Genomic DNA, 144,179 nt, shown 5'->3' with positions numbered 1-144,179 from the left:
AGTGACACTGAAACCACAACTAAAAATATGGATAAAAAACTCATCCCTTTTAAAAACCTGAAAAGTTCTACCAAACAATTATTTCGTTTATATCATTCAGTTTGAAAACTGAGCTTAAACAATTTTTCAAACAGCTTTGGAAGCAAGTTTTAAAAACTCTAATCTGAAACCAAATCAAACGAGACCTAAGTCATTTTAAAGACTTGCAGAGTGCTTGACATTTGAGCTTACTGGTGGATGCTTTCATAATGTCACTGATCTCAAGACTTCTCCATGCAGGATGTGGGCATGAGCTTTGTGTAAGATGTGCACTCTATCTTTGCTCAACAAGCAATGTTTCTTCGGAGACGTGTGGGCCTCCTGGCTCTATCCCTTGTCCCCTTTGTAGACATGGAATTATCTCTTTTGTCAAATTACCAGGTTCCCAAGCAAAAGAAAATAAATTACACGTGTCCCTCAGCCTGTGTACCCCATGCATGCTACATCCATGTGACCTAGATCGACCGACTGTTTCTCATACCCCTGAGATTCGAAGAAACCGTGTAGCTTCTGTTCCATCGGAGATGCTTTGCCCTGTCACTTGCACTCCATTTCCATCTGTAGCAATTCCTCTGTGTACATGCAACAATGGTCCTTGTCCATCATTTGAACCCCGGGAAGCAGAAGCACAAGGTGGATCGCCTCTCCACTCGCATGCTTCGATGATGGATCAGGATAAAATGGATGGTCCGAGGCTGGAGAAAACAACATGCTCAGGCATGTTTTGGGGTAGAAGAAGTTGCAGTCGGGAGCATCAATGCAATTCAGAAATAAATGCTTGACCTAAGAGGTTGGTACATGGCCATTCTTATTTTGTGGATACTTCATACAATCTTAGATCAAAAAAGGAGTCTATAGTTTATCTTATTAACCAGCCTCATATGGTGAAAGTCCAATGGATGTATATGTGAGGTGATAGATAATCTTGCATATCAGCATCCCACCACCTTTTTAGTTCTCAGTTATGATATTTAGAGAGCATTAGTAAAATTAGTATGAGCTGCTTGTTATTGCAATTGATTGCAATTGGATTTCTTTTTTATCATAGAAAAACCAGGTGTTATTTCAAAAGGAGAGGAAAAAGAAAAATAGCTATCTGTTTTGGCTTGTTTCAGATAGGAAGTTCTGTGTAATATATGTTGTTTATCATTTATTTTATAGGTTTACAAGAACTTTGAATGCTGTAACGGCTTGTTGCTACATTTGTAATTGTCCTTTTTGTGATCTCGAGGGTGTTTCTCCCATCAACACTAAATGTTATGCTAAAGTACTTGTTCAACTAATTTTGTGCCTGCATGATTTTTTTTTTGTATACCAAGAATATTTTTTAACTTATAGTTGATGACTAATTACCAGTCACATTTTCTCCATTCATATGGTCACGAATCAATCTTGTGACAACATGCTTAAGTTTATTTACATTGTGTGTTTACAAGTGAAATGATTTGTTTCTGTTGAGAACACTTCTATAAGAATTATCATGTGTTTAGAAGACTTTATTTACAATGTGTTTGAATAACATAAAAGAATTAATTCTCTCACAAAATCATGGTGTTATCATGAAATTGTATAATAATTATTTATTTTACCTTCATGAAAAATTAGTTGATTATTTCTTATCATGAAGCTAATCTTAATACACTAACAGTTTATTTGTAATTGAAAAGAAAATAAGGTTAAATTATTTTATATATAAATTAGAAGTTATTTTTATAAGATATTGCGAAGAATTTGTTCAATAAAATAAAAAAACTTATAAATATATCATAAATTATTTATATATTTTTATAAAAAAAATATGTATTCAAGTATTTAGTTTTGTTTGAATATTTTTATATTACTTGTAGAAAAAAGAAAATAAGATAAAATAAATTGAGTATTTTTTATAGATTAAAATTAATTTATGCATTTCGTCTTTTAAAGTATGTTTGGTTTAGGAAAAAGTGGGAAAAAAGGAAACGAACAAAAAAATAATAGAAAGTGAGATAGTTGTTATGGAAAAAAGTTAATTTTTATTTTATTTATCAGGATATATATATATATATATATATAATAAATTTTTTAAATGAAAAATGATATGATATAAATAAAGTTATGTGTGTCTTTTACATTTATAAAAGTTTGTTTTTTCTTTTCAATTTGGAAAGAAACATTTTTTTAAGTGTGATGTATATAACTTTTTCTTTTCATGATCACTTCATACTTTGTGATTACCAATTGAAAAGATTTCAAAGTATGGTTTTTTTTCTTTACCCCCAAAACCATTTCTCTTATTTTCAGCTCAACAAATTAACAATCGGTTAGAGAACTTAGATGATAATTTTTTTTTTATAAAAAATAAATGTATAAATTGATTAAAATTTATAGAAAAAGTTTGCTTTTTTATATTTTCTTTTTCGATAAATACTTGTGAAAAAAACCTCAACCTTTTCAATAGATGTGTAACCAAGCTACTAACTAATTCAATCGAACCAGTGTTTATTTTGACCAAGGTTTGATCGAGTAACTTGGCTTCCAGCATAAGTTCGAAACGTGTTATCACTTAGCATGGGAAAGCAGAGTTTGTTGCATGGCTACTACCCTACATGTTATTATTATCATCCTTATTAATGGCCCCACTAAAATATCTTAGGGAAGTCAATGATGTGAAACTAAATTATGCATGGAAGAGAAATTCTCTGGGATTGGAAGAGTGATTTGCTCCTTCACGTAGTTGCCAGTCACATCTAACTAATGATGTGTTGCCACGTTTGAGGTCTGCATCCATAGAAAAAGAGACACGCGCCATTTCTTAATAAGGCCAATTATTACTTTTTGCTAATGCTGTGCTGTTGTAGTATGTCTTGTCTCACCAAGCTTTTGTTTCTTCCATGGTTTTGCATATAATATACTTGCCCAAGGCACACTTTTCAGAGAATGCGTGGGAGAGTGGGATGGCACCAAATAATTAAGCAATGATATTCATGCTTCATTTCTAGTCATGTTAGTCATAATATTAATAATAAATATGATATATGATGCAATGAACAAATAGAATAGAAAAATGTTAAACATCTATGATCTATCTCCCAAAATGGGTGAACTGGGGTGATTGGGAAGAGTGAAAAAAATAATAAATATGATATATGATGCAATGAAAAAATAAATAAGTAAAAAAAATAAAATGAAAATGAATTATAAAAAAAATTATTTGTATGGATATCATTGCTAGTTAAAAAAAGATTTGTAATGTTATATTATCATATCATAATAACTACGATGTTTTATTTGTAACAAAAACTATTAGTTGTTAAACAAATAAAATTATAAATAATGATGCATGAATACCATTTTATTTAAAATATTTTATTATTACTTTTATTATCACATTATGAACGTGTTGGACTCATGTTTGTAAGACATAATTTAATTTGTCTAAACAAAAGTTAGCCAGAGTAGCTTCTATATTTTTTTTTCTCTTTGAAATAGACTTGGTTTTTCAAACATGTTTGTGAACACACTTCCAAACACATGCAATATAATCTATTATATTTACATTTCTCTTTTTCTCGATGTTATCTAACATTTGAATGTCCACCCTTTATTTTCCTAAAATTACAACTTATAAAGTGTAGACAACACATTATTGAATACAAATTTAATCGTAAAAAATTTAACTTTTGAGTGGTGTTAGAATCCCATAAATATCTTTTGTTTTTCAAAAGAAAAATTAATGCTTGAAAACACAGGAAATAAAAGCCCAATCATGCATATTTTAAAGTTTAAACTTCAACTTTATATATACCATCTTTTGTCCTTTTGTATTTAAGACTACATTTTTGCTCCTTTTTTATACTTTGGTGTTAAGATATTTTAATAAAGTCATCCCTCAAATTTTAATCCTAGATTATTTAACTTTATCATTGTCTTCAACAGACATAGACTATTGTTGTTTAATGAACAATTGTTAAGGGCTAGGCAATTTTTTGTACACATACACCCCATGGGGTATGTGAAGGACTTGCTCTGTGCCATTTATGCTTAGACACATTCAGTAAACTTAAAAGTATCATAGATATGCATGTGATCATGACAGCAATTCTCATTTGAAGGGTGGAGAAATTGAAATGACAGAGCTCGACCACTGAAAGTGTTAGAAAGTAACAGCTTTGCATATAACACATGTCCTCTTTCTCATTAATTATATCATCACACATATCATTACACTCTACTAGAAAGCCACACAGCTCTGGTAAAGCTATGTTCTTAATTCCTATCACAAATCATATATAGATCCTTAGAGGATCATAACACTAGTTTGGTCCCCAACTTCCCATAACCTATAATAGCTAGAAGTACAAAGTACATCAAGAATATCTACTACCTTTTGAACACCATCTACCTCACAATTTCCCTTGTGAACTCCAAAGGAAAAACTCAAGAGAGGAAGAGATTTAATCAAACACACTTATCCTTATTGTTCAACCATGCCAAACCCTAAGAAAACCAAAGGAAACAAATCTCATTATGAGACAATTAAGGTTAAAATGAAGTTAATTTTATTTACTGCTGCAACCTTTTCTTCTTCATCTTCTTCAGGAATCACCTCCTTCTTGCAGCAGTCTCTCTTTGAGCATTGAAGTAAACTGCAGCAACTGGTAGGCCAAGGCCATTCTCTTCTGAGAACCTCCTTGTGTTGAAGTGGTCTCTTGAAGATGGAGGCCTCACTGTTTGTCTTCCTCTCTGCTTGAACAAGATGAACACATACCTGTGGATTCCTATTACTGGCTTTGGACTCTCATAGCCCACAATCTCTTTTCCTGTAAGAATATTATTACAAGGATCTTTCAAAATCATATCCTTTTTCTTTGTATATTATATATATATATATATATATATATATATATATATATATATATATATTATATTTTATATTGTTATCCAATTGTATATAGTTGATAATTTGTTTGACTTTTACATTAATTATTCTAAAAGTCATATTAATAATGACTTCTTGTTGATTAATTATTTAATTTTTTTTACACTAATAATGCATAGAAATGAAAGAACCGTATTTCTAAGAATAACCATTATCCTTAGATTAAGAAACATAGATAAGTAGGAGAGAGACTAACCAAAAGAGACATCTGTGGTGCCAGGGATATCTGTAACCATCCTGGCAAATTGGCACCAAAAGTTGATGTGAGGGAATTGATACATAGTACAAAGAATATACACAATAGAGAGTTTTTGATTATACAAACCAGTGGAGATGTTCCCTTAGACATGGGTCACTAGGACTTGGAGCATCTGGGTCAGTCATGATCTAGAGGGTTCCATTTGGCAATTGGGGAGAAGAGTGGACACATATATATACCCAGTGTTAGTACTAGTAGAGACATATAATCTCAAATATATATCTAGGGTGAATGAGTAATTTAATTTACCAAGGTATAAGCAGTCCTCATGTCATCACCACCAATCTCAACGCGTGGCTTGGCCATAATAGTAGAAGGCATTAACTCATGACCATTGGCAACTTGCTTGGTGGAATATGTCACATTCATTTTTACACTTGGGCTGAAAATGTCGACCACTTCTCCTATCACTCTTCCCACAACAAGTGGTTCCATGAGCCTAGACATGAAATTGCAAAGTGAAGGGATCGAAGAAAATGAAAAAAAATATGCTGTAATTAAAACTTTGTGTATGAGGGTATATGTGAAGTGAGAGATTTTGAAGGCATTTTATAGGCGCCAAAAGGATTTGGAAAGAGTGATAACGAGCTTGGTTTGGATTAGAAGCATAAAGAGAGATTCCACACAGGCTTGTCTATTTCGGGAAAAGATTTCCGTTTTAGGTAAGCAATTTGGGTTCTTCAAAATTTTTAATGGGACACGCTAGCTAGAGATAATGATCATATGCTACATTTATTTATCCTAAGTCACTTGAGGTTCATGAATTGTATATATCAGTGTTTATGTGTGATTAACGGTAGAATCTACTATGTGTGCTTCACGTATTGGCGAAACCAGAATGAAGAATGTGTGCTATTTGTCCCACTACATTATAATATATCTTTGGCGAATTAGAATTCAACTTTTTGATAAGGTGCTGAATTTCATGCACATTATTTCTTATATCAATGAAAAAGAAATATTATCAAGTTCAGGATTTGTATTTTAAATTCAGCGGACAAACTAAATCTTACTGATATCTCTCTTATGTAAAATTTGGTTAAATTATGAAATTAAATTTTGATATACTTAGTTTGTGGAAGAATCCTTTAAAAAGTAAGTAGAATATGATAAAAATTTGATAAATTTGGTTATACAATCGAAAGAATTTATTTCAATTAACATTACTAATTACTAATTTCGATAATTCATGCATGTGTAATTAAAAAGCATCAGAGAAGAAGTATTTTTTGATAAATTGAAGTACCAATTAGTCCAATTACAAAGAAGTTATACCAAAACAATTAATAATATCATATCAATGTAATTAGAAATTTCTTTATATATATATTGAAATTATATAATTTGATCGATATTATTTTAAGTCTATAAATAAAATTATTGACTATCAATTTTGAGGAATTAAAACATAATCAATTAATTCCTCAAAACATTAACATATTTATCATCAAAATTGGTTAAATATTCACCAGATCATCATCGTACATATATTTAATTTTCATCTTTTATGAATTCATATTTATTTATTTTATTATACATTTCTAAATTCTTAACTTTTTCCAATTTTCATCTCTTATCAAAATTTCTTTTTTCAATCTCTATTTTTTATTATTATAAAAAATTATTTAGAAACTAATAATTAAACCAAAAACACTTCTATCAAACTTATTTTATTATCTTATGAATTACAATATTATTATAACTCAAATGAATAATTTTATCAAAATTATAATCATCATTTACATTAAATATTAGATAATTCTCTATTAAATTGGAAACTATAAACTTACTTATTTTATCAAAAAGAACTTATAATAAAAAATATATTATATGTCTCATCTTTAAATATTTCTTTGTTAATAGAATTATTTAGTATTTTTTATTATTTTGAAAATATTTTCCTTTTAAAAAAATAGATATAATTTTCCCAATTAATCCTTATTAATCAAAATTTTTGTAGAAATAACGATCGATCTAATTCATAAAAAAAAGTCAGTTTCAGTTAAGGCTCGTTTCCCGTCGAGCAATGATGTTTTTTGACAACTTTTTTGAGACCACGTCTGTTGTCCGTTTTTATTTATGCCAAGTATTTATGTAATACTTAATATAAAATTTATCATGTTAACGCTGTAAACTAATTTTATATTATTATTTAATAGCAAATTATTATATATATATATATATATATAATATATATATAATTTGTGGACATTTATAATAATTATTTAAAAATTATATTTATTATAATTTTTAATTGATCTACTGGAAATATATATTAAATACGATATTCGAAACTTGATATTTAAATAATAGAAGTCTTTTCTTTTCCCACTGACCATTGACCAACCTTTCTTTTCCAATACTGGAAATGAAACAATAAATAAATAAGTAAAAAAGCAAAAGCAGCATATAAAACACGCTTACAAATCACATTGCAAATACAGTGAAGTGAACACATTCCAATACCTTGTTAGGCAGCCACGCATGCCTGACATGACCTTACACTTCTTGATATTTTTTTGGGATATGACCATTTCTTACGGCTATAAGGAGTTCTGAAATTGCATGCAAAGTTATATTGTAGGTAATAAAAATCCACGTATATTTGTTAGTTTCTCAATTAACTATTAGCTGGTTGTTGTTTTGGCACCAAAATCACGTTTAGGGAACATGATTGATTGGGGTTTGATAACTTAGTTTCCATTTTCAAAATTTACTGCGTGGTGTTTGGACTCGTGTTAAAAAGGAAAAATGTTCGTTTTCCATACACTATAATGCGTACCTTCCACGTCAATGGGGCCAGTGAAGACGCGATTTCAAATAAAGGAGAAATAATGTGAAGTGGAATTAATTTTTGAAAAGAAATATTAAATATTAATATTTTTGTTAAAATGAAATTGTTTATAAATTGCCAAAATTCTCTCAAATTCGAGTCCTTATCAAATATACAGTTACTTTAAATATTTTAAAAAATATATATCATTCATAGTGATTGTAAAAGACTCAAACAAATTAGTTTTTGTAAAAAATACTTATGATCCATCTATACCAAAAAGTCCACAAAAGTATCTATATATTTCAAATTTAAGGGATTTTATTCAGTGTGTATATTTACACCGCAAACAAGATCTAGAAAAGAACTTGATGACCATGCATCTTAATTATCTCGTGTTTGTATATTTAATTAAGTGAAGTTTAAATTTAAGATATTCACAATAAAATACTAAATGCTGGCGCTTGTATATTTATTCAGTGAAATTTAAACTTAAGATATTCACAATAAAATACACTAAATGCTAATTATCATCAATCGACTTCAAGTCAATAAACGAAATTCCATCATAGTAATTGGTGAATTGACATGTTAATTGCTAGCTTGAGTAGAATCGATTTCACCTAGATTAATGTCTGACAGCTTAAAAGAGCCGATAAGATTCAATAATAATAATAATAAAAAGCCTGTTGAATCTTTTACAACAAAATTATTTATTTTATCTTTAGTTATTATTATATATTCTTCAACTTCTGAGGAGGTGGAGGGAACTAATTAAATCATCAGTATTTCTGTTTTCAATCCATTCGTACAACTAATAATGATTTGTGTACGAAATAATTTAAGTTTTGATTTTTAATTAATTTTTGAGTACGAAATAAATTGTGTTAGAAGAGAAATATTAATCTGATATATACTCACAGTTTTTAATTAAGATTAGTCACGGTTTTTGACATTAACTACAAAACTAATGATGTTCTCACAATTAGAAATATTGATGATTTAGATTTCATTATAGGGATTAATTATTAAATTTTTTTATCTTAATCTAATGTATCTTAACTAATTCAGAATTTAATCGATAGACAAATAATCTGATAAAAAAATATTTTCATCAAAGATTAAATTCAATATTATTAAAATAATTTAATCTTAATTTCAATACATTATTTGTATTCAATATATTACACATGCATCATTTATTTTATATAGATATAATTTAAACCTTTTAATTGTTTTTGAATTCAAATCCATTTACTAATAAAAATTAACAATCTAACCATTAATATTTATAAAAAAAAAGTTGGATTGAAATTGTCTATATTTAACCTTCTTTTTCTCGTATCGCTATGCGACTATTGTAGTAGTCAGAAAAAAAAAACTTATCACAAATTATTGAGTTATGTCACGTATATAACAAAAGTCTTATTCTCTTCCCCACTTCTTCCGAAACACACCGAAGAACACGCAAAGAAAAAAAGAAAAAGAATACGCACAAAACGAACAGAGAAAGAAAAAGTCATTGATCACTACTAATAGTTTATTATATTTTCAGCTTTCCAATTTCCTAGTAATAAATTTCCATTACATTGTTCTGTCTGTTTCCCAAAGACACATGAAATGGTTTTATCAATTATCACAATTTCATATGTTTATATAAAGGATATATTAATTATATTCTGCCATGTAAACTAATTAACATGAAGAACAAGACATATCTATCTATTGCAGCCAGTGACAGTGTACAATTACAAGTGTCCAATGCCCGTCTTTTCTTGGTCTTAAATTTTTTAATTATTCTAAGAAAGTGCTCCACGATACCATCATGTTTATTCCAGTACTTTAATCCATCACATCAATTTTTATGGTAATCTTTTGTCTCAATATATATATATATATATATATATATATATATATATATATATATATATATATATATATTGTATTTTTCCTATTGCTAGTGTCCACCCCTAAACGAATTTGTTTATTTATTAGACTTATACCTGTCTTTAATTTTGTTTATTTTAAGAAAATTATATGCCGATAAAAGATTATTTTAATTTTTCAATATTTTTAAAAAAATAAATAGTTATTTTTATCTTTATTTTATATATACACTTAAATTGATATCTAAGAACTTTAAATAATATAAAATATATTTTCTTTAAATTAACGTATGGATTTTAAATAACTATTTGTTTTTATTATTTTCTTGAAAGAACTTTTAAAAATAAATTTATTTTAATAAAAATAATACTTTCTATTAAACCCTCATTTAGTTGGTATATAGGGGCTTGAAATAATATAAATGTTCTTTTCTTTTAAATTGATATTTCAATTATTTTAATAATTAAGTTTCAAAAATAATCTTATAAACCATTTGACTCATGCGACGATTAGTTTTATCTTCAGCTCTTAAGACGAATCCTTTTCCAATTCTTGTTCAAATATTCTACCTTTTTAAAACTAAACAAGTAAAAATGCACCTATTAGTTTTATTTGTGTTTTTATCATCTCAACCAATAGAATTAAAGAATATTAATAAATTGAAGAAAAATACATTATTAAATAAATTCATAATTTTAAAATTCAGTAGTTTTCTTATTTGAGGTATAAATTTTTAAATGAAAATTAATTTACAGAAAAAAAATTAAATTTTCATTTTGTTTTTCACTCTTGAAGCATAATTTTTTTAAGTGGAACATGCTACGGAACTTTTAGGGTGTGTTTAATTTTTTTAAAATTATTTTATCAAACAAATTTTAAAAAACATTATTTAGAGAGTAAGAGTAACATTATCTTTGGAAAGAATGAGAGAGAGGAATAAAAAAGAAGACGCCAAACAACTCATCTTTTATTCCTTCAATAGTTTGGTACTTAATTAAGAAGTGAAAGGGAATTTTATGTGAGAAATACCCATATTTTGAACGGATAGCTCATAGGAAAACTCATTTTTATGATTAAAAGATTAAATTGCTCTTAGTTTTTCCATAATTTATTTATTAGAAGTATTTATATCAATTTCTATACATATTTTTTCTTCTTTTTTTTTATTACCATTTTTTACTTTTCTTGCCTTTAACCCCCCAAAATCAGACATTCAAAGAGAAAAGAATAAGACAATCTAAAACATATATAAAAAATAAATAGATTTTTTTACAGAAAAAATAGATAGTTAAAACAACTTAAAGATATTTGTATTGTTTACTTTTGAAAACTGAAAAATAAATATATTTTAAAATAATTTTCAAAATTTATTTTTATCAAACATTTATTTTTATAAACAAACAAATATATATTAAAATAGAATCAAATGAGCCTCCCACCCCTACAGTACCCTTTTTTGGGCTCCATTCTTTTGTTTCTGAGTCATAAGTTATAACTTATTGGATTATACTGATCGGCAAAATAATGAAGGAATGGCAGCCTTTTGTCTTTTGCTTGCGGTCTTCTCACTTTATCGGAGGATTATGACAATGGGAATTTGAAGACTGCAAATGCAAGGAACTAACTTTTCCACACTTGACACGTAGTGTCACACTTCAGAACACCCGTGTCTGCTGAAAAGCAGGGTGCAATGTTCATTGTTAACTTCCACTTACCTTTTCTTATCTAATATTCTTTTTGTCTTCCTGGGTGGCGCTTGATTTAAGGTGTGTTTCATATAAGAGTCTGAGTTTGAAATTGAGGTCATTTAGTGATGAAAGTTGTGGGATGGATGTTTGTTAAAGTGAATTTGGGTTATAAGTTAAAAAAAAAAAATGCTTCCAAAAATTATTGTGCAAAACTCATGATTCTTGTGGTCTTTTATTTTTCTTTCTTATATAATTAGTTATTCTATTTTATGTAGACTATTGAAATTTACTGATTTTAACATAATTGATTATGCTTATATCATGATCAATTATATATCTATTGATAGAGTTTATCTCATATTTACAATACAATTAATTATGTTTGTAACATAGTTAATTATGTGATCAAATGATTATGTAATTTTAATAATCGAGTATGAGGATAATTTTAAAAAACATTTATTACTTAACGGGTTGAAAAACATAGATGGACATTAAAGGTTAAAAGAAACTATTGCTTTGTCTTTAATATTTTAACTTTTTTTATATAATTTACCTACTACTTTAATTTCAATCTTTCATCTCTTTTATAATTTTTTTCATCCTTTTTTTATTCATTTTCATCCTTCACACTTTTATTCTTTTTCATCCTTGTTTACCAGATACTACCTTACATCAAAATCAAGTCTTAATTCTAGAATCATAAATATGTTAAGGAAAAGCTTAATTCTACTTTTCGAATGTAAAATATTATGATTATGAATGTTTTTTTAACAATGTTAATTGGGTTTTAGAATATTTTTTTTTATGTATCAATTGAGTTATATGATTAGTGTGATGTCAAGTGATATGGTTGTTTCATACATATGTTTGATGTAACATTGACGTGGCAAGTGATATTGGTAAATCTAAAATTAAACAATTGTGATTTTTAAGGAATCAAATTTGAACATATAATGTTGGCTCATTTTATTTTATTTTTTTCTCTTTTATTATCATCAAAATAGGGTTTAATTGTCTTAAACTTAATCCTAATTAAAAGAGGGATTTAATTGTAGAGTTCGTAAGTTATCAAAAAGGTTTTTGCTCAAGTGTTTTCTAAATTGTGTTCCTACACGACAAAATTCTTTATATAGATGAACCATTTTAAAAGTTCGTTTGTAGGTTCCATCTTAAACAAACTTTTGACTGGTAAAAAAAATTCACATGCAAACAACCAAATATAAAATTCAATCTTTTTCTTATGTTTTAATTTATGATCGATGTTTTTGTCTTTAAAGTTGGTATAAGAGCTTAACTTCTAGTTTGGACACTTAACAGTGTATAATCCAGTATAAGAAAGGACAAGTATTCCAAACAATTAGCTCATACTTGAAAGAGCTTCTATCAGTCCAATATCTATCCTTATTTTTTGTGAATTATATTATCCTTACGGAGGGATAGATCGAATGACACATTTCATCACGAAATACACTTTATGGGGCATCATTATGGTGAATATGAGTCCAAGAACCCTAACGGAACTACATAAAGAAAATTGGACACTTAAGTAGCTAGATGAACAAATTTCAGGTCTATATGATTTTGCTAAAATACAAATGAATCGGTCTTTAATCAAAGAAGAATATATTCTTTGTTTGCCATTGTTAAAGCAAAATTTATAAGACTTCCCTTTAACTTGCCGATGTGTCCTCCTTTAATTTGCATTATGTTTTGGAGTTGTTTTTGCATGAATTTTGAGTTAGGTTTATGCTTCATTCAATCATTATTTGTTAGTTTTTCTTGTTGACGACTTTTTGTTGCACTAGGTTGTATTTTTATTATTTTAGAAAATATTACATGGGGAATGAACCGGAGCAAAAGGAACTATAGTAGTAATTAATAATTTGTGGTCACGTAATAATTAAGATTGAGACAATATTGGTTTCTATGGAATGCTTAAACAAAGAGAAATAAATTCTTATCTGATTCATCATGGATCTTAGAGGAAATCATGCCTGGAGTTAAATTTGATGTTTTATTTAGACAACTTGACATAGGTGTCATATTTTGAGCAAGAATCAAAGTAAGGATATATCGATTTGACATAGGTACATTAATTGATGATTTCAATTTGATTATCTCCTTTTATTTTATTGATGCTTGAATTTCTTTTTATTTGATTTGATTCTTTCTTATTGTGAGTATTTGTGTGAATTTGTGGCTATATGTTTGTACCTCTTGGATAATTAGGAAAGAATTGAAAGTTGAGCCTAATTGTTGGAAATATATGAATATGAATGTGAGATCTAAATGACAACAAATGACTTACTATGAGAAACTTAATCGATCGGTTTATTTTGAATCTAGTTTCCATGCATGATTTTTATATCTCGAAAGAAAACCTCAATAACTAGAAAAAGTAATCAACCATCAAAGAAATTCAATCTTACCTACTAGTAATAAATTTGGATTAGTTAATTACCATTGTGGTCCAATATCCTAGAAACCATTCTTGATATGAGTATACCCTTGTTTCGATATTCTTTCTTTATTGTAATTTGCTTTTACTCTTTGTTTTTTATACTCGTTGTTCTATCTCCATCAGATCAATCAAATAATATTTATCGTTTACCTTCTCAAATCACAATAATTAAATTTAAATTGATAATCATAAAACAATTAATTCCAATAAATCCGATAATTTATTACTTCACGACAATTATATACTTGTTATTTTTCACACCATTCACACAAGAGACAACAACCAGTTAACTGTACTTCCATTACGTAATATTTTTTTTTCTAATACTTAATAAAAATATTGTTAACATTTAAAAAATATTTTCAAATATTTTTGTGACATTTTATTAAATATGATGTGTATCTCATGTTACTAAAATCTTGACTACATGAACTATATATGATATTTGATAAAATGTTACAAAAATTATATTAATTAGTAATTTTTTTTTCATATTTAATGATATTTTTTAAGATGTTATCAAAAAAATTTAACCACATTTTTATTAAGTATAAGGAAAAAAAATATTGTTAAAGATGAAATTTGCATTACTGTCCTCTAATGAATAATCATGCAAATTAAAGATGAATATTGTTCATCAACCAAAGGTGATTTGGGTACGCTACGAGATGTTGGTGATAGACGAGTTGAAATATTTTAGAAACTAATACAAACTTTTACGGTTTTACCTAAATCCATGGAACCACAATTAGTTGAAAGCCTATGATTAAATGTATATATATGATGGGTGATGGATGTTGCTAGATCTTAACTTCATTGACATTGAAGTGGAATTAGACTGCTTGTAGTTAGCTCTTAATACTTTAACGTCCACATTCCACATAGTATAATACTACATGTGGGCATGAAATTTGGCCTTGAAGTTTTACCCTGATCTTGCAGTAAGAAACCAACACACGTTCAGTGCCTAATTGAACACCCAACAAACTAATACTTCAAGCTTACTAATTATATAGATAGATATAGAAAAGAGATATTGAGTTTATCTTCAAGGATTCTTGTAATGTTTCCATTGGTTTATATGCAATGGCGGAATCAGGAAAAAGTGTCAGGGGAGCAAAAATGAACACATAAATTGACAATGATTTATAGAAAAAATTAATTTTTCTCATAATTAAATTATTTTATCTATCAAATTAACAGTAATTTAAAATGTAACAAAAAAAAATAAAACCCAATATATAAATGATAAAAAAAACATATTCGGAAATAATTAACACAGTTGAACCTGCATCAAAAAATTAATGTAATTAAGAAAAATTAACGTATGTTTGCTAAAATTATTTATAGCATATGAAATAATGACTTCATATTTGAAGTTCAATATTAAAAATTTGAAATCAAATTTTATTGTTTTATACGCATGTTGACAAGATATATATCACTGGAATCTTGGGAAAATAAAAACACAGAATTAATACTAGCAAGAACTTCTGATAGAACTATGAAACTATAAGCTAATCATCAACATAAAAAAAGACAAATAGTAGAATTCATCGAGAGGGAAGGGGACCAATATTAGAATTCATTGGGAGGGAGGGGGTGTCAATATTAAAATTCATGGGAATGTTAGTAAATTTTGTTTACTCAGGAGGGACCTAGTTTCGCCCCTATTTATATGTACTGTTAGAGGTAATTAGTTAGTGTCTTGTATCACTTAGGCCTTCTTTCTCAATCCATTTTAGAGCATTGTTTGTTTCATAGTGTAGTACAGTAGCATTTAATCCAGAAACCACTGAAGCTTTCAGAATAGATTCCAAGAAAGGAAACATTATAAGAGCTATAACCAACAACAAAGACCGGGACACACAAATTAAACACGTGTATCGTGAATCTTACTAAATCATAAAAAAAAATAAAAAATGTTACAATTCAAACCTAACCATGCAAAAGTGTTGCTTACCCATGCATCTTTTGCTAGACCACCTTTGTAGCCAAACGGAGGAGATGTAGAAAACTGAAGATAATTTTGAGAAGACATTGAGTTTGTAAAAGGATTATTTTTGTTTAATTACTTAATGTATTAAACTAATATTTTAAAAATATTATTTAATTATTACTAATTCAACATTTTACAACTTTGAATTAGTTTTCTTGTTAATTTCATGATCGGTAGAGTTTTAAATCATGTATTGTCTATAACTATGAGAAAAATAGAAAAAGATGACAAGAAAATGTGAGAAATAATTTGAGTGACGTGGTAAAATTAGTATAAAGAAAAAATAAATTGCAAACATGTATTGCAGTACATGTAAAAAGGGAAATGATAGTTATATAGTAGGAATTTAACTGCACAAAAATTGTCTACAAAAGACGAGACGTAGATGGATTTAAATCCCTCTGCAGTTGCATGCTTTCCAAATTGTGTAAATCTAGATCCTTAAATATTAAATTTATTATAAAAAATATTATAACGAAGATCATCATTATATGTAAACTGCACCAGCTTCAATTCATTTTTGAACTACAGGAGATCCATATATCCGACGTGATTTCCATCGAACTCTTTAATTTTATTTATTTTTCAATTTACATCCATTAAAATAGCAGCACTGAGGGAAAAATAATATAACTCTATCTATTAATCTAGAGCTTGAATAGTAGACTCGCCTGAATTCTAATAAATTTTACTCAACCATACAAAATGTGTAGCTAGAAGAATATTTCAGAGAATATTCTAGTAACATTTCGGATCCAAAGAAACTGGTACAACTACCGTACCATATATATTCTTTCTCACAACAATCTGACGTCTCTTTCAGGAACCATTCCTGCAAAGAATCTTCATATTTTAGAAAAGTTGTCATATTTGATTTGATCTTTTGCTCAACACCTTCTAGTGCATTTTCAGCAAGGATTGGCTTTCCTTCATCATGGTTTCATACCCCACATGATGATTTTTTTGAATGAAGATTTTGAGCCATAAGTTGCACCCTTGAGACTGGCAAATTCATGATAATTGATATTGTGTTTTTGGTGGACACAGAAGGATGTATATACACAGCAATTGAGAATATGTTCATTACCCATTAGCATGTTCAATTAATTTGGTGAAGCATTTATGCTCCCGAAATTCATGTTTGTAAATCGCAAACAAGATTTTACTAAAAATCGTCGCGTTTTAGTCTTTTATTATTATTTATGATTCATGTAATTTGTAAATCACAAACAAGATTTTACTAGAGATAAATAGAAATATTCGGCATATAAGAATGAAATTATTGAAATCCGAATGGATCGAATCAGAATGAATCCAATTTGACCATACAAGTAATTTACCTTTTAACTTTAATTTTTTGGCATAATAACAACTCAAAAGAAACATATTGATACTAAACTAAAACAAATAAGTCTTACAAAGTAAACCAAAAGTAGAGGTGCACGAATAGGTAGTTACTTAGACCCTCAATTATAAATACCTTTGATTTCAACTCCTAAATGAGACTTGGGATATCTAAGGATAAGAGTGACATATATTCCCCTTCTCTAGATAACATCAATGTTCCGATAACACTATAATCAACACCTCTGTGATAGTTTTGATGTTCGATTATCCCTCATAATTTTATCCTTAAAAATTACTTTAGCTGATGAAAAAGGTGTTTATAAATTAATCTTGGCCTCAGACTCCTAAAAATGTAGAACTTTTGGCATATACCGGATCCGGAACTTGGGAATAGAAGGGTTTTTCTTCTCTGTCTCTGAATATTTTATTATATGTATGTTGTGTGATCTGAATCCTTGCAAATATATGGCACTCTATATATATCAGAATGCCAAATGAGTTTTAACGGTCTAGAACACAAGAGATAGCAAAGAACAGACACTGTCAGCAAGAAAAAGCAATATATTGCCACATCAATAGAACACATGAATCTAAAGATTAAATAGAACACGCATGAAATAGTAATTATAATTAAGCAGTGAACCTATACAAGTGCTTCTAAAATTAATATATTTATTAATTAAGGATTAAACAGTGGATACGCCGCAAATTTTTCCTTAGAATTCCTGCATGCTGATCTCATGCATGATGAATTCCAACTTCAAGCCATTCACGCAAAGTGCATGGCTAACTTGACGTTGATTTTTCTATTTAGGTTTTCTTTAGCATGGGCGTATTTGTAAACTATGTTCCCCACCCACTCCCAGTTTTGAACTTTTTGGATTTAATTGATAACCATGCAATCTAGTGGGGCCACCAATATCATGAATAATATACATCACATAAAAAAAAATCAGAATAATTAGATTAAATAAGTTTTTTTTTCCTTTAATTATTTTTCTAATTTGATTTGGTCATTTATTTCATTTTTTTAGAGTTAATTTGATCTCTAATTTTTAAAATTAATTTGATTTAATTCTTTAATCTTTAAAATCAATTTAATTTGTTTTTACCATCTAAATTAATTTGAGTGATTGTGTCATTTAAATTTAATTATACTCTCTAAATGTGTATTGTTTAATGGTTTAAAATCATCATTAAATAATTTTAAGCGGTCACAAAATATAATTTTTTAATATTATTAATCCAATTTATACGACAAGATAAAATAGTATCGGTTTTAAAAATTAGAGGATAAAATTGAATCTCATAAAATTAGATAACCAAATTGAATATAAAAAATAAATTAAAAGACTAATAAACTAATTTAATCAAATAATTATGATAACAAATTAAAACATTGTTTTTGTATAATTAAGGAAATGAAACACTAATATATAGTACCAATAATTTCGTCTTATGTTCTTTCAGTTTTCGTACATTAATTTGTAGCTAGCTAGGAGGATGAAATAATAGCACTCTTGGCGGTGACTATAGGCCGGTGCAGCATGATAGATACATACGCGATTGTTCTATGAATCTCAACAAGGAATTCACAAACTATTCATACTTTTCCATTGCTGCGCAACAGAACTAACGCAACGGCGTACATGCAATTTGTCTTTTACTTTGGTCGCTTTAGAAATATATCTTTATTTATTACTCTCTGTTTTTTATGTATTATCATACAATTTTTATTTTGTGTGAAGAAAAACTTAATATTTCACGCAAACTTTTTCACAAAAAATGTAAAAATAATTTTTTTTAAAAGTTAAAAGTTTGAATATAAGAGACAATAGTTTTATATATGTGTGTGTGTCCCCTTAAGAATGAATGCATGGAGTATGAGCTTAATTATACTGCTTGAAAACCTAATTCATGCAATTGAGACCAAAATCACACATTTATACTAACTTATATACTAAAAGTGGAATAAAACTCCTGTTATATAGAACTGGGGTGTAGGTAACTATCCTGTGACCTAAGTGTTGGAAAATAATATAAAAATGAAGAAAAATAATACGAAGAAGATGCACAGTCTTGAATTAAATAATAAAATAACAGTAGCAAAATAAATTTAATTGACAACACATAAATAATGCATTATATCATACAATAAGCACAAGGAAAAATTAAATTAAGGGAAAGAATTAAATAGTCTGGGTTGAAGCGCGTAAACGCTATCCTTAGAGAGAAAACGCCCTCACTGCGCGGATAAGAAATTCTGATTGCGCTCATCTCCCAAAATACGACAACCCGTTGGTTCCGATCGTGTGCAGCGAAAGGATCCCCGAACCTTATGAACACCAATGCTTTTGCTCTCACAAAAATTAAGTTTTGTATAGGAAAAGAAATAGATAAATTTTTGGCAGAAAGAAACCAGAGCTGCTCTCAGTCTATCATTTCTAGAAAAGAGATATATATAGGCATTTTGCAACAACAAAATATGACCGTTAGAAATATGACCGTTGAAAAATCAACCTACAGTTGTCACAACAAACATAACAAATTAGTTTGACTCATTAAAAGTGGAATATAACTCCTGTTATATAGAACTGGGGTGTAGGTAACTATCATGTGACCTAATTAGCTAGCTCCAGCAGTTAATTAGATACAATAACCCGACAATCGCATGAGTATTTATGTAATGAAAAACATTCTATAGACTTATATTGGGTTTGATTTAGAAGATGAAAATAGAAGTGGAATTCCTGAATTGAAATAAAGTGTAAAAGGTATAAACCTCATATGAAATTTACAACATTTCTCTCATATTTCTTTTCTCTCCCCCTAAATCAAAAACAGTCTTAGAGTGCTCACTATATTGTGAAGTAGTTGTATTGGGTTGGGTTGGGTTGTGTCCTGATCCTCCGGGTCCAGCTTAAGTATGCAGATTTGGGTCATCTTCCATGTTCCCTGGGCCTAGAGTTGATACATGCCGGATCCAAAACCATGAGTATTAATTAACATTAAAATTCTGATAGAAGATAAATAAGGTTGGTCAATGCGCTGGGACATGCAAGAATTATTGGTTCAACAATTGCAGCTGAGTTTGATGGATATTTTACACGTTAAATTATATATACTCCAAATTCCTAAAGCTTGATATTGATGGAGCGGGTAAGTGCTACGAAAAGAAAGAGTACCTTCCTTCTAGAGAAGCCTGCTGCGACTATATGGATGAAAACGATGGCCATATTTTATTCAAAAGATCTACAACTATAGGGTGTCTTTTAGAAAAGAAAAGAGAAAAGGTGTTTTGGTGCCCTTTGAAATTTTTATCCAATTTTATAATAATCTTCCGAAGCTTTGAGAAAGCCCATAAAGTTCCACGTTTATCATGTTTCTGTGACCATAAGATCTACTGTTTCTTCCCTTCAATCATTGAACATCGTTGCCCATATTTGAAAAGTTCTTTTTAAAAAAAAATAAAATTGGAGCAGAGGGTAACTCTCACTTTTTATCTTAATAGTAGTAGTAGTTATTACTAAACTTACCGGGTCACCCAATATTATTTGCTTACCCTTGAATTAATTACTTATAAATGTTTAGTCTTGGAAACTTTTTGTTGTTAGTGATATGATGAAAATAATATTATGCATAAATAGAGAGAAACTCTTATTTCATGAATTATTTTTTAAAATTGAGTTAAATCTAAACCCGAACTCTAATATTTGATGTCACAAATTAAACTGACTTAGGATTGGAAAAGAAGTGCTGTATCACGAGCATGATGGAACTCCTTCGTTATTATATGGGTGGAACGAGATGTCTCCTCCTAAAACATCTCTGCTCTTGGAGATGTATCAAGAAACAAAACAATAGTCTAATATTTTTTCAAACCAAAAGTTATATAAGTTTTATTAAAAAAATAATAATAAATTAAAAAATAATAAAATTTAAAAAGATAAAATTGGTAAAATTAGTATCAATTTTTTTTATTTTACAAATATTTATATTTATCTTATTAAAAAAATTATTTTGTGAAAGTAATATCTATTTTTATGAGGGGAAAAAATGTTTATTCAATATATTCAAATAAAAAAAGTTTACTTTATGGGATAATTGCCCTCACACTTCAACGAACGGATTCGTCACTTTTGGATCACTCCAAATCTCTAATGGGAGTATGCACACTATATAATTAATACAATAAGTGATATTTAAGGTTCACTTTTTTGTTTTACAGAAAAAAAAATCCGAAAATGCATAAGAAATTTTCCGGTGATATAATGTTATGTATGCACCAACATCATCATAGAGTACTTTTTGTCAATTTTCTGCCACAAATTAATTGAATTGATTATTCTTTGAAAGGACAATATAGAAGGGAATTGAATTGTTTTTTCTTAGTTCATCTTCCTTGGCCATCCTTTAATTAGAAACCAAACTTTCGCAACCTCTTTTTCTTCCGTCCACCACTTTAAGGTTCATTTGTTTCAAAATTACATAAATTATTTTTATGACATACATTTTGAAATTTGAACTATTAAGCATAATTAAAACGTTTAAATCAATGCCAACCTCATTTACTTTTTTTTTTTTTATTGTGAAAGCATACGAATTTTCAACGTGTTTTGATGGCTAGAATCTCCTTAATTGTTTTTCTTTCTTCTTCCACTTTTATACGCATTAATTCTTCGTGATTTTCGAACTCATTTAACTCTCCAAGAAGCTCGTAGTTCTTGATAAGAATTCATAGCACAGTTTAATTTATCAAACACGTCATGAAAATATCAACTTATTTCACGATTTTAATTACTTTAATCTGTTTGCAAGGTGGTTTATTAATAAAATTAACTTGAAAACTTACAGTAAAAAAGAGAGGAAAAAACAAAGGCAAACGAGTGACTATGCACTATAAAAGTAATAAAACTATAAATATATTCACATAAGTATGAATGTTGAGTTTCTACAGGCAAGTAAAATAATTTATAGGACTAATGAAATATTCAACACTACCCTCAATGGCAAAGCTACAGTCCAAGTCCAATTTAACGAATATATAATATAAATAAAAAAGAGATAGCGAAGAAAAAAGGATTAGAAAGTATCGTTTTCCTCTGACTTCTGAGAAACTTCTGGGAATCGGTCCCAAACGGTTAAACGACGCACGTGACGTCTCCGCGTGCCGGTTTCGGATTCCCTACAGCACTACGTATCTAATCTAAAATGTTTCATTCGATTAGCCGTCGCCGCGTGTCAGTTGCACACCCTTTGATTTGTCCTGTGACACGGACTCAACCACGGCGTTTCCTGATTCTCGCGATGGTTCTGGCAATCCAACGGCTCAGATTTCACGTCTGCAGAACCCACGTGATGCAGGCGCAGCAGGGTATCTTCCTCTCCTCCTCCTCCTCCTCCTCCGCAATCTCGACCACTTCCACTTCCTCCTCCTCCCTCTCTCGCTCGCTTCGCTCCAATCGCCACGCCAAACAGCTTCGGATTCGGAATTAGATTTATCTCCTTCGGCACCGTATCCGCCGCGTCCTCGCCGGAGCTCCGTTTCACCGGCATCAAATCCAGTGGCTTCACCGCCGTCATGCCGGACTCCCTGCTTCCCTGTGCTCCACCGGCGCCGCCGTCAGTTTGGTAACTGCCGTTGCTGTTTCCGTTTTTGTTTCCGTAGCTTGACATGAGAGAATATATGTTGTTGCAGAGCGATCTCATCTCGGCGAGTTCTTTCGTTAACTGAACGTTCTCTTTCCTAAGCCGCTCGTTCTCGTCGAGAAGCTCCGCCGGCGCTCGCAACGGCGACGAGTTCGACGATATCACCTGCTCCTCGCCAGAGTTCGACGGCGATATGATCGGTATCGCGGTCAACGGCATCGGCACCGTAACCGTCGTCGGCGCAGTCGGAGACGGCGCCGGCGATGAGATCTTCCGCCGCTGAATTTCGCAAAGAAGCCGCTTCTCGCCTCGGCGGAAATAATCGTTCGAGAACTCCCACCGATCAGGCACAACTTTCCTGAATCCCTGCAAATCAAGCAAAATTATAAACAAATTTTAGAAATAAAATTCAAAATCATCGAAACCTAAGCAAAAAAAAAAAAAAAAAAACAAAACAAAGAGTTGAATTGAAATAATTACGTAAGTGTTGAGTTGGCGAACGAAGCTAGAGAAATTATTGTGTTTGAAAAATTTAGGAAGCAAGTCTCTGGCGAAAACGGTAGGGTTCCAGACGATAAACGTTGACCCGTCGTCGTTCCAGGAAATAACGTCGTCGATGGATTGGTCGTCGACGAGTTGATAGGTTTTGGTGAGAAAGGGCGTGGGAATTGATCTCTGAGACTCCGCGGAGGCGGAGGCGGAGGCGGTAGCGGCGGAGTCGCCGTTGTGTTCCACCGGCGGCGGTGGAGCCATGGAAGAGGAGGCGCAGATCAATGGGTATTTTTGCGGGTTATCGGTGTTGAAACGCGAGGGAACGGAGAATGATGTTATGGTGGTTCTAGAAGGTTCCGTTGGAAATATAAGGATGAGAGAGAGAGAGAGAGAGTTAGGAGAAAAAATAGAAAGGAAGGGGAAAGAAGGTACTGCGTTACATCTTATGTCGAGAAAGTTCCGTGTGAATGACGGATTTGTTTTTTTTTTTTGTTTAATAAAATAATAACCGTATTTGTTTGCATGTTGATGGGTGAAACTCTTGGATATGATGGTAACTGGTAAGTAACCAAAGATAGCTTCTACGGTTCTTCTTTATTTAAGAAACTTATTTTTTTTTCTAAAAAGAAAAAAAAAATCATACTTCTGTTTATCTTTATTTTTTATTTTTTAGATAAAGTGATAAAGCTGAGTTGTTGTCTTTTTTTATTTTGACAATAATAGCAAGGCTGACCTGATATTTTATAAAAAGAAACCTTTTCCTTTTTATTAGAAATCTGAGTGGGAAATCAGATATTTAAATTCAATAAAATTCTGTAATGATTAAAGATATGTTTGGAACAAAATCGAATTGAACTGAACTTGTGTTTTTTACGATTTACGCGGTTCATAACTTCAAACATTTTATATATAAATTTTAAAATTATAAATTGTAGTTTTATTATATCATATTTAAATAATAGTTAATTTATATAACCTTTTTAAAATCATTATCTATTTTCTCAAAAACACACGCTCGAACACACATATATATTGTGACTCATGACCCTATAACTTATATATTTCCTTCGGCCTTGATTATAAGAATATATATATATATATATATATATATATATATATATATATATACACTTATTAATAATATTAGTTATATTCATTAAAGTGTGTGAGTTTTAATTAAAAATGAATTTATTTTTTATATTACGTTTTATTGGAACATGATATCAAATATGAAAAAATCTTTAATTTTATTAAATGAAAGATATTTTAAAGATAATTTCATAAAATATAATAAAATTAGTTAAATCTTAGTTATATTTAAAAAAAAAACAAAAAAAATTCTTATATTGGAGACCCAAAAAAGTACGTCATAAGTTAGAGCATCTCAGATGCTTGTAGGATTGTTTGGTGGATTGTTTATGGTCTGTTGCGGGTTGGCTGGTGGTGTTGGTCCTTGTGGTGGTTGCTAGCTGCTGTATTTAGAGGCTAGGGGAGTTGGGTGCTTGCTTGGTTTATGTCTCTGGTTGGTTATGTCTGACTAGAAATATATATTTTGGTATAGGATGTTCCTTTTCACAGCTTGAATCTTTTGAGTATGCAATTGTTCCTTGTATAATTCAAGCTTCAGGACTGTTTGAAGCATATTGTAGCTGTTTTTTCGTTCATCTTTGTGGTTGGTTTTTCCTTTGTATTAGCCACAAAGGACTTGTTTTGTAGTTATTTTTTTTATCATGGCACTACTTTTGCTGCTATCTCTTAATATATGATGTTCCTTTTGCTTATTAAAAAAAAGTTGGAGTATATATCTCAAAAGTTACATAAATGTCACAAAAAAAATTAATTAAAATAATTATTGTTCATAAATTTTAATTTGACCAAATAAATTACATAACTTACAATTAAAACACAAAATTAGGAAATAGTCAGATCAAATATATCATAACAGAGGGAACAAATTACAAAAATTCAAGATATTTATTTATAATTTTTATCAAAATTATATGAAACATTCACACATCATCAATATATATATATATATATATATATAAGTTCTAAGCAAATATTTGGATTATAATTGAATTTGACCAGTTCTCAATATCTTGATTATAACCAAGTCTGATATTTAGTATATTGAAGCAAGAACTAGGGATTCATATTCAATTCACTTCACTATGAGTTTTCTTCATAAACCTTTTAATGTCCGTCTTAATTTAAAGAAAAGCATGCAGGTGAATACATATTTCTCCTTTCAAATACTTTATAAATTATTTTCTTTATAGAATGGCCGATGAAAGTTTGTACCTATAAGGTTGATCACCTAGTGGTTTCATCTCATTTTGGTGTGATGTCTGAAGCTGTGCCAGCCATTCAGCTCATGCGATGACAAATGTCTTAATCATTTATAAGATATTTTGATTCAATTAGCAAATAAAATCTGCAAGGACTAAGTTAGGACTCTAGACTATTGAGACTTGAGAGGTATTAATTAAAATGACACCAGGATTTTTCAAAAGCATATTAAAAAAAAAAAACCTGAATGCCACACCCTCTTACCAAGCAACAGTGATACTTCTCCTCACAGACTATGATGGGAGAGATAGAGATGGGTAGGTTACTTTCCGTTCCTCTCATGAAACTTGAACTGCATCTGTATATATTTGGCATATAAAGTGATTAACTTTAGTTTTCCTTTTCCCTACAAGTATTTTCCCGGTTATAGATGAACATGATTGATTGGTTGTGAGTGAGTGTCATAATATTCTATTTGGCTAATAAAAAATTAAGAGTAGGGGGTGTTGCATATATTTAATAATTAATTCTATTTATATGTTAATTATTGCAACATTGAAAAATTATATTGTTTTAAAAATCTATTAAAATAATATTGTTTTATTGAAAAATTTATTCTGATAAAATGCATTTCAGAATAAAACAAATATAATGATTTCTCATTCAAGAAATGTAAAACTGATTTCTTCTCAAGTTTTGAAATACTTACAAATATTTAACACAAGAAGGATAGATCTAGACAACTGTCTAAAGGAAAGGCTGTGCAAATGAACCAAGTAAGTCAGGTGGACATGCAATCAAACTAAGCATCTGTTACTTAGTCATGTACTCGCGTGAGACTGAAACCAATGGTGTCTAACACTACCTAACGGGAGGGACAAAACTCTAACACCGACAACAATTATAAAGTGAACGAACTACAAGTGTTGGAAACAAAATATTGCAATATAAGGACAAATTTTTTTAAGTGGGTACGTCAAAATTAGGAAATTAATTTTTTATATAAATTAAATTTGAGTGTAAAGAATTAATAATCTATTAGGAATTGTTTATATTTGAAAATTATTACTCTTTATGATAATTAATTTAAGTTACTAGGGAGATCTTTCCTTTAAGTGCTGGAAGTTTCCAACCCATTTTCAAGCACGAATGCTGCTTAATTGGTAGCTGTTCCAGACATGGCCACGTGCGATTTCATGTTCCTGCGCATGGAAGAAAGGGGATGCAAAAAGTATTGGGAGAAAAAAAATGTAGTAATAAAATTCAGGCTTCCTGAAAATGAACGATGAGCGAAGACTTGTTGGCATGTTTAGGCTCAACATTTTTTTTAGAAAAGCTGTGAGTTTAGTGGCAAAATGACTTTAATATTTAGAACATGCTAATAGGTCCTCTTTGGGTGATTTTTAATTTTGAGTTTTCAAATTTTTTAAAGTAACGACCAGTTTTTATTTTAGTTTCTAAAAATAATAAAATATGGTTAGTTTTAAAATAAATTTATTTTGCAAGTTTCATAGTATTAAAATTAATTTAAGAGTATCATTGTATAGTAGTAATGACAATAGTGATGGTAGCAATAATGGTGGCAATAGAGATACCCATGATGGTGGTAGTAATATCAGTGGTGACGATGATGACAATAACAGTGATGAGATATTTGAGGTGACAATGACAAAGATAATAATGTTGGTAGTAGTCGTAATAATAATAGTGGTAGCATCAATTGATGACAATGGTGGTGGTAATGATGATGATGACAGTGATAGGAGTGATGGTAGTGATAGTAATAATGACGATTGACAGTAACAATAACAATAATATTGATTGTCGATAGTGATGATGATGCCGATGACAATGATAATGATTATAGTGGTGTTAGTGATTGTGATGGTGACAACCAGTAGTGACAATGATGGTATTGACAATAATAAAGATGCATGATATTGGTTTTCAATTTATTTTTATAAGATTTAATTAATAATTTGATTAATATACCTATACATACCTTTCGTTTTAATCTCTCTATATATAGAAATTCTACAGTTTAATCTTTATTCAAGAAAATTTTATTATTTAAAACAAAATTGGATGATTAAGGTACATTACAATTTTTATCATTTGTGAGAATCGAATACAGAAAAAAAGATTTATAATAGGTGACACGCAAAATACAATACAATTTAGAACATTGGATGCCCTTCCTTATTAATCTTAATTTATGCTAGATACCCCTTAAATGTTACAACTAAAATATGCTGCAAAGATTGAAGACAAATACACACAAAAAAGATATAAAGACATATATATCCACAGACAGTTTCTCTCTATCAGACCAAATTGCCAGCCTCAAATATTCTGTCATCGATCGTTTTCTTAATGTTGTTCGAGAAACTGCGAATTCTTCCGAATCCCTACCAGCCAAACGCGTGGGATATCCTTACTAATCCAAGTTTTGTTCCTTGGTCCCCTACTTTAATTCCAAAGGTGCTGCATCCACCAATTTAGCCACAGCTTTTATCTGCTTATCCTATTTCTGGAACAATAATATGAGCTAACGATGAATATAATTATCCAGCAAAGGATGTGACTTCTGTTGCTAGCTAGCTGTTGCTGTCGCCCATTTTCTCTCATATATGGTAAGATGTCACCTCAAGATAGAACAAATTAACATGGCAAGACGAAAAAGTAAAACATGAAATGCTGATTTTTGTGGGGACATGTGGTGTGAATGTTTGAATTTGAGAAGCTTCATAAACTGATGTTAGTTTTAAAGTCAAAATAATACTTATGAGTAACAGAAATAATTTTTTTAATGTATATGATTAAATTATAAATTTTATAAGATAAATATTAATAATAGTTGACAACATATAATTGATACTTATGTGAAATATTTAAATATATTTTATTTTTCTTAAAAATATTTTAGATTAAATTAAAAAAGTTATAATAGATTAAGTTTGAAAGTTTGGCAATAATTTTTCAACTTTTGATAATAATTTTGTGTTGCTGCTGTAAATTAAGAATATCGGAGTAACTTAATTTCTTCAAATTGTGGATTTATTAATGCCTTATAATCAACTTTAAGATTTACATAATTCATATACACAGTAGGGTTTACTTAGGACATTTCTTTTATTGAAGTATTTTATCTTCTGTTAAATTTAGCAATGACTATCACAACAATTGCAAAGCGTTTTTTTTTTCCTACAGGGAAGATCATAAAAAATCATTTGTGTAATTGAATAACAGATGTATAAAGTGATCCATTCTCTAATATATTGTGTTCCATAGCGTTAACAATAAGTTAACCATTACTCACGAAGACATTTATTCTTTGTTGGTAGCCCTACCTTGGACATTCGTGGTATCGTTTTCTCTCTATATTATAACTTATAAGTAGACCACTCTATCCATCATTTAGAAAGAGATAGGCCTAATACAGTAATAGTAGGATTTCAGGAAAGGAAGATATTTTTGTGAGTGTGTGCGTGTTAATTTTTCTCTGAAGGGTAGTTTAAAATAGGGGCATTCTCAAATCATGAAATCACATATAATTGATCTTTCTATAAATGTGTAAAATGCCCTCAAAAGGGGAGTATACACGTTTTAATGAGTTCAGGAAAAAGGTCTTAGTAAATTTAAAGCAGAAATACTTCTCTTTTTTTTCTTCGCCAGACTCTTAATTGAGAGGGTTTCTTCAATTTCTACCCACAAAATATGATAGTAGTACAAAATTTGAAGTCAGATGGTTTGACCTTTGAACTTTGACGCATGATTTATATGTTTCGGGAATGAAAACCCGTTTATTTATCACAAAAAAAGTCAAACAAAATATTTAAGGCTGGGCTAACACAATTGTTTTGGGCTTGGACAGCAATACGGCCTCTCATTTAAGATGATGTTGCGTGGGCTGTTGCTTCCTGCACCCCATATAAAGGTTAAAACACCCAAATGGACAAAAATGCCTAGTACCTCCTTCCAGTTTTCTTATGCGCCATTTTTCCTTTCATGTCTGTCTCTCAAACGGTCAACTCTACTGTTAACCGATTGATAAGTATACCAATTTTGTGAACAAGTAGTAAAGTATTCAAAAGTTCGAATGTCGAATCTAAAAGAATTTTGTTTGTACCTAGATTGATGCAAACTCAATTAAAAAGCAAGAGATAAAGAAATAAAATAATAGATAAAGAAATATAGGAGATAAGATAACGATTTAAAGAAAAAAATAGAAAATAGAAAAGATAAAATATTTGAATTAGAAAATGATAAAGATAAAAAATAGAAGATAAAGAAAGATAAGATAAGAAAAGTAAAAGATAAGATGAAGATAAAAAAAGATAAATTCAGAATGTGATAATGTTGGGAGCTAGTCAGTCTTATTTGCCTAAGATGTATTATTTTATATTTTTCTCTATCAATTTGGTGAATTTTTCCTACCCACATAATCTCAATCCAGATCCCTCACGATGAAGAGCCTAATTTATGTATTATCTCTCCCAAATCCCTTTAACAACATTAAGTATAAAAATTATGCATGCAGAGACACAACAAAGTCACCTTATTCCTAGCAATGCAATGTTGAGATGTCATTTCTCAGTTCTTTAGACATTACCATTTCCCAATGAATAACCCTGAAAACTAATGCATGTAAGACCTTCCTTGTATTTCTATTAAGAATTATCGTCTGCCGAACGACTAACCCTTAAAGATGATGCAAGAATGAATGATACATGAAATTAAAATAAGAAAGGATAATAGGAAAGAAAACATCTGATTGCATTGATAGATATGAAGCATTACAATACATATATTGGTTTTTTCAGGCCTGCTAGGCCCTAACTAAGGGGGGTTTAGCCTCTTATTGTCATGAGAAACTTTTACACTTTAGGGGGTTGATGTGGATGGAAGAAGATGATGAATGACTAAAGAGAGAGGATTTCCCTTAAGGGATAGACCCAATGTGTGAGTTCTCTCTAAAACTTTATGTCTTTTTTCTTTTGCTTCCTCCTCCTTATATAGGCATTAGGTAGTTTGATTTTCACGTTGACTTCGAGCTTTCGTGCTAAGCGTGCCTTTGGGCTTCTTTGTCGACCTTTTTAGCACTAAGCGTGTGTTGCGCAGTGAGCGAGAGTGCATGCTAAGCAGGTTTTTCAATTCTTTCAAAAATTTTCAAGGTTTTTTCTTCCAGTTTTTGTATCAATTTTTTCTCTAAAGTATTTGAAATCTTTTTCTTTTGAATTTTACCAATAAAAAATAACAAAGATATTAATTTCTTTATTATTTCATTAAAAATAATAATAAAATAAAGAAATTAAACCCACTTATTAATCCAAATTAACTATCAAATTAGTTTATATTTCGCGGTTATCTTCTACCTCGAGCTTACACCTCAACTCTACCTCACTCTGGTCGCCCCCTTGCCCTCCACCTCGCCAACAACAATTAATGGCCATTGGAGGAAGCGATTTTCATGTGTAATTAAAGGTAGCTTGTACCATTGATGCCATTGAAGGTAAGTTTTGCTTCCTGTGTTTCCATTACTGACCTGTTTTCTCATTTTTTTTTATTGGTGCCTGAGATTGGTTTATTAACTGTATTCTTATTCTTATTAAAGATATTACTTTGTGTTTATTTTTTTTAACATCCCAGCCATTTTGCAATTTCAGAATTCCAAATTCTGAAATTGAATTTTTAATTTCTAGCTAGAAATTGAACTTTCTGAAGGGTAATTATAGTTCTAGAAGTCCGAAGTTTTAAAAGATAAAATCATACAAATAAATTTTTTTTTTTAGCAAACACTCTTTCTAGTTTCTAACACACATTTCTTTATCAATTGAAAATTATAAAATTAGATAAGAATGTGATTTTAGATCTCTAAGCCCGGGAATTAATGTTTTTTCAAAATTATAAAATCATGTATACCCAAACTTATACTTCTGGAACTCTAAATTTTTGGTATTTTTTTGTTCTTTTGAAACTTGAAATTCCAAGAGTGTATAGATAGTATTTTGGAAATTAAAAAATAAAAAAGATGTTAGGGTGTATATTAGGGTGGATATAGGTCCACATCATTCCAATGACCCAATAAATTTTAATCAAATCGAAGGAAAACATACAAATTGATCTGAATCATTTTCTAGATTCAAATTAAAAAACAACAAACCTGATATTTTTATTTAGTTTAAGTATTAGGTTTGGGTGTACAAAACTTGAAGAACCTAACCGAACCAATTATTATCATTTAACACTTATATTATTTTTTATTACCATTTAGCCCCCGATTAGATATTCATTATTCTTCATATTTCACGCACATTCTGGCTTTATCTCTCTCATTCTCTCATATGTTAGGACAATTCCTCTCCCTCCAGGGCTGGAGCAACCTTATGACAGGGGAGCCTTCTAAACAATTTCTTCTTATTCTTTCAATTATGACTCAAAATTGTAATTTTATAAAACGTGTCGTGAATCAAGTTTATGTAAAAACTTTTAGAATAAGTTATATCTTCAAACAAGATAGATTCTGCCTTAAATATTAACCTATAACATAAAAAATATCAAGTTGAACGTTTGTAATTTTGAAAATATGATATTACGTATTTGAGTATTTATTTTATATTAATTTTTAATTTTTTTGTCTTATAAATATGTGACTATTTCATTTTTAGTTCCTACAATTCTTTTTTAGTTTTCACTAATATTTTTTAATCACAATGATCAATGAGAAAAAAAAAATACGAATCCTAAGGACTTTTGTTTTACAGAAACTAAAATAAAAAATAATAAGCACAAAAAAATACATTTAACCCAGTATTTGAATACTTATAATGTGACATGACATCGGACTACTTTCAACATTATTGATGATGGCAGTCCTCACATTTGCATACAAACCATCATCCTTTATCAAAATTTTAGTAACTTCATATTTTTAAATCCAACACTTTTTTAAACACTTCTTTAATATTAATTCACCAGATATCTTTAAGAACTTCTATTCAAACTCAAGTACGTAAGATAATTAAGAACAATAGAACTCTCAAATTTTAACACAACTGCAGTCTTTAAATTCGAAATTGAACCACAAATTAAGATAAAACGATCCTCCACTAATCAATATCCGATATTTTATTCTTTTTAAATAACTGATATTTGGCCTAAACGGGACAGTGATGAAAGTAGCATGAAGACATTGTAAAACCATTTATTTCTTATCAAATAAATAATAAGAAAAAGAAAGAGTACACAAAAGGTGTTCGTGTTTCGTAATGCTTTTAATTACTACGAATTATTCTTTATCATTTCGATTTGAAATAATATAGAGAAAAATTAAGACATGCAGCATCTCAATCACATTTAACAGATTAATTAATCAATTCTATTATACTATACAAACCAAGTAAACACTTAATTTTCAACTTCTACTACCACTAGCTTGAAGATAACTAGCTACTATATATATATATATATATATATATATATATATAAACCAATCGAATTACACAGATTTTCAGAAGCACATAGATATTAAAATTTCATCAATGAATGGACGAATATGACTTCACATGAGGAGCAATGATGCAAAGTTGGCGATGAGATGGAACAATTCTAAAAGAAGAGAAGAGTATACAGTATGGATCACGGAATTTTGATTTGAAAACACTTACCAACCATCCACTACTACCAACATATTCATACGGATAAGGTTGGAAACTCCTCTCATGTCCCTGTCTAATCCACCTTCGTACTAATCACAACCCATACATTCACGTGTCCTGTATATATTAACAGTTTATAATTTTATATATTCATAAATTTATTAATTTTTATCATAACTATTTTAAAAATCATATTAATCATGATTTTTTTATTAATTAATGATATAATTTATTATTGTTGCATTAAAATTACTCTAACATTAATTAGAGAAAAAGTATATGTACATATAGAATATTTTTTTATAATATATATCATCCAATCATGACATGTTATCAATCGTAAATTTATTGATTTTTATATATATAATTATTCTAAAACCATACTAAACATATTTAATTTTCAATTAGCTATTAAAGACTTTTCCACTAATTATTAATAGTTGCATGAAATGATATACACAGCTATGAAAATATCATAGATCGAAGTTCACTTAATTTAATATTCTTCTACTGTTCTCCCCCCACACCTCTATCAAATAATGTTGATATGATATTCCTAGAACTTTCATAAAATATCTCCTATCCAAAGCATCTACCTAAAGCTTGCTTTCTTTAATTTGCCAAAATAAGAAAAAAGAAATTATATTGACACTGATGCAATGAAATAAAAGATATATCGAGCACAGCTTAGATAATGGCATCTGGTAGGTAGGAATGACATCATGCCAGTGCTGCCTAGAGTAGAAGCTTTTAATGTACACATTTTCTTAATATCTTCTCATTTGTGTAGAAGATTTTAGCGGCTAGCTAAATTCAACTTAATAATCAAATAATACCCCCACACAAAGCTCTAAATAAATGAAAGGTAGTTAAATGCCAACACTTCGATATTTAAAAAAAAAAAAAACCCTTACATGACACGAATTTGAGAAAAAGATCGAAAAAGACCAAATACTACATACTATATACTAGAGGAGACAAATTTTGGGAAGAAGATAAAGTACAAATAAATGGTAAAAATAAAAGAACTGGGCAGAATAAAAATGAAAGAGGGGTAGGGAGGTTGGTGGAAAAAGGTACACTAAACATTAATTTTCTGCTCTTTTATCATCGTCCCAATTGCATGCTGCACCTTCTCTTTCGTTTTCTACTTGTGGGACCGCCTGTATGGAGGACACGTGGAAATAACACATTAGTCCTTTTCCTGATCCATAATACATATATCTATGTCTAAATATCTTTCTCTTGTTTAATATAGTAATTCGAACAATGCATTATTGTACAGCACAAGATCGAGTAAAACATGTGTTGTGAGGAGTATTCCTTGTATTTAAGATCTTTCCACATGTAGGAACGTGTTTGGTTAATTAATACGGTGTCGTATGTTTTGGAACCAACATAGCTTATGATAAAAAGTGATGCTTTTGTCCGTTGGATCATTATCATGATCCAACGGTTGGAAACACTCTAGAATATTTCATCTCCACACCTGGTCCTGTGACGAATTGTAGGGCTGAGATGATCTCCTCCTTGTTCTTCTGGTTGTTGGACCCATTGAATCTATTTCAAGAAACAGCCCCCAAATTAATTATAAGAATTACTAGAAAAAGAAAAAAAAAACGTTGGTCAAAAAGTGAACTTTCTTTAAAATTATAACAGGGACCCAAAACTGAAGTGGATCGTGTGAGATCTTTTTCATAAAAAAGAATACATTGAAAAACATGGCTATAAAATTTCAAATATTTTTTCATAAAATAAAATACATGATAAAATTCCAAAGATTTTTTTTCTGTCAACTACCTGAATAAACACTTTAAATTTTGAGAAATAATATCTTAACGATCATGTCTCTACAATTAAACTGATTAAACTAAACTAAACATGTGACTAATATATCTTATCTTTTGATTTTTTTTCTGTAAATATAATTTTTATTTAATTATATATTCTCTTACATGCAATCCCGTATTTAGTTATACTAACGACATAAGATATTATAATGATTGTTAGACACCACCCATTAGCTGTTATGTGAAGTCCAGTAAAAGAAAAAGAGAGAGAGAGAAACATGAGTATAATGAATACTAATGTGGTAGGAAAAAAGAAATAGAGAAAAATAAAGAAAGATAATTGGGTGTTTGAAAATTTATATAGGGTATTAAAAAATCATTGCTACAAGATATTATACTACTACCGGACGGTGTAATATATATCTATGTTTATATAAATAAAATTATAGATTCTTAATTATATTGCACATATCTTAAAAAAACAATTACAATGCACATTATTCTTAGTGTAATAATTGAATGTTTAACCAACAACATGTGAAAATGGAAAACCCTTTTTGTTCATAGATAAAAAAAAAGTATGAATATTGTAATAAATTTTCGTTATTATTTGAATAGTGTATAGTGTAGTATTTGATTTTTGATATAAGAATTGAAAAATAAAAATTGGCTTTATGGTAGAGAGAGGAGTGAGGAGATCCGAAAGTAAGGAAAAAGAAGTAGTTACTGTCTACAAATATCTAAGGGGCATATTTGATGCTTTCGACGGTCCACTTACGTGCTGTTTGGTTTAAGACTTTAGATAGTCAAACAGTGTCCACCAATAAAACAAAACCGGTTCACCGCCAGCACCCGTTTTCATCAAACGCAAAATCAGAAAACAATATTAATGTGCACCCAAACGCTGCCTTATTATCATTATCAACACCCTCAGCCCCAACAATTTGTTCGCTCAAAGTATCAAAACCCAAAGCAACAATAATAACGGTGTGAGGGGGGCTGCGATCACGTACCTGAGGGTGCATGGTGTTTTATGGTGCGGCGGCGAGGGTTTGGTTTCAAATCCAAGGTGGATTCGGAGGAGTCGGGGAGGTAACGGTCGAGTGGCAGAGAGTGGCGCGTGGTGGAGACGGAGTTGCCTTGGTTTTGGAGCATTGTGCGGACGAAAGAGGCTTCCATGGAGTTGAGGAAGTGCACGTGCTTCTCGTCCGTCCAGAACGCCGTCGCTTCGCTCGCCGGCACCTGCGCCATCGCGGTGGGTGGAGGAACCGATGCTGCGGTGGCGCTCGTAGTTTCTTCGGGGATTCCTAGGAGGAGAGTGAGGTTGTTTTAATGATGTCTGAAGAGAGGGTTTCGATGGGTTAAAGGATCAAGTGTATTTGGTTGATAACAGATTTCAATACTCAATAAATACTTATAAAAAGATATTTACATATTATTTCTAAATTTCTTAGATCACAGTAGATATCAAATCTATATTTTTATAAAATATGAGTTTATTTTTTAATCTATTGAAGTAATATTTTGTTTCTCATCAGCATAGTTAAAGATATATTTTATTTAATGAATCTCTCTTAATTTAGAAATATGGTACATTAAAATTTATAATTTTTTAACAATACCATTAGCTGACTAGTTCTCCACTTAAAATTTTGTTTCAATTACTTATGTTATTTTTAACACAATTTACATATTATCCACAGAAAACATGTAAAGAACTGCACTTTAAGTTGTCCTTGTTTTACTCTGAAAAAATATCATGATATTTGGTATATTTTAATATTTTATCCTTATTAGCGGACACGTATATATACAATGTAGTTTTAATTGAAATTTTTTTAAATAAAATATTTACATTGAAATATTTAAAATTTAAAAATATATTAGTTAAATTATGTAAAATTTTAAATCCTAATATTAAATCCTAGAAATAGCATGTATTATTTTGTGTATAATTATGAAAAAGAGAAAACAAAAATAAAATGTTTTCCGTGTTTCCTGTATAATTCTTTTTGAAAACAGAAAACTAAACAAAAATAATATGGCAGTTTTATAATTAAAAGTAAAATAAAAAAATGAAAGCAGAAAATAAAATTCCAAGTAAATGTAATAGTTGTCTAGGAAAATATTTAATGGAGAAAACTTATGATTAAAAATCTCAAAAGTTAATCCAAATTAAATTATAGCGCACGTGATAAACTTATGAAGCTAATATATATATATATATATATATATATATATATATATATATATATATATATATATAATTTATCAAAAGTGCTATCTATAGAAAAGATATTTTAATATTCTCGTTGAATGATATATTGTTTGTTTTCTTTCTTCTTCTTTTTTTTTTTACTGCAAATGATATATTGTTTAATAATAAATAAGCCCATGATTATTTAACTAAATTAGTGTATATTTGATTATATGCTATAATGTCGTTCGATCAAGAAGAAAAAGTAAAAGAATTGAAGATTATGTTAAGTTAAATATTACTACATTCTGTTTGTGAAAAATTAAATATAAATTAGATTTAAATACATTTTTGTCTTTTTGTAATTTAGTATTTTTTTTTATTCTTATAAGCTTTTATTTTTAATTTTAGTCTTATAATTTTTTTTTGTCTTTAAAACATTTAAATAACATTTTAAACAGTGAAAAAGTGTTATTTAAAGCATCATAATTTATCAATGGAAACGCGAGTAGCGAACGGATTTGATATTCGAGTGCGTAGGGTTGAATTCAAATCTGCAAAAGTTGCAAAATATCTCTGACAATCATGAGAGTGAGAGGGAGATATTTTGGGGACTATACTTTATATTAAAATGATTTTTCTATTTTTTAAGAGACTGTGTACATACTACGTATAACATAAAACAATTTTTATACTGTAACTTAATTACAAACCAATTTGTTAACTTATACCAATTATCTTAAAAATTATATCTACATGATAAATGTAAAATATTTTATGTTAAAAATACAAGACTATTAAACTCTTATTGTTCTTTTATTTAAGATTATAATTCGTAGATTACGAAAAACAAGAATCCACTATTTTAATGTATTATTTTGATATTATGTATGTATATGTGCATATTATTATCTTTTTTTATATAGATATAACAAAAGTGATAATAATTAACATTATCTGAAAATTTTAAACATTAATAAATAAAATTAAATTTGTGTTAAGAAACAAATAAAAAGAGAAGAAAAAAAATAATGTCATGGAAATATTTAACGTTTATTTTAAAATAATTTAATTAAGGTGCTAATTGAGTAAATTAATATTATCCTTAGAGTATTTGTTTTCTAAAGTAAGAAATAGATGGAAAAATATATTTTAATTATTGATTAAAAATTAATAATTAAATTCATAATAATAAAAAAATACATATGTAACGAATTTACAATTAATACAATATTACTTAGTATTGACTTTTCAATTGATGTTTGAAAACTATTTTATTTTCTAAAATATTCTTATTTTATTTGCTAAATCCGATTAACAAAATCCTTTATATTTTTGTTTAACAAAAATTTGAAGAATTTTAGTAATCAATGTTTTAAAGTGGTTGGTTAAAGAATCATTCAATAAATAAATAAATATTTTTTTAATTAAAATTCACTTATTTTTATCAATATTTATCTATCAGCAAGGTTACTCTTTATTTATATATGCTTGTTTGGTTTAAATAGGGAGCGAGTGAGCGACCTTGTGGTTTCAGGGGGTTGTTCTCAGGGTCATGGTGTGCTGTCATGGCTAACCTTGTCCTCTATTATTGGTATATCCAATACCTTTTCTATTATTAATATCTATTTTATTTTTGCTGAGAAAAATAAAAACATCAAACTTGATTTTGGATGAAGGACATGACGTGGTCTCAGTTATATATAGTCAAGGCTTTAAGAAGATGAATTATTTGCTTGTATATGGTAATTGATAATTAGCTGAAGTTAAAACGGTTAAATGACTGGTTATGTGTATTATTTTTTTAAAAAATAGAATAATTAAGATTTTATTCAAAGTTTAATTATAAGTGTACAAGAGAGAGATATGTAGAATACGTACAAAGAATAACAACCTCTAAATTATTTATTAAATTATCACTAACTTAAATTTAAATATATATGTAACTAAAAAATTTATAACTTGTAACTAATTGTTCTATCTTATGTGAGTAATCCAACATCTAAGGTTAGACAAAATAGAAAATCGACCAATTCATTTAATTAAGCACAATAAGAAAAGAATCAACTGATGAGAAGAAAACAAACTTTGCATATAAAAATAAAGACCATTAGAAATCCATTAAAAACATCAAAAGGCTATACCCAATCTTAAACAAGATGACTACTCAAACATGACCATGGAGAAGGTCAAAGAAAAGATAAGAACATGCCCTAGAGAGAGGAAGAATAATAGAAAAACCTAATTCTAATCCCCAGCTTAATTAGGGTCATCACTACCTAACGACTTCCTGTCCTTTCACAATCCCTAAAATGGCTTGTTATTATACTGGGCTGCTAAAATTTTCAATGCCCAACTCCAAAGTAAAAGATGCAATTCATAGACAATGGGAGCTTGCATTAAGCCTCACGTTTATGAATATTTTCAGAGCTGAGACAAGGTATTCTTGGCTTGGTGTATTCATCAAATTGTAGACAAATTTGTCCTTGAAATTTAGGTGAGGTGATCTTTCAAAAAAGACAAAAAAGAAAGATTATTTTGGTAAATTTAAATAAAAAGGAAAAGGGAGGTTTTTTAGTAAATGTTGGAAGTGTAAATAGAAATATTCCTTTTTCTCCATTAAGATAAATTTCAACACAGCCCAACGCAGTTTGAACCGGACCCAACTTTCTACCTTTGGCCACAACTAGAGCACGATATACTTTAATTATTTTCTCCAAAGAGCACTTCAGAATAGTTTCTAGTTACTCTTATCTCGGATCAACTCATCAAAAACCAAGGAGCAATTTTTCATCCATTACAAATATGTTATATCACACCTAGTAAATTCAATCAAAATGTGGAACAATAATTTCATGACACAGAAGCCAACCTCAAAGAAACTACAAATTTTAACCATTCTCATTGCACAGTTTTTCAAGTAGTCGACTATAGAGGACAAATTTTGTAAAAAAAACTGAATCACATATTCTCAACCTTACTAATCTCATGACCCTCCAAGAAGACTTTACATATGTCTCTCCAAGGAAACACCCTAGGTATTCTTTGAATCAATGTCTCTTCAGCTTATACCAAAATCACTAATAAGTTGGTTAATCAAAAGTAAGTCTCACAATACTAGTCATATCAAATGAATATACAAATGAAGTACAAGATTTTTCTCTCAAAGAATTTTCACTAAGGCATAAAGAAGGCTTAAGAAATCTTAGTAAGTTCAGCAATGTTCTTTGTTCTTCTTGTGCAGAGGTCTTTAATATATATTTAGGTGCACATCAAGAGATAATCATTGTTTCTTATGTCTTCCATTTGCTTCTATATCTTCCTTCATTTAAGACATTCTAGGAGAGAAAATGGTTGTGATTGGGATCATTAAATGTCTTTTACAAAGAATGTAGAATAAAAGATAAGATCAATATAAAATATTAAAAGCGTATTTGCATCATCTAATCATAAGATGATATGAAATTATCTATCGTCTTTCATCTTAAAATTCATATTGCTTTTACTTTTAAGAAAATTATTCTTTAATTTTGTTTATTATTAATCAGTACAAATTGAGGGTGTTATTCGTCCTGTGGTTTAATAGTCACACAAAACGATGCAACATATGATAATAGTCATGCATGCAATAAATTCAATCCCATGCATGGAGACTTCTAAACAACTGAGCAAACAGCTTTAAGATAATAAGATTCAACATGATCTTATCTTATGATTCGGAAAGAAAAAGTAAAGTTCTCCTTTACAATTTAATATTGTAACCATATTTCTATCAGTTTCTTAGTAACTAAACACCAAGAGTTCACCATCTTCTCGCATTGACAACACAACATTTTGTCTCTGCACTCTTAGTCGTAGGTAACCTGGATGTTACCATTGTGTTTGCACTCAAAGGGATCCTCGTTGTTGAGCTTAAAGAGAACCTCATTGTCGTTGAGCTTATCCACTTCTTCGAGGTGCCAATCACGAGAAAATAACAATGCCCAAACTTTTCTTAAAAAAGTTATACATGTGCGTTAAGAAGATTTAATCATACAATGATATAAAAATTCAAATAATAAAAAATATTTGAATCTTCGTTCATGCACAATTTGAATAAACTAATCTAAGGCTCACGAGCAACTACAGAACTAAACTTTTCTTAAAAGACTGTGTGTGGGAGGATGAAATATAATTCTTTTATTATGAAAAGAATCGTGTTATTTGTTAAGAGAACTAAACAAACAAATTGAAACAAAAGTAAAATAAACGAATGTGATTTTTTAAAGTAAATTCTTATTAAAAAAAATTGAAAACAACAAAGAAAAAATTTGTTACAAATAAAAGGTCGTGTAATTTTGACGATTGAAAGACACTCGTTATAAATAGTACATTTTTGTGAGGATAACGGTTGCGATTACTCTGGGATCTGTGGATTGAAATGTATATGTTTAATTTTCATTTTTTTTGTGCTATTTTGTGTGAGATATAGCAATTAAACTAGGCAAAAGAGGTGCCAAAATCCAAATTGTCTCCAACTGTTATTGCAATTGAGGTCATAAACAATTTCTACCTCATGCCCTTCTAACTCCATTTCATTGGCTTTGGGCCAAACGGAAAATTCCTTGGAGCTGAAGTTAATCTAACATTTGTATCATTGGTCACAACAAAATGGCTGGAAAGATTTTGAGAATAATACTCCAGATCTTTTACGTGAGTAGAAAAAATAGTTAAATATCTCTAACAAGAAAATTGACAAAGTTTGACATAATTGATAGATATCAGAAAGATTTTGAAAACACTACACTTCTTAATTAGTTACACATGAACCAAGAGATCTAATTCAGTTGATTGAACAATTTGCATGAATTATTATAAATGTTTTGAGCAATGAGCATCAGTTGTAGTAAACTTCTAGTAGTAAGTTCAATTCTTTTAGTTAAAAAAAATATTGTTACACATAAGGTGATGAAAATGTCACAAGAGGTTAACTTTTTGTGAACAATCAATCCAGTAGTTTCAAACATATCCAATGTCTGTTCCCTCCACCACTACACCAGGCACTGCCCAATAAAACTGGTGCACAATGTTTGCAAGGACTACCTCATTCAAAGCCATGGCAAAGCCTAATCCTGGACAACCCCTTCTTCTAGCTCCAAATCGGATCAATTCGAAATCATGTCCTTTGATATCCAATGAACTCTTCAAGAATCTCCCTGGTTGAAACTCTAGAGGTTGGTCCCAATATGAAGGGTCAGTTGAAATTGCCCAAGCATTAACTATGTCCTATCAGAATATACTACAATGCAGGGTGGAGAAACATGGCTTCATAGTTGCAAATAACAACGGAATTATTACAAATAAAAATAACACATAAAAATATAATAATGCACTGTATTATATGGAGATGCAATTGCCACGAGACTTTTCTAGTCATTTGATTACCTTAATTTCTGTACCAAAGTGGCAGAGATAATATAGAAAGAAAAATGTTATCAATACATTCTTTAATTTTCTAATGCTCTTTAGTCTTTACATACTTTTTGTATTAGATGAAATTCACCTGGATTTCAGAAAGTGGGTTACACTTCTTGAATGAATTTCACCTCTAACTAGTGAAATCCACATTAATTTAAATCAATAAGAAATGATAAAAAAATAGGTTTTAAAGAATACATTACTAAGATAGATCTTCTTACCATGACCAAAGTCTTGACGAATGCTCTATCAATCTGGAAATCTGTGGTGTTAGTCTCTTGAATCGAAAGCAAAATGTCCACAAAATCATTCTGGTCTTCACCATCATCAACATCACCATGCCCATCATGGCATTTCTTACCAACATGCTCCTCAACAGCTTCATCATAAAAGCATGCCATAGGATATGTCAAGGCTACAAACAACAGTATATTGAACCTCACACTTCTTTATGGACTTCATTTAGAAATAAGTTAACTTTAGGCAACATTTAAAGGCATAGTAAGGTTCCTTGTGTGGTAAAAAAGAATTACCTTATTGGCACAAGAACTGTGGTTTATGCAGAGGAAGTAGAATGAAGATTCTATCAGGGGACAGGGATTATTGCAGCCAACTTTATAGAAATGGCATCTTGGGCAACTGATTCCAGGCTACAAAGCCAACTGATTCAGTGCAACATCATCTACAATTTCACAAGACTCATGCCCCAAGACTGTGGGTCTATTGACAATGAAATTAGCACATTCCTTGCAAAGTGAATTGTCAGGAACTGACAATGAAATCCTTACCTAATCAAAGCCCGTTCCTCAGCTCACAAAGCTAGGTAGCTTAAAGCGCAAATTGGTTGGATGCACCACATGATAAATGAATTCAAACATTCTTCGCAAAGTGAAAAATTTAGTGACACTCGATACAATGATTTTGATTGTAAACAAAAACTGATTATGGTTATTGAATATATGCAAAGTTAACCATCATATCCTCGTTGCCATGCTCCTGGCAATGGCATTTATAAACAAGTACCAAATACAAACTCTCAGCTTGTAGTTCTATAAGATATTGCCAAAGCAATACAATGCACAATTTTCATCCTATCAATGATAGAGTCTGATAAAAAAAATGAAGTGGGAACTGGCAAAGCTTTAAAAAATTTGTTGAACTATGTGTTGAACACAATCAACACATGCAGAATGATAAAAAAATATCCTAGTAAAATAAGAGAAGAAAGCAAACTGATGGTAAATTAACCCAAAGCTCACATGCAAATCAAAATTGAAAGGGAAAATGCAAATAAAAATGCCACAAGTAGACTAGTGAAGTTGAGTCATATGTACAGGATTGTATCTATAAGCAAATGGGAATGGGTATAAAAAGTTTATATAAATCAGAAAAAATGAACGGTTGAATATTTGTTGTTATGAATGAACTATTTATTCAATAATAATTGGAAACCATCGCATCTAGTTTTACACTTCCAGTAGGCCTCTAGCAATCATTTCTCGGAGGAATTTCTCTGCCTTATCATTTTCATCTTTTTCAAATAGGGCACAAATAATTGTTTTAAAAGTTATAGCATCGGGCATGCAACCTTTGCCTTCCATTTTTGACTTCAAATCCATCACATCACCAAACAGGCCCGCTTTACAAAGCCCATTGATCATAACATTATATGTCCGAACATTCAGATGATAGCCTTTAACCAAAAGATGCTGGAAAAACTGCTTTGCATTCTCAAGTCTTCCACCCTTGCACAGTGCATCAAGAAGTATTGTGTATGAGTATACATCTGGCTGAATTCCCTGCTCTTTCATTTTCTTGCATAATGCAATTGCCCTCTCCAGATGATGATTTTTGCACAGACCATCAATAAGTGAAGTATAAGTCACAATATTAGGAAACATATTTTTGTGTTTCATTTCTTCAAAGAGACTAATAGCTTCATCTACCATTTTTTTCTTACATAACCCATTAATCATGATAGTATAGCACTGAACATCAGGTGTCACTCCCCTTTGAGCCATAGAATGGAATACATACTTTGCGTGTTTTACTTCATTAACCAAGAAGTATCCATCTATTAGAGAATTATAAGTAACAACATTAGGCTTAATACATGCTTTCATCATCATAGCTAACACAATTTTAGCTTCTTTCATCTTACCTTCCTTGCCTAATGCATCAATCAATATGTTAAAGGTACAAACACTGGGGTTGATGTTTTTCAATTTCATTTCATTCAACAAGGAAAATGCTTCTTTCATCTTACCTTCCTTGCCTAATGCATCAATCAATATGTTAAAGGTATAAACATCCGGGTTGATGTTTTTCAATATCATTTCATTCATCAAGGAAGATGCTTCTTTCATCTTACCTTCCTTGCCTAATGCATCAATCAATATGTTAAAGGTATAAACATCCGGGTTGATGTTTTTCAATATCATTTCATTCATCAAGGAAGATGCTTCTTTCATCTTACCTTCCTTTCCTAATGCATCAATCAATATGTTAAAGGTATAAACATCCGGGTTGATGTTTTTCAATTTCATTTCATTCAACAAGGAAAATGCTTCTTTCAAATTACCCATGATGCAAAAGCCATGGATCAGAGTATTGTAGGTGAAAACATTCGGGGAAATTCCCTTAACAATCATCTCAGAGTACAAATCACAGGCATCTCCTACGCGTTTATTTTTGCATAAGCAATGAATTATTGTAGTGTACATTACCACATCAGGTTTAACCGAGTGTCCTTCCAGCTTCCTCAGTAACCGTGCGACAGCCTTTGTCTCTCCTGCTTTGCACAAACCATTGATCAATGTCCCATAACTGACTTGGTCCAACTGGAACCCTTGAGCTACGACCTTATCGTGAAAGTACAGTGCTCTTTTAATCTCCCCACAAAAACAGAGGCCTTTGATGAGTGTGGTGAGGGTAATTGCATTTGGATGATAACCCCTCTTGAGAATGTTGGCGAATACAGAAAAAGCAAAAGTGATGTGAGACAGATGGCAAAAACAGTTTATGAGGATGTTCAGAGTACAAAGGTTAGGTGTAACCCCATTTGATTGGAATTGTTTAAAAAGGGAAATGACAGTGAGATAATGCTTGTTCTTGACAAGGGAACTCAGAATGTTGTCAAAATGGAAGGTGGGTGGGGGAGGGCGCATAAGAAGCATGCGATTGAATGAGGCAACAGCATCATGGTGATGATGGTGATGATGGTGAGAGTGAGGTTGAGAATGAGATTGAGAATGGAGGGTTGCAGTTGCAATTGGGGGATAAGGCGGAAAAAGAGAGAGCCTGAATGTTCTTAAGAAAGAGAAAGATGGCATTGGAAATGGAAAAGGAAAGAGAGTATAGAAAATAGATGAAGGATGAAACTCTGGGTGGCGGCGTCGATGTAATTCGCATTAGATAAAGGAACATATTGCCATTTACTATCTATCCTTTAGGCCTACTAAGTACGAACCATTAGGGATTTGGTTTCCTTTTAGGATTAGAAAATCATGGTAGACAACATAAAATTGATGCTAATAAAATATTTAAAATTGTTTGTTTAAATAGATTTTTTATATTTATTTCTTTTTTAGTGACTTATTATTGAAGTAAGATTGTTTACTCGTCTTACTCCAATAAATTTTGAGAATGATCTTACTCCAATAAACTTTGAGGATGAATATGTTTCTTTTGACTTCTTGGATGACAGTAGGTTTGAACTTTTACTTATCACAAGATTGTTTTTTCACATTTTTTTAATGAATCTTTTTTTTTATAATGAATATGTATCTTTTAATTTCTTAGATAGTTATAATTTTAGACGTTGACTTGTGACCGTTATTTATTTACTTTTTTCTCAATGGACTTCTTGAGATTTGATTCATTTTTTCATTAGATAATGAAGATACACTTTTAACTTGTTGAACACTTGTGGCTTTGGACTTTTAATTATAATTAATTCTTCAACTCATTCATGTTACGATATTTGTTGTGGTAAAATGAATTTTATTTTTTTAATAAAAATATTGATTAGTGGATGAAACTTTTAATATTTTTTACAAGAAGTAAAAAAGAAAATAAATAATAAATATGATTGTATGTTTAATTTATTTGAGAAAATGATTATGTTAAATTATATTTTTTGGAATATAAAATTTCTTGTGACGGGATATGTTTGAAATATAAGCATGATTTTTAAAAAATAAAAGTGTATTAGCAAATCATATATAATATTGAGATAAAAATTAATAATTAAATTGATAATAAGAAAAAATACATATGTAACGAATTTACTATAAATGCAATATTACTTAGTATTGACTTTTCAATTAATGCTTGAAAACTATTTTATTTTTTAAAATATTCTTATTTTCTTTGCTAAATCCGATTAACAAAATCCTTTATATTTTTGTTTAGCAAATATTTGAAGAATTTTTCAAATCTGTGTCTTAAAGTTGTTGGTTAAAGAATCATTCAATAAATAAATAAACAAATATTTTTTATGTTAAAATTCACTTATTTTTATTAACATTTATCTGTCAGCAAGGTTACTCTTTATTTATATATGCTTGTTTGGTTTAAATAGGGAGCGACCTTGTGGTTTCAGGGGGTTGTTCTCAGGGTCATGGTGTGCTGTCATGGCTGAGCAAAATAAAAGCATCAAAACTGATTTTGGATGAGCATATGATGTGGTTCCGGTTATATAGTCAAGGCTTTAAGAAGATGAATTATTTGCTTGTATACTATAACTGATAATTAGCTGAAGTTAAATTTAATAGATAGATTAAAAAGAATGGTAAGTGATCACGACAAAAGAAAAAAAAAAGATCAATGTAACAGTTAAATTAATAGTTATGTATATTATTTTAGAAAATAGAATAATTAAGATTTTATTTAAGTTTAATTATGGGTGTACAAGAGAGACATGTAGAATACGTACACAAATAATAACCTCTAAATTATTTATTTGATTATCAACAACTTAAATTTAAATATATCTATAACTAAAAAATTTATAACTTGTGACTAAATGTTCTATCTCATGTCAGTCATCCAACATCTAAGGTTATGCAAAATAAAAAATCGATCAATTCATTCAATTAAGCACTCTAAAAACAGAATCAACTAATGAGAGGAAAACAAACTTTGCATATAAAAATAAAGACCATTAGAAATCCATTAAAAACATCAAAAGGCTATGCCCAATCTTAAACAAGATGACTACTCAAACATGACCATGGAGAAGGTCAAAGAAAAGATAGGAGCATGCCCTAGAGAGAGGAAGAATAATAGAAAAACCTGACTCTAATCCCCAACTTAATTAGGGTAATCATTACCTAATGGTTTCGTGTCCTTTCACAATCCCTAAAATGACTTTTTATTATACTGGGCTGCCAAAATTTTCAATGCCCAACTCCAAAGTAAAAGATGCAATTCATAGACAATGGGAGCTTGCATTAAGCCTCACGTTCACGACTATTTTCACAGCTGAGACAAGGTATTGTTGGCTTGGTGTATTCATCAAATTGTAGACAAATTCGTCCTTGAAATTTAGGTGAGGTGATCTTTCAAAAAAGACAAAAAAGAAAGATTATTTAGGTAAATTTAAATAAAAAAGGAAAAGGGAGTGCTTTTAGTAAATGTGGAAAGTGTAAATAGAAAAATCCTTTTTTTTCTCCCTTAAGAAAAACTCCAACACAGCCCAACACAGCCCAACACAGTTTGAACCGGACCCAACTTTCTACCTTCGGCCACAACTAGAGCACAATATACTTTAATTATCTTCTCTCAAAGATCACTTTGTGATTGTTCCATCTTCCATGGGATTGCTCAAAATTTGAAGCCCCACATACTCCTTTCTTGAATCAACACTCACACGCACTCATGGACCAATTTCTTAACAAACATAGGTGCATCAATTATCACACCAAGCTTAGGGAATTACATGTCTGAAACATTGATTACCAGTGGTTTTCAGAATAGTTCCTAGTTACTCTTATCTCGGTTCAACTCATAAAAAATTAAGGAACGATTTTTCATCCATTACAAATATTCTATATCACTCCTAGTAAATTCAATCAAAATTTGGAACAATAATTTCATGTCACAGAAGCCAACCTCAAAGGAACTATAAATTTTAACCATTCCCATATGACCCATTTTTTCAAGTAGTCGACTGTAGAGGACAAATTTTGTTAAAAAATTGAATCACATATTCTCAACCTTACTAATCTGATCATGACCCTCTAAGAAGAGTTTATAGATGTCTCTCTAAGGAAACACGCTAGGTATTCTTTGAATCAAAGTCTCTTCAGCTTCTACCAAAATCACTAATAAGTTGGTTAAAATTAAAGTAAGTCTCACAATACTATTGTCATATCAAAGGGATATACAAATGAAGTACAAGATTTTTCTCTCAAAGAATTTTCACTAAGGCATAAAGAAGGCTTAAGAAATCTTAGTAAGTTCAGCAATGTTCTTTGTTCTTCTTGTGCAGAGGTCTCTAATATATATTTAGGTACACATCAAGAGATAATCATTGTTTCATATGTCTTCCATTTGCTTCTATATCTTCCTTCATCTAAGACCTTCTAAGAGTCAGAGAACATGGTTGTTGGGATCATTAAATGTCTTTTGCAAAGAATATAGAATCAAAGATAAGATCAATATAAAATATTAAAAGCGTATAGTATTTGCATCATCTAATCATAAGATGATATAAAATTGTCTATCGTCTTTCGTCTTAAAATTCATATTGCTTTTACTTTTAAAAAAATTATTCTTTAATTTTGTTTGTTATTAATCAAAACAAATTGAGCGTGTTATTCGTCCTGTGGTTTAACAATTGATCACACAAAACGATGCAACATATGATAATAGTAATGCATACAATAAATTCAATCCCATGCATGGAGACTTCTGAACAACCGAGCAAACAACTTTAAGATAATAATATTCAACATGATCTTATCTTATGGTTCGGAAAGAAAAAATAATAAAGTTCTCTTTTACAATTCAATATTGTAACTATATTTTTATCCGTTTCTTAGTAACCAAACACCAAGAGTTCACTATCTTCTCGCATCGGCAACGAGACATTTTGCCTTTGCACTCGTAGTCGTAGGTAACCTGGATGTTACCATTGTGTTTGCACTCGAAGGGAACCTCGTAGTTGCGCTCAAAAGAGAACCTCATTGTTGTTGAGCTCATTCACTTCTTCGAGGTGCTAATCACGAGAAAATAACAATGCCCAAACTTTTCTTAAAAAAGTTATACACGTGTGTTAAGAAGATTTAATCATACAATGATATAAAAATCCAAATAACAAAAAATATTTGGCTCTTCGTTCATGCACATTTGAATAAACTAATTTAAGGCTCACGAGCAACTATAGAATCAAACTTTTCTTAAAAGACGGTGTGTGTGAGAATCAAATATAATTCTTTTATTATGAAAAGAGTCGTGTTATTTGTTAAGAGAACTAAATAAACGAATTGCACCAAAAGTGAAATAAACGGTTGTGATTTTTTTAAGTAAATTCTTATTAAAAAAATTGAAAACAACAAAGAAAAAATTTGTTATAAATAAAAGGTCGTATAATTTTGACGATTGAAAGACACTCATTATAAATAGTATTTTTTATTATGAAAAATAATAATTATAAATAATGTGTAATTCTTTTATTATTGTTATTACTATGAAAAATAATAATTATAAATATAAATAGTTAGAATGGTAAAGAATAAAAGAAAAATATATGTGAATCTTTTATTTAGTTATGAAATCATTAACTAACTTTTAATTTTGATCATCAATTATTATAGTTTTAGTTTTATATTTATAGTTCTACTTTCTCATAATAAGAATAATTCTTTCTTAATACTTTCTTATATATAGTTATTAAAAATTATGTGATTGGTTTTGCAATTTTTCTTGTAAATTTTTATGTATTTTTTTTATGAATTGTGGGACTTTTTTTGCCAATTCTTCTAAAAAATTAAACAAATTTGTTATAATTTTATCAAAAATACGATTATTTTCTTGGATTCAATGAAAAATTCATAGAAAAGTCTCTTTTAACGTATTCTTACAAATTTAGTTTTGTGCAAAAAACTTGACGTTTTGGGTATATTTTTCATAAAGATTATATATATATAGTTTATTTTTTTATTAAATAATAAACAAGAGTATAAAAATGGTATAAAAACTATTTTGGCCCCTCCATTATTTTTTTTGACTCCGCCACTGATTGCCGGCAGAGTTTATCAGTACTACTCCTCGGGATAACGATTGCGATTACTCTGGGGTCTGTGGATTGAAATGTATATGTTTAATTTTCATTTTTTTGTGCTGTTTTGTGTGAGATATAACAATTAAACTAGGCAAAAGAGGTGTCCAAAATCCAAATTGTCTCCAACTGTTATAGCAATTGAGGTCATAAACAATTTCTACCTCATGCCCTTTTAACTCCATTTCATTGGCTCTGGGCCAAACCAAAAATTCCTTGGAGCTAAAGTTAATCTAACATTTGTATCATTGGTCACAACAAAATGGCTGGAAAGATTTTGAGAATAATACTCCAGATCTTTTACGTGAGAAGAAAAAATAGTTAAATATCTCTAATAAGAAAACCGACAAAGTTTGGCATAATCGATAGATATCAGAAAGATTTTGAAAACGCTACACTTCTTAATTAGTTACACATGAACCAATAGATCTAGTTCAGTTGATTGAACAATTTGCATGAATTATTATAAATGTTTTGAGCAATGTGCATGAGTTGTAGTAAACTTCTAGTAGTAAGTTCAATTCTTTTAGTTAAAAAAAATATTGTTACACATAAGGTGATGAAAATGCAACAAGAGGTTAACTTTTTGTGAATAATCAATCCAGTAGTTTCAAACATATTCAGTGTCTGTTCCCTCCACCACTCCACCAGGCACTGCCCAATAAAACTGGTGCACAATGTTTGCAAGGACTACCTCATTCAAAGCCATGGCAAAGCCTATTCCTGGACAACCCCTTCTTCTAGCTCCAAATCGGATCAATTCGAAATCATGTCCTTTGATATCCAATGAACTCTTCAAGAATCTCCCTGGTTGAAACTCTAGAGGTTGGTCCCAATATGAAGGGTCAGTTGAAATTGCCCAAGCATTAACTATGTCCTATCAGAATATACTACAATGCAGGGTGGAAAAACATGGCTTCATAGTTGCAAATAACAACTGAATTATTACAAATAAAAATAACACATAAAAATATAATAATGCACTGTATTATATGGAGATGCAATTGCCACGAGACTTTTCTAGTCATTTGATTACCTTAATTTCTGTACCAAAGTGGCAGAGATAATATAGAAAGAAAAATGTTATCAACACATTCTTTAATTTTCCAATGCTCTTTAGTCTTTACATACTTTTAGTATTAGATGAAATTCACCTGGATTTCACTAACTAAGTGGGTTACACTTCTTGAATGAATTTCACCTCTAATTAGTGAAATCCACATTAATTTAAATCAATAAGAAATGTTAAAAAATAGGTTTTAAAGAATACATTACTAAGATAGATCTTCTTACCATGACCAAAGTCTTGACGAATGTTCTATCAATCTGGAAATCTGTGGTGTTAGTCTCTTGAATCGAAAGCAAAATGTCCACAAAATCATTCTGGTCTTCACCATCATCAACATCACCATGCCCATCATGGCATTTCTTACCAACATGCTCCTCAACAGCATCATAAAAACATGCCATAGGATATGCCAAGGCTACAAACAACAGTATATTGAACCTCAAACTTCTTTATGGACATCATTTAGAAATAAGTTAACTTTAGGCAACATTTAAAGGCATAGTAAGGTTCCGTGTGTGGTAAAAAAAAAAATTACCTTATTGGCACAAGAACTGTGGTTTATGCAGAGGAAGTAGAATGAAGATTCTATCAGGGGACAGGGATTATTGCAGCCAACTTTATAGAAATGGCATCTTGGGCAACTGATTCCAGGCTACAAAGCCAATTTATTCAGTGCAATATCATCTACAATATTACCAGACTCATGCCCCAAGACTGTGGGTCTATTGACAATGAAATTAGCACATTCCTTGCAAAGTGAATTGTCAGGAACTGACAATGAAATCCCGACCTAATCAAAGCCCCTTCCTCAGCTCACAAAGCTAGGTAGCTTAAAGCGCAAATTGGTTGGATGCACCACATGATAAATGAATTCAAACATTCCTCACAAAGTGAAAAATTTACTGACACTCAACACAATGATTTTGATTGTAAACAACAACTGATTATGGTTATTGAATATATGCAAAGTTAACCATCAAATCCTCAATGCTATGCTCCTAGAAATGGCATTTATAAACAAGTACCAAATACAAACACTCAGCTTGTAGTTTTATAAGATATTGCCAAAGCAATACAATGCACAGTTTTCATCATATCAATGATAGAGTCTGACAAAAAAAAATGAAGTGGGCACTGGCAAAGCTTTAAAAAAATTTGTTGAACTATGTGTTGAACACATGCAGAATGATAAAAAAATATCCTAGTAAAATAAGAGAAGAAAGTAAACTGATGGTAAATTAACCCAAAGCTCACATGCAAATCAAAATTGAAAGGGAAAATGCAAATAAAAATACCAAAAGTAGACTAGTGAAGTTGAGTCATATGTACAGGATTGTATCTATAAGCAAATGGGAATGGGTATAAAAAGTATATATAAATCAGAAAAAATGAACGGTTGAATATTTGTTGTTATGAATGAACTATTTATTCAATAATAATTGGAAACCATCGCATCTAGTTTTACACTTCCAGTAGGCCTCTAGCAATCATTTCTCGGAGGAATTTCTCTGCCTTATCATTTTCATCTTTTTCAAGTAGGGCACAAATAATTGTTTTAAAAGTTATAGCATTGGGCATGCAACCTTTGCCTTCCATTTTTGACTTCAAATCCATCACATCACCAAACAGGCCCGCTTTACAAAGCCCATTGATCATAACATTATATGTCCGAACATTCAGATGATAGCCTTTAACCAAAAGATGCTGGAAAAACTGCTTTGCATTCTCAAGTCTTCCACCCTTGCACAGTGCATCAAGAAGTATTGTGTATGAGTATATATTTGGCTGAATTCCCTGCTCTTTCATTTTCTTGCATAATGCAATTGCCCTCTCTAGATGATGATTTTTGCACAGACCATCAATAAGAGAAGTATAAGTCACAATATTAGGAAACATATTTTTGTGTTTCATTTCTTCAAAGAGACTCATAGCTTCATCTACCATTTTTTTCTTACATAACCCATCAATCATGATAGTATAACACTGAACATCAGGTGTCACTCCCCTTTGAGCCATAGAATGGAATACATACTTTGCGTGTTTTACTTCATTAACCAAGAAGTATCCATCTATTAGAGAATTATAAGTAACAACATTAGGCTTAATACATGCTTTCATCATCATAGCTAACACAATTTTAGCTTCTTTCATCTTACCTTCCTTGCCTAATGCATCAATCAATATGTTAAAGGTACAAACACTGGGGTTGATGTTTTTCAATTTCATTTCATTCAACAAGGAAAATGCTTCTTTCATCTTACCTTCCTTGCCTAATGCATCAATCAATATGCTAAAGGTATAAACATCTGGGTTGATGTTTTTCAATTTCATTTTATTCGTCAAGGAAAATGCTTCTTTCATCTTACCTTCCTTTGCTAATGCATCAATCAATATGTTAAAGGTATAAACATCCGGGTTGATGTTTTTCAATTTCATTTCATTCAACAAGGAAAATGCTTCTTTCAAATTACCCATGATGCATAAGCCATGGATCAGAGTAGTGTAGGTGAAGACATTCGGGGAAATTCCCTTAACAATCATCTCAGAGTACACATCACAGGCATCTCCTACGCGTTTATTTTTGCATAAGCAATGAATTATTGTAGTGTACATTACCACATCAGGTTTAACCGAGTGTCCTTCCAGCTTCCTCAGTAACCGTGTGACAGCCTTTGTCTCTCCTGCTTTGCACAAACCATTGATCAATGTCCCATAACTGACTTGGTCCAACTGGAACCCTTGAGCTACGACCTTATCGTGAAAGTACAGTGCTCTTTTAATCTCCCCACAAAAACAGAGGCCTTTGATGAGTGTGTTGAGGGTAATTGCATTTGGATGATAACCCCTCTTGAGAATGTTGGCCAATACAGAAAAAGCAAAAGTGATGTGAGTCAGATGGCAGAAACAATTGATGAGGATACTCAGAGTACAAAGGTCAGGTGTAATCCCATTTGGTTCGAATTGTTTAAAAAGGGAGATGACAGTGGGATAATGCTTGTTATTGACAAGGGAACTCAGAATGTTGTTAAAATGGAAGGTGGGTGGGGGAGGGCGCATAAGAAGCATGCGATTGAATGAGGCAACAGCATCATGGTGATGATGGTGAGAGTGAGGTTGAGAATGGAGGGTTGCAGTTGGAATTGCAATTGGGGGATAAGGCGGAAAAAGAGAGACCCTGAGTGTTCTTAAGAACGAGAAAGATGGCATTGGAAATGGAAAAGGAAAGAGAGTATAGAAAATAGATGAAGGATGAAACTCTGGGTCGGCGGCGTCGATGTAATTCGCATTAGATAAAGGAACATATTGCCATTTACTATCTATCCTTTAGGCCTACCAAGTACAAACCATTAGGGTTTTGGTTTGATTTTAGGATTAAAAAATCATGCTAGACAACATAAAATTGATGCGAATAAAATACTTAAAATTATTTATTTTTCTTGTATTTTTTTTTTTTGGTTAACAACTTATTGGTGAATTTTATTTTCTTTGTACTCTTTTTCAAACTTTGAAGTAAGTTTGTTCTGTTGTCTTACTCAAACTTTGAGGATGAAGATGTATTTTTGACTTCTTTTATGCTAATAGGTTTGAGCTTTTACAAGATTGTTTTTTCACATTTTTTTAATGGATCTTCCTCGTTTTTTCTTTAGGGTGAATATGCATCTTTTGACTTCTTAGATAATTAAAGCTTTAAAAGTTGATTTAGTGACAATTTATTTATTTGCCTTTTTCTTAATGCCTTCCTGAGATTTGATTAACTTCTTCATTAGATAATGAAGATACACCTTTAACTTGTTAGACGCTAGTAGCTTTGGACTTTTAATTATAATTAGTTTTTCAATTGACTCATGTGATGATATTTGTTGTGGTGAAATGAATTTCATTTTTTATTAAAAATATTAATTAGTGGATGAAATTTTTAATATTTTGTACAAGAAGTAAAAAAATAATAATAAATATGATTGTCTGTTTAATTTATTTGAGAAGAAAATCATGTTAAATTATATTTTTTGAAATATAAAATTTCTTGTGATCCTGTATGTTTGAAATCTTTTTTTCAAGTTGTGAGTTGTAAGCATGATTTTAAAAAAAATAAAAATGTGTTTACAAATGATATATAATATTGAGATAATGTCAGTCTTATTTGTATTTTTGAGTATTAAAGAATATATTTTAATTATTGATTAAAAATTAATAATAAAAAAATACATATGTAACGAATTTACTATTAATACAATATTACTTAGTATTGACTTTTTGTTTGAAAACTATTTTATTTTTTAAAACATTCTTATTTTCTTAGCTAAATCCGATTAACAAAATCCTTTATATTTTTGTTTAGAAAAATTTGAAGAATTTTAGTAATCAATGTTTTTAAGTGGTTGGTTAAAGAATCATTCAATAAATAAATAAACAAACATTTATTGAATTAAATTCACTTATTTTTATTAACATTTATCTGTCACCAAGGTTACTCTTTATTTATATATGCTTGTTTGGTTTAGATAGGGAGCGACCTTGTGGTTTCAGGGGGTTGTTCTCAGGGTCATGGTGTGCTGTCATGGCTAACCTTGTCCTCTATTATTGGTACATCCAATACCTTCTCTATTATTAATATATATTTTATTTTTTGCTGAGCAAAATAAAACCATCAAAACTGATTTTGGGTAAAGGACATGACGTGGTCCCAGTTATATAGTTAAGATTTTAAGAAGATGAATTATTTGTTTGTATATGATAATTGATAATTAGCTAAAGTTAAATTTAATAGATAAATTGAAAATAATAATAAGTGATCACGAAAAAAAAGAGATCAATCTGACGATTAAATTACTGGTTATGTATATTATTTTAAAAAAAATGAAATAATTAAGATTTTATTCAAGTTTAATTATGAGTATACAAGAGAGATATGTAGGATACGTACAAAAATAACAACCTCTAAATTATTTATTAAATTATCAATAATTTAAATTTAAATATATCTATAACTAAAAAATTTATAACTTGTGACTAATTGTTCTATCTCATGTCAGTAATCCAACATCTAAGATTATACAAAATAGAAAATCGACCAATTCATTTAATTAAGCACAATAAGAAAAGAATCAATTAATGAGAGGAAAACAAACTTTGCATATAAAAATAAAGACCATTAGAAATTCATTAAAAACATCAAAAGACTATGCCCAATCTTAAACAAGATGACTACTCAAACATGGCCATGGAAAAGGTCAAAGAAAAGATAGGAACATGCAAACCCAGAGAATCCCCTAGAGAGAGGAAGAATAATAGAAAAACCTGACTCTAATCTCCAGCTTAATTAGGGCCATCACTACCTAACGGCTTCGTGTCCTTTCACAATCCCTAAAATGACTTGTTATTATACTGGGCTACCAAAATTTTCAATGCCCAACTCCAAAGTAAAAGATGCAATTCATAGACAATGGGAGCTTGCACTAAGCCTCACGTTCATGACTATTTTCACAGCTGAGACAAGGTATTCTTGGCTTGGTGTATTCATCAAATTGTAGACAAATTCGTCCTTGAAATTTAGGTGAGGTGGTCTATCAAAAAAGACAAAGAAAAAAAAGATTATTTAGGTAAATTTAAATAAAAAAAGGAAAATGGAGTGTTTTTAGTAAAATATGAAATGTGTAAATAAAAATATCCATTTTTTCTTAGTAGTAAGTAATCTTGATGTTACTATTGTGGTCATGCCTGAAAAGAGGACGAGTTGAAAGAGTCTCACATGGCAGAGGAGTCATGAGGGGCATGGTGAAAGTCTCACATGACCAGAGATGTTATGAGAAAATTGAGATATAATGAAGTCCCACATCAAATAAAAATAGTGTTAAGATAAATAATTTTTTTATGAGAAAATAACAATGCTCAAAGATAATGATTTTTTTTTAAAAAGTTTGATGTGTTTTTTTATTGGTAAATATTATTGGTAGTAGTTAGTATATTAGTCGATAATTGTTATAACCTCTCTTTAGCATTTGATTTTTGCCTATAAAAAAATATTATATTAGTGTAAGATTCAAACTCATTATCTCTTTATCTTTCCAACTTTTATGTCTTTCTTCTAATCACCAAATCATCTTATCACTCCATGTTTGATGTAGTGTTTATTAATGGTGTGAATATAACAAATTTTGTACTCTTTGCAAAGTATTTTTTTTTGTTTTGTTTTAATTTACAATTTTTTTTAAAATAGTCTCTTAGGATGATCAAACAGGTTGGCTCATTGCTTCAATCCAAACTCATTTTTTGGTGCATGAAACTAAGATGAGTCAAGTAAGGTGAAAGGAATGCTTCCGACTCAACTTGCTTATAAAAGGGTGGGTTAAAACACAATAGACTAAATTCGTTTTGCACTTCTGCCAACCATATGGTCTATATCACCATTATATAACATGCATTTAAACATATCTAAATTTATTTTATTTTTATAGTATTAAAGCTTTCGATCTCATGGATTCTATCTAAATCTTCCATCACTAGGCGTGCTCAAATGGGTATTTATACATACTTACCATAGCCATCATGCAAAATGTTTAAATGTATGACATGCTATCATTAAGATGATATTGACCATTAAAAAATCATGAAGATCAGGACCAATGAATTATTTTCAAAGTGTGAAATAAAAATTTATCATATTTATGATGACGAAATATAGTTTAGTTAGCCTTTATTTCTAGTCCTAAATTTTATAAAATTGTGTTTTTTTAGTATCTAGCAACAGATTAATAACACATTATTTTATCAAATAGAAACTAAAAAAAACTTCAAATGATTCACATACAAATTCTCTTTAATGATGATACATGAACACGGTTTTATTTTAAATTTCCCATCACACTTACATTTCTCTTTAGTTCTCTCTTTTTGTCATATTTTATCATCTATTATATTTACAATTTGATCTCTTTTATCTTTTTCTCTTTACCAATCATTTTTGTAGCTAGCTTGTTAAGGTTTAACTAATTTGAGAGTCCAAGTTCATGTTTCACATCGGTTGCCTAAAGATTTGGTGTTTTATTTGTATCATTTGGTAGTATAAATGCAAAATCTGATCTTAGAGATACAATTTGTATTTCTCTCTCGAGTCAAAAAATTTATTTTAAGTTGGTCTTCGTAATAAATTCACCTAATCCAAATTTTCGATTTACTTATAAGTTCATACCAACAAATTGTTTAAATTAATCTTAGGAGGACCACAGCAATATAAGGTAATTCATTTTCATTGCCGAGCTGATTATTTACTATGTCATTTGCAAACTCTATAATTAACAATTGCTTTTACACATTAAGCATCCATCACCAGAAGGAATCCAGCATTTTTTAGAAGTTGTTGAAATAATGTGATGTAGTAAAAACACAATTGATTTGGTGCAATAAAATAATAGTTGACATTCATTTTGCAAATTGTACACATTTACAGGGATATAACAATGGAGTACTCAAGGCAAGTTCAAGTATTGGGGGGACTTTTGTTTGCATTACTATCAGAAGCACTTGGACTCAATTAAGTCTGACCATCTTGAAGGCAATGATTGTGCAAAAGGCCATTCAATTCTTACGCACTATTATCCAGCATGTCCTGAATCTCATGTTACTTTAGGCACAAACAGACACTCAGATCCTGGGTTCCTCACAGTTCTGCTACAAGATCACATTGGTGGGCTACAAATTTTGAGCCAAAATGAATGGATTGATGTTCCCCCTATTCCTGGAGCTCTAGTAGTAAACATTGGAGATACACTACAAGTAAGTCCATTATTTTTCCCCTTTTACTACTAATAAGGAAGGAAAAATTTTAGTTCACACTTCCCAGTGATGTGGTTATAGAACTATTCACATATTTACAAAATGTGGTTCTAGTATGACCCAATTTAGGAAGAACAAAATGTAGCACTATATACATGGTGATCAAATCCATTGCACCCAGTAAAAAAATTAATGAATAATATTTTATTTATACTTATGTTATTTGAATATTAAAATATTAACACTAACGTTCCCAAAAATTAACATTAACACTAAAAATCATATTATATACAATTGATTTTATTTATTATTTATTCATATATATTTCAAAAACAAAATTAAATAAAATTATTATTATCTTTTAATATTCGCGAAACTTTTTTTTTTTATTTTTGAAAAGTTTTTGATCTTTACAAAAAAAAAGCCATCGATAACTTAATAACTTTTTTATTCTTAATTAACTCAGTTATAAACTTTTTGTCATATTTCTATTAGTTTTGAATCTTTGAATTTTATTGTTTATATTTATTACTCCCTCTTATCTTTAATATAAGGTATAATTTAAATGAAATTAATGATTAAGACATTTTATAATTTTTATGAAACAATTAATTGTTTTTCTATTATTAATTCTTATTAAATGTTTCAAGTATTATTAGTGTTTTTATTTATTGATAATGATATATAATACTCTCATACTTTAATAGTTTTACATCACCAGATTAATAATTATTAATAAAGATAAAATTAATACATTAAATAAAAGATTTATGCGACAAGAACTTCTAAAAACTCACATGAAAATTAAAAGAAAGTTGTTCCCCGTCCTGCTTATTTAACAATTTTGTAGGATTTTTTTTTAAAAAGTATTCTTTAATTTATGTGTTAGGTCCAAGCCAAATCATTCCACTGCAAATCTGAAAGTAATATTATTAATTTTTCAACCTTTCCAGTCAAGCATATGTAATTGAATAACTTAAGGCACGCAATAAGACTATATTAAAAGCTACAGAGATAATATCCTATATTGAAACAAAGTCAAACAAATTCAAATAACAAGAAGAAAAAATATAGATCTGAAATATAAATTTTATAAATAATATGATTTGAAATAAATAGAAAAAAAGAAATAATATATATTTGTTAAATGTATAAAAAAAAACATAAATATCCATGTATCATCCTCGATCTAACAAGAAACGACCAAATTTTTTAGTTAGTATTCTACTCCAAACAACTACGAAAGATTGTTACCTAGCTCCCAAAACACCTCTCTTGGAAGACCCCATGGTTAACCTAGCTTTACCAAATACTCTATATAACTATTAATAGTTACAAGTATATTATCCATGAATAATTAAACCATCAATTAAAACATGTTACCTAATGCAGAAATTACCCTAAACAATATTATCCACTTCATAGTTGCTTTACATTATTAATTGCAGCATCCATATATGACTTACAGTCCAGTCCGCCCTTCCAATAGGAGCCTAGCTTGTCGAAAAGCCATCAATAACGACTGAAATAAGTGTAGAAGCTTCTAAAAATAATATAAATAAGTGTAGAAAATTTCATCTAGCATAAGATTCTTCATTCTACGTGGCTCTTTCTTTCTGTTACATTATTTTTTGGACTAATTAATTGATAATTCCTTTACCAAATTTTTGCAGCCGCCATTGATGAATGATGGTGATATTTTTTACTTGTTTTTCTGTTTTTTCTATCCTTATTTCCTTCTAGAAAAGAATTTATATATCCCATACTATATATTCAACGATAAAAAAGTGACAGATTAATTATTTACTCTAATTCAATCGATTGCATAAGATGCGTAATATTATAAACTTCTACCAATAAAAAAAATACATATTTTTCACAAACACACGTAGCTGGTGAGGACCTCCAACGCTACCTTATAAAGAAAAGATACTACACACAGCCCGAGTCACTGCATCATCTATCAACTGAGAAACCCAATGTGGATCTCTCAGCAAGAAAACTCTTCAAGTTGGTTCTTCCTCCCAGTTGTTACCTTCATCATCCTCTTTCTTCTACGTACTTTCCTCAATCTTTTATCCAAACGGAACAATGATTCCAAAAAACCCTCACCACCATCTCCTCCAAAGCTTCCAATAATAGGAAACCTCCATCAACTTGGTACCCACATTCACCGCAGTCTCCAATCCTTAGCTCAAACCTATGGTTCTTTAATGCTACTTCACTTAGGAAAAGTGCCAGTCCTTGTTGTCTCCACAGCTGAGGCAGCTCGTGAAGTTTTGAAAACACATGACCCCGTTTTCTCCAACAAACCACATCGTAAGATGTTTGATATCCTCTTGTATGGTTCCAAAGATGTGGCATCTGCTCCATATGGCAACTACTGGAGGCAGACAAGGAGTATCCTTGTTTTGCATCTTCTCAGTGCCAAAAAGGTTCAATCCTTCGAGGCAGTGAGAGAAGAGGAAATCTCCATAATGATGGAAAATATTAGGAAGTGTTGTGCTTCATTGATGCCTGTGGATTTAACTGGCTTATTTTGTATAGTAGCCAATGATATAGTGTGTAGAGCTGCTCTTGGAAGAAGATACAGTGGAGAAGGAGGGAGTAAGCTTCGCGGGCCGATCAACCAGATGGCGGAGCTGATGGGTACTCCGGTTTTAGGAGACTATTTACCTTGGCTTGATTGGTTGGGGAGAGTTAATGGCATGTATGGTAGGGCAGAGAGAGCGGCTAAAAAGGTTGATGAATTCTTTGATGAAGTTGTTGATGAGCATGTTAATAAGGGAGGCCATGATGGGCATGGTGATGGTGTCAATGATGAAGACCAGAATGATTTGGTGGACATTTTGTTGAGGATCCAAAAGACAAACGCCATGGGATTTGAGATTGATAGAACAACCATAAAGGCTTTGATACTGGTATGTAATATTAATACATTTTTTATTTATCATTTAGTTCCTAAAATTCTAATAGCCAACTACCTAATTTTCTAAAAAAAAAAAAATACCTAGACCCCCCTATGCCTAAAGATACCTAGTGAGAGAAAGAAAAAAAAATAGAAAAAAGTTTCAAGATTTAAATACTCTTAAAATCCAAATATCTAATAGATATTTTTTTTATTTCTCTTTTTTTTTATCACATCATAATATTTATCATATATACCTATATTTTTCTCTCTCCTTATCTCTTTAGGCCTGTAATAGTATTTTGGTGTGCATTAATCTTTTTTAATAAAAAAAGTATAAATATTATTAGTGTTATGATGTGATCGAAAAAAAGATAAAAAAATAATGAATATTTAACATGTGTTTAGAAAGACGAGTTTCTAAATATTATTCCTTATCTTCTAACTTCATAAAATCTTTACTTTCTGAAACTTCATGGTACGTAGAGTGAGTCTATTGCAAAGAGTTAAATAATAAGTTCTGAACATTTTCTCTAGTTCACTTGTTTTCCAAAAGCTATGTGTTTTTCGATCGATTTTCCATGTAGTGTGCTTTTACTCTACTTTCCTAAGCAAAAGTTAGGTCGCATATTTGTTGCACAAAATCTTAATACGTGTTTAGTTTATTTTCCTTTCTTGGAATTAATTCCAAGTTATTTCTTTCAGGATATGTTTGGTGCAGGTACTGAAACTACCTCCACAATTCTAGAGTGGATAATGACAGAACTCTTAAGGCATCCAATAGTGATGCAAAAGCTACAAGGTGAGGTCAGGAATGTGGTTAGAGATAGAACCCACATATCCGAAGAGGATTTGAGTAATATGCATTACTTGAAGGCAGTGATTAAAGAAACTTTTCGATTACATCCCCCAATTACCATATTGGCCCCAAGGGAATCCACGCAAAATACTAAGGTGATGGGCTATGACATTGCAGCTGGCACGCAAGTAATGGTTAATGCTTGGGCAATTGCAAGAGATCCTTCATATTGGGACCAGCCTGAAGAGTTTCAGCCAGAAAGGTTCCTAAATAGTTCAATTGATGTCAAAGGACATGATTTCCAACTGCTCCCATTTGGAGCAGGAAGGAGGGCTTGCCCAGGATTAACATTTTCCATGGTTGTAGTTGAGCTGGTAATAGCAAACCTTGTTCACCAATTTAATTGGGCAATACCTAAAGGAGTGGTGGGGGATCAGACAATGGACATAACTGAAACTACTGGGTTATCCATTCATAGAAAATTTCCTCTTATAGCAATTGCATCCCCACATGCATAAGAAGTGTTTTTTTTTTATCAGTGGTGGAAATAAGAAGCCATGAATATTAAAGATATACAAGAGGAAATACCTGAAAAGAAAAATAAGGGAGTATTCTCTCGTTAATGTATCATTAAAATAACTTATGGCCAAGAGTGCCTTCATAGTATAATCTATGGTTAATGATAGTTGAACTGCATTGGTTGGTTTATTTAGTTATGGGTATTCAATTATTGTATTTTTGACATGCAATTGTACTTTGAGATCTCTATTATACGTATGAAATTAATGTTTAATCAAGTGACCTTTATAATTTCACTTTCCAAAATCTGGTCGACTTAACTCACTTTCTATATATATATATTAAATATCTTTGAAGGTGTCTAAGCTAGATTGGACTAGAGATATAATACCTTCGAAACTCGTACATCCTTTCCTGTGAAACCTTTAGTACTTCGATAGTTTTCCAATTTTTGTTGTCATTCAAGTTGAAAAAGGACAATTTTCCACCACGGCAATAGCAAGCCATGACAACACTCAAAGCTTTAAACTTCAGAGAAATACATAAATTGGTGATGTTCCATGATAGAGGACTAGGGGAAAGGGAGCTAAGCTAACGAAAGAGAAAGAGATAAGTCTGAAATTCTTCGTCCCTTTTATTCGATATTTTCTTGCTATTTATACATTTGAATATGTAACTGAAATGTAGTGAGTTGGTTACAACAGAATTACTCCCTTGCAACTAACTGAGCATCAACTGCCTGAACTCTTCAATTGATGCTGCTGAAGTTTTGAGGCGACTTGCTGATCTAGTGATACATGTGTTACACGTAGTCTCGCAAGTAAGTGGGCTTCACGATCTCCCTTCTTGGTCTGTTGTTAGTGTTGTTATCTCCTATTTTCTTGTGATTGCTTTCTGTGTTGTTATCATTCCACCTAAAATATAACTATGAATTTGATTAAAATTTAGGATAAATGGACTTAATTATGTGGTGATCATAAACTTATGAACATATATCAGCAGCGGACAGATCATACATGTGATCCCCAGCATACAACTAAGAAAAACCCATCTGAAAGTGCCATCAACCTATGGCAGCAACTAATAGACGAAAACCAAACTAATACCATACAGATCCAAGAAAACTGAATCTTAACATATAGAATCGTGAATTGCATACATAGAAGAATATTCGAAACTTATGGTCTGAGATAACATCAAAGTGCTCCTCCTTTATATTGTTGATTGGCATTAACAATCCACCAAAAAAGCACCTTCCCAGCACGGGTTAACGTTGCGTGTTGTAATTGTTTGGGGAGGTGAGTGATTGGGTTATTATTTTGGGGCAAGGACAAGTATATGAGTGGACCTTATTCCTTCGGTTTGTAAGTATTCACTCCTCATTTTTAGGTCTAAATACTGTATAACCCATGGGATTCAGAGACTGATTCAAATTGCTATTTGATTATATCCTGCTTTTGGTACCTCTACTACTCCTAATTAATATATTTTGCCTATTTAAAAAAACAATGGAAGGTATAGAAAATAAAAAAACTAGCCAGGTTGATGATCATAAACAAAAATTTAAGTTGACAAGACTTTGTTTGATAAGGAAATTATAAAGATCGCTTGATTAAACACTGTATAGATACAATTGAATGGTAGCTGCAAAGTATTGAATAGCCACAACTAAAGAGACCAATCAATACATTTATTCAACTATCATTATAATTAAAAGAACTATTGGCCATAAAATATTTCGATAATACATTATTGAGATTATAATCCCTTATTTCATTTTCCTTCCAAGTTATTATTTTATCATTAATTATTCACTTCATATATATGTAGGGATAGATGCTACTGCCACAAGAGGGAATTTTCTATGAACGGAAAGCCCAATAGTTTCAGTCATGTCCATTGTCTGATCCCCCACCACTCCACTGGGTATTTCCCAATTAAATTGGTGAACAAGGTTTGCTATTACCAGCTCAATCATAGCCATGGAAAACATTAATCCTGGGCAACTCCTCCTTCCTGCTCCAAATGGGATCAGTTGAAAATCATGTCCTTTGACATCTATTGAACTATTTAAGAACCTTTCTGGCTGAAACTCTTCAGGTTGGTCCCAATATGAAGGATCTCTTGCAATTGCCCAAGCATTAACAATTATTTGTGTGCCAATTCCAATGTCATAGCCCATCACTTTGGTATCTTGAATGGATTCCCTTGGAATCAATAAGGGAAGTGGTGGGTGTAAACGGAAAGTTTCTTTAATCACTGCCTTCAAGTAATGCATGCTACTCAGATCATCCTTAGTTATGTGAGTTCTATCTCCAACCACATTCCTTACCTCAGCTTGTAGCTTCTGCATCACAATTGGGTGCTTTAAGAGTTCTGTCATCATCCACCCTAAGATTGAGGCGGTAGTATCAGTACCTGCACCAAACATATCCTAAAAGAAATTCCTATTAATTGTCAATTTCGTTGTCGACCTTTGAATTCCAAGAAAGAAAATAAACTCAACATTTATCCAAGTTTTCATAACTAGCAAAGCATATGACCTAATATTTTGTCGAAGAATCATACTACAGTGGAATTAAAAGGAAAATATAACTTTTGTACAATAATTAGACTAAAAAGAAAGGTTAGTAACATATTCTTTTAACTCTTTTTTTAATAGTGTTTTCTAGCATGCTTGAAGAGTGGAATTCATGTAAGCCTTATTAAATAAAAATTAGAACCTAATAAAACTCTCTGGCATACTACTCACTGAACCCCAAATGAATTTAAAATGTTGTTCCTAATTTACATTACACCAATGTGGAAGATACAAAAATAAATAGTAAACCACCACTTTCTTAGGATGTATACGCCAGTCACCTTATCTAAACTTTACAAAGCCATTACTTGTCTTTTTTCACATCATTTGACATAAAGGATGAGAGTAAATTATGTTTTAATTAGAAAAGTAAAGAATTTATAAAGTTAGAAACAAAGATCGACTATGAGTATGTTTGGATAAACTTATCTAAAATCATTTCTAAGATAAGAAAAATATAAAAAAATGAAATGAATTTTTCATGAGTTAAATTAATTCTTCATTAGTTATAAATTTATAAATGTACTTTTATCTTTTAGAAAAATGATATGATAGAACTTCTATATATAAATTAGTTAATAAAGAGTTAATTCATGAAAAAATTCATTTCAATTTTTTTCTTTAAAGTATTTTTTAAAAAATTTATCCAAACATATCCCTATATATATAGTTTCAAGATTAATTATTAGGACCTAATTAATGCAGGATTAGACATGTACTAATCTTATATACTTACCAGGATCAAAGCCTTTATGATGGTTCTATCATTCTGAAGTCCTACTGCGTTTGTCCTTTGGATCCTCAACAAAATGTCCACAAAATCATTGTGACCTTCATCATTAACACCATCGTTGTCTCTCTTACTAAGATGCTCATCAACAACTTCATCAAAAAACTCATCAAGCTGTTTAAACGCTCTCTCAGCTTTGCCATATATCCCATTAACTCTTCCCAACCGTTCAAGCCAAGGTATAAAGTCCCCTATGACTGAAACTCCCAATAGCTCCACCATCACGTTCAATGGCTCACGAAGCTTACTCCCACCTTCTCCACTGTACCTCCTTCCAAGAGCAGCTCTACACACTATATCATTGGTGAGTTTAAAAAATAAATCAGTTAAATTCACAGGCATCAAGGAAGAACAACACTGCCTAATATCCTCCATCATTATGGAGATTTCCTCTTCTCTCACTGCACCAAAGGATTGAACCTTTTTGGCACTGAGAAGATGAAAGACACAGATACTCCTTATCTCCCTCCAAAAATGGCCATATGAAGAAGATACCACATCTTGGGAACCATACAAGAGGATATCAAACATCTTACGATGTGGTCTGTTGGAGAAAACCAGGTCATGTGTTTTCATAACTTCACGAGCAGCCTCAGCAGTTGAGACAACAAGAACTGGCACTTTTCCAAAGTGAAGTAACATCAAAGGGCCATTGTTTTGAGCTAAGGATTGGAGAGTGCGGTGAGTGAGGGTGCCAAGTTGATGGAGATTTCCTATTATTGGAAGCTTTGGAAGAGATAGTTGTGTAGTTTTGTTGGCTATTGCGGTGTTGGAATTATTATTCCATTTGGATGATAAGTGATTGTGGACAGAAGAACACAAAACAAAGAGGCTGAAAGCAACCATTAATGGGATGAAAGCAACCATTTCAGAGGTTGACATTGGGTTTTAGTTGTAGTAGTGTGTAGTGTCTTTTCCTTAATACGTATCAATGCAGAATATGGTATTTATAAGCGTTGGAACTTGGAAATCATCGCCAGCTAGCTACGTGTGTTTGTGGAGAATATGTTTACGTTTCATATTTTACACACGACCTAAGTGTGCAACACTTTCTTTAAGGTAAATTATTTACGGATTCCTAGTGAGAGAAAGATGAAAGAAAGAAAAATTAATATAGGCATTATTGGTGATATGATGGGATAAGAAAAATGAGATATAAATATTAATGGAATGTTTTTAAAAAAATAAGTGTTCAAATATGATTTCTCTTTTCTAAATTCTTGAAAAACAATAATAATAAGAAAAATATATTTGAACACTTAAAATGTTAGTTGACACCTAGAGAGTGATGAGAAAAGATTAAAAAATATGTATAATAAGTGATATTATAGAAAAAAGAGATAGAAATAAATAAAAAATGTTGATCAAATGTTCAAATAGTGGGATGTAAAAATATCATGAGTTCATGAAAAATATATTTTGACACCTAAATGTCAATAGACACCTAACTGGTGAGAGAGAAAAATGAAAACAAAAAATATAGATATGATATTTGATATAATTATGTGATAGAAATTAAGAAAAAAATAAAGAAAAATAAAAATTATTTAAGAGATATTTGAAATATTGAAAGGTACGTCAAGATGTCACCACTCTATAATAATATGATATGGATGTATGAAAATGGTTCGCACACTTCAGCTTTAAATTATTATATAAGAGACAGATGATTTTATTTTAATTATTTTGTATTTTTATTTTGTGATATAATATTATTGTATTATATTTTTTTTACCACTATATATAAATACTTTACAAATATAATTTTCTTGGAGAACAAAACATTTACAGCAATATGAAACTAAATTTTTAGTAGATATTTTGTCATATACAAAAACTTGATACCTTATTTAATTAAGAGAAATCAAATATGTAGTATTTAAATGAATATTAATTCGTTTATAACATTATCATGTTTCAAATCAAGTAAGAGGAAATCCAAACATTAATTATGTAATTATCCATTGTCTTTATGCAAATGTTATATATATAAAATCTGGGATCAAACCAATTCAGACCGGTTTAACTAAAAGTTAGTATCATGATCATTTCAATTACACAAATGGATAGTTTATGACGTAGTTAATTCTAAAAACTGGCCACCTCAGTTTTAAATGATAAAAACATGTGAGAATCCAGTAAATCTACTTGGTCGATTTGTCCACTACTGCAATGCATCTAATGTCTGCACAAAATTAACCTGCACTCACCTTAAGTGACATGTACTATTTTTCCTGTGTAAATTGAAGTGACAGCACTGAACTTAGCCTCCAATGTACAACTCATATTCCAATGGCACGTTTTATTGGTGAATTGAAACGTTGAGGCATGCAGCTGAACCTGAATTGTATTTTTATTGTTGAATTTGAAATATAGTGTGTTTGTTGCTTTTGACATCTAAAATGATGATAAAAAATTAAAAAATAGAATCAATTGTTTGTTTGCTTAGACTTTCAATGCGAAACTGAGAGAAAGAAAGAAAAAACAAAACAAAGAACAACGTAGAGTGAAGAATCTTATACTAGCTGAAATTTTGTATACTTGTTCTCAGCACATGCTTTCATAGCACATGCTTTCACCCATAATTGTAATTGAAATATTATACATGAAAAATCAAGAAAATTTGTATGAGGTGGACGGTTTCTTGTTTTTCAAAACGCGCATGTACTCTTCGATTCCAAGATGAATTTAGTGATTGCGTCAAGGATTAGTAGACTCACATCTTTATATATAATTTGACTATAATAAATCAGGTAAAAACAAAAACAAAAAACCTACTTAACAATGTTAATAAAAAAAGATTTTTAATTATTATAGATAAAAGTTTCAACTACTTTGTAAAAGAACTACATAGCAGTACAAGTTCTCTCTTTCGTTTTAAAACCCCTAAATATTGAACTCCTAAACTTTCCTATTATTGATGCAAAAGTTTACCAAATTGATGAAAGTAGAATTCAAATTTTCTCTTATAATTATTTGGAAATAAAAAAAAATATTAGTAAAAAAATGTCGATCTCTACCTTTGAAGGAGTTGAAACTGAATAAATAGATAACTGGTCCATTTCGTCAAATTAGGTGGGTGTACGTACTACTTGCAAACTTCCTCTTATCGTTTTGTATTGTTCAGAGCAATGAATCTCAAACTTAATGTTGTAAATACAGAGCATAATAATGTATTCGAGAGTTCTATATAGGTACGCATGAGTTTCATGCTGCCTTCTAGCCGGAAATCATCCTATGGTTACTATTCTTTTTTTTTTTAGAGAGATTATCGATGTTTTTCAACTCATTAAGTCAGAAATTAATTCATTATCGATACATGATTATCATTAATTTAAGTAAATTTTACACACTAAAGATGTATTTTCATGTTAAATAAATCATTATTCTACATGTGAATGTGTTGAGATTAGATTGTTGTACTAATCCTATGAATTTATGATTACTCATCTAATATCACATGGTGTGTTATGACTTTTTATAATTTTTAAATTTTGAAAATCAACAAATTTCAAATTGAAACGAATTTAAAAAACATATAATATTTTGGAGACTGCAATTATATTCAAGCGATTATAAATTTAAATTGGTTAAAGTCTTCATATAATTAATGTGTAATTTCAAAGTGTTAAGTTAATTTTTTTTAGATAATTATCTTTCTATAATTCAAAATTTATTTTATGAGTGTTGATGAATCTTCAATTAATGATAATTTAGTGAGTCAATTCAAGAAATTAAATAACAAAAATCATAAGAAATATCATTATTAGTTAGGAATCACTAAAATTAAGCAAAAATATTAGAAATACTATTAGAAATTATAAAAGAATGTAATCACTTAATTCTTGGAGATTTTGTAGGATTTGAAGAAAACTGCCTCCATCACTTAGTGATGATACCATTGCTTGGTGATGGCATGCCTGGTATGAATACCCCTGCCTCTCCAAAGCAAGCCCTACCTCCACCCAACACCACCGCCTCAACCACCCTGTGATGATACAGAGGTTGGCCCTGTAATGGTTTTGTCTTCACAGTTGGGGCTGACATTGGTTCGGTGGTTGTTATTTTAGGGGTATGTTTTGTCTGGTGCATATTTGGTGGCAGTTATTCTTTATCTTTGTCAATGAAATAAAGTTAAACTTCCCATTTATTAGGAAATAATGATGCATTTTAAATAAAGTTAAACTCATTTTGATGTGTATGCATAGTAATTGGGTTCTCAGTGGCAGCAAGAGATTCATCTGAATCTGATAGTATTAAAAATTGGGGCATAATACTCAAACACAAATCACATAAAAAGCACAAGGAAATAAGAAATGAAATATAGTTTCAGTTTGGGATATTTCCTCCCTTTAAGCATCCAACCTTAATTCCTTATAAAAGCCACAAGCAAATTCCTCAAAGATGCCGAAAACAAACCAATTTACCAGAGTACAAAAGTGTGAACGGATCATAATAATCATGATGAAGAAAGGAACTACATACATACAAATGATACAAAAACAGTGATTCATTTAGTTTTCTTCAATCCACAAAATGAAACTAGACAGTGGATTTTATTTCATCGATCACTGTCTAAGAACCATTAGCTTGAGGAGTTGAAGACTTCTTTCCCTCGATGTCCATCTCTTTTACACTATCACTCAGTGAAGACGACTCACATTTCTCCACCTTACTGGGTTCAGAATTATTATCTTCGTCACTTTCATCCTCAAGAGAACCCCTCTGTTGCAGCTCTTTGACTTTAAGAAATTCATCATAGTGGGCCTTTCTGTGCTCTTTAAAACTCAAGTTCCTATCTGTTTCAGAATCTAACAGTATTTCAGGTTACGTTAGTAAATGAATAGGCAATCCATTAATACAAAAGCAAATATGCCTACTAAATTACTTGGAAAAAAAATGGCAAAAAATGTTTCATGCTCATCTAAATGGAATAATTTCCCTCCATGAGAAAGAAATGACAAGATTCCAATACCTTTTCCTTTTCACTATCAAATAGATCCCAACTCATTATCACACAGTTTACTGAAATTTGAAACAGTAAGCAATCTCCAAGTCTGATATTTTGCCCAGGCCCGCACAAGTACTATTCAAGATTTGGCAGAACATTCTAGGCTGTATAAATCAATTAGCTATTGGTCACCACCAACGAGAAAAAGCCCTTTCAGATCCAACAGTGTGGATGATAGGCAGAAAGAAGAGACAATTACTGCTGTCTTATTTTGTCTCAAATTATCACGACAGAACTAACTCATCATATGCAAGCAATTCTAAAAGTTGTGACAACTTGTATAGCTTTGGTTCCTGAAAGTTGTGATACATAAAATTAGTCCTTTAGGAGATAAATTTTTTTGCAGGTTAATAACTGTATAGTGTGAACTTGTTAGCAAGTTCACACTTTCAGAGAACAATTTATAAGACAAACACTTTCAGGGACCAAAGCAACCCAAGTTGTCACTTTCCAGGACCAAAAGATATATTAGCTCACCCATTTTCAACAAATATTATGTTCATATACATATAATTCCGGTTTAGAAAAATTAGAAAATTTCACAGCAGTAACAACCGACTTTCTATTCTTGTTTATGAAGCTAAAATAACAAAAACAGAAAACATGAGCAACGTCAACCAAATTCATTTATAGCTCTATTTTACTAGGTCTGTCAGAACCCTGATTCCATCATTATCTACACAAGAATCACATAATAAATGTCAAAGCAAAAGTAAACAACCTGACTTCACCTTATAATCCTTACAAGTTAAAATATGCAAATTAAGGCAATATTTTCAAAGATTTCAATTATTTCGATAAGAAAGCAATAATTAAAACCAAATCTCATAAAGGAGAAGCACAAGCACCCATTAAAGAGTAACAATCATAAAAAAAGCAATAAATGACATGATCTATGAGAAAAACAATCAAATAATAGTACAATACCATCATCATCTTGCTCCATTGCTTCTGGCTCATCCTCAGATGACGTCCAACCACCAGATTGTCCAGTGCCTCTTCTGCTACTGGAGGCTACATCATTCAGAGCACTCCATATTGCTTCAGCATGCATCGTGTGATTTTGATCATCAATACATGCATCAAAACTTCCTCGTACAGGGGATAGAGAACCTAGAAAAATTAGGTAATACATAGTCATTTTCAGAAGAAAAGTTGCTACACATACAATGTCTTTTTAAACTATAACAAAAGAGCAAGCCTGAGAATAGAACTTCAAAAAGAGCATCTCCACATACTTATCAACAGAGTTAGCTTAGTATATATGTTTTAGATTTACAAGTTTACAACCCAAACCATGCAGAGGGTCAACTAAAGAAGAATAAAAGCAATATTATAGTTAAAAGTAGTAGATAAGTCTTAAAATAAAATCAGAAGATTATTTGTATACATAGCCATATACCCATACATGCAGACTTAATTAAATAGAAACATAAAGTTTAAGTGATCTTTACATACTGTCATCATCAATCATAGGATGATATGGAGTCTTAGGCTCAGTAATTTTCTGCCTCACAGGTTTGTTTGCCTCAATTTCTCCAATATTAGCCTCATCCCACCTTACACGTCCCCTACAACGCAATACCAAAAGCAATATTCACAACATTAAGAATGGATAATATTATGAGCTTGAAAGTAGAACAGTATAAAAATAAAAAGATCATTGGAATACTCCTAAAATATATATTCCACCATTAGAGTGGAAGTACCAATATTCCATTAAACATTTTCATTTTTCAATCAATAAGCACACATTCCTCAACAAGCAATGCAATGTTCAAATCAAATTTCAAGTCTAATCCAGAAGATTTCTAAGACATTAAAAAACAAAATTGAACTCAGAAATGCCAGCCCATTTTTCTTCCTTAATTTGACGTTGGATTGATACAAACATGTTTATCTAGCAACGACCATACCCTTTACTTTTGCCTTTGTATGGGCTTTGTAAACAAACTCGAGTTATTGAGAAATTTTCTTTGGGCAGAAAGTGTTGTTTGTTTTATGCAAATAAAAATAAAATTTATAAAATTGGCATAATATTAACTCAAAAGTTCAATTGGCCAGAGACTGGTCGGAGATGACAAGATGCAGGAGAAGGTGAACAAATGCTGATGGAGGAGTCCTTCCTTGATCCTTATGTGAAGCTGTGAACAGATATCTACATATGAGAGAAGTTTAACAAGTTTTACGTGAGTGAGGGAATGGGACACTAGGATTGAGTAGGAAAAAAGTCACGTGCAGTTCCACATCCATCTCTCAAATCCTTGATGCTGCGACACAAGCTGCAACAGTGCAACCACAACACCCATAGTTACTGCAATAGCCAATTTTGTGGAAGGCACACCGCAACAGAGTCACGATTGTGAATCCAAGGAATTTTGCAACACCATAGCACACCTTTATTGCAGAAATTTCATTTGATACAGTATCAAAGTGATACTGAACAGAGACCCAACAGGATACAGTTCTCAAGATAGTAACCTTCCAAGTACCTGAAGCTCTGCCCACTAATGAATTCCTAAAATAAAAACTACCCCCCTCTCTTGGTTTTGCCCTACAACTTCTCCTTTAGTTAGTTACCTAACTTTAGTTGATATTCTGTTTTCCCTGCTGTCCAACCTATTCCTCCTCCTATAGACCTTATTTATTGGTGGTACTGTCACAATCATACCAAACATCAAAATGGCATGATCATTTATCATCCAAACTCCAAACTCTTGAGACACTGTTCAAAAAAGCATCTTTTATCTTCTATCTTTGAAAATAATTTGCACCAAAAATAGACTTAGAACATTATAGGAACCACTGATAACAACCCTATTACAAAACTCTAATACCCAAAGTGACTCCTTAACAATTCCAAATCCTGGGGAGCATTGGAGCAACCCTGATTAATTGTGCATCTTCCTAACAGCATATCAGTCATGCTTTACAATCAACAAAACATTATTTTTATCCTCACCTTTCATGTTCTATTTGTGCTAAAATTCAAGACAGAGAAAGAATTTGAGTTGTTATACAATCTCTAGCTAACTAAACATATATAGGCTTTGGTTACATATAGGAAGTCATTGAATGCATTACAAAGAAGAAAACATGAAAGAAAGAAAAAATTGCATTGGGCTAAACATCTGTTAGGCTGTATTCTAACAAAAAAAACATACACATAGTCTATATAATATTGAACCACAAGAGTTGCAGCCTCCAACTTCAGAAATAAATGCCCCAGGCTAATTAAGGTATCATAAAGATCATCTCCCTAATATTGGCCTACCCTAGGAAAAGGACAAGTACCCACAAAAATATGCTACAACCAAATATTATATAGTCTTAACCTTCTTACCTTTCATTTATGATTTGTTTCCTCAAATATATCCAGGCTTCTTCTTGTATCAAACAAAAATAAACTAGAAAGCATGAAAGTAAAGGAACTTTGAGTCTTTGACTTTGTTTTAATAATATGCAGTTTTTGAAACATAAGTTATCTGTTCCCAAGAGTCCATATTCACCAATAAATCATGAAATTTTTCAACTTGTTAGAAAGTACAATTACCCTTGTAAAACTTTCATGGTTAAATTATCCCAGGTGAAGAGATTCCTCACCTTATCTCACTATAATATACAATATGCAATAAGAAGGACCATTTGATATCAGTCAGATTAAGAATTTTCTAGTAAAAAATTATATAAGCAAATAAAAAGAAGATTTTTTGCTTGCATTACTTCATTTTGGTAGACAGATTAGCTCTTCAAACACCAAAGTATGCAAGGCAATCCTGAAGTCGCTTGATCAACTGGAAAAACATGAGAGGTTTATGCGGTAAGTTATTGAGCTTCAAGAACACAAATAAATAACCAGGAGGGGGGAGGGGGGTCAAAGGAGAAAATATAGAAGAATGAAAAATCTAAGCAGAAACACCATCCTAGACTAGTTGAAGAATGCAAAAGCAATATAATAAATTGAGAGAAATAATTGTGAACTAAGAATTTGATGAAGAAGCAAAGGTAATAAGATTGATTCATAACAAAATTAAAAAATTGAGAGTTGAGAAATCCACTGAAAAAAGTCCTGCTATAGACAAGTAATACTGTATGCTTGTTTCCATCTTCCAATGACTATTATGGACTTACTATAGCATTCATATTTCATATTACAAGAATAAAACTCTATTAACTCCATACAAACCAGAAACTCAACATTATCATCAATTACTTGAACTATAGATTATTAAATTACAAATCCAAAACATTTTATCTAGCATATGTTTCTAAGTATAGGAAACAAAGTTGAAAACCTTTCACTTTAACAGGTTTCACTACCATAACATCAGCAATTTGAAAGTTACTATTTGACAGTCAAACCCTAAAACCTTGGGGATAATACACAAGTAACTAGTATCTTAAAAGCAAACCTACATAAAACTAAATTTAACTCAGAAATAAACACAAAGCAATTTCATTACACAGTAGGAAATGCGAAACACGGTAATTTGAAATCCATATTAGGCGAAGAACAAAACAGATAAAATCGATTGAGCACATCCAACAACGCCAATTCCATTTACAACCACAAGTCCAAAACCATCACTCTGGTGAATTTCGTAACCAAATTAAAAACTCACAAATTAAAGCGATAAGACTTCATCGTCTATTCCACGAAAACGAAAACGAAAAAAGAAAATCCATTTTCTCGGGAAACATACAGCGAGTGAAAGGGAAAAGGAAGTGATCAACAAAACTGGTACCTTGGAAAGGAATTGCAGAGTTAAGCTGCGCGCAGTCGCAAAATGCCTTCTTTTTTTCTTCTTCTTCACAGAACCGTGTTTTCTAGCAGAAGCATCCAAAGTTTTTCACTTTTTTCCGATATTGCCCCTTTTAATTTTTCCGAATTAGATAAATATTCAGATATTTAATACAATTATATATTTAAAATTAATTCAAACTTAATAATAAAGTCACAACATAAGTTGATTTAGTTGGTAAGCATTATACTCATGTAAATACTTCTTAAATATTTTGTTAGTTTTAAACTCACTTCAATTTTTTATATTAGAAAAATCTTTAAAATACAAAAATCCCTCTAGATGATAGTTAAGAAGTTAATACACGTACTGTTTAAGAAACTTTTTCTCATCGTTATTTGTCTTTAGATTGAAGTAAAAGTTAAATACTAATTATTTCAATAAATAATTTTGTAAAGATAAAAAGAATTTAATTTTTTTATAATACTTTTTATTTATCTTAATAATAATATTGCACGACTTGAGATTTGTAGAAGTACTAAATTATTAAAATTAAGAGAAAATGTATAACATAAAAATAAAATAAAAAAGTTAAAACGTACGTCAACCTAACTTATATAGATGCATTTGGATTTATAGGTGGCGTGAGAACTAAGAAAGCTGGCGTAAAATTTAAGAAAGCTCTAGCATAAAATAATTTTTTAACAAAGAAACCTTACTTGGGAAGGTAGGGTGTTTTAATTTGATGCACAGTTGATATATTTGGTGTTTTTTTTTTTTTTTTTTATCTTTTCAAAAGTTTAATTTATCTCTTACTTTATTTTTTCAGTTTACTTATTTATTTTTTAAAAAATATTTTAATTATTTATCTTATTTTTTATTTATTTAAAATTAACATTATTATGCATTTAAGATTGTACTTTTTTGTTAAAAATAAAGTGGGGGAGAAGGAGAAAAAACTAAACCAAAAAAATTATTTTTAAATGATTAAAAATATCATTATTAAATAAACTGAAAAACTAAAGTGAATAAACAAATGAAATAAAAGATAAAAACAAATCAAACAAATAACATAAAATATAAAAATTTAATTATTTATTTAGTTTTTATAATTTTTAAATTTATCACTTTTAATTCTTATAGTTAATATGAGAATTTTTTAGTCCTTAAAATTTAATAAGTGAATTTAATTTATTAATTCTAGCCGTTTATAATTAACTTTTTAAAGGAATGGAGAGTTAAACTTAACAAACAAAATAAATAACCAAATAGATGATTTAGCCTAATTTGAATAACATTTTTTTATATTATCTTCCTAATACTACTCTATTTGTTTTCCTACAGGCATAAGATAAAAAAAAAATTATAAAAAGTTAGGATAAAAATTTCTCACTCATTCGTATACCATAAAAATAAGAAGTGTGAAAAAAAATCATATGAAATTTAAAAAGAAAAAAGAAAAACTTTTTAATATAAAAAATTCTCCCGTTTCTCTGCTTTTCGTTTAATTCTCTCATTCTTTAATAGAAAAAAGTGCGAGAGATGGTATAATAATAATAATAATAATTTTTTAACTCATGGTTTTTTTGGTATTTTAACTCATAAGTTAAAATCGTTTCTCAGAATTCACAGGTTAAGACATCAATGTTCATAAGATTCTTTTAGGAAAAAATCTGTTTTTTCCTAAAAAAACAAAAAATAATCTCTTCACCAAAACAAATATTCTAAATCGAACACGCAACCTCCCTGAGTCGCTGTAAATGAAGGCACTCTTATCCGTTTTATAACGGTGAAAGCAAAACCTGTTGCCAAAGAATTAAAAACAAGTAAGCTCGCTCATTGTTCTACCGATTGAAAGCACGTCGAATAAGCGCTTTTAGGATTTAAAGGGGAAAACTTGAAGTGCCTCTGGATAAGTGGTGGAGTTTGTTTGTTTGATTGATTTTGCAAATCAGTTGAATGGTAGGATCCCCAATCACCCAACAAGGTATTTGTATGTATAATCTGTTGGCTTACTTCATTCTATGTGTAACTTCCTCAATGATTTAGGAAAGTATATGTCTTCAATCAATCATTCTAAAAGGGTCAAACACAAAAGTTTATGTCTTATTGGAAATGAAAAATGGAAATAAACTTGTTTAGTATTTAATTTCTAAAAGGGTCTTCTTCTTCCATTAGATCCTACTATTACAAGTTGTTATCTTTTATGTTAACAATATTTTTGTAAAACTGTGAGCAGTAAATTTATGATATGTTTGTTTGAATTTCTTAGATCAGGTGTGATTGAAGGAAAAAGGGGCATAGGGGAAGTTGAAGTGAAAAATGCTGAGTGATAGAGATGGGAAAGAGGACATGGACAGGCTTAGTGACTTGCCTGACCTTGTTTTGCTTCATATAATGAAATTTATGAGCATGAAACATGCTGTTCAGACTTGTGTCTTGTCTACAAGATGGAAGGAACTGTGGAAACGTCTCTCGAATTTGGCATTGCATTCCTCAGATTTTACCAACCTTGCACATTTCAGCAAATTTTTATCATGGGTTCTGTTGAATCGAGATAGCTCCATTTCCCTGCATAGTCTAGATTTGAGGCGTAAAGGCTGTATAGATCATGAACTCCTGGACATGATCATGGGATATGCTGTGTCACATGATGTCCAGCAGTTGGCAATTGAAGTTAATTTAAATGCTAAATTTGGTTTTAAGTTGCAGCCTAGTATCTTTTCTTGTAAATCTTTGACATTTCTTAAGCTTTCCATCTGGGCTGTCCCTTGGATGACTGAACTTCCAAGTTCCCTGCAGTTGCCAGCATTGAAAAGCTTGCATCTTGAGCATGTCACTCTAACTGCAGGTGAAGGTGACTGTGCCGAGCCCTTTTCAGCTTGTCACATGTTGAATACTTTGGTCATTGACCGGTGTAACTTGCATCATGGTGCAAAATTCCTCTGCATATGTAATTCCAACCTTTCTACTTTGACCATAGGTAGTACCATTCAAGAAACACCCTACAAATTTATACTTTCTACTCCAAATCTTAGATCTCTTTCCGTGATGCGTGATCCTATTCACCAACTCTCTGCTTGCAATCTTTCTTTACTTGAACAAGTAAATATTGACGTTGAAGCCTATTTTGATGCTCATTTTCAAAGGACACATTTAGCCCTTATAAGTTTGCTGCAAGTGCTCGCAGATTATGCAAAGATAATGATACTCTCTTCAAGTACCCTTAAGATTCTAAATGTAAGTAACTTTATTCTGTTTCTTCCTTTACTTTTTATATTGCTGATAATATGTCCTGTTTGGCAAATTTCTGTCCATTACTCAATCTTTCCTTTCAAAATATGTCTCTAATCCACTGTCATTGTGTAGGGTCTCTCAACTTCTGGTTCAATGATAACACAAATCCCTTGCTTTGTTCAATTAAAGTCATTGAAATTGAAAATGAAATCTTCTTCAAACATATCTGATGAGGGAGTTAGCAGGATAGTAGAGTACTTAATTATAAAATGTCCGGTGGCCAAAGTTGATATTATAAATTGCTGAGAGTGATAAGAACACTTAAATCCTCAGGTAGTATGTTTTACATATTGTTCTGATTTTGCTTCATTTTTCCTTCTCTTCCTGATAATACTAGCTTAGTCTCTTCTCAATACTCATAGTCACAGCAAGTGAAAGGTTGCTATATAATTTCCTTGTCGATCCTCTTGTAACCTTGTTTTTGCTATATTTGGCTTTGGCACATGACAATTTTTAAGTAACTATTACTGGGGACAGTCTTTTTGTTATACTTGTAATTTTGATCATCCTTGAATAACAGAACTGTTGAAGGGGGGAAAAGATCAAAAGACCACTTGATAGACTGATGAATCTGAAGTTTCTTTTTTTGTTGGTGTAATATGTTGCATCATTGCCTAGTCTTAAGGAGAGCCTCTGTGGTAGTGGTGCTAGCCTTATGGAAATTATGTGTATCATGCTCCTACCGATGTAACTAAATTATTATATTAGACTATGGAGTTGTTGTATGAACTCATGTCAAAGTTACTATGATGAGTATGTTTATTATTTCTTATTGATTACTAGTAATTGAGTTACTAAATGCATGTGGTGAGTTTGTTTAATATGGATTTGTTTATTATGTCTTATTAATTGCTGAGAAATGCATGTGATGAGAGATGAATTTGTTTAATATTAGGATTAGGAAACGCTATATAGGATGAATGGGACATAGGACTGGAGATAATGGAATCTTAGATTATCAAAAGAAAAACTGCATGGCCACGAGTAGGAATAAGAAAAAATATTTTTAATGTAGAATTAAGCAGGGTTTCATGAGTATTATTTGAATCTTGAATAAACAAGTTTTATAAGGTAGGTTTTAGCTCTCTTAAATCAAGATATTCTTTCTTTGAAACATATGATCCATCTTTATTTTGATATTTTCCTTGAGACCAAAATTTTTGGTTTCAAGTCATACAAATTACTTGCCTTTTGTGAATCTTGGAACAAGTGTTCTATTCAAATTCTTTAGAATAACGTGAGGTGCATAGTGAAAAAGCGAAACCGTGCTTCCAACACAAAATGTCCCACAACACGTATGTTATTCAGTTCAGAGTTTTATTATGTGTATTGCAAAAATTTAAAACCCCTGCCAATTACAACAGATTTGTATCTTGGGTTCTATATAGTGGAGATGGTTCATTTTACTTACTTAATCTTCGTTGCCAGTGCTACTGCAATGAAATGAGTCCAAAGTGTGTCATGAAATATGTTGTGCTGCACAATTTCATAACAACAGTATTGGTACGGATGTCTATTTCAGATACAAATCCAATTCATTTGTCCCTCTGTTTTACTGTCCATCTTAGACATTTCTTAAGCTTAACATCAGTCCTTATGGCTGTTACCTTGAACTTCCGAAATCTCTGCAATTACCGGCAAGAAAGTCCTTCAGAAAGTAGAAGCTGACCAAAAGATTATTCCATAACCGACTCTTGTTGCTGAATCAAAGGGGATTAGCCGACAAATTACTTAATTTTCTATGAATTTTTCATTTATCACTTAACAAGTGAACTTTGCTTATTTCTTTTTTTAGGATCGGCGAATCAAATGATATTTCTGTTCCAAATTTTGTCTCTTCTCCCTCTGAATCACACTTTTCCTGTGCCTTTTTCAAAGTTTATATTTGTTGAAAACTTTGTAAATTTCTGAATGTTCCTTGCATCATGATGCAAAATTCTCTGCATATATAAGTTTGAATCTGGAGTTTATCTGCTGCCAGTACAAAATTGTACTTTCTACTCCCAATGCTAGTTCTCTCACAATCATGGATCATTCCTGTTTCAGTTATCATGAACTATCCTCCACATGCAGCACTTATATATCTTATCCTGTCATCATAGGCTGGCTGCAAGTGTTGGCAAATGTAAAAGATATTGACACTCTCCTTCTGGTATCCTAAAATTAGTTTTAAGGTTTAAATATAATTTTTGTTTCTACACTTTAATGTTTTTTTATTTTTGTCCCTGAAAAAAATTATTTTAGTCCTTCTAAAATGTGTTATTTTTTTCATCCTTGAAATATTTTAGATAATATTTTTTTTCTTTGTTTAAAATATTTTTTATTGTTCAAAGCGCTATTTAAAATATTTGAAAGATAAAAAAACAAAATAAACATATTTTAGAAAAACTAAAACAAAAAAAGAATTACAAGGAAAAATAAAAAAAAAGTTAAATTGGAGGGACAACAAATTTACTTAAGTCTAGTTTTAAATGGAAGTTAATTTAGTTTGTTTGTTTTTTTCACTTTTTATTAGGCTCATATGATGTACGCATTCTTATGTCAAAAGTTTGCCTATGTTCAATCTTGCATTATTTCTTCACTCTCTTCTCTTAGTTTACCTCCTACCACCCATTGATCAAGCCAGGGTAATGTTTCTTTTCCCCCTCCCACCTTCCTATGAATTGTATCTTAGAACCAATTAGTTTGATATTTCTGGCCCACTTCCACATTGGTTGATGAAATGCTTAAGTCGCTAGTATGTTAATTCTGTACGCCTGTACTTAAGTCCATGATGAAAAATCTGTGAAAGAATGCTGGCAGCAGCTTGTAGGCGCGCGTGTATGTATATATATATATATATTAGCTGGCCATTGTGGTCATGGTTCCTGTTTCTCCGTTTTCTTCTCTAATTCTTTGTATCTCTCTTTTCCTTTCATCTACATTTCCTTTTCAGTTGTCTTTATTTTTGTGTTGTACAAGTCTCTCTATTCTCCTCTGTTGAGCCTTTGTTTTGTCCTCTCTGAACATATGCTGTGAGGCTTCTGATCTTATCCCTTAAGTCTGTGGATTATGTACATTTGGTGAACTTTATTTCTTACTACATGTTTGTAGTTTGTATTTTATGATTTTTTTATTACATTCTGTAGTTTTTCTAGTATACTTTTTGTGTGTATAATTCTTTTTTATTTTAGCTAGCCATCATGTTTCTACTTTAGACCACAATGTTATCTGCCATATTTTCATGGCAGACTTTTGACTTGTCACCATAAGCAACTAGAATGGGTGCTTGAAAATAGTAATTTCATATATATTATGCACTAATATTTACATCCAAGTGTCATACAATAATAAATAATTTTTAGTTGCAAGATATGGTTTTGTCAACATTACTGACTTGGACTTAATTGCATTAAGCGAGTATAGTATCTCTGCATTGCTGGCAAATGTTCGGTGTTTCTGATTTCTCAGATTTCAATATCCATTTCAATGCTTGGCACCTATATGATAGCTTTTGTTTTCAATTCATTCTCCACTTTGCCAATTTGATTTATATGCTGTTATGCCATCCAGAAAATTCACATGTATTTTTGGATTTGTTATGTATAATCTGTGCAAGGTAATAATCCCGGTGACTTTTACTTTTATGTATTTAGAGGATACGATAATGCTTAAGATTTTTATTTAGATGAAAAGCCAATGATTATCAATCTAAAATATTTGAAGGCTAGTAAGATAGTAGTTTACAAGATTACAGTTAACTGATTAAGTGAACATATGTCTTAAACTTCCTGTGTTTTGGTTCAGTCTTGCTTGCTGTATTGTAGCTTTAGATATTGAAATCACTAAATGTAATCACTCTTAATTAGATGTTGCAAATTATGTTGAAGCTTGAGCACGTTTTGGCATAAGTTTGCTAGGGACTTCCTTTATAACATACCACTTTCCTGATTCTAGTTTTAACTTGCACACTTGGTTTAGTTCTATTGCTAAGTTGACTTGAAGCATAAGAAGATTTACTGAGGGCATGTCATTTTTTTTTAAATTGACCCACATAATATGTACACCCTTTTATAAATTGGTTTTGACTAATTTAACTCTTGCTTATTTAGGTTCTTGTCCATACATTGTTGATCCAGGTACTCAAAGGATTTGTGTTGCCGAGCTTAGTGAGTCAGACAGTTGGTTTCCTGGAGGACATTGCCTGAGGATATTGTCTAGGTTCTTTATGTGAAAGACAAGATTATATTGTAGCTTTAGACTTAAAAGCTTTAGACAAGATTATATTGTCTAGGATATCATCAATAACCAGATTATATTGAGAATTATTGTCTACTATAGGTTTTCTTTTTAAAAAAAGTTATTTCCATTTATTCATGGCTAATTTGAGACCCAAAAACAGTCCATCGAAGTTCAGCTCTGACAATTGAACATTAACCCAAGTTTGTGAAGAATCTGCTCACAAAACCTCTGGAATCATCATTTCTGATTATAGTCATTATACCACCACATTAAGTTTAAGAGAAATACTAACCATATATTTTTTAGCACGTTCTTTTAGATCTTCTTTCTATTATTAGATGAGATTTAATAAAAATCATAAATTTTTGTGGTATCACTCATTAATTAATAAATCTTATTCACAATTTTATAATTTTAAATAAAATTTAACTAATTAACTAATACCCGATAATGTGTCAATTGTCAACAATCTTCTAATTAAATTTAATTTGTGGGAATGAATCTTGCATTCTCCTATTTTTATCTGATGGTATTCCAACAAATGAATACTTGGGGATATTATTTTTAATCATTTAGAAAGATACTTGGGAATATATAAAAATTAAGTTGAAGTATTAAGAAAAATAATTACAAACCTATCCAACAATATAATATATCTCTTATAATTTTAAAATATATTTTTGTTACATGACAAACTTAGTGTAGGTGTCCAAAACAGGGTGAAAGAATTATTTAAATTAGAATGATGTACTATCTATTATTTAAATTAGAATTAATTTTATATATAATTTGTTTAATTATATAAAGTAATTAAGAAAAAAAAAACATTTGGTGGGGAGACTTTGGAGTAGATTTTCCCAAAACGGGGACGAGAAAGAATTTATTCCTCAATGTTAACCCCCGAATATATCCTTTGTCAGGACTATAATGGAGAGGGCAAAACTCATCTTTTACCTTATTCCATTGCTATGCTTACAAAACATATATTGCTTTACAATTTAAAATTTGTGAGATGTGTTTCTCTTTAGAGTTTAGTTTTAAGCTTTTTTCAACGTAAAGATTTTTTAATATTATCAATTAATCATAAATTATTTTATTATGACTTTAAAATTAATAAAAATTATCATACATATAAAAAAAAACCTGTAACACATTTAGTGCATTCTTATTAAATTATTCTTTTTAACCTTTCTCATCATGAACGGGTAGAATCTAAAATCTAGTGCGTACATGAATTAAAACAAGGCCACGAAACCAGAGTCTTCCTCCCAAAATCCATGTTCTGCTTCTGGTTTTTTCATATTTCCTTTTCACTTGTTTTTGCATGTTGTCCATTAAAACCATGTTGATGAATTCTCAAGTCATTTCTCATCCTATCTAGCAAAAAACACCAAATAACCATTCCTATATATTTTCCTTTCTCTTCTTTCCACTCACTATATGTAAATACTCTATAATTCCTTTTAACACAAAACACAATGGACATCAACACAACCTTTGCCACACACTCTCCAAGAATACAAATAATAAGAATCACCTCACAACACAAATTAACACTTCCCACTTTGTAATTCTCAATCTTGCTTGTAAAATCATCTTAGGTCGATCTTCTATACCATCCACGCTCAATTAGACCATGCGAAATATTATCACACTTTATCGTAGATTCTTTATACCTACCCTTCTAATTTTTGTCACTCTCCTCGCCTTCTCCCTCATTATGTTGTTCATTTACAAACATTATAAGCTCCGAAAACACATGATGTACATGTCTCAAATCAACGCTGGATTCCACGAATTCAACACTATGAGAGATCCTTACAAGTCATACCACATATAAAGTTGTGCTCCGCACATTGCATGCATGGTTTATGATATTGTTAATTCTACCATTCTCATTATCAAAACCAATGTTATTCGTAGCCATGTCGATTTGTTGGAAAATCTGGTTATTGGTGATGCTGTTGTAGTGTTGTGTTGTTTATTAGGTTGGAATATGTATTGAAATCGGGGAAGGGAAACTTGTTCAGACTTAAGAACTTTTTATTAGAATTTTATGTGTTTCTTTTACGGTGAAAATGCGTTTTAAGTGGTGATGGTATATGTAGAATTGATAAATAAACTCTAAGACGAAATGTGGTTGGTAACCCTCTATATTATAGGAGAGTTAAGTGTAAGAGGTGTCAAGCGTATTTCTTGCAAACTTTAAGGAATGTTAGAATGTTTTATCCTTTTTATTATGTATTTATATTATTACTGAACTTTTATTGTAATAAAACCAAGAAATATAAGAACCTTTTTTGGGATGACAACATTAGCTTGGGTTGCTACTGATTAATTAGTTTGAGTTTGAACACTTCAAATTCTGGTTTGAAGATCTAATCTATACTTCTAATATTTTTAACAAAAGTTTGGTATCAAAGAAGGTGCAGATTCTTATTTTCTAGTAGCTAGTGTAAAATCAATTATGTGCAAAGTTAAGTACTTAAATATCTTTATGATAAAAGTACCCAAAATAAATCAATTATGTGCAAAGGACATGATAACACAAAATTAAGTGTCACACAACTAACACATCTGCACATGCAATTTAATTACTCCATAATTATGGTTGTGGTTCTATAGAACAAAGCAACAGGCTTTTGCTATTCGTGATAGACGTGACATAACTCTTCAAAGAGGTGCCTATTTGATCAAATATAAATAATGGATTCACATGCATTTGGAATTATATCGGTTGAAGAGGAAAGGATGTAGTGATGAGCTAAGATGAAGGATATCTCAGAGTCCAGTAACATAGAAGATCGTTTTATTATGTATATGGTCTCCAACATATTAGTCCACACCGTCGTTTACCTCATCGCAGGTGAAATTAATCCCTTGGCAGAAACATAATGAGAAGTCAAAGAGCTTATCAATCATAGAATGAAGAAATAATCCCACTATTGTTTGCTGAAAATAATTAATTAAATTGGAGAGGAAGAGTTATACGGAAGGAAAAGGTGTACATTTTTCAGAAAATAATTAAATTGGAGGAGTAAAAGACTGGAAGAATGTGTTTTACAAGGTAATTTAATTGGAAAAAAATTGAGAAAAGCGAGTGCATTAAAAGTAGACATAGCAATTGTCTTCTTTTTTTGTTGTCCTAAAATTATAAGAGTTCAATCCAACCCATCGAATCAAACATTTTTTGTTACTCTAATTAAATTTGATTATATTATTTGATCACCAAAATTTTATACCATTTTTTAAACAAAATAATAATTTAATAATATTAACAAAATATACTAACTAATCAATTTTTTATTTTGTTATCAAAATAATTAATTAATTATCAAGTAATCCATGCATGGTTTTATTAAGTAATATTTCTTCTCTTTTTTTTATCCTTTAACTTAAAAAATCATTTATATTTATCAATGACGCCTCCATTTATGTCGAATGTGGGAGCCACGTGTTCGGGGATTCCGAGGTTTTATCGGAGAGAAGAAAGGAGAAGGGTTTTCCATTGTGCAGTTTGAGTTTGGTGACTCTTTGATTTTGTTCTTGGAGCTGATTAAGTTGTGCAGTGTGTTGTAAAAGTGTAGTAGGAAATTTGAGGATTTATGAATGATATTACTCATTCGTTAATCATTATTTTGTTTATGTAAAAATATAATGATTGATTTATTTGCGTAATTTCTCAGTTGGCTGAATCATACTTAAGGGCAGGAATTAATTGTTTAGAAGGTTCCTTCTCCTTCTGCAATGTATTTGTCGACATCCCCCAAAAGAAATATATAAAGAAAATACTTTTGCTTTATTATCTAATTTTTGTTTTTAATGAAAAAAGTTGTAACTAATAACAGAGAGCACCTTTTATTTAATATTTAAGTGTCAAACAATTAAAGGTTTTTTCAGATAATAATCTCTCAACTTAGACATCTCCAATAAGGATTCTTTAATAATTCAAACAATAGACTCTCCAATGATCTAATGTTTGAATTTGCTTTGAGAATTCTAGCATTAGATCCTTACAAATTAGAGTACCTCTAATTTTACAGCACCTTAAATATTATTGTAAAGATTTTTATACTCTTAGTCCGTTTAACAACACCTTAAAAATGACTTTTGAACTTGAAAAAATAAATAATATAATTTTTAAAATAATTATTATAAATTTAACCATTTTTAATGATATAATTAATTGCCATCTAAAAAATTCTTTTAAAACATTCCAATTAAATTAAAAGTTCTTAGCTCTTAATTTGTGAGAACTGAGTTAAACAAACTGCAAATCTTATTTTGTTTGTATAACTAAAATTTACAATTGATAAATAAATTTAGAATTTACAACAAATAAATATTTCTAAATATAAAAATTATAATATTATACATAATTATTTTTATATATAAATAATATTTTAGATTTATGATAAATAATTTATGTTACGATATATTGTTATTTTAATTATTGACTTTTTTGTTTTGAAAAATATTTAAAGTAAAGTTATAATTAAAGGTGTTATAAATAATAGATTGAGAGAGATAAAATGTTAAGTTAAATAGTTGATACTAAACTAACTAAGTTAAGATTCAAACATTAAAAGCACAAGGTTAAGTTAGATATGTATTTAAATGTTTAAGACAGATAATATATATATATATATATATATATATATATATATATAAATGCAATTATGGCATTAATATTCAGCTGCAACTACATTTTATTATTTAAATTTAGTTAATATCAAATTTTGAAAGCATAGAAACATATTAGAAAAACATGCACCGGGATATTAATATCCAGTGTGGATATTCAAGACGGAATCAAATTATTTGTAAATCATGAAATTTACCCAAAAAAATAAAAAACCACTTAAATAAAAAAATCAAATATTTTTTATGACTTGATAAGAGATGAAGTCAAACCGTAGCCCCAGCCCCTTGTTAGTATACCTAGTAGGCATAAACGATGGATAGCAAATGACAATAAGTTTTCGTTCCTTATAATGCGAATAGCGTGGAAAGTATGTCCCAAAGATTCATCCTTCATCTATTTTCTTTACTCTCTTTCCTTCTTCACTACCAATGCCATCTTTCTCATCCTTAAGAACATTCAGGGTCTCTGTTTTTTCGCATTTTCTTCTTTCTTATCCCCCAATTGCAACTGCAACCCTCCATTATCAATCCCATTCTCAACCTCACTATCACCATCATCACCATCATGCTGTTGCCTCATTCGATCGCATGCTCCTTATGCGCCCTCCCCCACCCACCTTCCATTTTAACTACATTCTGAGTTCCCTTGTCAATAACAAGCATTACCCCACTGTCATCTCCCTTTTTAAAAAATTCGAATCAAATGGGGCTACACCTGACCTTTGTACTCTGAACATCCTCATGAACTGTTTCTGCCATCTGACTCACATCACTTTTGCTTTTTCTGTATTGGCCAACATTCTCAAGAGGGGTTATCTTCCAAATGCAATTACCCTTAACACACTCATCAAAGGCCTCTGTTTTCGTGGGGAGATTAAAAAAGCACTGTATTTTCACGATCAGGTGGTAGCTCAAGGGTTCCAGTTGAACCAAGTCAGTTATGGGACGTTGATCAATGGTTTGTGCAAAACAGGAGAGACAAAGGCTGTCGCAAGATTACTGAGGAAGCTGGAAGGACACTCGGTTAAACCTGATGTGGTAATGTACAATACAATAATTCATAGCTTATGCAAAAATAAACTCCTAGGAGATGCCTGTGATTTGTACTCTGAAATGATTGTTAAGGGAATTTCCCCGAATGTTGTCACCTACAATGCTCTCGTCTATGGCTTTTGCATCATGGGTCATTTGAAAGAAGCATTTTCTTTGTTAAATGAAATGAAATTGAAAAACATCAACCCGGATGTTTGTACCTTTAACACATTGATCGATGCATTAGGCAAGGAAGGTAAGATGAAAGCAGCTAAAATTGTGTTAGCTGTGATGATGAAAGCATGTATTAAGCCTGATGTTGTTACTTATAATTCTCTAATAGATGGATACTTCTTCCTTAATAAAGTGAAAAATGCAAAATATGTATTCTACTCTATGGCCCAAAGCGGAGTGACTCCTAATGTTCGGACCTATACGACCATGATTGATGGGTTATGTAAGGAAAAAATGGTGGATGAAGCTATGAGTCTCTTTGAAGAAATGAAATACAAAAATATGATTCCTGATATTGTAACTTATACTTCTCTTATTGATGGTCTGTGCAAAAATCATCATCTGGAGAGGGCAATTGCATTATGCAAGAAAATGAAAGAGCAGGGAATTCAGCCAGATGTATACTCATACACAATACTTCTTGATGCACTGTGCAAGGGTGGAAGACTTGAGAATGCAAAGGAGTTTTTCCAGCGTCTTTTGGTTAAAGGCTATCATCTGAATGTTCAGACATATAATGTTATGATCAATGGGCTTTGTAAAGCTGACCTGTTTGGTGAAGCGATGGATTTGAAGTCAAAGATGGAAGGCAAAGGTTGCATGCCCGATGCTATAACTTTTAAAACAATTATTTGTGCCCTATTTGAAAAAGATGAAAATGATAAGGCAGAGAAAATCCTCCGAGAAATGATTGCTAGAGGCCTACAGGAAGTGTAAAACTAGGTGCGATGGTTTCCAATTATTATCGAATAAATAGTTCATTCATAACAACAAATATTCAACCGTTCATTTTTTCTGATTTATATAAACTTTTTATACCCATTCCCATTTGCTTATAGATACAATCCTGTACATAGGACTCAACTTCACTAGTCTACTTGTGATATTTTTATTTGCATTTTCCCTTTCAAGTTTGATTTGCATGTGAGCTTTGGGTGAATTTACCGTCAGTTTGCTTTCTTCTCTTATTTTACTAGGATATTTTTTTATCATTCTGCATGTGCTCAACAAATTTTTTTAAAGCTTTGCCAGTGCCCACTTCATTTGTTTTTGTCAGACTCTAACATTGATAGGATGAAAACTGTGCATTGTATTGCTTTGGCAATATCTTATAGAACTACAAGCTGAGTACCTTTAACATATTGATTGATGCATTAGGCAAGGAAGGTAAGATTGAAAGAAGCTAAAATTGTGTTAGCTGTGATGACAAAAGCATGTATTAAGCCTGACGTTGTTACTTATGGCACTCTAATGGATGGATACTTCTTGGTTAATGAATTAAAACATGCAAAGTATGTATTCTATTCTATGGCTCAAATGGGAGTGACACCTAATGTTCAGTGTTATACCATCATGATTGATGGGTTATGTAAGAAAAAAACGGTAGATGAAGCTATGAGTCTCTTTGAAGAAATGAAACACAAAAATATGTTTCCTAATATTGTGACTTATACTTCTCTTATTGATGCATTATGCAAAAATCATCATCTAGAGAGGTCAATTGCATTGTTAAAGGAAATGAAAGAGCATGGAATTCAGCCAGATGTATACTCATACACAATACTTCTTGATGGGCTGTGCAAGAGTGGAAGACTTGAGGGTGCAAAAGAGATTTTTCAGCGTCTTTTGGTTAAAGGCTATCATTTGAATGTCCAGGTATATACTGCTATGATCAATGAACTTTGTAAAGCGGGCTTGTTTGATGAAGCGCTGGATTTGCAGTAAAAAATGGAAGACAAAGGTTGCATGCCTGATGCTGTAACTTTTGACATAATTATTTGGGCCTTATTTGAAAAAGATGAAAATGATAAGGCAGAGAAAATTCTCTGAGAAATGATTGCTAGAGGCTTAATGAAAGAGTAAAACTAGGTGCGATTGTTTTCAATTACTATTGAATAACTGGTTCATTCATGGCAACAAATATTCAATCATTTATTTTCTTGATTTATATAAATTTTTTATACCCATTCCCATTTGCTTATAGATACAATCCAGTTCAAATGACTCAATTTCACTAGTCTACTTATGGTATTTATATTTGTGTTTTTTCTTCCAATTTTTATTTGCATGTGGGCTTTACAGACAGTTTGGTTTCTTCTCTTATTTTACCAGGATATGTTTTTTATCATTCTGTATTTGTTCAACACATGGTTCAATTTTTTTTTAAAGCTTTGCCAGTGCCCACTTCGTCTTTTTTTTTCAGACTCTTTCATTGATAGGATGATGTACACTGTATTGCTTTGGCAATATCTTATGACTTATAGAACTACATGAGACTTCTAACCAGGGTACTTTAGTTTGTCCATGTTAGGTGTAACAGTCTGAGTTCTAGGTTTATTAATTTGTTTCTGTTTATTTTAGGGGATGTTGAAATTCTAATGTGCCGCTAGGGCACGGCTATTTCTGTTTTAGATGCAGACTGTTTAACTAACAAAGATCACAAGTTGAGTGTTTGTATTTTGTACTTGTTAATAAATGCCATTGCCAGGGGCTTTGATTAGGTCACAAGTTGACTGTACAACCAATTTGTGCTTTAAGCTACCTAGTGTTGTGAGCTGAGGAAGGGGCTTTGATTAGGTCAGAATTTTATTGTCAGTTCCTGACAATACACTTTGCAAGGAATGTACTAATTTCATTGTCAATAGACCCACAGTCTCGGGCATGAGTCTGGCAAAATTGTAGATGATGTTGCACTGAATCAATTGGGTTTGTAGCCTGAGATCTGTTGCCCAAAATGCCATTTCTATAAAGATGGCTCCAATAATCTCTGTCCCCTGATGGAGTCTTCATTCTACTTCCCCTGCATAAACCACAGTTCTTGTGCCAATAAGGTAATGATGAGAATCTTGAAATTGGTCAAATACAGGTTAAAGGCCTAAGTAGAGAAGGACGAAAGCTCAAGTGGAAAAGGATGAAGGCCCAAACTAATTTGAAGACTCAAGTTAAATAAGTTTTTAGTTATAATTTATTTTTATTGTAATTTTGGCCCACCATGTCTATTTTTATCTTTTTGTTCAGCTACTATAAGTATTGGTTTTTGTTTTGAATAAAAAAAACTTTTGGGCATTTTCATAAAAGTTGAGTTTCTCTCCGGTTCCTTGTTGAACCAATTATCAGACTTATCAAGGTAATCCTTGTGGCGTCTACCCTGACTTATCTTCTTTCACTGGAAGTGGCGTCTACCCAGACTTATCTTCCTTCACCGGAAGTGGCGTCATCCAAATCTTCGTAGCCTGTATCAAACGATCTGCCCCGTAAGATTCGCATCAACCACACAAGGAACCTTACTATGCAATAAGGGAAACTTTCAAACCTTCAAGCAGTGGACCTTCCTCTCAACAATTTATCAGGGAAGATTCCTCAACAATTGGAGGAACTAGCCTTTCTTTCATACTTTAGTGTTTCCTTTCACAACCTCTCAGGTCCAATACCACAAAATAAGTAGTTTGCTACATTTTAGGGTAATCAAGGGTTCTGTGGGAATCAATTATTAAACAAATGTGAGTACGATGGAAGGTCACCATTTGGTCCACCTTCTGCCTCTGATAATGATCAAGACTCCGGATTTTGGGGTGAATTTGACGGGAAAGTGGTTCTGATTGGGTTTGGGAGGGGACTTCTTGCGGGAGTGACATTGGGAAGCTCTTTCAGTCATTAGATATTGCATAACTTAAGGTTTGTTGAGTTCGAAACAGTAAATGCATAGTTGAGGAGCTCGCTTTCGCTTGTATTTGTGTTTTTCATTGTTGTCCTTTTCCTTTTTAGTTGTTATAATTGCATTGCATTTAGTGTTTTATGCAGTTTAGCTGTTCTTTTTTTTTTTTTTCCATTGACTGTATTGTACCAATATTGTATTACAAAGTTTACAAAGATAAAAACTACTTCAAGACTTGAGTAGAACCCATACCCGCTCATCAAAATTAGATTGCATATTAAATTGTAGCTTATTAGAATTTTGCATGCAGTTGTTGAAATACAATTACAAATGACAGAAAACACAACTCACAGTAATGTTCTGCAATTGAATGGATAAGGTTGAAACACAACTCACAGTAATGTTCTTCAATTATGAGGATAAGGTTGAAACTCACTTGTTCATCCATAACTATCCTATTAATCATTGCAAATTAGCTCAAGATGCTTAGCCCTAAATAAAATATAAATTCATGACATAATAACACGAACAGCCACATTAAAATGATTATGCAAGGGATTCATTGACAGCATCATAGAGAAGTAGTTTGCTTTATGCTCTAAGTCAGAAGAGATTTAACTAAGTGTTACTTCAGCCATAAATATCTCTGTCATGTCATTGATCTGGGTTAAAAAAATCAGTTTGACAAATTTTAGGGTCTTGAAAGTTAAGCATGTGAGAATAAATCCAACAGTGCACAGTGGAATGAACTGAGAAGAAAAACATGAAAGTAAAAACAAAGATATGAATGTACAAAGTTTAAGGCGACATGGATATACACTTTTACCTGATGTTATTGTGTTAATCATCCTTTGTAGTGCAGCAAATTGGCATTGAGGTCGTATGCTAATCAAGACAAAATTAGATTAAATTATGAGTATCTAACTTACCTGCAGTAGATCTCCAATGTTTAAAACTAGTGCTCCAGGATTAGGGGGCATATCAATCCAATAATTCTGGACCAAAACTTGTAGTCCACCAACAAGATCTTGAAGCAAAATTGTGATGAAATCAGGATCTGTGTGGCTCCTGGTTCCCATTTTCAGTTCAGGCTCAGGACATGATGGATAGCAGTGACAGAAAATTAAGTGTCCCTTTGCACAATCCATGTCTTTAAGATGATCAGGCAGGAGTCCAAGTGCCTCTGATGATAACTCAAACAAAAGGTTCCCCAATACTTGACCTTGCCTTGAGAATTCCATTATTACATCCCTGAAAATTTGATGAACACATATAACACAACTAAGTGTCACACAACTAACACATCTGCACATGCAATTTAATTACTCCATAATTATGGTTGTGGTTCTATAGAACAAAGCAACAGGCTTTTGCTATTCGTGATAGACGTGACATAATTCTTCAAAGAGGTGCCTATTTGATCAAATATAAATAATGGATTCACACGCATTTGGAGTTATATCGGTTGAAGATAGAAAGGATGTAGTGATGAGCTAAGATGAAGGATATCTCAGAACCCAATAACATAGAAGATCATTTTATTATGTATATGGTCCCCAACATATTAGTCCACCGTCGTTTACCTCATCGCAGGTGAAATCTCTTGTCAGAAACATAATCAGAAGTCATCAATCATAGAATGAAGAAATAATCTCACTTTCACTAATTAAAATAATTAATTATCAATCAGAAGTTCGTTTTTATTTTGTTATCAAAATAATTAATTAATTATCAAGTGATCCATGCATAGTTTTATTAAGTAATATTTCTTCTCTCTCTCTTTTTTTTTTGTCCTTTGACTTAAAAAATCATTTATATTTATCAATGACGCCTCCATTTGTTTTTGGCGGTTCAAATATGATATGTCGAATGTGGGAGCCGCGTGTTCGGGGATTCCGAGGTTTTATTGGAGAGAAGAAGGGAGAAATAAAGAAAATACTTTTGCTTTATCTAATTTTTGTTTTTAATGGAGAAGTTGTAACTAATAACAGAGAGCACCTTTTACTTAATATTTAAGTGTCAAACAATTAAAGGCTTTTTCAGATAATATAATCTCACAACTTAGATATCTTTGTTCAATAATTCAAACAATAGGCTCTCCAATGATCCAATGTTTGAATTTGCTTTGAGAATTCTAGCATTAGGTCCTTACAAATTAGAGTACCTCTAATTTTACAGCACCTTAAATATTATTGTAAAGATTTTTATACTATTACTCCGTTTGACAACACCTTAAAAATGACTTTTGAACTTGAAAAAAATAATAATATAACTTTTAAAATAATTATCATAAATTTAACCATTTTCAACGATGATTAATTACCATCTAAAAAAATTCTTTTAACACATTCCAATTAAATTAAAAGTTCTTAGCTCTTTATTTGTAAGAACTGAATTAAACAAACTGCAAATCTTATTTTTTTGTATAACTAAAATTTACAATTGATAACTAAATTTAGAAGTTACAACAAATAAATATTTCTAAATATAAAAATTATAATATTATAAATAATTATATTTATATATAAATTATATTTTAGATTTATGATAAATAATTTATATTATGATATATTATTATTTTAATTATTGACATTTTTGTTTTGAAAAATATTTAAAGTAAAGCTATAACTAAAAGATGTTATAAATAATAGATTGAGAGATAAATAATAGATTGAGAGAGAGATAAAATATTAAGTTAAATAATTGACATTATACTGAATTAAGATTCAAATATTAAGAGCACAAGATTAAATTAAACATGTATTTAAATGTTTAAGACAGATAATATATATATATATATATATATATATATATATATATATATATATATATATATATAAAAGTGAGAAACATTACACACAATAAGAATATTTAATAATTTAATGTTATCTAATTTAGATTAATATTTATTTTGAATTATCCTTTCAATTTTTTATTTTATTTTTTTATTTGGATTAATAGATTCTCTCCAGTTTATTAAATAAATTTATTTTCTATAATAATGTTTTTTCCTCTAAAAATTACTTTTCATATTTTTTAAAAATTAAAATAATATTTAAATCTTGACATAATTAGATTCATCAGATTTTTTCATTTTCTTTAATATTTTTTCTTAAGATAAGTTTTTGTATTCCACGTGGTCCAATTGTCCATTTATATATATATATATATATATATATATATATATATATATATATATATATATGCAATTATGGCATTAATATTCCGTACAACTACATTTTATTATTTAAATTCAGTTAATATCAAAATTTGAAAGCATAAAAACATATTAGAAAAACATACACCCGGAAATTCACATGCTGCGAATAGCATATTAGTGTGGAAAGTAGTAGGTCAGGACTCAGGAACGACGCCGCCGTCCCAAAGATTCATCCTTCATCTATTAAGAACATTCAGCCTCTCTCTTTCCTTTTAGACTACCAATGCCATCTTTCTCATTCTTGAGAACATTCAGGGTCTCTCTTTTTCCGCCTTATCCCCCAATTGCAATTCCAACTGCAACCCTCCATTCTCAACCTCACTCTCACCATCATCACCATCATGCTGTTGCCTCATTCAATCTCATGCTTCTTATGCGCCCTCCCCCACCCACCTTCCTTTTTAACAACATTCTGAGTTCCCTTGTCAATAACAAGCATTATCCCACTGTCATCTCCCTTTTTAAACAATTCGAGCCAAATGGGATTACACCTGACCTTTGTACTCTGAGTATCCTCATCAATTGTTTCTGCCATCAGGCTCACATCACTCTTGCTTTTTCTGTATTCGCCAACATCCTCAAGAGGGGTTTTCATCCAAATGCAATTACCCTCAACACACTCATCAAAGGCCTCTGTTTTCGTGGGGAGATTAAAAAAGCACTTTACTTTCACGATCAGGTGGTGGCTCAAGGGTTCCAGTTGGACCAAGTCAGTTATGGGACGTTGATCAATGGTTTGTGCAAAACAGGAGAGACAAAGGCTGTCGCAAGATTACTGAGGAAGCTGGAAGGACACTCGGTTAAACCTGATGTGGTAATGTACAATACTATAATTAATAGCTTATGCAAAAATAAACTCCTAGGAGATGCCTGTGATGTGTACTCTGAAATGATTGTTAAGGGAATTTCCCCGGATGTTGTCACCTACACTACTCTGATCCATGGCTTTTGCATCATGGGTCATTTGAAAGAAGCATTTTCCTTGTTGAATGAAATGAAATTGAAAAACATCAACCCCAATGTTTGTACCTTTAACATATTGATTGATGCATTAAGCAAGGAAGGTAAGATGAAAGAAGCTAAAATTGTGTTAGCTGTAATGATGAAAGCATGTATTAAGCCTGATGTTTTTACTTATAATTCTCTAATAGATGGATACTTCTTGGTTGATGAAGTAAAACACGCAAAGTATGTATTCTATTCTATGGCTCAAAGGGGAGTGACCCCTGATGTTCAGTGTTATACTAACATGATTAATGGGTTATGTAAGACAAAAATGGTGGATGAAGCTATGAGTCTCTTTGAAGAAATGAAGCACAAAAATATGATTCCTGATATTGTGACTTACAATTCTCTTATTGATGGTCTGTGCAAAAATCATCATCTGGAGAGGGCAATTGCATTATGCAAGAGAATGAAAGAGCAGGGAATTCAGCCAGATGTATACTCATACACAATACTTCTTGATGGGCTGTGCAAGAGTGGAAGACTTGAGGATGCAAAAGAGATTTTTCAGCGTCTTTTGGCTAAAGGCTATCATTTGAATGTCCACGCATATACTGTTCTGATCAACAGACTTTGTAAAGCGGGCTTTTTTGATGAAGCGCTGGATTTGAAGTCAAAAATGGAAGACAAAGGTTGCATGCCTGATGCTGTAACTTTTGACATAATTATTCGGGCCTTATTTGAAAAAGATGAAAATGATAAGGCAGAGAAAATTCTCCGAGAAATGATTGCTAGAGGCTTATTGAAAGAGTAAAACTAGGGAGTTTGGGAAAGGGTCTCAGGTGTATAGAATGCTAGAGGGGAGAGGGGGGGGGGGACTTTATTTATTTTCTTCCCTTTTAGTGAAATGGTGCGTTTCATGAGACTTCTAACCAGGGTACTTTAGTTTGTCCATGTTAGGTGTAACAGTCTGGGTTCTAGGTTTATTAATTTGTTTCTGTTTATTTCAGGGGATGGTGGGATTCTAATGTGCCGCTAGGGCAAGACAATTTTTGTTTTAGATGCAGACTGTTTAACGAACAAAGATCACAAGTTGTGTTTGTATTTTGTACTTGTTAATAAATGTCATTGCCAAGAGCTTAACATTGAGAATTTGATTATTAAATTTGCATATATTCAATAACCATAACCAGTTGTTGTTTACAATCAAAATCATTGTATTGAGTGTCAGTAAATTTTTTACTTTGCAAGGAATTTTTCAATTCAATTATCATGTAGTGCATCCAACCAATTTGTGCTTTAAGCTACCTAGTGTTGTGAGCTAAGGAAGGGGCTTTGATTAGGTCAGAATTTTATCATCAATTCCTGACAATACACATTGCAAGGAATGTACTAATTTCATTGTCAATAGACCCACAGTCTCGGGCATGAGTCTGGCAAAATTGTAGATGATGTTGCACTGAATCAGTGTGGGTTTGTAGCCTGAGATCTGTTGCCCAAGATCTGTTGCCCAAAATGTCATTTCTATAAAGATGGCTGCAATAATCTCAGTCCCCTGATAGAAACATATCTGAAAAACATACACCCGGAAATTAATATGCAGTGTGGATATTCAAAATGGAATCAAATTATTTGTAAATCATGAAATTCACCCAAAAAATCAAAAGAGTGTGTGCGTGTGCGTGTGATATTAACTTTTTTCATGATAATTAATAATATGTATTAAATAATTTATTATTTTTTTGTTTATAATCAACATAATTTTTAGTTTTATATGTCAATAAAAGATATACTAATATTATTAAAAGTAATATTAATTATGAAGTGATATAAAAATTACTTTTATGTTAAAAGAGAGTTGTTGATATAATTTTATATTAATGCTAAATAAAAGTAAAAATAATAATTTTTAACTAAAATATATTAAAATATAAATTAAGAAAAATAAATTTTATTTTAAAATAAAATAACATGTTAATTATGTAAGTTTGATTCATAAATTTTAAATTTTAAGGATAAGTTAAAAAATAAAAAAGCACCAAACGATTTAAAATCAAACTATAAAAATTTGATTTGATTGAATTTAAATTAAATCAAATTAATCACATATTTATTTTAGATGAAACCAAACCGTAGCCCCAGCCCCTTGTTAGTACTTAGTAGGCCTAAACGATGGGATAACAAATGACGATACGTTTTCATTCCTTTATATAATGCGAATAGCTAGTATTTGTCATGAATCCCTCCATTAAATAATCACTTAATATAATTAAGATGCATACTTTAGTTTCCTATGTTAAAGAATAAATACTAATATTATTAAAAAAAATATTAAATATTAAGAGATGAATAAATTATTATTATGTTATAAAAAGAATTGATAATATTATTTATATTAATATTAAATAAAAATAAAAAAATAATTTTAACTAAGATATGATAAAATAAAATTTAAGAAAAATAAAATTTATTTTTAAAATAATATAACATGCTAATCAGGTAAGTTTAGGAGATAAATTTTAAATTTTAATAATAAATTAAAAAACAAAATACCACCAAATCGTTCAAAAACAAATTATAAAAAATAAATTTAATTTGATTTAATTTAAATTTGATGTTATATTTAAATTAAATCAGATAGAAGCACATGTTTATTTTATCATGCATTTGAATGATCTTTTCATCCCAAAATGAAACTAAATCCCTGATGGTTCGTACAGATAGTAAATGGTTCCTTTATCTAATGCGAATTACATCGGCGCCGCCGACCCAGAGATTCATCCTTGATCTATTTTCTATACTCTCTTTCCTTTTCCATTAGCAATGCCATCTTTCTCATTCTTAAGAACACTCAGGCTCTCTCTTTTTCCGCCTTATCCCCCAATTGCAATTCCAACTGCAACCCTCCATTCTCAACCTCACTATCACCATCATGCTGTTGCCTCATTCAATCTCATGCTTCTTATGCGCCCTCCCCCACCCACCTTCCATTTTAACTACATTCTGAGTTCCCTTGTCAAGAACAAGCGTTATCCCACTGTCATCTCCCTTTTTAAACAATTCGAGCCAAATGGGATTACACCTGACCTTTGTACTCTGACTATCCTCATCAATTGTTTCTGCCATCAGGCTCACATCACTCTTGCTTTTTCTGTATTCGCCAACATCCTCAAGAGGGGTTTTCATCCAAATGCAATTACCCTCAACACACTCATCAAAGGCCTCTGTTTTCGTGGGGAGATTAAAAAAACACTTTACTTTCACGATCAGGTGGTGGCTCAAGGGTTCCAGTTGGACCAAGTCAGTTATGGGACGTTGATCAATGGTTTGTGCATAGCAGGAGAGACAAAGGCTGTCGCAAGATTACTGAGGAAGCTGGAAGGACACTCGGTTAAACCTGATGTGGTAATGTACAATACTATAATTAATAGCTTATGCAAAAATAAACTCCTGGGAGATGCCTGTGATGTGTACTCTGAAATGATTGTTAAGGGAATTTCCCCGGATGTTGTCACCTACACTACTCTGATCCATGGCTTTTGCATCATGGGTAATTTGAAAGAAGCATTTTCTTTGTTAAATGAAATGAAATTGAAAAACATCAACCCCAATCTTTGTACCTTTAACATATTGATTGATGCATTAGGCAAGGAAGGTAAGATGAAAGAAGCATTTTCCTTGTTGAATGAAATGAAATTGAAAAACATCAACCCGGATGTTTGTACCTTTAACATATTGATTGATGCATTAGGCAAGGAAGGTAAGGTGAAAGAAGCATTTTCCTTGTTGAATGAAATGAAATTGAAAAACATCAACCCGGATGTTTGTACCTTTAACATATTGATTGATGCATTAGGCAAGAAAGGAAGGGTGAAAGAAGCTAAAATTGTGTTAGCTGTGATGATGAAAGCATGTGTTGAGCTTGATGTTGTTACTTATAATTCTCTAATAGATGGATACTTCTTGGTTAATGAAGTAAAACACGCAAAATATGTATTCTATTCTATGGCTCAAAGGGGAGTGACTCCTAATGTTCAGTGTTATAATAACATGATTAATGGGTTATGTAAGAAAAAAATGGTGGATGAAGCTATGAGTCTCTTTGAAGAAATGAAGCACAAAAATATGATTCCTGATATTGTGACTTATACTTCTCTTATTGATGGTCTGTGCAAAAATCATCATCTGGAGAGGGCAATTGCATTATTAAAGGAAATGAAAGAGCATGGAATTCAGCCAGATGTATACTCATACACAATACTTCTTGATGGGCTGTGCAAGGGTGGAAGACTTGAGAATGCAAAGGAGTTTTTCCAGCATCTTTTGGTTAAAGGCTGTCATCTGAATGTTTGGACATATAATGTTATGATCAATGGGCTTTGTAAAGCAGGCCTGTTTGGTGAAGCGATGGATTTGAAGTCAAAAATGGAAGGCAAAGGTTGCATGCCCAATGCTATAACTTTTAGAACAATTATTTGTGCCCTATCTGAAAAAGATGAAAATGATGAGAGAAAATTCTCCGAGAAATGATTGCTAGAGGCTTATTGAAAGAGTAAAACTAGGTGCGATTGTTTTCAATTACTATTGAATAACTGGTTCATTCATGGCAACAAATATTCAATCGTTTATTTTCTTGATTTATATAAATTTTTTATGCCCATTCCCATTTGCTTATAGATACAATCCTGTTCAAATGACTCAATATCACTGGTCTACTTATGGTATTTATATTTGCATTTTTCCTTCCAATTTTTATTTGCATGTGGGCTTTGGGTGAATGGACAGACAGTTTGGTTTCTTCTCTTATTTTACCAGGATATGTTTTTTATCATTATGTATTTGTTCAACACATGGTTCAAAATTTTTTTTAAAGCTTTGCCAGTGCCCACTTCGTTTTTTTTCAGACTCTATCATTGATAGGATGATGTACACTGTATTGCTTTGGCAATATCTTATAGAACTACATGAGACTTCTAACCAGGGTACTTTAGTTTGTCCATGTTAGGTGTAATCGTCTGGGTTCTAGGTTTATTAATTTGTTTCTGTTTATTTCAGGGGTTGGTGGGATTCTAATGTGCCGCTAGGGTTTGGGAGTGGACTTCTTGCGGGAGTGGCATGGGGAAGCTCTTTCAGTCATTAGATATTGCATAACTTAATAGGGTTTGTGGAGTTCGAAACAGTAAATGCATTGTTGAGGAGCTCTCTTTTGCTTGTATTTGTGTTTTTCATTGTTGTCCTTTTCCTTTTTAGTTGTTATAATTGCATTGCATTTAGTGTTTTATGCAGTTTAGCTGTTGTTTTTTTTTTTCTTTTTTCCGTTGACTGTATTGTACCAATATTGTATTACAAAGATAAAAACTACTTCAAGACTTGAGTAGAACCCATACCCCCTCATCAAAATTAGATTGCAAATTAAATTGTAGCTTATTAGAATTTTGCATGAAGTTGTTGAAATACAATTACAAATGACAGAAAACACAACTCACAGTAATGTTCTGCAATTGAATGGATAAGGTTGAAACACAACTCACAGTAATGTTCTTCAATTATGAGGATAAGGTTGAAACTTACTTGTTCATCCATAACGATCCTATTAATCATTGTAAATTAGCTCAAGATGCTTAGCCCTAAATAAAATATAAATTCAGAACATAATAACAAGAACAGCTACATTAAAATGATTATGCAAGGGATCCATTGACAGCATCATAGAGAAGTAGTTTGCTTTATGCTCTAAGTCAGAAGAGATTTAACTAAGTGTTACTTCAGCCACAAATATCTCTGTCATGTCATGCCATTGATCTGGGTTAAAAAAATCAGTTTGACAAATTTTAGGGTCTTGAAAGTTAAGCATGTGAGAATAAATCCAACAGTGCACAGTGGAATGAACTGAGAAGAAAAACATGAAAGTAAAAACAAAGATATGAATGTACAAAGTTTAAGGTGACATGGATATACACTTTTACCTGATGTTATTGTGTTAATCATCCTTTGTAGTGCAGCAAATTGGCATTGAGGTTGTATGCTAATCAAAGACAAAATTAGATTAAATTATGAGTATCTAACTTACCTGCAGTAGATCTCCAATGTTTAAAACCAGTGCTCCAGGAATAGGGGGCATATCAATCCAATAATTCTGGACCAAAACTTTGAGTCCACCAACATGATCTTGAAACAAAATTGTGATGAAATCAGGATCTGTGTGGCTTCTGGTTCCCATTTTCAGTTCAGGCTCACGACATGATGGATAGCAGTGACAGAAAATTAAGTGTCCCTTTGCACAATCCATGTCTTTAAGATGATCAGGCAGGAGTCCAAGTGCCTCTGATAATAACTCAAACAAAAGGTTCCCCAATACTTGACCGTGCCTTGAGAATTCCATTATTACATCCCTGAAAATCTGATGAACACATAATTATTATACAATATGAGTGAACAATTATTCATTCTACCAAATGTTATATATGCCCAAACCATTGTAGTTCACAAACTCTCAGCAATACGATATTCCTCCAGGTAATAGATGCATACTCAAGTAAAAAATTGTATTCGTTGCTGCATAGTGCTTACTATCTGTTATGGAAAATTATTAATATCAACATCTTCAAGTGAGCGCAGATCACAAAAGCATGAGCAAACTTTCAACAAATATAGTCCTAGTCAATCTCTTTTTGAAGGATTATTATGAAGAAGTCCCCTAATCCCTTTACTTTCTCTAATGCTACCCTGCCTCAAAAGTTCACACATTTATCACTTTCAACTAATTTGAAGCTATCATGTTAACATACTTTTGCACATGTCAGCCATGTAGATAAGTAGCACCCCAACATAATGCGAAAAATTCATAGCCTGTTTCTCAAAATTTCACAAAAATACTTTGATGACATTTTGACTAATTACATAAAATTCCTTTTTCTTTGTCATTACAATTAAATATTTTTAAAATAATAAGTTCAAATTATCAATATCTAAATGATAAAAAATTAAGATAATATTTAAATAATAGAAGATATTATTAATTAATATCCAAATTACATCAATATCAAGGATTATTCCAAATTTAATTAATGAGGAATTATAAGTGTATAATTTTATTTTATTTTATCTCTTTTCCATCTCACACTACTCAGAAAATCTCTTTTTTTCACCATATCACTTATGGCTTTTTTAGTTTTCTTTCTCTCTTTCTTTTCGTTTTCTTCCATACCCCTATCTACCTCAACTCACATTTAACATTTTCCTAATTAAGAGACTCTTAGCTCCATCTCCTATTTGTTGTACACTTGAACTTTATCATCATAAATTCATCAATAAAATTGGACGGATCAATTGATTATTTCTTTTATTCTTAATTATAATAATTTTTTTAGAAATTTATTTGTCTTTTTATATAAAAAAATAATTTTTAGATGTATTAATTATTTTTTTCTACCTATCTTTACTTATTATTTTTTTTCAAACATTAATAAAATATAATTAAGTGGAAAGAAGATAAGAAAAGAATAATTTTAAAATATAATATAAATAGTTGATAATTCTAATCTGACTAAATAAATAAATTATTTAGGTAACTTAAATTAATTAAAAGATCTTAGGCATGGAGGGAATGTTTTTCTTGAGAGAATTATATCAAACAATTGTTCACCTTGTCCAATGTCTCATGCCACTTTACGTGTAACGTGTGTTCATGTCTTGTTTTAAGTGTCTTGTACTATAAGGTACGAGCTCTTTCTATGTACGTGGCGCTAGGTTAGTGCAGGAGTACAAGATATTTTTTGAGGGAGTGACAGAAAATAAGATATATATTGAATGAAAAAAATTGTTATAAGATAAATTGAGACCTGTTTAATCAATGCATCCACTACTAAAAAATATATGAGAGAAACAGTACTAGAACCCATAAAATAAACATGAAGAATATTCCATTGCTAAAATAAAATAAGAAATTTAATTTTTTTATACCATTAACGTGAAATATTTTAATTAATTTGTTCATTTAATTATTTGAGTTAGCAATCATTTAAGGAACAATTTAAATTATTAATGATTTTATTTAGAATCAAGTTAGTATATCATTCATTTTTTAGAAATTAATTACGTGTTAAAAGTTATACAAAATAATTATAAGATTAACATATCTCATCTAAACACTTAATTTTATCTGGATAAATAAAGTAAAATGTAAGAGAGAGGGAGGGGGACTTTAACATTCTGTTTATGTTTTTTTAGGAAAATTATTTTTATTTTAAATTAAAAGCATGTTTACAAATTATAAAGAAAAATAATATTATAAAAACAATTTCCTAAAAGCTTATATCCAAGTTCACTGTAAATGTTAATTATCACAAGAATCAAACACAACCCTTAAAAGCCAAAAATTGACCACCCTTTTATCAGGTGAACGTATTATGTCTTGTCCCTACAAGCTTAGGAAAAGATAAGTTGCATATTGTAACATATAGGATAATATCATGGCGTGAGATCATATCCTTCGTCCATGGAAAAAGAGAGAATAAAAAAAAGAGTTTGAGTTGGTTGCCATATTTCATAGCTGGTGTAAACCTTTTAGTAAAAGACAACGCAAAAATAGAAAGGAAAAAAAAATATTACCTTATTACTTTGACACTTTTTTACTTTATATATTCTCAAAACTTAGCAAAAGCTTTCACTCACATCACAATCCTATTACCATAGAGGTTACCCTGGCAATGGCATCACACTTCAATAATTGGATTTCATTTTCATTGATGTTTCTCATTAAAACGAGTTAACAACACAAGACTCGAGCAACATGCTACTTTATCTACGGTACATGTGTGTGACATGGGCATAGCATAAGATTAATTAAAAGATATATCCAAACAATAGTCTCACGCCTAAAATGTACGAAAACAATGGGTGAAAGAACAACAAATTGGTGGAAATCAACATCAATTAGAAAAATATCCTTAAATTTTCGATGACAACATAAATTTATGTATGCCACTTTGCTATTTTCAATTATCTTGTTTTCGTAAGATCACGTATTTAGCCCTAATTATGATAGCCTCCGTGTTGTTGAACATTTAATGAATGCTATTGGTCAATTAGTTACATAGCTTAGAAAACAATGATAAGGGTAAGTTTGAATAAATTTATTTAAAAATATTTATGAAAATAAAATATTTTATAAGTTAAAATTGATTTAAACACTTTATTTTTTCTATAAGTTAAACAAAAAATTTCTATAAATATTAAAGTATATAAACTAATTTTAATCTACTTGTAAAAAAATAATCAAATGAATCCATCAAGACTAACTTATTTTAACTTCCTAATTAACCTTAATGTTAGGCAAAATTACCAATTGACACCCTTAAGAAAAAAAAATTTAAAATGTGGGTTCTTTTTTCGATTCTTTTAGAAAAGGTGTAGGTTTACACATTATAGAAAGGGGTTGTGTTGGCATTGCAAGCCTATACATTTATTTTAGAACATTGCAAGTCTATATGCATTCTCATTCATGAATTTAAATAATTATTTGTTATTTTTAATTCCTCTATTTTCCCTGAAATTTCACTATTTTTAGATTTTATTTTACAAAATATTTTCGACAGAATTTAAGAAAAAAAAATTTCCAACAGAAATATATTAGTGAAACTTTTATTTTAAATCAGCAAACCCTAAAAAAAAACTACTTCAAAATTTTATACACAGCACCTGTTACCGAAGCAGTCACCCGGCATCATCATTCAATAATTGCTTTTCATTTATTAAATTGTTTGGTGCTTCTCATCAATGACCAAACATTGACATCGATTAGAATATCCACATTTTCTCAGATAATAGAATATCTTCTTCCAATTTCCCATCCTATTTTCATATACCTCATTGTTGAACATTGGGTTTTAGTTGGTAATTACCTGCTAGTATCGTTTATAATAGAAGAATTATCGTTTTATATTTACCAACATGGAATAACTCGTGATTTTTTAAAGAATTATTGTATCAATTAAAATAAAGGAACTTAATTAGTTAAAAAAATATCTCGAGAAAGTAAAATCACATTATCTGAATTAAAGAAATTAAAGATAGAGTTAAAATCAACATCTATAGCTTTCTTCCCCTTCATGTATTGGTAAGTCTCAACCTCAAATTACTTCCAATTCCATATGGATCCCTACTTTTTGCCCATCAAAACACTAAAGAGAATAATCTTATCCGAGCACAACAACCATCCTTGATCCTACCTCGAAATTTCAAAGGGATAGTTTAACTTCATTTAAAAATAAAATAATACCCCTCTTTTTTACCTATATTAATAATATAAAATGTTAATTTTCTTTATATATTATGATTATTATAATTATTGAAATATTTTTGTTTTCAGAGAAACTTTTTATGCTGTTTATAATAAATTTTTTATTTTCGTGGCACTGAAAGAAGAATAAAATGGGCAGAAATTTGATTGTTTGTCCACATTATTATGTCCCTTTCAAAAAACAGATTGAGTTGCTTCAAGTTCCTGCAGGTATTTGTTTTTTTCTGTATGCAAAATCATTTTCTTACTCCTATTTCAGGTTCCAATCATCAGCCAAAATAACAAGCATATTATTAAAGCCCACTAAAGTTTTATCTAAGAAGGGCAATTTTTTCCCTCTAATTATTTTGATGAATGAACGAGCAAATGAAATAAAAAAAAAAAACGAGCACGGGATTAACTACCAGTCTAATAAAAAAAGTGTGGAATATGAGTCCTAATCATGCTTCTATCTTAAATACTTGAAACAAAACTTTACGGGTAATGAATAAATACTCCATTAAATATTTGAAAAAAAAAGTTTTATCCTCCTTAATGATCACAATGAAAATTGCTATAATAATTAAAAATGAATGAATTTTTATGTAATTTCATAAAATCTCATAAGGTAATTAATGTGATTTATCTAATTATTTATGTAACTTTATTTTTCAATTTATAAAAGAAAATTTAATAAAAATAAAATTGGATTAGGTATGACATAAAATCTCATAAGATTGTAAAAATTAAATTCCTTTATAAAAATGTGAGACATTGATATGTAAAATTCAAATTTAATTTTTAAATATTCATAAGGTGCGACCAATTATTCTTATAAATAATTTAATTTAATGTAATATCAAATTAATCATAAGAAAATATAACTAAATATCAAAGTTATTCTTAAATATTACATTTAATAATAAAATGATATTACAAATTGAACTAATTTATGTCATTTGAAAACTAAATTTTCATTTTTTCCATCGGATATCCCTTTGTAATTACTTTACATTTTGAGAATAAATCTAACTATTTATCTAATAATAATTCACCCTTAGAAAACACAAACACAAGTGCAACAGAAAATGCATTGTGAGCAGAGTTTCTGATATTCTAAAATAAATGAAGCTATGATATTTCCTCCACTAATAAGAGCAGAGAGCCTTCCTCTCCACGCTACAAATACAATGCTCACTTCTCTTTTTGACTCCATTCACTTTCCTCCAATGCCAACAAATCCTCATCACAATCAAAAAAACAAACCATTTCTCTATTCTCCCAATATATATATATATATATATATCTAACCCCTCTCATTCTTCTCACACAAACCCAACAACAAAATGCTTGAATTTAATGCATTCCACTTTCACCTCACTCACATCATTTTCTCCCTCATTTTCAACCTTTCTAAAGCACAATCCTCCATGGAGCCAGTTCCCGCCTACATCACCCACCACAGCTGGGAGCCTTCCGTCGCCATCACCGTCGCCGCCATCATCTTCGCCCTCCTCCTCATGGCTATCATCTCAGTCTACCTCCGCCGTTGCGCCCAGTCTCACATCATCATCACCACCACCACCTTACCCTGCTCCTGCTCCCAGGGGATCAACAAGGACCTCCTCAACACGTTCCCAACGCTCTTTTACTCCAACATCAAGGACCTCAATAAGGCCAACCAAACGCTCGAATGCGCCGTCTGTCTAACGGATTTCACTCACAAAGACTCGCTTAGGCTGCTGCCCAAATGCAATCACGTGTTCCACCCTCATTGCATTGATTCCTGGCTGACATCTCACGTGACATGTCCCGTTTGTCGCGCGAATCTCAGCCAGGAATCATCATGCCATGTTTCCATAACCGTCCCTCCTCATGGCGAGGAGGGAAGTTTGGGAAACATGACGACAACAACAACAGAAGCCACCCAAGTTGAGCAAAGGCCAAGCAATGACATCAATCAGGATTGTGTTGGAGATCCCACATCGACTAGTGATACTACCAAAATAATATATATAAGCGAGGAACAACATTCATCTAGTGAGCTAGCTTGTGAGGTTGAGTTAGGTTCAAATACGAATGTTAGAAATTCTACTATCACTAATATTGGTGATGGGGTTGTTGCGTTGGAGAGAAACCTTTCAAGGTCGAACTCGACGGGGCATTCCCTTGTGGAGGAGCAAGGGAAGGGTGTGGAGAGGTACACGTTGAGGTTGCCCGAAGATGTGAGGAGGTACATTCTAGTGAACCATGGAAGAAGTGTTCAACGTTCCGCGAGTGTTAAAGGGGGGTGTTGGAGTGACAGCGAAGAGAGTTACGTGGGGAAGAGGGTGGAGAAGAGGTGGGTGATCTGCACGCCGCCATTTGTGGCGCAACATGATTGAAGAATTTCGTCGAACAATTGGTCTGCGTTCTGCGTTGCGCCTTCTATAAAGGGTCGTTGTCAATTCTTGCAAGAGATTGTGAGAGTTTGGTGTTACAGAGATGAAGCAGAGGACTGAAATGGAAGAAGAGTAGAGTTCTCAATGATCGAGTCAACTCGTTATGTTTCAACCCTATTGGCTTATGAGTCAACTCGTTTTCTTTCTTTCCTTTTTTTTGCTTATTTTTTGGGGTGAGAGTGTGTGGGATCAGTGGCTCATTTGCACATTGTGTTATTTATTCATTTATAATATACCTAGTATTGTTAGTCTAATTATTTTCTTATCATCTTGACTATATGAATTTAAGGGCACTTGGTTTTGTCGGACTTTGTAAATCGTTGAATCTGATACTTTTTTTGTTTTTGGTAAAGTTGAATCTGATCTTTATAGTATTTTATTATTTACACAACCTGCTATATGTTGTTTTCTCCCCCTTGATTTTCATACTAATATTTTTTTATGAATTTAATTGATAGCACTGACACAAAGAAGACGTAAACCTCTTATTATTAAGCCGATTTTAGTAGATATTTTTTAATTTCTTTCATAAAAATAATAGAGTTTAATTTGTATGTATATAAAGGTTTTTATAGTTTCAATAAATAAGAAATAATCTTAAATATTTTTTTAAGCAATTTATTATGATCAAAAGATAATATATAAAATTTAAATTGTAAGCGAATTATAATTAAATTAAAAAATATTACTTCTGTAAAAGTTTCCAACTGTGATGAAAAATTTTCGCACTCGAGGCATGTAATATTGAAGACATAATTCGATTATGTTGAACGCTTTTATATCAATCTAGGATATTAAATAGGGTGTTTCTTAATGTTATAAAATGTGTAATTTCACCTGAAAATAGCTTCATTTTTAATTTTCTCATGAATTAAGAAGCTAATTGTGAACTAGTAGTTATTTGAAAATTTTCAATTTCAAAATCAAAACAAAATAAAAAAGAAAGCATTCTTGTATAAGAGGATAAAAATGAAATAAATGACCAAGCTTTCTCGTGAACTGATACTTAAGAAGCAACAGCTTTCTCGTTACATCAAGCCTTCTTACCCTTGAGATAAGAATCAAACCTAAAGAAAAAGTATCTTGTGAGTTTATCTTTAAAATAAACTAAAGATGTATGACACTTCAAATTGAATAAATGATCCATACACTAATATAATATCACTTCAAGGAATTATGAATATTTTATAAACGAATTATGCTCACCTTCCTCCATTAAGTTCTCATCAAAATCAACAACTATATTTCAAAGCCATTTAAATGGCTAAAGATATCATAGTGCCTTTCATTATCAAAGAGAAACGAAGGCAATTTAATTGCTTACAAACACGGCTTGTAAGCGGCACTGGAGTTTGGATTGATTTTACTTTTTGAATGATATCAAAGTGACATAATGATGTTCAAACGATAAATTACAAAACTAAAAAGTTTAAAGCAGTTTGCATGATCGTAAAAGCTGAAAAGAGCACCGTATCGGTTTTTAATCCTAAAATTTTTCTCAAAGATAAGCTTCACTCTCGCACAACGGTACAAGCTGCTCCTCGCGACAAATATTCTAAATAAACCATCTATTTGGCCTGTAAATAATTACTCTCTTCTAAATTATTCTTAAAATAAGATAATAATACCTATACAACAATAATAACAAAATCTTATCCAACTAAGTGAAACCAACTCCATAAATCACACAATGTTATTAAGTTTGAAATCTCAATTGATAATTTCTAATAGAGAATAGCACTTTGATGAAATTGATAGTTTATTCTTGCTACTGAATTTACTTGGCTAAAAAACACAGACCTACCAAATCTCTTACAAGCTAAAGCACCACAACCAAGAGGGGGAGCATCATGCACAAGAGACCAAAGAAATATACAGTATTAGGAGAACCTAATATTCTGTTTCGTGGCCAAGACAAATTCGGATAAGTTTTAGATTAATTAATGTTATTTGCATATTCACACGAAAACCCAAATTAAGATAATGACGCATCAAACTCCTCGTAATGACAAATCACAATCACTTTTTGCCATTATTGGTGCTTTATATAACATGTGGTTGCTGAGATTACAAATATAGGTCAAGACTTTGGCTGATTTTGGTTTGTAACGTATGACAAGTGTGCCTCCCAATTTCTCCAGTTTTCTGGTCCAACAAGGTTTCACCAAATGACGTGACAATGAGTCCTTTTAAGCTGTTTGATTTGAAGGAGAAGACCCTAACATGATAGGCTTTTGTCTTTCCCTGGATGTTATCTGTGGCTCTTGAAAAGCAAGGAAAATAAGAAGGATAACATTAGCATGTAGCCTCCAATTTCACAAAGTAAATGTAAGGCACGGAAAATGGAAGAGACAAAAAGAAATACGAAATGCAAAATTGACATGTCCTGAACTATGTTTGTTAGTATTCAAAGCATCAATATGTTACTATTTGGTGTCCTTTACTATCTTCACACCTATGCAAGAGACACACTTGTATGTGAAACAGAGCCTAACACGATATGCAAACTACATGTAAAAAAAATGTAAAAATTTAGAGTATTTTAATGTATATGATAAGGTAATTTATTTGAAGATTACTTTAGCCATCTAATTATGCCAAAATGGAAACTGCCGCAGCTTTCCACCCTTTTAAAATTGAAATGGCAGCTTTGCCAGGTCTTTCAATGTGGCAGAATGAGGTTGCATTTGCATATTATCCGCGCAATGAAAACCCTATATTCTTGCTTATTATTTTAGCAACTAATTTATGGCAGGTTACCATGAATGTTCTCATTCAAGCTGCCTTGTAAATAAATTATAAAGGCTTATTCTTGCATATTAAACATAAAATGAATCATTTTCTGATTAGGAAAGAAAATTAAAGTGTGTAACTAATGGTGATTGAAAGAAATGCCAAAAAAGCTATCACTTTACTCCAAGAATCTGCCAAGTTCTTTTTGTGAGGTGTAAGCTATTGCGTATGGGACAACGGCCTTTTGGATTGTACAGTCTTTTAATTAAGTATTGTTAAAGGTCTATATTTAGATCAATAATTTAGAAAAAAGGTAGAATAAATCAGAATGCTACTGAGATTAGACATTTAGATATTTAAATTGAGCATCTTAGTATCAATAAGATAAAATGTGTTAGGATTGTTGCTTTTTATAGTTAATTAAAAAAAGATGTGATCTTTCAGGATGAACTTCAAGGAGTTATATGCAACATGCCCCCACCTACTATTCATATATTAGAAATTGAATATTGGGTTACTTGAAGACAAGATTGGGGAAAAGCATCTAAATTAAAGATGAGAAGGACATATACTAGTAAACAAGCACGTAAAGAGAAATTTTGAGAGTTTTTCAAAGTTGGGATTGCTTGATTGAAGTGGAGAGGAAACCACTATCGATGCAAAGATTGCAAAACACTTTTTTTTGGGGTAGGAGTGATCGTCTTGATTCAAAAAAATAGAACAAGATAAGAAGAAGAAAAAGTAACGTGTGCAAATAGATAGTGTAAGAATAATTAAAGGGTTTTTCCTAGCAATGCCAATAAAAGGCAGTGACCCCTTGTAGTTGTTGCAACCTAAGCTGTACAGCAACCATGTGAGACCCACAGTAAGATAGACTCAGATACAATAACAGAATCTTATTCATGGACATATGTACACAGGGAAAGAGCCTCAAAGGGAAGAATTCCAATTTCCAACTATTCTAGTCAACATCATATAATCTAGCTCCATTAAATTGAAACTTCCCGGTGTTGCTCCTTTTTACACAGATTATTAAAGTGGATTTTATTTTTTCTAACAAAATCTTTTCCAATTTTTTTAAACTACTAAATTCATATATTTCCCCCTTTCATCAACTATTATTTAAGAGAAGAAAAAAAATCCAGAACAGTCTCACTTCACGTCCTTTTTCTCTCTCTTTTCTCAAAAGTGGTAAAAGTAGGCAGAGGGACCAAGAATTTATAAATATGAATAACCTTTCCCCTAAACCCTGAACGAAAGGAAGAAATTCTGAAGTACCCCGGATATAAAATAGCACTCATAGTACTATGGAACATGTACTATAGCAATTAGTGAGGATTAGCACTAAAAATAAATAAATGAGATCTAGGATTAAAGTAAGGGATTATAATAATCGACGTCACACACGTTGACACCTAAATGTTTCTAAGAATCTCTAACTATGAAGACACCAAAAGTTTTGGAAATGTTGTTGAGACACTTTTTCTAATGTCATATGTTGCTTCACAACTGTCCTCTACAAAACGAAATATATATTCCAAAGAGGGGGTTAATGGAAGGAAAGGAAAGATAAATCTTACTAGAAATGAGAGCCTTTGGTCTGTTCTTGAACAGAATCTTATGTCTAATGACTCCAACAACTTGCAGCTCCACCTTACAACCACTTTCTCCATCAGGATGCTTTACTTTCTTGAGCACCACCATTGGCTTCTTCAAGGGAACCTTTGACCCTGTCAGTTCATGGTATCCAACAGTGAAGGTGTAGACTTCCTAACAACAAAAGTCATGAACACAAAAGATTATTAGTTTACCATAAACTAAAAAAATTGAAATATTTTTGTTGGTAACCATTGATTTAGTACCCAACTTGGGTCAACCAGTCCATGGTTTAATTGAATCCACTATTTTTTGTGGGAAATCATTTTTTAATTACTATAAAAGTATAATTGCATTCATTCTGTCCGTACCTTTTCTAATTCTACTATGATAGCCTCATAACCAAAGAAAAGGTGACACTTTCTTTAGTTTTTTAAGATGACAAATCTTCAATTTGGACCTTGGACCCTACTACTCACTTTAGACATTGTTATTACTCTATTTTTCTCTTTTTTGGAGCTACATCTCTCACACTGCATTTGCTAATAACTAAAAAATATTTCTCTTCGATCTCAAACTATCATACTTTTATCTTTATTTATATTTTTTATATTTAATCTTCTTAATTAGCTATATATTTCAATTTAAAAATCATCTTATACTATAATTTAAACTCTTTATTACAAATTAGGAATATAATTTATACATTCAAAATATGTACTTTTTACAAAAATTTAATTACTAAGTAGGTTCTTGATCTAATTGAATTTTTTTTAATAGGCCTCCAAACTATTTTTTTAATTGAATTGATAATGTAAATTCTTTGTAATTGAGCTCAACCACCATAAATTCTCTCATTTCCTAGCGGTTTCAAGCAGCAAAAAGCTAACCTCTGAACTTATTTTTTTAGTTTAGAGATTCAATTAAAAAAATAATAATTTAAGGACCCATTCAAAAAATTTCAAAGAACTATTTTAATAATTTAATCCATTATAAATTTTAATTATAACATAATTTATATATTTCAAATGTTTTAATTATTATAAATTTATAAATATTTATCATGCATAATACATAGGCAAAAATCACATCAATCTAAAATAAGTCAGCATTTTTGAAGTAACAGTAATTTGAAACCTAAAATGTAATAAGCAACAAGCAATAACAAAAATATAATAATTAATCCAACTACAACACTTTCACATATCTTCTTACAGAAACATATCAATAATATTCTCATAAAATACTACTCTAGTGAGCAGAACCCTAAAAGTAGAGAAATGTTTTGAACTGCGAATTCGGAATACTCTATAATGACGCAGCGTCGGTGATTCTAGCCTAGTATTATTATCAGTCAGTCAAATTGGTTCATAAATTCGTTAGTCAAAAGGAAACTTTGAATTACAATCGCAAATTACTAAAACCTTGGAAGAATTGAATGCGGAATATAAATTGATTGGTGAGTGTGGAAAAGGGGAGAACCTGAGAAGAAGGACGACAGAGAGTGCCGATTTGAAGGTTTGGGAGGGAATCGTGGAATCCAGGCTGTGGCTCCACCACTCCTTGTAGTTCTATGACGCCCCATTCCTCGCAGTTTCCTTCTCCACAGTTGCAACGAACTCGAATCTGCATCTTTTCTCTCGCTTTTTCTCTCTACGGAATACAGAGGCTGAACCGCGAGAATTGGGAATTTTATTGCGTTTGTGCTTTCGCGGCAAAATCGCTTTCTTTTCCCGCGCTATTTGGAGCAAAATGGAGAGGAAAAAAGAAAAAAAAAGTAATAATTTTATAATGAGAAAAGACTAGAAAATAAATAAATTAGATCTCGTATCGTATTTAATAATCTTCTTTCCTAACTTATAATTTCAATTAATTAAAGAATATATATTTAAAAAATGTTAAATAATACTTTCTTCTATCCCATTAATGAACATACCATGTGAATTAGTGCCACTTATCCCATTAATGAAAAAAATAAGAATAAATAGTAGTATACGTATTGATAACATAATTTTTCTTACGTTATCGTTTAATTGTAAATTATCAGTATAATAAATTTAATAATTATTTTAAAATTATATAATTTATTAATTGAATTATAATATGAATACTTTCTATTAAAAATTATATTAAATTTAGTAAATAAAAAACTGAAAATATTTTCAGGTGTGATCTTATTCCACTTGGTATTTTTTATAACTTCAATAGAATAAAGTCATTAACAAAATGATATGACAATAAATGTATTTTTTTTTCTTTATGTGAAGCATAATACTAGAAAAATTGCCAATTTAAGAATTTGATTTGGGCTCCTAAGAGTCTTTTCTTTTCTTTTCTTTTGGGTGAGTTGCTTGTTTCCACACAAAATTTGAAAACACTAGTTAATTTTCATTCTAATAGTAGAAGTAACAAATTAGGCCACCCTTCTAATTTAACCCCATCAAACAAAGGTGTGAAAAAAAAGTGAATTCAAATCCTTCTAAATTCTTTTACAAGTTGTAGATTTGTTGGCATGACCAATCGAGTCATCCTAAATTGAGTCAATTTATTCAAGTCTAAATTTATATTAATTTTGTCAAAAAATAAAATTAAAATAATAAATAGTGTTAGGTCAAATAGATTTGATTATTTTAGATTTATATTGGATCACCGATCCATTTATTCAGTTTTTTGATCCCTTAATTTTCACAACTTAGTCTATATCTAATAATAGAACTTAATTGAATTCTTAACTTATTTTTACATGTTGCTGTCATAAAACAAACTGATTTTTATATGTTCCAATTTATCTCTCCACTCACACAAGAACTCCATTTTGACTTGAATTTTTTTTTCATGACTAAGTTACATTAGATATAATTATTTATTTAAAAAATTTCTGTAAAAATTTGATAAAAACTTATTTATTCCAATGATATTTTTAATCGCTTAACTTTAAAACAAACATAAATAACTGAATTTGAATGTAATTCAGAAGAAGAAAAAGAAAAGAAATGGAATGTGCATAAGCATGCGTTTAATATTGTATCTTATATGTACATGAAAAGTTACATCTATTATTCCGTGTCAATGTTCTCTGAATAACTTTTTTTTTTCACTTTTAAGCTCTAAGTGGAATAACACATTCAACATATGTTGACACGTGATAACATTTATAACATTTTTATTTTTTTATTAAGGGTCACGCTTATTCAAGTGACACTGTGACACATGGTTTAGTGCTGCTTTTAAGATGTGTTTAATTTAGAGAAGAAATAAATTGAATTAAAATAAAATATAAAATTTCTTTAGTATACTATTTCTTTTCACCGTGCAAAACATTTGCTACTAGCAAGTAGCATATCTAAATTTATCCCATACAAATAATTAATTCATTTAATTTTTATTTCTATAAATGGGTTTTTAAATATTATTTTAGTCAAAATCTCACTTGTAGTTGATCATAATTTATTTGGAGAAGTTTAGGACTTCTTGCATTTGGATTTTATTTTATAAAAACCCTACCCTATTTTTGTTTTACTTTCAGATTTAAAAAAACATTTAGGATGCAGATTTTGATATACAAAACCTACTGTTTTCTTGCATCATTGAAAAAAATTGTGATATATAATGCGACAGCTAAAAAATTTCTTCTTAGTAATATTTTTTGGTAAGGATCTTCTCAGTAACATGAAAGTATGATTAAATAAAAAATTAAACTATTCAATTAGTCCCTAAGCTATTTAGAAATTTTTTATATCTTCGAAAACTGAATACTTAAACTAAAAAAAAAAGTCCCTCGGTTAGTTTGTAACAACTTAAAAACAGATAGAAAATGGCAATTTACAGCGATATTAAAAAACTCTAAAAACCTATTTTAAAAAAAATTACATGATCAAAGACTCAATTCAAAAATAATAATTTAGAAACCTACATGAATGTGGGAAAACTTTGTATCATTTTTGCCTTCATCATCATCAAAGTGAAAGTATAAGAATTTTGGCTTATTCTATACCTTAAGGAATGCAATTCTAAGAACCAAGTCCAACCAGCTACCACTTTGATGTCACACGATGGGAAGATTCTACAATCAACTTAAGATTAGACACCATAAGAGACACAGTTCTACAATCAAGCTAACATGATAGTAACTAACAACCACCCATAGCATGTTCTACAAAATACATAGGATCAGCTAATTAAAGTATCACAGAACAACATAACAACAAAAGGAGATAGGTTAAAGGTTTCATGGGGTGGGAAGCTTTTTTAGTTTTCCTAACTGTACAATCTTTATGTTAGTTCAGGCACAAGATGGTTTACTGATCTAACAAACATTCCTTCTAGTATCTTTCACCACAGTGAGAGAGTCTGGATCCAGCAGAATTTCCAATACCTATATTTCTGGTGTGCTGCAGTGATGGATCCACAAAAGACTGTTTATTAAACATTGGTTTCTGTGTGTCAAAGTATTGGCTGCAAGAGTAGTCAGTTTTGTATATGTTATCTAAACTGACACTTGACAAGGCCATCTCACTGTGTTGGCTATTTGATGAGCTGAGTTGCTGTTGGAGGCAGTTCTTGGGATTTTGATCAGCAGAGTCTGATGGGATGGTGCCAGTGAGAGTTTTTATAGCAAATTCAATGCATGGATCCATCCATGATGACATGTCAAGTGTCTTTTCAGAAGATGGTCCTGCATTCTCATTCTTGGCCTTTAAATCAGTTTTGGCATCACCAGCATGTTCTGGTGGAATAGCAAGGTTCTCTGGAGATGAGAACTCATTGCCACCTAACCCATCATTGCTTTTCTTACCATCGCCTTCGCCAATGGCGGCGGCAGAAGCAGAAGTTTTGGAATGCAGGCTGTTTTTTAACTCGGAAAAAGTTTGTAAGTCTTTGGAGGCTTCGAATGTTACTCCAGTGAGTGTTTGAATGGCAAATGCAATACAAGGGTCTGTTAGTAGTTCTCTGAGGGGAAAGTCAAGGGTGTAATCTAACTTAGCATCAACTTTATCTCCATTTTCAATGACTCTCACACACTCTTCCACAGTAGCATTGCTCTCCAGAGACGAAAAAGAGAAGCATTCTTTTTCCTTGTCGCTTCTTTGCACTTCTAGAGTCTTGTCAGTATCCTCGTTATTTAATTTCTGTTTTGCTAGACCATCAAGCAAGCTGTTGGCAGATTTATCTACATTTGTGATGGTTTCCTCCTCCTCTGATTGTTTAACTGTAACACGGCGTGCTCTATTTCTTATTTTAAGTTCCGGAACAGGATCAACCTTAATTCCAGCAAGACGCTTTGAAGCACGGCGAGGCAAATTGATCTCTTTCTTGTGCTTGTTTTTGCACTGGGGATCTTTGGCCTGGGCTTTTTCAGTGCCATGTTTTGTCTCTGAATTTTCTTGAAGTTGCTTTTCTTCGGCATCTTTGTTAGTGCAACCAGAAACCGAAGCGCTTTGAGCTACACCAACCTTCCCTTGTTTTTTATCTGAACTTTTAGCCAGTGATAGAACTGAACTGGTCAGTTTGGCGCCCACGACACCTAGATCATATAATAAATACATATCAAATGCAAGATCTACATATAGGCAAGGAAAAAGGAAAAGCTACCAATAAGTACAAAACCTATTTCATATCATTCTATCTAGAAAGAACAAAGGTCAAATAATTATTTTTAAATTTGAATTAAATACAAATCTCTATATCTGAGCGGAAACAATGTCTTAGTTTACAGGAGATAGCATAATTGCATATAATGTTTATCAGTTGATGTTAATTGTCAAACACGAGAACCAAAGCTAACCGACAAAGGCCAATACATTTCATTAAGTCATGTATCTAATTAGACAAAGTCTGTATTTTAACTCCAAAGGAAAAAGAGCAAAGTCGGGAACTTTACACTGATTGGAAATACATTCAGAGATGGGCACAGACATATATTCTTCAGAACTTGCAGATCTTGGAATCTGTTGGTCATTAGCTATCATGTCCATGTCTGAGCTTTGACCCATGCTAATTGATAATGTTGGTTTCACGGTTACACTTGTTGACTGTGAAGAAATCATAGACAGCAAGGCTGTATAAGTAGAAATCTTAGTGGCAATTAAGGGAATAATAATTCCCTTCTTCAGTTTTAATATGCTTATCAGAGAGAATTTAAAGCCACACAGAAAGCCACGTGATGGGAATGGAAGGGGGAGTAGAAGGGAAATTTTAGCTTGAGACTAATTAACAAATAGACATAAACTACAAGAAGCACAATTATGACCACCCATACAGGAGATTTGTCAGCTTTTAACTCCATATCAGTGCCATCATTGTCTTTTGACTTGAATTCGTAGCTTCCTATCTCTCCAGATTCAAGATAGCAATCAACATCTTTTATTGAGCAGAATGTATAACCATTTACAGGGTCAATATAGAACTGCATATACAAATTAGAAGGGCGAATTACCTGATTATTCTTACAGTGGTTGAGCGGGTGACACATTAAAGGCACAAACAACTTTGATAAAAAAAGTTGTGCATCCTCCTACTCTTAAGTGCTCAAAAGTTACAACTTTGGTTTAATGTGCAGTCAAAGTTTAGTTAAAGTGAACTAAGCTTTTTGTAGAAGTCAAAATGAACATTAATAGACCCCAGAATTATGTAATGAGTTGCATTAAATAGGAATGACGAATAAGAAAATGTTAGGGGCGGGGGTGGGGAATTCAAAAAGCAAGATTGTGGAAAGGAGGCAGGTTTTTAATAGATGATTTATCTCACAGCTACAAGGCCGGTATCATGTTTGCACCAACCTCTTATTGCCTAGATTCATGACTAATCCAAGCCATTTTCATCTTTGGACAGCAAAGGGAAAGATAAGGTATATCCAAAGCATTAATGACTATGAAAAAAAATATGGACGAAGTGAAATGTAAAACTAGTAGGGTTTTGTGAGAGTAATTTTAAATGATGCCAGAAGTATACTAGTCTTTTGGGTTGGGCTCTCCTCTTGTGCTTAAGTCCTAACAAAGTACTCTCATGACTTTCAAAGAAGCAACAAAGCACAGCACGATCTTTAGAAAAAACTGAATATATTTGACCGAAAAAAAAATCAGCATTTTTATGGCTGAAATTACAGTTTTATCACAGCTGAACAAGGCACGATGAACTCAATGATGACTTCATTCGTAAAAGGATTGAAGAAAGAAACATTACACTTGAATTTTGCAGGTCAGAAGATCAAGTTACAAACAGTTTTAATAAAGCAATCAGTACCTTAGAGTGGCGAGTTAACCCCAACATGCTGATTTATTCAATCAACAACAAATACAAATATAGAAATGCTAGTTATGAGAAACTGTGAAGATTATTAGGAAGTAATTTTTTCTCCCCATTAATGAATTTGTAGCTACAAATACAATATTCAAGAGAAAACATTGAGGCATGGTTTACCGTATCTCTTCTAACTGAATCTCCATTTGTTGTGATTCTGGTCTTTTTCACCCTTCCTGGTGGTAACCCTTCCGCAATAGCTTTCTCAACTATAACCTAGATTGCTTGAATAACAGAATTTCCCCACATAAGTTATGCAACCCGATAGATATTAAACATAAAATAATGCAATCAAAAGAAGAATTTTCTTGACAGACATTAGGAGAGATTTTCTGGATGCTGACTTTGTTCTGAGCATTGTCAAGATAGCGAAATACCTCCACCTTGGAATTGAATTTTAGTCCACTTGAGGGGGGGAAGTAATACTGCAACAAATATAACTTGAATAAGATTTGAGCTACATCATCATAGATAGAGTTTCTATGACTATTGTGTCCTCTTTGGCCAGTCAAGCATAAAGTTACCGCCAAGCAATGATTGGAGTCAAAGCAAGATAAAATCTTGAACATAATGATTTAACCAACAACCATTAGCAGGTAAAAGATGCTAAAGCGGAAATATATGTATTTTAATTGCAAATCAAATCAAACACAGATGGAATCATTAAGAATAAACAAAGGTAGATAATTTAACTCAGAATCAACCACTAATAATTGATCACCCACTTTTGATGATCCCATCAATTTCATAGTAGAATTCACTAGTGCCAATATTCAACAGCAATAAAGGGTGGTAATCTAGATTATACTAATAAAATCACAATGAATGAATTTCTTATACTTCTTGTTTCGACCGAATGAATGTAAGGAATGTACTGAAAGATAAATATCAAAGCATTCAGGGCCTGATTGGATAAACTCCTAACTTATGCATAAGATACTTTTAGCTTGTGGAGATGCTTATTCCTTTTTTCCTTCAATCACTTGTTCGGATACATTACTATAATAGGAGGGAAAGCAGAAAGATGACTCTCTCACTCTCACTTGACCTGCTGTGGCCTCTAGAAAAGGGAACAAAAGATTTTCAATTGAAATTTTAAGAGCTTCCAATTCAACACGCCAATAATAATAAGTAATGTTAAACCGTTTAGAACGGCAAGGTCTAGTAGAAACACCTTCCTATTCTTACCTTTCCATTTCACAGTGTCTAGTTTCATTCTTCCCAGAGTTAAAAAAACTTCTACATCATTCACTAATCTACCAAATCAGAGAAAAATCAACACTTTCCCTCACCATGCTGCTTGAAGAAGCACTTACATAATGACATATTGAGCCAAGCTTCACTCAGCTTTTAGTCAGTTTCACTGTTGTAAAGACATGCTATATTCACCACACACATGCAATTCATGCTAACAGGACACCAACCCCAACTACTCAAAGAAACATAAGACCTAAAAATCTCTTCCAACATTTATGATTCCTTTCCTCTTGATCCACTTACAAAATCACAAAATTAAAAGCACACTAATAACAGGAATTTGCTGACAGAGACACAGTCCAAACTCCAAAGGGTCCAAAAAGAACATGCAAAACATAGATTAAATATCAAATGCCAAGCAAGTAACATATCCAAAAGTGAAAACAAAATCTTGAACCTCCAAAGTCCAAACCCTCCTTTGAAATTCTCTGACACCTTAAGCAACAATAGAGGTTACACTTACAATATATTTACATGAGAAAAATCATGCCACTACCACAGCAAGATTGTCAAGTGTAAGAGGAACAAGATCGCAAATTTACTACAACCCCAGAAGAAAAAGCAAGATGATTTTTGGTGGGTCAAAAGTCAAAACTTAATTACCTTGTCTCTCTTACCATTCTTTCTCACCCTCACTTCCACAGTCCAACCTGGTGGCAGCCAGCAATCGGAGTTCGGCTCCTCCATTCCTCCGGCGATTCTCCGGTGGCCGGAGAATAAAAAAAAGAGCCTAAGAGAATGTGTTTGTGGTTCTTTCTCTTTGTTTGTGAAGAACACAGTGAAGGCCACTCACTAGCCACTAGCCACTAGCTTAGTACCTTCCTTCCACAAGTCAGAAAAAATAAAAATAAAAACAAAACTTGCATTGCATGACCACGTGGTGCAAATGCAAGACAGATACACTCTCTCTCTCTTCCAATTCTCTCTCTCTCTCTCTCTCTCTCTCTCTCTCTCTCTCTCTCTCTCTCTCTATATATATATATATATATATATATTGTTTTTTTTTCTTTTTTATGTACGCAAAGGTCACCGAATCGGAATCTCTCTCATTTTTTAAGGAATAATAATTTTAAATCATTTGATTTTTAGAGATTTGATATTCTTAATACTGTTATAATAATAAGTGTTTATTAATTTTTATAATAATTATTTATATATTAAAAATTATTTTTAATTAATAATGTAAAAACTTTTAGACTACCAATGCATTGATTATTAAACGTTGTTCTTAACGTGCTTTAAAATTTATTTTTTATTTAAAATAACTACATTTTACTTAAAATAGTTTATTGAAATGATTACTTTTAAAATACAATGAAGTTTAAATGTATTTTATAATTATTTTACCTATTAAATAAAAAAATATTATTATTTTTGTATATTAACAAAGATATTGAATATTTTCATTTAATATTGGATTATATATTAACAAATTAAAATTTATTTTGGATATGTTTTAAATTATGCCCCTTTTCAGTTTTCTCATTTCCCTGTAAGTTCTTTGTTGTCTTACATTTTATGTTTTTTAAGTTTTAATTTGATTATATTTTAGATTTTATAAAATATTAGAGTTCTTACAGTTTTTTTTTCCGAGATCGTAACTTAATGTTCTAGTTTAAGAGAAACTCCTAGTATGTATGAACATGATCTTTGCAATTAGATTGCCTTCCTATATATAAAAGAGAGAGGAGGGGGTTATTGTAAGACTAGAAGGATCTCAACTTGATTATTGGGTGTGACTTTTGTCAAGGATGTCACTAATTAAGGGTTATTAGGTCATCGTTTAATGAGATTCTTATTTCATAACAATAATAATGAATTTAGTAGTTAGGTGGTCTTCCAAGAGAGATTGATTACTTACAAATCCAATTATTCCGAAGTAAGTTGACCATATCACATATTAAAATATACACAACTTTTTATGTCATAATTGTCTTATATGCCAAATGACTTGTGAGATGTATAATTTATTTTCAAAGATTAATAATATAATTTATGGTTAATCATGTTTCTTAAATATACGATAAGAGATTTGGTTCCTAGGTGTATGTATATTAATTAACATATTTTCTTACCTAAAAAATATTAGTCATTGTCACCCTACCGAAAGATGTCATAAAAAACAACATTTAATAATAGCAATATGTTTAGATTTACTTTCATATGTCCTTGTGTAATCTATGAATAGATCCATCTTACATTTATTTTGTGTTTCTGTGTCTGCTTTTTCCGTACACCACTCAAGATCTCTTGTCTTTCACTTGGCTCCCATCTCTGCTTTTCTTTTTTGGTCTTTTGGTTGGATTTGAAGTTGAAAACTGTGCAATTTCCTTCTTCACTTCCTTCGCCCGTACATTATTGAACAGTACTTTGTTGAACAAAATGTCAAAGAACTTAGAGTAAAAGACCTATTTGCCCCTACTGCTTGCAACTAAGTTTGCCTACGTGCCCAATTTCCAAAGTCACAATCACAAACGCTTTTTGGCACTTCAATATTTGGGCTTATGCCATTTTTATCTTTATGTTAAGTTGCTTTTTCAGAAGCTCCGGGTCTAAATTTTTAACATTGTAAATACTGATGATTTAGTTATTAGTTATATATTTTTATTTTAGTTATTAATTTTATAAAATGACATTAATTTTGGGTTTTACACTTCTGCTCAGAATAACAGTAAAAAACAACTATAAATGAATAACTTTTTTTTTTTATAAATTTTAAAAACTAAAATAAATGTTTTTTTTTTATAAAATTAGAGATTAAAATAATTGACCTTTGAATTTTCAAGAAGCAAAATAGAGGCTTACTCGTTAATTTTCCTTTTTCAATAAATTTTTTTGTTCATGACCCCAACAAAGGAATAGGAATTATATTGTTTTGTTTGACAAGTGTCATAAATATATGTTGAAACGAAATACTTGATCACATCGGTTCAACCATATAATGGTTATGTTTGTGACCCAAGTGTTATTTAGTTCAATTATAATACAATTTTAAATTTCTTTCATTAAAATAAAATTTAGAGGATTTATTGAAATGTCAGATTTATTAAAATAAAATTATTGAACATGAACGCATCCAAATGGAACGGTGAAGAATTTATGATCAATAATGAGGTTGCACGTCATGGATTTTTATTTTTTTGAAAGGATGACAAGAAAGCTCCCATCTATGAGTTTATGGCTAATGGTTCCCTGGAACAGTTTATGATCTACAGAGTGGGCTAGAAAGTTTTAGGGTTGGAGTACTTGTATAGGGGATGCAGCTCTCAAATTTTACACTTTGACATAAAGACTAGTAATATTCTTTTGAATGAGAACTTTTGCACAAAAATATAAGATTTTGAGCCTGAAATGCTCTATGCCAGGAAAGAGAGAATCATTTCCATGTCAGATACATAGAGGATGATTGTAGCTCCAGAAATGTTAAATAGACATCTTGGTTTCATTGGAAGTGTAATATTGTTTTTAGCTATGGGATGATTTGCTAGAAATGGTAGGAGGGAGGAAGAATATTGAAGCTGAAGCCAACCACAAGCTAAGTGAGATGTACTTCCCGCATTTGGTTTACTAGAGGCTTGAGTTGGGCAATGATATAAGACCAGAAGAGGTGATGATCCCACATAATTAAGAAAATGAAAGCAAAGAGAATGACCATAGTGGGTTTGTGGCGCATTCAAATGTTTCCAAACGGTAAACCTACAATTAGTAGAGTGATAGATATGTTGAAAGGCAACATGAAATTTTTGGAAATTATGCCACCGCAACCTATGCTTTCTTCTCCTACTAGAGTGATAGATATGTTGGGAAAATCTTTCAAGTTATATTATAAAAGGGTTACTCAACATATTCGTTTAGTACTTTTTTTAATCATCCTGAAAAGCAAATGGATCTCATATGTGTTAAACTGCAGCTACATTGATTGCATGCAGTACATTTTGTTAGAATTGATGAGCCATTAAAATCTCTCTGTCATTTTCAGCTGCCTCCAATACACATTGATTTTATTTTTGGTGAATAAGTACATTTTGATTTGTTACTGTGTATATGAAGTATAATTTTTTTCTCATACATGGGCTGAGAAAGATGGCTTCAAATTCAATAATAGGATATGCAGCGTAAAGAGGAGGAAAATACTGAGAATTATTTCCCTCTGGACAATATTCTTCCTGAACTTCTCTTTCCCCTAATTGTATTTCTCCTTCTTTCATTAGTTCTATCTGAAGTTAATAGCTTTCCCCCTTGTGTGTATTTTCTTAGAATGGAGATTTTGCATTCATCCATTAATTAAAACCTCACTTCCATTTTCAGCTGCCACCGGTACACACAGATTTGTTCCTGATCCTCTTGCATGAATTGAAGATTAACAATAACAGTCACTTAGGAATCTTCACTTTGTACCTACCCTTTTTGCTTTAATTGTTTCATTCTTCAAGATGTCTAGATTATTTTATTATATATGATGTAAAAAACTTCAATGGCATCTCAAACTGATTGTCGCTAAAAAAAAAAATTGTGATGATTTGAAAATAACTGGAACAAAATTAGCTTTCTAACAGTTTCGCTGTAAACAGAATATTTTGCTTCATTGTTTAAAGCCCAATAATAAGAATAAAAAAAAACTGTAACAGGCCTTATAAACAAGGTTCTTACAATATTATAACCTATAATTTACTGTAAGAAGAGAGCATCTAGCACTGGGAGAAAGGGAAGCATGAAATAAGCAAAAGATGAATAATATATAAAATTCTTGAAATGTAGAGTTAAGGATGGATATCACTTTAATCAATTATGATATCAACTCTGGCCCTAGGAGAGTTTTAAAGCAACCACTAGACTGCTCTGTTTATTTGTCCACTAGACAGTTAATCTATTTTGCGTTTTATTTTCAATGACTCCAAATTAACAAAAGCATGGGGGTTGAAGTCCTTCTGAACTTGGATCTAAGAAATCCTACACAATTAGAGAAAATTAGATACAAATTAAAACATATATTTTGAAATGCAGGACTGAGTACTGGCACCAATTTTGACATATGAATGCAGACATGTAACGAGAATTAAGAAAAATAAAGAGGCAAAACAATACTAAAGTGACTTACATATTCTAGTATTGCTTTAAGGGTAACCGAAGTCAATGTCAACATCTTTACATTGGCAAGTCCTTGCAGCCATCTTATGACGATTGATCTTGTGGCCAAAAGCATGCAAATACTCACTGGTCCAAGAAGAGAAAGATTACACGCCAAAGAGAGCTGGTGACGAGCAGAACCCTCGACGGTGAAAGAATTAAGATTTGGAGTAGAAAGTGCAATTTTGTAAGAATGAAATAGATCACAGTTAAATATGCCATAGCTGTATATTTCCAAACTTGAAAGAGCAGAATTACATATGCGGAGGACCTTTTCACCACCATTTCGCCAAGAACACTACTCTCCAAGGTACAATGTATTTAACATGTGACAGTTCCAAATGTTAGGTTACAAGTGTGAGGTGAAGTCACACGTCCGATAAAAATGGAAAAGTTGAGTATCATATAAGTGAGAAGAATACCCATAAACTTAAATCTTATATTTTGAGTTAAAGTGTGATGTCAAATTCATAGTTACTCATGACTTCACTGATGTAAATCTTCTTAGTGTTTTCTCCCCTCGAAATTCCCCACACAAAAATGGCTCAGTGTTGTCACCATCATCATTATAAAGTGAACATATCCCATTCTAGATGCAGACTTTTTACTACAGGCAAGTGCAAATATTTTGGAAGTACTATCACAGACGATTCATAGTAATGTTATATCAGTGAGACGTTTGGAAAGGTCTTTCCCTCGGTTAGACAAAACAGAAGTTAGAACAGCATCTCTTGTACTCATGAAACTCATTATGTAGAGCAGAACATTGTCAGGCACCTCACTCATCATGCCCCTCTTGCCTGTCCTATTTCTTCTACTTTGTGTCTGTCTCTTCAGTTTGACCACCAATTCACCCACGGAGCCATGCTTAAGAACATATAGCTGTTGGACTGTGAAAAGTTAAAATTATCATACATGTGGGATGAGAGAGATGGCTCCCAATTTTAAGTCTTTCTAAAAAGGTGGATCCCAATTGAATAGTAGGATTTATGGCATATAGAGAAGGAGGAAAAAAGACAAGGCAATTAAAGAGAATTATTTCCCTTTGGACGATCTCCTTCTTCTTGAACTTCTCTTTCCCCTCTAATGAATTTCTTTCTCCTCCTTTTTCATTGATTCTTTCTTTTCATAATGGATCGAGTATTATTTGTTGTTATTGCATATCTATCAGTTCAACAAAGTATAAATTAATACATTTCCCCTTGCGTAGATTTTCTTAGAATCGAGCTTCTGCATTGATCCAACAATATCTCAGCCAGAAAATGGTAGGAGGGAAGATCCTTCAAGTTATGTTATAAAACAGATCACTCCACATATTTGTTTAGTACTTCTTAATCATCCTAAAAAGCAAATGGATCTCATTTTTTACAAGCTAAATTGAAGTGGATAACTCTGATAAAAAAGCTCCAACACAAAGACACTCGATCAATATAGTTGAAAATTGAAAACTATATCATGTAATATATGGGTTGAGAAGATGGCTCCAAATTGAATAGCAGAATTTATGGCATAAAGAGGAGGAAAAGATCAGGCAAATACTGAGAATTGTTTCCTTCTAGACGCTCTCCTTCTTCCCAAACTTCTCTTTCCCCTCAAATGATGAATTCTATTGGCTTAAATGATTTAATTTGGTTTCTAAATTTTTAAAAAGTTCAATTTCATCATCAAGTTTTTAAAAACGAATCAATCTAATCTTTAAATTATTTTAAATGGTTTAATTTGATTCTTTTTTTTCATAATGGATTGACTCTTATTTGTTGTTATTGTATCTATAATTTCAACTAAGTTTAATCATTCGCTTCCCCTTGTGTAAATTTTCTTAGAATTGAGCTTTTGCATTGATCCATTAAAATCTCACTGCCATTTTCAGCTGCCACCACCAGTACACATTAATTTGTTACTGTCCTATATGAAGTATTAATTTTTCTAGCATAGAATGGATCCACTTTCATGAATTTATATTTGACAACGACAATGCAGTTAATGGTAACAAAAAAAGTCACTTCAAAATGTTCACTTCGTTACGTAGCTTTTTTACTTCAGCTGTTTCATTCTACAAGGATTTATCTTCAAGGATTCTTCAAAATTTGCTTCCTAATGCAGTCCCAGTTCTGTGGTAAACATAATATTTTGCTTACTATACTTTTCAAACAACAAAGGAATAAAAAGGTCTGTATGTTTCAGACAAATTGTTCTCAACAGTGGCTGTTTCTAAAATTTAAAATTTTTCATTGGTTAATGCCACACACACACAAAATAAAAAATAAAAAATCTGTAACAGGCCTTATAAACAAGTCACTTACAACATTACAACCTATAATTTTCAGTAAGAAGAGAGTGTTTAGGATTGGAAGAAAAGAAAGCATAAAATAAGAAAAAGCTAGATAATACGTAAAAATCTCTAACTAAAGATTTAAGGATGAACATCACTTGCTATGATAGACTCCCCTAGCTAGAGCTAATGGAGAGTTTTGAAGCAAATACTTGCTCATCAGATATTTTTACGCCGAGTAGCCTTTTCGCTTTCAATGACTCGAATCTAACAAAGCATCATGTGGGTTGGAGTCTCACTGAACTGGGATTTGAGAGATCCTACAGAATTAGAGTGAATTGGATACATATTAAAATGGATATTTTGAAATGCAAGACTATCTGCAAAAACCTTACATGAATGCAGACATGTTATGAGCATTAAGAAAAAGAAAAAAGGCAAAAGCATGCATACTAACTAAAGTAACTTACATCTAGTAATATTAGAAGAGTATTTGAAGGCAATGCCAATATTTTTACACTGGCAAGCCCCTACCTACAGCCATCTTACGTTGATTGAACTTTTCATAATAAACATGCAAATATCCACTTGTTCAAGAAGAGAAAGATTGCACGTGGAAGAGAGCTTGAGACTAAGAGGACCCCCAATAGTGAAAGAACAAAGATTTGAAGTATAAAGTGCAATACTGTAAGCTTGTGTTTTAGTAGTCATACTTTGTATTTCCAAACTAGAAATGGTAGAATTAGATATGCAGAGGACTTGTGCACCATTGTACAAAGAACAACGGCGAAGGGATAATTCTGTTTTCTGTATGATCAATGATCAGAGATTATAAGTTTTAATTCAATATTTTTAAACAAAATCAAATTTCAATATATAAGTAAATTCTTTATGTTTTAAATTATAAACATAAGTGTTAAAAAAATTATTATTTTATTAATAAATCAAACATCAATAAATTTTATGTATCATAGTTCAATTATTTGATTTTTTATTCTATATATAGTTAAAATAATACTATTATCTATTAATATGTATTTTTACATGCTTCATTTTTTTTGACAGATTGCAAGCTTCAATTTAAAATTTAAAAATACGCTTTAAGCCATTGGAGTAGGTCTAATACTAATTGTCAGAGTTGCTAAAAAAACTAATTAAAAAAACTGTAGCTAATAATAACTATAGTCATATAAAAATAGTTATAAAATTATAATTAATTTTATAGAAATGATTATTTCAAATAACTTATTTTTATTTATCTATCAGCTGATTATATAACTAGCTTTTCTTTGTTTAATCAAATGTATTCGGGACTATTTATTTAATATCCAATTAATTTGATAACTTGTTATATAACTAGTTATATTCATAATTTTTTTTGAAGAGAGATATATTCATAAATAGTTATATAAATGTTAAAATTCAAATTCTAATACACATTGAGTGGAAAAAATAAATGAAAAGATATAACAGATTTTTAGTCAGTTTGCAACAATAAATGATAAAAATAATTGATCATTTGCTCCAAATCTATTGTAATTAAGTAGTTGGTCTCCTTCAAAAAAATAGTTGGTCATACAAATACCCTTAACTAGTATTCTAATACACAATAAATGAAAAGAACAAATAGAAAAAATTAACAGATTCTTTGATGGATTAGAACAATAAATGAAAAGAATAATTGGCTATTTGTTCCAAATTTATTGTAATTAGGCAACTAGCTAGTCATATAAATACCTTAACTAGCATAATAAGTCGTGAGTTCCACGGGTGTTGAATTTAAAATTTATAAAAAAATTTAATGTATTTCTCAATCACTTGTGTAAAATTTATATAAGTATCATTACCAAAAAAATTATATAAGTATAAACTATAGATATGCACGTAATAGATATTTAAAAAATATATCAACATCACAATATAGTTATGAATATTGATATATATTGATATAATTCAGATTTAATATCTTTTGCTCTTATATTTTGCAGATTTTTTCTAGTCCCTAATCAAAATTTTAAGCAATAGATCGATCTTTGTTCTTGAACTGTTTATCCATTGACATTTTTGTCCCTACGTGAAGTATCCATTAAGGGACGATGTAGTATAGTCACATCAGTAGCCAGTAAGTTGCCACATCAGTGACTAGTTTGTTTGTTATGGCATTAACGGGAGGTAACCCAAGCTTCTACAATCTACAGGAAACTAAGCTACATTTTCAAACTACATGCATGATATACTACTCGACTATAATTTGTTTCATTGCATCCAACTGTGAAATAATAAACTCTACTTGCAACAATTATTGAACCATAGTCCCCTTTCTTATATGAACTACATTCACAGTTGCCTTTGATTTCATCATACAAGCCCACTTGAATGTCCACGTACAGGTTTGAGCATCAATGATAAATAAAACAAGAACAGAGTCCCGTGATCAAATATTCACTGCTTAGCTTACTTTTTTTTTTATATATAGAAACATTGCGTCGCTTACTTTTTTGATTCTAACATCATTTTCATTATGAATTTTCAGTTTTTCAGTAAGAAATAAAACATAAAAATTTATCTACAATCAAATTCTAAACTTCAGAATCGATTCTCCAAAATCAAACCAAACACACATTTAACGAACCTATCAATCACTTTGCGTCTATCCAACTCCATAGACAAGTAAGATTAATATCAAGCAGGGAATAGGAGTCATCTCATCGACAGCACAGAACCCAAGACACAAATCTGTCTAAAATTTCAAACCCGCATGATTAATTGAATGTTAGATTAGTGAGACATTTGCAAAGATGCTTCCATCGATCGTTTAGACAAGACGCAAGTCCGAATATATAGCTTCTTTTGTGTCCATAAAATTCTACTTCGCCTCTGTCTATTCATTTTCACCACCATCTCTTCCTCCGTTTCTTTTGCTCTCACCGATACCTGATCCAAAAAATTACACAAATTTACTTGCTTCATATCATATAGATATTATTTATTAAGTGAGCATCTGAAATACCTCATGGTTAATTTGTGATTGATCCACTCACGGTGGACTCGGAGCTGCTCCTTCGAAAAGACAATGGTCTCTGAAACACACGTCAAACCTTCCATCCCTAAACCTGAACATGGTCCTCACAGTCCAGGCACAAGCAAAGAGAAACCCTAACGGCTTTCCAGCAGAGGCAGTGGCCGGAGCTGTTGAAGACTGATAACTTCATTCAATGATCAGGTTATTGTACTCGACCATGAACTTTTTGCGGCGACAAAGCGGAAGATAGTGCCGGAAAACCATGAGCCACGGAATCCATCATCGTTGATTCTGACTTCCACTACAGAACTCGGTTCAAAGTAGACTGATTTGGGTTTGTGTTTGGGCGCCATCACTTCCTGCTGTAGGGTTTTCCGCTTTGAATTGCACTGTGATGATGGCTGAAATTTAAGACGGGAGGTAGATATGGAGTAGTGATCAGTTGGTAGTTGTATTCGTTTTCATGCACAAAATAAATTGTTTTAAATTAATATTTTTAATGAAAATCAAATTTAAATATACTAGTAAATTGTTAATGTTTTAAATTATAAACATAAATATTAAAATAACTAGTTAATTGTTTTTTTTTACCAACAACTAATTGATTATTAATATTAAATCAAACATTAATATAAATTGGAAGAAGAGCCTCTACTAGTTGTGTAAAACAATTTTATACTTTTATCTTATAAATCATTAGAGATGATAAGTTTATTAATTTTTATAAAATTATTGTAAAATTTATACTTTAATTTGTAATTAAATGTCAGAACAAAATTATTTTAAGCGTATTTCCAATTAATTTGTTTTACATTGTTAGTGCATCATCATCAAATTTTAACAAATGTTAGGTTAAAATAGAATTTTTGATGCCTTGTTTTCATTGTATGTTTCGATTTTGGTCGTTTAAATTTTATTACTTTAAAGTCTTCCTTACATCCATCAATTTAATCCTTTCACATCAAAATTGACCAAAGGACTAATTTGATCTAATAGTGGCATTATAAAATATTTAAAGTGAAACTTTTTAAATTTCAAAATTCCTAATTCTAGTAGGGAACGACATCACTAAATGGACATTCACCTTTGGACTAACGTAACAAACTATAATAGAAATAGGAATTTCTGAAGTCTAAGGTCGCTAATTATGCTAAGCAAATTTTAATCAAACTAAAACCTAAAATATAGATTACTCAATTTTAATCTGACTAAAATAATACTAAGAAAACCTTGATTCTTCGAAACGCAAAGCACACATGTTCGCTATAAATTTGTGAAGCTTTGACTGAGAATCGAGACGCGAAGCTCTTCGATTCAGAATAGTTTCTATTTTACCAGGCCTAAAAACGTATATGCCAAATTTAGGGTACACTGTCTATGATGGATAACAAACTTTTCTGATCACTTATACAAAATTTGGAGAGGAATATGGTGTATGATACCCATAACATAGATCGACTAATTAAGCCCAACGTTGCTTTCCTTAATTTATTTTTAAAGATCCTTACAGAACTTATCTGCATCTGTAGATTTTTATATATTTGTCCGGTTTTCCCTCTATACTTAATTACTGTTTTCATCTGGATTAATTTGGTGGAAATTTTTCCTTGTCAATAAATATTTGTGAATGAATTATTCAATAAAACAAATGAGTTAAAAGGAATGTACGCCAAAGAAATAAGGTCATGCTTGCGACTACATGTCCTTTTAACTCATTTATTTTATTTTAGTTTTTGAATAATCTATTAGCAAATTAACCATGCAAGATGATGATGATTTATATCAGAGGATGAATCAGATATATAAGGAAACGATAAGTACTTGAGAAATTAATGTTCAATTCGCGTTTAGAGGAGCATTTTTGTGTGAATATATGAAAGGTGTACATGTGTAAAGAAAAAGGTTAATGGGTCGGTACAATATAAGATGAAGTCATGGGTAGAATATTCACATTTTGTCTTCAACTTTTTTTTTTGATAGAATTTTGTCTTAACTTATGATCTTAAACTTTTGGGTTAAACTGATGATCATCCTCGTGCTTCAGGACACACATTTACTTAGTATTCATTTAGCTTGCATTTTTCTTTTCTTTACAGCAACAAGCTTTAAATCTAGCTAGGACCTTGTACAAATTGCCTCAACTTTCCACAACTAGACCGATTCTAATGAGATTTTAGCTTGCATAGTTTCAAGCAGAAAAGGCATTAAAAAAATTAAGGCGAAATATATAAATTAAACTAAGAGAAAATAGTGTATATATATGCAATAAAGGATTTTTACATTATTATCCAATTCTAAATTATCATATATATATATATATATATATATATATATAATTTTTTACACTAAAAGTAAACGGAAATTAATCTGATTTACTAACATAACTTTGTACGTGTTTGGTCGCATCAAATATTCAAAAAGACGCAAAAGCTACTTCACGGAGCTTTCAAGGTATATATGTATGCGCCTCTAAAGCTTACTGATGCGTAACTAAACACCCAGTTTTACTAGTTTGGATCTTCTGCAGTAAGGATTTGACAAGATACAGATGAAAAATGAACATATTAACAAGAACGTTATTGCTAGTGAGATAATCAACATAGATTATGGACAATTACATTATTACAAGTTTCCTTATCCTTCACCATACTATGCCAGATGTCAGATGATCCTCATAAGTACAAATATATATATATATATATATATCAAAGGAAATGACATATATACCTTTATGATGCAAACTAACTAAAGCACCATTTTGGATTCTGCAAAGGTAATTAAGGAACATGAAATTAAACTATGTCTTGCTTCAAAGAAATTGCTACCCTTTCTAGTTAATTATACCGGATCTGCTATCACTAGAGAGACTTCTGATGATGATGATAGCTATTTTATTTCACTCAGTTATGAAGTGGGTTTGGTCCACCTGGAGTAGCTGTATGTGAAACAGTATGAAATCCACTGACCTTGTTGTCTTTGATTTCAGCAGAATTATAACTATGTGGGAATGAAGAAAAGGGGATGCTGGTTCTTGTTCTTTGTTCCATGATCTTTTCCTTATCCCCCCAGGAAATGTGCCTGCAGCTTGAAAGATGGAGCAGTATTACTAGTATAAAAAGAAGGAACATAATAATTAGAAATCTAGATTTATGAACTCCCATGATTCCAATATGACAAGAGAAAAAAGGGGCAAAGTTAGGATGAAAACTTTGGTTTAATAATATATTTAGAAAAGACATCAGTTCATTGTTTGCAATAACACTCAAAATTAAATACTTGTGAGTAGGTGGTTAGCTGGTGTGTGCTATTTAGTGTATTTGCAGTGCATACATACAATGCAATCAATTATATCAATCAACTTGTGGTACAGAGTGTCGACGTACACATTAAACCAAATTACATCTCAATCATACATTGGCCTAGCTAGTTGAATAATTCATGGTCTGGTCAGTGGTCACAGATGCTGAAAAGATTAGGAGTAATCCATGTTACATGGACTTACCTATTTGTCTCACACACCACTATAATTTTTCTTTTCTTTTTAAACCATATCTATTTTTTATCTTATTAAATTGAAATAACCACGCACCAATATAGATTCACATGATTGATGGCTACTACAACTTTTTGAATGACTCAATATGAATTATATTTGTGTAAAGAATCACACACACGAGTGCAACTATCATTGTTCAACAGTTTATTTATTAGTTGTCCTAAGAGTAATGATTAAAAAATTAAAAATAAAATGTTTTTATTGAAAACATGCATGTAAACATTCTATATTAATTAGTATAAAATATTCTTAACATTTTTAATAAAATAATTTTATTTATTTATCCCTTAATCATTACATATCATGCAAGAAAAGATTAAAACAGCATGATCTATTTTTATATCAAATTGAAATATATATATAGAGAGAGAGACAGAGAGAGACAGAGAGAGTAATTTTATCTCTTAATTCTTTACTAGTTAATAATTATATATACCTGTTATTCTTGATTTTTTAAATTTTAATTTAAACATTTTAAAATTAATTGTGCATAATTTTATAATTTGATATATTTTATCTTCTTACTAATAGTTATAAAAAAATTAAATTGCATTTCAATTAATTATTAATTATACGCGTGTATCTTACATTTTCAAAATATTTTCTAAATAATTTTTAAGTGGGTATATTATTGAAAGTTATTAAATTTAAAATACACAAAAAAAATACTAATTTATATTATCAGCTTTCCAAGTGCACTGTCTTCATGTGGCCCCACTAGTATTGTTCTACCTGAAATAATAAAAAAAACAACGATGGAAGAAAGTTGATTCATAATAAGGTGTTTATTTTGCAAGGATCTAGACAACTTAGTAGCCCTACATTTATGTGTCAATGTGTGCATTGTTCGTAAAGTTTTGCTTTCTTGTGCCACACCAACTTTATAGCTGAGATATACTGTAAGGTCTGAGTTGTTCTTTGTCAACCAGTCTGTGTAACTTTACGGATACGAATCACAGATCATAATAGATCGAATACAGTTGATGGGGGGCCAAGACATTTAAGGAAGGAAAAGTTGATTACCCAACAGAAAAGTAACTCTTCATACTTTTCGAAAGATTATTAAAATAAATTAATGACTCGATTATTTCTTAAGTGAGAATTAATGATCAATTTCTTAAAATATTAAGATTTATTTAAAATTCTAATTTCTTCTAACTGGTTTTTTCATACATGAACTAACTGACTAAGAATCTAATTAACTTCAAATCACATTTTAAGAGATAATATTAGCTATCATTTAATCATATCACATCACATCATCTTAATGTTAATTCTGAATATTTATATGTGAATGCAGAATAATTTAAACATCTGATGATTAGATATTTAATTTTTAAAACTATATATAAACAATAACATCCGGTTAAGAAAGGACATTCCCTCTAATAAATCTCAATATGCAAAGGAATTACTCTCTAACTCTGAAGAATATGTTAGATTAAAAAGAATGTATATAATCTAATTAATATTCTTTATTACTTTATCCAACAAATACAATTTTCTAAGTTTGCAAATGTATGAAATATACGACTGTACCAAATCCAATTCCGGAAGCAAACACGCTCCTAAACAGTAGCTATATCATGTCCTGAAGACATATGTATTTATGTCGAGCACTACACGAACACTTCAGCTATATTTAACTGCAATTTATAATATCTCTACTTTTAATTTTAAACTTTGAGTTTAATCGTTTTACAATATCTCTACTTTTATTTTTAAATTAGATACATGGTTTGGTGAAAAGATTGTGACATTATATTAATAATTAAAAATTAGTAAATAATCTATATATATATATATATAATATTTTTTACAATATTATTCAATTACAAATTGATATATGTATGATATATTTTTTTATTTTTTTATAAAAATAATAAATTTATTCACTTCTGTAATAATTATCTTAAAATTCACGTAAAAATAAGTTTTACTTGGATGACAGCAAACTTTTTTACATCAACATTGTTTGAGAATTAAACTCTTAAAGCTTCCATGCACATAGCTTGTAAAAGAATTATTACAAAAGTCGATTATTTTAAGTTATTATATCACAACATAAATGATTAGATATTTAGGATAACAGTACATTCCAATTAATTTCTTGAACTTTTATTCTTATGAAAAATAAAAATTATAATAGTTAAGTGATTTTTAAGATTTTATTATATCTACAATACTTTTCAAAACAATAATATTTTTCGTGACTACTAATATCTTTATTTTATATTATATATATATATATATATATATATATATATATATATTATAGCTTAATTATATTATATATAATCACATCATATCCTGCAATTTTAAAACTTAATTATCATGTCCTTTTTATTTGTATCCCGTAATGTGGCCATGATTTAGCTATCAAATCTCTCCTACCAACCCACAATTGGTAGAATGCATATGTGCCTGCATGAACTGGCATACATGTATCTTTCTCCATGTATCCAATATTTTGACCCTTTGAATGAAACAATGAAGTAGTTGGTTGATTAATAACCTCTCAATATCAACACGTATATATATCAATTCGGTGACTGGGAGTGGGACGAACAAATTAATTTAGTGTGAGCATAGAGCTTAAGTTAGGTATCCAAGGAGGGGCATATAAGGAAGGAACATTAGTTTTACACGACACTTCTTTTCCACATAAAAGATCATCCATGTGCAAAGAAATTATAGATTTAAATAGGTTAGGAACAATTTCATTTGTATTCAGAAATTATTTTAAAAATAAAAGTCGAAATATATTGTTTGATTGTTTTCATTTTTATTTTAATTCAAAAGAAATAAACTGAGAGAGGGAGAGAGAAAGAGAACCAGGGAGAGTATGCATTGAGAAGGAAAAGAGGAGCTAATTTTTTAAGTCCATTTATAAAAAAACACACACTTTTTTCTTTTTATATATGAAATTATTCTGTTTAAGTTTTATAGATTTTTTTTTAAAAATGTATCGTATGACACGAGTTTCTTAAGTATTCTAAGGAGAAGAAAATGTAAACAAACAAACAAAACGGTTAGACTCTATTGTGTTATCAATCTTTTATAGACAAGAATTGTGATTTTGAGGAAAGTTACGTGCTTCCAATTGTGGAAAAATAGGTTACGTGAGGCATTAGTGAATTTTTAATTGAGTGTTTTAATTATAGTTGTCAAATTTAATCTAATGGATCTCTGATGATTCTCATATACGTCCTCTCTGTATATATTGTTAGTTTTATGTTAGTATTTTTTTTTATTGAAAATGTTTTTGATTAATAAAGAATTATTTGAAATAAGTGATAATAAATATGCTAGAGATAATGAATATTCTAAAAAGAATAATATAAAAAGGTATTTGATGGTGCATGCGGGTTTTTTTAAAAAAGTTTCACATGCAAGTTTATGAGTATGCCTAAACGCATGGATTAACATATGTGGATTATTCTATCCTTAACTAGTGAGTTTTGAAGGGAAAATTTTGTTATCCATACTATTCATTCTGTTTTGTATAAAATTGGGTTATATAAGTAGTGTTGATAAAAAAAGTTGACCGTGACTTAACAAAAGCCAATCTACAATTGTTTGATTTAAATAAGATTTAAATATTTTTTTAGTACTTATAATTTAATATTTTTGTTTTTCTTCTTACAATTTTTTATTTATTTTTAGTCCTTAAAAATTATGTTTTTATTTTTTTTCTCATGAAGTTATAGATAATGTTTTTTTTCATTATTTAAAATATTTTAAAAATTTAAAATAAAACAAACATAATAAGAATTAAAAGAAATTTTACAAAAATAAAAAATAAAAAACACTAAATTAGAAGGATTATAAATATATTTAAACCTTTAAATAATAAAATATTAAAAAAATTGTTTTTGTAAAATTAACACCAAACTACTTTGGTAACTGTAGATTCTACCACCACCATGTTTTAAATCTAAACTATATGAGGATATGGAAGGTCATCTTCACCCACCTTCCATCCTTCTCCTAGATTTAAGGTGTAAGAGCTATATCCCATGGCATGATTCAAGTTAATACACCCTCACCTAGTCACTTTAATCTCATTCAAACCCTGCCTCAATTACATCCCATCTTATCTCTTTCACACTTTAACATTTTCCCTATCAAAACAATATGGAAGCTACTCGCCTAACAATATAGAGTGGCACCAAATGGCAAGAAATACAGGGCAGAGAAACCTAGCAAGTCACCATCATTGACTCCCCCACTTGACGCCACACTTAAATGTCTAGTAGAAATAGAAATCCAAAGGGGGTGAGATTAGAGGGGTTCATAACTATCATTTTCTAATTATATAAATATCAATAACTATTTTTCTACTTTGTGTTTTTAATTAAAATAAATCATTTGGGATTATATTTTGGGCTTGGAAAGTGAGAAAATGAGTTTTAGAAAATAAAAGAGGTTTTATAGTTAAAATGCATGGAAAGTTTCTTAACTCTTCCTGATAGAAGTTAACTTAAGTTTCTCTTAAAATCCTAACCCTTTCTTTCATGACCTTTTTGTTTCTTAACCTCAACTAGCTCTAAGGAAGACCTCCTATGAGGTGTTATGGATATGGGTAATGTAGTGGGCACTAAGTCCATGGAAAATGCAGTCTCACACTAAGGCAATAAACCATAAATGTCTTCTCAGAACACTTCAAGAAAAATCTCTCACTAATGGTATATCCTTGATCGCTACCTTACTCAGTTACTCTTAAGTTTCGAAGAAGCTAACATCATATGTATACTTTGGCATTCTTTTTCAAAGATGCCTTCACCTGGTTGGGGGTGATGAATCTCTCATCCTTACTCTCAATAGACTCACCAAACACAACAGTATGAAATGAAGAGTTATGTTTTCAAGAGAAACCCAAATTAACCTTCTATCAGAAAAGTTGAGCTCACAGAAATTAAAGCCCAAAACAAGAGTCAAGAAGCTTATAACACATTTTAACTATAAAACCTCTAAGATGTTCTAAAACTCATTTTCTCACTTCCAAGCCAAAAACATAATCTCAAATTATTTATTTTAATAAAAAAAACAAAGTAAAATATTTGATAATTACTAATATGTTTATGTAATTAGAAATAAAAACTGGGATGCTACAAATATCTTATGAAAAACCAATAAATAATTAAGTTATGAGGGAAAGAAAGTTAGCAAATTGGAAATCAATGTAAACATTGGATGTTGATTTGGAGTAATTATTGAAAGGTTACCCTTAGTTGCATGTTGTAACATGTTATACATACAATATGACAAAGATAGTAATTTCATTAATTACTCAAAATCAACATCCAATTAATGTTTACATCAATTTTTGATTTGGAAAAAGTTTATTTCTTATATTAAACCTCTTTCACTAGTAAATTATGTGTTGGTTTATCTTTACATTCGTTCAACGAGATATTATGTTCTCACTAAAAACATCTAATGACATGATCCTGATCACAGAGTACCTAGTAGTTATTTAGTATAATGATAGCATTAATGATGAAAGTGTTAGTGGACCTTTTTTGGTTAGGCTAATACAAAATCTTGCGAATTGCAACTATGCAATTATGGTAGCAACATCATAATTTCGTAAGTGCATTACATTTGCAGTTATTGCCATATTTTTTCATAATATCGACATTAAAAGGGTGTGAATTGAAGGTTGTGAGAGTAAGGTGGCAACTAATACCCATGTTAAAAATCAACTCTCCCCAAAGCTTAAATTCGTAGGTGAAAATAAATGAATATTTTTTTGTCTATCATTTTATCTTGTCTTTCATCATTTGTCGTGTATATCTTGTTCATTGGTCACATTAATTATTTTTAGTTACTCTAGTAATATGATTTTTGACTTAAATATGAATTTAATTTATGTAAGTTTGTGTTTTATCAATTTTGATCCTAATAATTTTTTTGTTAATTTTCTGTTCTTGCCGCCGGTCAGAAGCCTATGCCTTGGCTTTG

At 30.8% G+C, this 144,179-nt stretch overlaps 17 protein-coding genes across 31 annotated transcripts in view; 6 read left to right on the top strand and 11 right to left on the bottom strand.

The window, feature by feature from the left end:
* LOC114390948 (E3 ubiquitin-protein ligase XBAT33-like) overlaps positions 1–1,322 on the top strand; it is an 8,248-nt gene extending 6,926 nt beyond the window's left edge. The window contains exon 10 of the mRNA XM_028351893.1: positions 280–1,322. Coding sequence (XP_028207694.1) covers positions 280–821 — 542 coding nt within the window. The 3' untranslated portion in view covers positions 822–1,322. The remainder of the gene's footprint in view (positions 1–279) is intronic.
* Positions 1,323–4,179: 2,857 nt separating this feature from the next.
* Positions 4,180–5,748, bottom strand: LOC114390200 (CEN-like protein 1). Of its 2 annotated transcripts, XM_028350899.1 has the most exons (5): positions 5,466–5,727; positions 5,283–5,344; positions 5,154–5,194; positions 4,595–4,838; positions 4,209–4,515 (listed from the first exon to the last, which is right to left on the bottom strand). In XM_028350899.1, the coding sequence occupies exons 1-4, from the start codon at positions 5,661–5,663 to the stop codon at positions 4,621–4,623; spliced, it is 519 nt and encodes a 172-aa protein (XP_028206700.1). In that variant the 5' UTR covers positions 5,664–5,727; the 3' UTR covers positions 4,209–4,515; positions 4,595–4,620. The 2 variants fall into 2 exon arrangements, with proteins under 2 accessions (XP_028206701.1, XP_028206700.1); XM_028350900.1 differs by having other exon boundaries at positions 4,180–4,838; positions 5,466–5,748.
* A 16,526-nt stretch (positions 5,749–22,274) lies between these two features.
* LOC114390845 (heat stress transcription factor B-2a-like) lies at positions 22,275–23,953 on the bottom strand. The gene is made up of 2 exons (XM_028351746.1): positions 23,504–23,953; positions 22,275–23,389 (listed from the first exon to the last, which is right to left on the bottom strand). The coding sequence occupies exons 1-2, from the start codon at positions 23,774–23,776 to the stop codon at positions 22,616–22,618; spliced, it is 1,047 nt and encodes a 348-aa protein (XP_028207547.1). The 5' UTR covers positions 23,777–23,953; the 3' UTR covers positions 22,275–22,615.
* Positions 23,954–34,326: 10,373 nt separating this feature from the next.
* Positions 34,327–36,648, bottom strand: LOC114390208. Its single transcript, XM_028350911.1, has 3 exons — positions 36,266–36,648; positions 34,952–35,022; positions 34,327–34,625 (listed from the first exon to the last, which is right to left on the bottom strand). Exons 1-3 carry the CDS (start codon positions 36,501–36,503, stop codon positions 34,551–34,553), a joined length of 384 nt encoding a protein of 127 aa, XP_028206712.1. The 5' UTR covers positions 36,504–36,648; the 3' UTR covers positions 34,327–34,550.
* Positions 36,649–42,275: 5,627 nt separating this feature from the next.
* On the bottom strand, positions 42,276–46,325 carry LOC114391278 (pentatricopeptide repeat-containing protein At1g63330-like). Of its 4 annotated transcripts, none has more exons than XM_028352358.1 (3): positions 43,440–46,325; positions 43,128–43,321; positions 42,276–42,656 (listed from the first exon to the last, which is right to left on the bottom strand). In XM_028352358.1, exon 1 carries the CDS (start codon positions 46,236–46,238, stop codon positions 44,373–44,375), a length of 1,866 nt encoding a protein of 621 aa, XP_028208159.1. In that variant the 5' UTR covers positions 46,239–46,325; the 3' UTR covers positions 42,276–42,656; positions 43,128–43,321; positions 43,440–44,372. The 4 variants fall into 4 exon arrangements, with proteins under 4 accessions (XP_028208159.1, XP_028208160.1, XP_028208161.1 ...); XM_028352359.1 differs by having other exon boundaries at positions 43,128–43,285; XM_028352360.1 differs by having other exon boundaries at positions 42,276–42,753; positions 43,128–46,325.
* Positions 46,326–51,623: 5,298 nt separating this feature from the next.
* Positions 51,624–55,580, bottom strand: LOC114391251 (pentatricopeptide repeat-containing protein At1g62910-like). Its single transcript, XM_028352308.1, has 4 exons — positions 54,731–55,580; positions 52,795–54,520; positions 52,484–52,674; positions 51,624–52,009 (listed from the first exon to the last, which is right to left on the bottom strand). The coding sequence occupies exons 1-2, from the start codon at positions 55,464–55,466 to the stop codon at positions 53,721–53,723; spliced, it is 1,536 nt and encodes a 511-aa protein (XP_028208109.1). The 5' UTR covers positions 55,467–55,580; the 3' UTR covers positions 51,624–52,009; positions 52,484–52,674; positions 52,795–53,720.
* LOC114390032 (psoralen synthase-like) lies at positions 51,801–52,660 on the bottom strand. The gene is made up of 2 exons (XM_028350718.1): positions 52,484–52,660; positions 51,801–52,067 (listed from the first exon to the last, which is right to left on the bottom strand). Exons 1-2 carry the CDS (start codon positions 52,658–52,660, stop codon positions 51,801–51,803), a joined length of 444 nt encoding a protein of 147 aa, XP_028206519.1.
* Positions 55,581–61,950: 6,370 nt separating the features above from the next.
* LOC114389600 (cytochrome P450 71A26-like) lies at positions 61,951–64,536 on the top strand. Its single transcript, XM_028350302.1, has 2 exons — positions 61,951–62,953; positions 63,646–64,536. The coding sequence occupies exons 1-2, from the start codon at positions 62,012–62,014 to the stop codon at positions 64,255–64,257; spliced, it is 1,554 nt and encodes a 517-aa protein (XP_028206103.1). The 5' UTR covers positions 61,951–62,011; the 3' UTR covers positions 64,258–64,536.
* Positions 64,537–65,869: 1,333 nt separating this feature from the next.
* Positions 65,870–68,534, bottom strand: LOC114389121 (cytochrome P450 71A26-like). The gene is made up of 2 exons (XM_028349721.1): positions 67,576–68,534; positions 65,870–66,692 (listed from the first exon to the last, which is right to left on the bottom strand). Exons 1-2 carry the CDS (start codon positions 68,509–68,511, stop codon positions 66,075–66,077), a joined length of 1,554 nt encoding a protein of 517 aa, XP_028205522.1. The 5' UTR covers positions 68,512–68,534; the 3' UTR covers positions 65,870–66,074.
* A 3,366-nt stretch (positions 68,535–71,900) lies between these two features.
* Positions 71,901–77,537, bottom strand: LOC114391003 (protein phosphatase inhibitor 2-like). 4 transcript variants are annotated; one of them, XM_028351986.1, is made up of 5 exons: positions 77,386–77,537; positions 76,364–76,434; positions 74,099–74,211; positions 73,568–73,753; positions 71,901–72,428 (listed from the first exon to the last, which is right to left on the bottom strand). In XM_028351986.1, exons 2-5 carry the CDS (start codon positions 76,366–76,368, stop codon positions 72,205–72,207), a joined length of 528 nt encoding a protein of 175 aa, XP_028207787.1. In that variant the 5' UTR covers positions 76,369–76,434; positions 77,386–77,537; the 3' UTR covers positions 71,901–72,204. The 4 variants fall into 4 exon arrangements, with proteins under 4 accessions (XP_028207787.1, XP_028207785.1, XP_028207788.1 ...); XM_028351984.1 differs by having other exon boundaries at positions 71,901–72,440; positions 77,386–77,536; XM_028351987.1 differs by lacking the exon at positions 77,386–77,537 and adding an exon at positions 77,263–77,377.
* A 1,513-nt stretch (positions 77,538–79,050) lies between these two features.
* LOC114390586 (F-box protein At1g60400-like) lies at positions 79,051–85,042 on the top strand. Of its 5 annotated transcripts, none has more exons than XM_028351374.1 (4): positions 79,051–79,369; positions 79,655–80,622; positions 80,752–80,952; positions 84,798–85,042. In XM_028351374.1, the coding sequence occupies exons 2-3, from the start codon at positions 79,705–79,707 to the stop codon at positions 80,923–80,925; spliced, it is 1,092 nt and encodes a 363-aa protein (XP_028207175.1). In that variant the 5' UTR covers positions 79,051–79,369; positions 79,655–79,704; the 3' UTR covers positions 80,926–80,952; positions 84,798–85,042. The 5 variants fall into 5 exon arrangements, with proteins under 5 accessions (XP_028207175.1, XP_028207173.1, XP_028207174.1 ...); XM_028351372.1 differs by having other exon boundaries at positions 84,771–85,042; XM_028351373.1 differs by lacking the exon at positions 84,798–85,042 and adding an exon at positions 81,200–81,473.
* Positions 85,043–89,891: 4,849 nt separating this feature from the next.
* Positions 89,892–99,779, top strand: LOC114390031 (protein Rf1, mitochondrial-like). Its single transcript, XM_028350717.1, has 3 exons — positions 89,892–91,524; positions 91,969–92,466; positions 97,873–99,779. The coding sequence occupies exons 1-3, from the start codon at positions 89,974–89,976 to the stop codon at positions 99,442–99,444; spliced, it is 3,621 nt and encodes a 1,206-aa protein (XP_028206518.1). The 5' UTR covers positions 89,892–89,973; the 3' UTR covers positions 99,445–99,779.
* A 1,531-nt stretch (positions 99,780–101,310) lies between these two features.
* On the top strand, positions 101,311–104,063 carry LOC114390629 (pentatricopeptide repeat-containing protein At1g63330-like). 3 transcript variants are annotated; one of them, XM_028351434.1, is made up of 3 exons: positions 101,311–102,035; positions 102,822–103,192; positions 103,686–104,063. In XM_028351434.1, the coding sequence occupies exons 1-2, from the start codon at positions 101,454–101,456 to the stop codon at positions 103,158–103,160; spliced, it is 921 nt and encodes a 306-aa protein (XP_028207235.1). In that variant the 5' UTR covers positions 101,311–101,453; the 3' UTR covers positions 103,161–103,192; positions 103,686–104,063. The 3 variants fall into 3 exon arrangements, with proteins under 3 accessions (XP_028207235.1, XP_028207234.1, XP_028207233.1); XM_028351433.1 differs by lacking the exon at positions 101,311–102,035 and having other exon boundaries at positions 102,042–103,068; XM_028351432.1 differs by lacking the exon at positions 101,311–102,035 and having other exon boundaries at positions 102,042–103,192.
* Positions 104,064–104,089: 26 nt separating this feature from the next.
* Positions 104,090–105,012, bottom strand: LOC114390030 (1-aminocyclopropane-1-carboxylate oxidase homolog 1-like). Its single transcript, XM_028350716.1, has 2 exons — positions 104,701–105,012; positions 104,090–104,125 (listed from the first exon to the last, which is right to left on the bottom strand). The coding sequence occupies exons 1-2, from the start codon at positions 105,010–105,012 to the stop codon at positions 104,090–104,092; spliced, it is 348 nt and encodes a 115-aa protein (XP_028206517.1).
* Positions 105,013–110,130: 5,118 nt separating this feature from the next.
* On the top strand, positions 110,131–111,667 carry LOC114388904 (E3 ubiquitin-protein ligase ATL6-like). The gene has a single exon (XM_028349445.1). It carries the CDS (start codon positions 110,256–110,258, stop codon positions 111,291–111,293), a length of 1,038 nt encoding a protein of 345 aa, XP_028205246.1. The 5' UTR covers positions 110,131–110,255; the 3' UTR covers positions 111,294–111,667.
* Positions 111,668–113,094: 1,427 nt separating this feature from the next.
* Positions 113,095–117,407, bottom strand: LOC114390060 (putative uncharacterized protein DDB_G0287975). Its single transcript, XM_028350742.1, has 3 exons — positions 117,162–117,407; positions 115,664–115,853; positions 113,095–113,613 (listed from the first exon to the last, which is right to left on the bottom strand). The coding sequence occupies exons 1-3, from the start codon at positions 117,309–117,311 to the stop codon at positions 113,540–113,542; spliced, it is 414 nt and encodes a 137-aa protein (XP_028206543.1). The 5' UTR covers positions 117,312–117,407; the 3' UTR covers positions 113,095–113,539.
* Positions 117,408–119,647: 2,240 nt separating this feature from the next.
* On the bottom strand, positions 119,648–125,074 carry LOC114388973 (methyl-CpG-binding domain-containing protein 13-like). 2 transcript variants are annotated; one of them, XM_028349525.1, is made up of 6 exons: positions 124,839–125,074; positions 123,296–123,403; positions 123,099–123,194; positions 121,939–122,085; positions 121,561–121,711; positions 119,648–121,203 (listed from the first exon to the last, which is right to left on the bottom strand). In XM_028349525.1, the coding sequence occupies exons 1-6, from the start codon at positions 124,920–124,922 to the stop codon at positions 120,002–120,004; spliced, it is 1,788 nt and encodes a 595-aa protein (XP_028205326.1). In that variant the 5' UTR covers positions 124,923–125,074; the 3' UTR covers positions 119,648–120,001. The 2 variants fall into 2 exon arrangements, with proteins under 2 accessions (XP_028205326.1, XP_028205327.1); XM_028349526.1 differs by lacking the exon at positions 121,939–122,085 and having other exon boundaries at positions 124,839–125,068.
* Positions 125,075–144,179: the final 19,105 nt, after the last annotated feature.

This window comes from Glycine soja, chromosome 16 (genome assembly GCF_004193775.1).
Source record: "Glycine soja cultivar W05 chromosome 16, ASM419377v2, whole genome shotgun sequence".
Taxonomy (NCBI): domain Eukaryota; kingdom Viridiplantae; phylum Streptophyta; class Magnoliopsida; order Fabales; family Fabaceae; genus Glycine; species Glycine soja.
Note: the sequence above shows the minus strand (reverse complement) of the source record. Positions and strands in the feature narration are given on the sequence as shown.

Coding starts and splice junctions, on each gene's coding strand:
- LOC114390200 (XM_028350900.1), bottom strand. CDS start 5,663: ATGTCTAGGCTCATGGAACCACTTGTTGTGGGAAGAGTGATAGGAGAA. Junction 5,345..5,465: donor TGAGGACTGCTTATACCTTG/GTAAATTAAATT, acceptor GGAACCCTCTAG/ATCATGACTGACCCAGATGC. Junction 4,839..5,153: donor CACCACAGATGTCTCTTTTG/GTTAGTCTCTCT, acceptor ATATTCTTACAG/GAAAAGAGATTGTGGGCTAT.
- LOC114390845 (XM_028351746.1), bottom strand. CDS start 23,776: ATGGCTCCACCGCCGCCGGTGGAACACAACGGCGACTCCGCCGCTACC. Junction 23,390..23,503: donor TTCGCCAACTCAACACTTAC/GTAATTATTTCA, acceptor CTTGATTTGCAG/GGATTCAGGAAAGTTGTGCC.
- LOC114390208 (XM_028350911.1), bottom strand. CDS start 36,503: ATGGCGCAGGTGCCGGCGAGCGAAGCGACGGCGTTCTGGACGGACGAG. Junction 35,023..36,265: donor AAAACACCATGCACCCTCAG/GTACGTGATCGC, acceptor TTCTTGAAATAG/ATTCAATGGGTCCAACAACC. Junction 34,626..34,951: donor ACAATTCGTCACAGGACCAG/GTGTGGAGATGA, acceptor TCCTCCATACAG/GCGGTCCCACAAGTAGAAAA.
- LOC114391278 (XM_028352360.1), bottom strand. CDS start 46,238: ATGCCATCTTTCTCTTTCTTAAGAACATTCAGGCTCTCTCTTTTTCCG.
- LOC114390032 (XM_028350718.1), bottom strand. CDS start 52,660: ATGGCATGTTTTTATGATGCTGTTGAGGAGCATGTTGGTAAGAAATGC. Junction 52,068..52,483: donor TCGTCAAGACTTTGGTCATG/GTAAGAAGATCT, acceptor ATATTCTGATAG/GACATAGTTAATGCTTGGGC.
- LOC114391251 (XM_028352308.1), bottom strand. CDS start 55,466: ATGCCATCTTTCTCGTTCTTAAGAACACTCAGGGTCTCTCTTTTTCCG. Junction 54,521..54,730: donor CCATGGCTTATGCATCATGG/GTAATTTGAAAG, acceptor TAGGCAAGGAAG/GTAAGATGAAAGAAGCATTT.
- LOC114389600 (XM_028350302.1), top strand. CDS start 62,012: ATGTGGATCTCTCAGCAAGAAAACTCTTCAAGTTGGTTCTTCCTCCCA. Junction 62,954..63,645: donor CCATAAAGGCTTTGATACTG/GTATGTAATATT, acceptor TATTTCTTTCAG/GATATGTTTGGTGCAGGTAC.
- LOC114389121 (XM_028349721.1), bottom strand. CDS start 68,511: ATGTCAACCTCTGAAATGGTTGCTTTCATCCCATTAATGGTTGCTTTC. Junction 66,693..67,575: donor TCATAAAGGCTTTGATCCTG/GTAAGTATATAA, acceptor AATTTCTTTTAG/GATATGTTTGGTGCAGGTAC.
- LOC114391003 (XM_028351984.1), bottom strand. Junction 73,754..74,098: donor TCCTATGATTGATGATGACA/GTATGTAAAGAT, acceptor TAATTTTTCTAG/GTTCTCTATCCCCTGTACGA. Junction 72,441..73,567: donor AATGGAGCAAGATGATGATG/GTATTGTACTAT, acceptor AAATACTGTTAG/ATTCTGAAACAGATAGGAAC.
- LOC114390586 (XM_028351374.1), top strand. CDS start 79,705: ATGCTGAGTGATAGAGATGGGAAAGAGGACATGGACAGGCTTAGTGAC. Junction 80,623..80,751: donor GTACCCTTAAGATTCTAAAT/GTAAGTAACTTT, acceptor GTCATTGTGTAG/GGTCTCTCAACTTCTGGTTC.
- LOC114390031 (XM_028350717.1), top strand. CDS start 89,974: ATGCCATCTTTCTCATCCTTAAGAACATTCAGGGTCTCTGTTTTTTCG. Junction 91,525..91,968: donor CTAGAGGCCTACAGGAAGTG/TAAAACTAGGTG, acceptor TTGATGCATTAG/GCAAGGAAGGTAAGATTGAA. Junction 92,467..97,872: donor GCTATCATTTGAATGTCCAG/GTATATACTGCT, acceptor TTCATCTATTAA/GAACATTCAGCCTCTCTCTT.
- LOC114390629 (XM_028351432.1), top strand. CDS start 102,111: ATGATTGTTAAGGGAATTTCCCCGGATGTTGTCACCTACACTACTCTG.
- LOC114390030 (XM_028350716.1), bottom strand. CDS start 105,012: ATGGAATTCTCAAGGCACGGTCAAGTATTGGGGAACCTTTTGTTTGAG. Junction 104,126..104,700: donor ACATTGGAGATCTACTGCAG/GTAAGTTAGATA, acceptor ATTCAATTGCAG/AACATTACTGTGAGTTGTGT.
- LOC114388904 (XM_028349445.1), top strand. CDS start 110,256: ATGCTTGAATTTAATGCATTCCACTTTCACCTCACTCACATCATTTTC.
- LOC114390060 (XM_028350742.1), bottom strand. CDS start 117,311: ATGCAGATTCGAGTTCGTTGCAACTGTGGAGAAGGAAACTGCGAGGAA. Junction 115,854..117,161: donor TCTGTCGTCCTTCTTCTCAG/GTTCTCCCCTTT, acceptor TTTTGTTGTTAG/GAAGTCTACACCTTCACTGT. Junction 113,614..115,663: donor ACCAAAGGCTCTCATTTCTA/GTAAGATTTATC, acceptor TTGCTTTTCAAG/AGCCACAGATAACATCCAGG.
- LOC114388973 (XM_028349525.1), bottom strand. CDS start 124,922: ATGGAGGAGCCGAACTCCGATTGCTGGCTGCCACCAGGTTGGACTGTG. Junction 123,404..124,838: donor AGAATGGTAAGAGAGACAAG/GTAATTAAGTTT, acceptor TATTTGTTGCAG/TATTACTTCCCCCCCTCAAG. Junction 121,204..121,560: donor TGAATGTATTTCCAATCAGT/GTAAAGTTCCCG, acceptor TATATGATCTAG/GTGTCGTGGGCGCCAAACTG.